Source organism: Leopardus geoffroyi, chromosome C3, assembly GCF_018350155.1.
Source record: "Leopardus geoffroyi isolate Oge1 chromosome C3, O.geoffroyi_Oge1_pat1.0, whole genome shotgun sequence".
NCBI classification, from domain to species: domain Eukaryota; kingdom Metazoa; phylum Chordata; class Mammalia; order Carnivora; family Felidae; genus Leopardus; species Leopardus geoffroyi.
The window spans coordinates 27584846-27709890 of NC_059338.1; the positions used below are offsets into that span (position 1 = coordinate 27584846).

The 125045-nt window shown below is 50.6% G+C and overlaps 3 protein-coding genes, 2 long non-coding RNA genes and 1 pseudogene across 9 annotated transcripts in view; 3 read left to right on the forward strand and 3 right to left on the reverse strand.

Annotated features, from left to right (window-relative positions):
- Positions 1 to 4735, forward strand: part of FMOD (fibromodulin) — a 10985-nt gene extending 6250 nt beyond the window's left edge. The window contains exon 3 of the mRNA XM_045456413.1: positions 2863 to 4735. Within this exon, the coding sequence (XP_045312369.1) occupies positions 2863 to 3014 (152 nt within the window). The 3' untranslated portion in view covers positions 3015 to 4735. The remainder of the gene's footprint in view (positions 1 to 2862) is intronic.
- Positions 4736 to 20646: 15911 nt separating this feature from the next.
- LOC123586856 lies at positions 20647 to 30783 on the forward strand. Its single transcript, XR_006706990.1, has 3 exons — positions 20647 to 20947; positions 25415 to 25554; positions 29227 to 30783. It is a non-coding gene; the product is annotated as an uncharacterized LOC123586856 (long non-coding RNA).
- Positions 29349 to 33579, reverse strand: BTG2 (BTG anti-proliferation factor 2). The gene is made up of 2 exons (XM_045456414.1): positions 33290 to 33579; positions 29349 to 32007 (listed from the first exon to the last, which is right to left on the reverse strand). The coding sequence occupies exons 1-2, from the start codon at positions 33441 to 33443 to the stop codon at positions 31673 to 31675; spliced, it is 489 nt and encodes a 162-aa protein (XP_045312370.1). The 5' UTR covers positions 33444 to 33579; the 3' UTR covers positions 29349 to 31672.
- Positions 33580 to 65714: 32135 nt separating this feature from the next.
- On the forward strand, positions 65715 to 100466 carry CHIT1 (chitinase 1). Of its 5 annotated transcripts, none has more exons than XM_045456415.1 (12): positions 65715 to 66001; positions 87471 to 87547; positions 89071 to 89100; positions 91970 to 92171; positions 92767 to 92823; positions 94163 to 94328; positions 94560 to 94684; positions 95398 to 95521; positions 97390 to 97575; positions 97893 to 98006; positions 99338 to 99464; positions 100023 to 100466. In XM_045456415.1, exons 1-12 carry the CDS (start codon positions 65991 to 65993, stop codon positions 100256 to 100258), a joined length of 1455 nt encoding a protein of 484 aa, XP_045312371.1. In that variant the 5' UTR covers positions 65715 to 65990; the 3' UTR covers positions 100259 to 100466. The 5 variants fall into 5 exon arrangements, with proteins under 5 accessions (XP_045312371.1, XP_045312373.1, XP_045312374.1 ...); XM_045456417.1 differs by lacking the exon at positions 65715 to 66001 and adding an exon at positions 83415 to 83555 and having other exon boundaries at positions 87471 to 87576; XM_045456418.1 differs by lacking the exon at positions 65715 to 66001 and adding an exon at positions 83415 to 83555.
- On the reverse strand, positions 75443 to 77553 carry LOC123586860 (annotated as a pseudogene).
- On the reverse strand, positions 98541 to 120125 carry LOC123586863. The gene is made up of 5 exons (XR_006706994.1): positions 119323 to 120125; positions 115134 to 115264; positions 105104 to 105224; positions 104266 to 104986; positions 98541 to 98650 (listed from the first exon to the last, which is right to left on the reverse strand). It is a non-coding gene; the product is annotated as an uncharacterized LOC123586863 (long non-coding RNA).
- Between the last annotated feature and the right edge of the window lie 4920 nt (positions 120126 to 125045).

Sequence of the window (125045 nt, forward strand, 5' to 3'; positions counted from 1 at the left end):
AGTGGTCACCCTGAGCGCCGGCCTTCAGCATCCGAGGACCTAGAGTCAGGTGTCTCTGGCTGAGAATGTGAGGAGTGTCTCTCAGATTCAGACCACCAGCAGGAAGGCCCAGTCCCCCAGCTGGGGCCCCTCTCCCAGGGCCAACGGCGCCACCTGGTGGGGGGGTGGTGAAGGTGGGGTGGAAGCCACCCTCTGGGGGAGGAGCTAAAAGAAGGGCAGAAACTAAAGGGTGTGCAGGGGAATCAGGCCAGTCCCCTCCCTCCCCTTCCCTCCTCCATTAGCACCCCCCTCAGTTTTTCCAGCCTGGCAACCGCCAGGGAACACAGCTCGGAATGTTATTCGGGAGCTGTGGGATCTGTGGAGCTGGGCGGGTACCCCAGGAGGAATTTGGAAAGACTTATGTCAGTATTTAATCTGGCCTGGAAAATGTCCTCCAGAGTCTCCAGGCAGAAGCCCTGTCCTATTCCTGAGCTTGGGGAAGACAAACGGGGGGGGGGGGGGCACAGGGCGTCCGCTGCGTGGACAGAATCGATGCGCATGGTGTGCTTGGAAGCCCCTAAGAACCCCCCTATTTTTTTTTTATTTTTTAAAAAAATTTTTAGTGTTTATTTATTTATTTTATTTATTTATTTTTTAAATTTTTTTTTCCAACGTTTATTTATTTTTATTTTTGGGACAGAGAGAGACAGAGCATGAACGGGGGAGGGGCAGAGAGAGAGGGAGACACAGAATCGGAAACAGGCTCCAGGCTCTGAGCCATCAGCCCAGAGCCCGATGCGGGGCTCGAACTCACGGACCGCGAGATCGTGACCTGGCTGAAGTCGGACGCTTAACCGACTGCGCCACCCAGGCGCCCCAGTGTTTATTTATTTTTGAGAGAGACAGAGACAGGATGCGAGTGGGTTAGGGGCAGAGAGAGAGGGAGACACAGAATTTGAAGCAGGCTCCAGGCTCTGAGCTGTCAGCACAGAGCCTGACATGGGGCTCGAACTCACGAGCTGTGAGATCATGACCTGAGCGGAAGTCGGACGCTCAACCGACTGAGCCACCCAGGCGCCCCAGTATCCCCCCTATGTATACACATGCGCAGGGAGCCAGGGTTTTAGCAGATGGTCGGAGGGCCCGAGGCTGGGGTAGAGACTCCCTCTAGTGCAGTGGAGTTGGAAGTGATCCATAAGCCGACCCACCTGACTTCCCCGCAGCCCACCCCACTCTACCCTTCTCTGTGGCCACCACAGATGCAGCCCCTGGCCGAGGCTCTGCCCCCAACCTGCCCCCTCAGAGGCCATGTAATCTACTTCCCGGGACCAGAATGGAGACATCCAAAAGCATCCAAAAGATCTCCATCATCTCCACGCTCCCTCCCCACCCCGCCCCACGGAATGCTGTCCATAGAAGGACACTTCCTATCCTCCCCCCTCCTTCTAGTCCAGAGCTCCATTATTCTTTGGGGCTGGATTTCCTGTCTTATATTTGCTGAACAAGTTAATGGGCTGCAGCCTCGCCCCATCTCCTCTTGGTCAGTACTTAAGAGAGACTGGAAACAACTGTTCGCGCTCGTTGAAAAACACTTTGCTCACCAGCCTACGTAAGCTCCCCACGCTGTCTTCCCTGCAACCTTCCCTTTCCTACCCGTGATCACACCCTCCCTGAGGCCCTCCATGGTCGCCCCCAGGAAGAGAGTCAGAAAAGCCCCCTCCCAGCTCCTCCAGCCGCCCCACGAGCTGAGGAATGCCTCTGGCAGAAGCAAAAGCAAGCCCTGGGTCCCAATGTCACAGCCCTTGAGATAGATCCTACTGGGATCCGACAGGCGACTTCACCAGGACCCCCTGCGACAGGAGCCGCCTCCAGAGGCCCTCAGACAACACGCTGCCACCAGTGGAGGCCCCAGCAGCTCTTTGTGGTGACTTTGCCACCCCTGCTGGAGATTCAGTCGAGTTCCTGGCTTTCTCCCTTCAAGATCCTAACTCGGTAGACTTGAGACAGAGGTGATTGATTTGTCCAAAAGGACAACCAGAGGCAAAACAGACGATTTATGTTAAAACCAAAGAGAACTATCGTATCTGTTAAGATTGTGTGGGGATTTTTTTTGGGGGGGAGGGAGGATTTCTTCAAACCAGGGGGACTTCTTTTGAGATTAAAAGAAGGGGCAGGGGTGAGCCATATATTAACTGCAGGAGGCAAGGGAATTGTTCATTTGACTTTTGAGGTCCATGGCAGCCGTATTCGTCTATGGATTTCCGCCTTCCTAGACCTCAGGGCCTTGCTCATCATTCCTTTGGCAGTCCCGGGAAGGAAGAGGTACACCCCCTCAAAGCTCCGGCACGCGAAGACAGTTGTCTCCCTGCCTGGGCTTTCTCTCTTTAATTTCCTGCCACTCTATCTGCAAAGTGTCAGGAGATGTTCCAGATTTAGGTCGCTCCATTTCCCCAGTCTTCCTTCTCAGCAATTCAGCAAAGCCCTCCCTCTCCAAAGGCAATCAAGTCCTTCAAAACTGCTAAAGCTGATCTCTGACTACCTTCTGGTTCCCCCTGCCGCTTACAGGCGGGAAAAGATCGCGTCCTCGCTGGAAGGACACTCCAGGACGTTCCGGGATCTGCAAAGTGATGCGAGGATCAGGGGTGGTTGGGAAGCGGAGTGACAGACACAGGCGGAGACCCCCACTCTGGCCCCGGCGCTGCCCCCTAGCGGTCCCAGTCGGTATGACTTCGATCCCGGAAGACGCTGCCCCACCCAGCCAAGTCCCATCCTCCCCTCGGAAGGATTGCAGCAGCTTCACCGGGGCCGCCCCGCTTCCCTGTGGATCCGGGTCCCTGATCCCGGCTTCTCCCGCCCCCCCCCCCGCCCCTCTTGTCCCCGCAGAGTTCTCCATCAGCAGCTTCTGCACCGTGGTGGACGTCATGAACTTCTCCAAGCTGCAGGTGCTTCGCCTGGACGGAAACGAGATCAAGCGCAGCGCGATGCCCGTGGACGCGCCCCTCTGCCTGCGCCTTGCCAGCCTCATCGAGATCTGAGTGGCCCTTGCACGGGGCACGGGGCCGAAGCCCCCCGCGCCCCACTGCATTTGGCTTGATGATTTGGTTTGGCTTTTGCTGGAAGGTCTGGGACAGACCATGTGACAGAACTCCATGGGCTCCCTCTGTAGTCTTCTTCCCTGTAGGCAGGGTCAGGTGGGATCAGGGGACAGGCAGCCTTTTACTGAGGGACACGGCCGCAGCTCTCTTTTCCAGGACAGATGTGGTGGCAGAGGAAGTAATCCGTGGAAGTCCCAACCCCAAGAAACCTCACTATTCTAAGTTCTTCCCAATGATCTGGTGTCATGAACTCTAAAAGTCACTCGGGCAATGGCACATAGCGTGCTTTCCCCACAATCCCTGGCTCTCTCTGTGAGCAACGCTTGACCACTCTCCTGCATGCCAGGCTGACGGTGTGGTTACTCCGGGCTCCCACTCAGTGCTCCTCGGAATATACCTCTTTGCCCAACTGCCTCCTCCCTCGTCCTCCTCATCCACTCAGCCTTGCTCCACAGACACCTGTTCTGTGCCTTAGGCAGAGGCATGTGAGCCCAAGGTGTGCGGGCATCTGCCTGGTGGCCTATGCAGAGAACTCACACTAGTGTCTGGAGGTGGAAGGAAACTGGGAGTCACCTCTACACCGTCCCTAACTCCGCTCCTTGAAAGCCACCAGATTGGAGGTCACCAGCACGATGACAATATTCAGGGACTGATGCGGGAGGAGACAAGCAACCTTAGGCTTTGATAAGTGGGTGGGGCTATATTTTAGCAGCTGGGCAGTTCTTTGAAGGTGGATCAGACTTCCGAACCGGAAAGGACAGCCTTTGCTTACATCGGCATCCATAATGGGGGCAAACATCCCAAATCGGCCGAACTAAGGAAGCAGCCCCCTGGGGTTTCACCCTTGCCCAGAACCCTCTCTATTCCCAGCAGCTCCCAACTTGGGTCTTCGTCCTCAAAGGCATATGGTTCTCAAAGCACGAGAAAGGTAGTTTCTCCCTCTCTTGTCCAGGCAGAAAGGTCTACACCCTGAGGGGAGAAACAGAGTCCAGGCAGCCCTGAACTTGCCTGGCTAGCCCACAGGTGGAGGCTGTGGTTCAGCTGTACGCATTGATTTGTCCTGAGACCACAGCTCGTAGTGGAAGCTCCGGCTGGAGATGCTCGTTGGGTCTGTGAAGCCCGGGCCAGGCAGCCAAATCTGGCTTGTGCTGAGGATGAAACCCTCTGCTGTCACATCTCTGAGCTACACCCTCCTTCCTGAAGATGGCTGTTGCTTTATAGCTTGGCTGGAGAGCAATTCATTCTCCCCATGTCTGAAAGGTGATGTTGCCTGGGGCCGAACCGGCCTATTCCTTTGGGCGCCATTGGGATGGAGTGGCCGGGGGGCAGGGGCTGGCCTGAGAAGAGCTAGTCCTCGCCCGGCCCCTGTCCAGATGCCATTACATCCCTGATACTGTGTGTGCTTTGAAGCAGCTTCCCTGAGAAGTGAAGGGGAGGAGCCCTGGATTCTGTTCTTGGCTCCAGACTCCAAAATCCACAAAAGCCAAACCAGCTCATTTCAACAAAGGAGCTCTGATGTGAGGGGGCAAGGCTGCCCCTGCCCCCAGGCCCTTCAGAAAGCGTCTGCATGTGAACACCATCATGCCTCTATAAAGGATCCTTATTACAGGAAACGCATGAGTGGTGGTTAACCTGACCAATAAAGTTATTTTATGATTGCATCTGCCGGAATGGAGTCATTTAAGGCACACACACAGAAGGGTTACTTTAAGCGAACCTACTGGGTCACATAGGCCTTGGACTGGAAGAGCCCACTGTCTCCTCTATTCTGCTTCCACAGATGTAGCGAAGGGGTTAAAAAAAAAAAAAAGTCACCTGTAAAAAATTTCTCGTTAGCAAACTTGGTGTCCTGGAAGTCCTTCTTTGAGTCGAACTTCAACCCCGCTAGCTACCCGTTTCCTTCCATTTGGTCCCCAAGACAGAAAGAACACCTGGGTTTGTTTTCACTCATCCTTGTTAACATTTTTTCTTGCTTTCACCATCTTCCCTCCTTGCTGGGGGATTAATTCTGGGTCTGGCGGATCCTGAGTGTACTCGTCTTGGCTGCTGCCGCCCTCTAGTGGCAACTTCCAGAACTGAGGGTACTCAAACCCGCGCAGCCCAGTTGGTCCTGGAAGAGGAAAATAAACCTTCGGCCGCCAGATGCTTAGCAGATGTTACATAAGTAAGGACGGCCAACTAGCCTGGCGCTTTGGGGACAACCCACTGTTTTATAATAGGGAAATAACCGCAACTGATATCTCTTGAGCTGAATATGTTACTCACCGAACATGCTCATTAATCTATTCTGTGAAATTCTATGCCAAGGCTGTTTCAAATGTCACACCTCCACTTACGCCAGAGTAAACGAACTTGATTAGTCGTCTCTGAAGTAAGAGGCAGGAATGGGAGGGTGGGAAAGATCGGGAGCAAATCCTAACGTCAACCACAGGCCTCTCTCCAGGAGCAGCAAGTTGGGGGCGCCTGCCTTAGTGCCGGACAGATATGCCGTGTGAAACAGACACATGGCCAGAGATCCAGCCAAGCTACAAGGAAGAATCTTCTGCCTTTCTGTTTTGCTTCCTAAGCAGGCTCCATGAACATCCCACCCAAGACAGAGCAGGGGGAAGAATCAGGAGCCAGGCCCTGCCCTGCTGCAAGTTGCCCCTGGTTTCTAAATCCAGCACTTTCTCAAGAGGGTGGCAAGAGGGGGCAATCCATCAGGCTCATGTGGCTTTCCTTTGGGTTGGTACCATTTGGTGGGTACTGATTATGTGCTCAGTTCTTTACTTACGTTACCTCGTTAGCATTCCGAACCATTCTGTGCCACAGGTGCTATTATTTTTGCTATTTTACAGTTGGGGAAACTGAGGCACCCAGAAGCTGAGCTCAACCCCAGAAGGAAGTATGGAGGCCAGGATCTGATCTTCGGCCCGTCAGTTTTGCTATACTGTTTCTACTGTGGTGGACCTGACGTCTCCATGTCACTGGTGTAAGCAGGTCTGTTAGGAATGCAGAGGGCCCTTGGTGGTCGCCAGGGTGCCATAGACGGAGGAAAGCCATCTGACTAGAGTTTTTTACTTACCTAAATCCATTCTGCTAGCTTTCACCGTCCCTTTATGACTTTTCCAATTAAAATGTACTCTTCATCAATAAATGAGTATCCCTGGGCAGGCGCCGAGGGTACAAAAGCAGGCAGCCCCTGCCTCGGGGTCTTTACCCTCTAATTCGATGATCAACATGGCACACACAGAAATTGCAGGGGGACTATGTAGTTACAAACTGAGAAAGGGCTGTGAAGGGCATGAGCACAGGTTTAAATGGAGATTATCAAGGAGGCTGACCCAGACTGGCAGTTCGGGGCCAGATCGTAGACACGGAGGGAGAGTGCGGTTATCTAGATGACGAGGTGGGAGGGGCCGTGCAGCGGAGGTAACAGCAGGTGCCAACTTCCTAAGCGGGAGGAAGCTTCTGAGTCACTGAAAGACGGCGAAGGTGGCTGGAGCAGAGAACGAGGGCGAGGGTTTCAAGCGACAGGGATATAAGGGCGGGAGCAAAATCATCCGCTGCCTCTATTCTCTTATTTCACCCCCAAGTACGTACCAGGAAGCTTATCCACAACCCCAAACCCCCTAAGGTCCTGCCTTATATTCCGTCTCGCAGTTCCGACTTCCAGCCACTAGTGGGCAGCATCTCACTTTGCACCGCCAGAGCATTTTCTAAAACCTTTAAAGGTTTAGTCCGCTCCACTTTCTGGCCACCTGCTCTGATCCACCAGCCCTCTGGACACTGACGAAAAATCAAGGCACAGAAGGCACTGTGTAAACAACAAGTCTCGACCTTCGTGTACTGTGGAACCCTTTGGCAGGCTGGTGAAACTATGGACCTCTTCCTTAAAGACTTAAGATAGGTAGGATTCCAAAGGAAACCAGTGGCATTTTTAAATAGTTATCAAAGTGTAAAATATGTACGTTTTTACATAGTATGTATGTCTGTTTTCAATGTGGCAAGTGACAGGATCCAGCAATAAGTCTAATCACGGTCATAGGGAAGGACTAATGGGCACAAATAGCATTGTGAAGTATTTTCAATAATTATAATATGATATAAAAATTTCTGTGATTTCAGTTGACGACGGAACCTCAGGTACCATAAATACTGCAGTGGTTTGTTACCTTTGTAATTGGAGAGAATGCTAAATTTCAGTTACCTGTGTGAAAAATCAAGATACAACCCCGATGTTTATAGCAGCACTCTCAACAATAGCCAAATTATGGAAAGAGCCTAAATGTCCATCAACTGATGAATGGATAAAGAAATTGTGGTTTATATACACAATGGAGTACTACGTGGCAATGAGAAAGAACGAAATATGGCCCTTTGTAGCAACATGGATGGAACTGGAGAGTGTGATGCTGAGTGAAATAAGCCATACAGAGAAAGACAGATACCATATGGTTTCACTCTTATGTGGATCCTGAGAAACTTAACAGAAACCCATGGGGGAGGGGAAGGAAAAAAAAAAAGAGGTTAGAGTGGAAGAGAGCCAAAGCATAAGAGACTCAAAAACTGAGAACAAACTGAGGATTGATGGGGGGTGGGAGGGAGGAGAGGGTGGGTGATGGGTATTGAGGAGGGCACCTTTTGGGATGAGCACTGGGTGTTGTATGGAAACCAATTTCACAATAAACTTCATATATTGAAAAAATAAATAAATAAAAATTTTAAAAAAATCATTCAACACGAAAAAAAAAAATCAAGATACAGTATTTTCTCATCCAAGATCCCAGACTAAGTTAAGCCATGGAAAGAAGCAAAAAGGTGGATGATAGAAGAAACACAAGAAAAGAAGGCAAATCGTGGTCTTTTCTCTCCAGGAGGATAGCTCCATCATTCGACAAATGTTTATTGTATGCAAACATACAGCAAAAGTGAGTAGTGTATTTCGCATATAAAACTATGAGTATAAAGCTCTCCTGATACTTGCTGTGGAGTTTGGTGAAGATAGTAATAACTGACCTGTGTTTCACCTTAGCCATTTTTTAAAAATTTTGCTTAACATTTTTGTTTATTTTTGAGAGGGAGAGAGGGAGACAGAACATGAGCTGGGGAGGGGCAGAGAGAGAGGGAGGCACAGAATCCAAAGCAGGCTCCAGGCTCCGAGCTGTCAGCACAGAGCCGGACGTGGGGCTGGAACTCACGAGCGGTGAGATCATGACCTGAGCTGAAGTCGGACACTCAACCGGCTGAGCCACCCAGGTGCCCCTGCCTCGGCCATTTAAAAGACAGCTAATTTGACAACGCTTGAAGCAGTTGGCTGTAAGTGCCGAATGAGGTATATGGACAAAATGTCTCTTCGTTTTTAAAAAAAAAAAAAAAGAGGAGGAAATGATGAGGGCTGAGTGGCCAGGAAAGCCGAGAGAGGAGCCCCAAACACCCTCTCCCCCCAGGGGGGCCTGGAAGCTCTCCTTTCTTCACCAGCCCCGCCATCCCCTGCGCGAGCAGTCTGCTGGAGGGTCCACAGCTGAACGTGTGTCATCAGGGGATTCGGCGTCTTGGGTAGAGCTTCTCAGACTCTCCCAGAAACTCCTCTGCCTCAAACAGACAAATGGAAGCCGGCAGACACGGCTCCCACCACTGGCTGAGCCTCGGGGTGCCCCGGGCCACCATGCGGCGCCCAAAGAAAGCAAACGCGCTGATCGATCCCGTGGCAGCCTGAGTTTCCAGGGAAGCCATCCTTCCTGGAAACTAGACAACCCCCTGGGGGACAGGCCACGGGTGGTTTGAGAAGGACTGACACGGGAGACTGAAGGCGGGTCCTTCCTTGGTTGCCTGTGGCCCCACGTGGCCCAGAAAGGCCGAAATGGACAAAAGGACCCCAGTCATGCCGGGGTCCGGCAGGAACTGCGGATGCTAACGTTAATGAGCAGACCCACCTGTGTGTTCGGTCACCAGCTATGCTCCAAGGAGAAAGAACAGAATTACACTTGACCCGGTTGTGGAAATAATAACAGGAAACGGGCCAGACTCCCAGGAGGAGGTAAGAGGACCTACCTACATGAGCAAAAGCATCAGAAAGCAGGTGGGGTTAGTGTCGATCGCTCTTAGAAAGCCCACCAGCAGGAAACACTCTAGTCCAATAGTCCCCACACCTCCTCCACTTGTGTCCTACGGGGCCGTCGGGCTGGGACAGTAACAGATGCCCGCCAGGCTTTGTCAGGCAGTTCTGGGGCAGACCCGAGTCAGATACGAGGGCCAACAAGGGCAGTTTGTATAGGAAGGTGTGGGGAAAGCGATCCCAAGGAAGGAGCCACAAAACCCAAGTCCCAAAACAGAACGAGCTTTATGCTGTCAGGGTGACAGGGACACCAGCAGCCCAGGAGTAAAAGTGACTCAGGAAGACAGGGAGGCGACATGGTGGCAAATGGGAGAGGGCTCAGCACAGCCCTGGTGGCTTCAGCCTGGTTTCAGGGTGTCAGGGGGTGTTTCCTGGCCCAGCCTCACACGCGGAGGCTCTCAGCCTACAGACACCTTGGGCATATGAGAAAGCAATCCTCACTGGCTTCAAGGATCACATTTTCTGAACCCAAAACTCACACATTCCACTAAATATGTATGTCTTTGTGGGACCATAAAACAGGATATTTTAGAACAGTTGTGTCCAGGGAAGTTTAAGGCATGCAATCAACAAGAACCACGTAAGGGTCAGATCCTAAGACAGACTGCCTGACGGCCTGGGTGTCTCAGTCCCAATTCTTAGCTTGCGCCTGAGAGCAATTGAATTGAGCTGAGTTAAGCAGAAAAGGAAGTCATTTATTCACGTGTTCGCTTGCTTGCTTGTCTGTTTAAAGAGGGTGGCACATCAGGTAGCTGATAGACGATTCTAGAAGCAGGCTTGAAGGGCATGCAGCCCGAAACAAGGCCCAAGGTCAGGCCCATGAAGGTGCCACAGCCACCCCCCCACTCCACCCCACCCCTGCCCAGGGCACAGACCCTGGAGCTCGCTCCACCAAGGCCATCCAAAGTAGATGACGGATGCTTCAGGGGAGCCATTGTCGCTCCTGCGTGTGGAAAATGGCAGGGGCTGCCACCACTCTGTCACCCTCCACGAGGCCCCGGCTTTTGCATGCCACTAACTCTCAACTCAAGGCTAAACTGGCAGAACCATTATGTGCTGGTGCCCCACCAGTACGCGAGACCGGGCAAGAGACCGGGCAACGTGGGCACCTCATGTTCGACAGCGGGAGGCAGGCTGTCTCACGTGGGGGAGAGTGACCCATAAGAAATGACGGGCTCACATGCTGAGGGGCCAAATGGCACAGTCACCTTTTGGGAAATCTGGGGGAGGAGCTTTGTGAGGTGCCCCCACACCTGCCTCCACGTCTCCGTGGAGCTGGGGAACAGACACCAACACGCGAGTAGGGTGTTCTCATACACCGTAGGACCCCCACATGCCAACACCTCCTTCCTCTTACTCTGGAAATATCTCCTTCTGGCCAGCACTGCTTTGAGTCTGTTTCCCAATCTGCAGAACCCATCGAATTAGTCTCCCAGGGCCGCCGTAACAAGTTCTACAAACTAGGTGGTGTGAAACAAATTTTTTAAAAAAAATTATTCATCCTTTTGCATTTCTGGAGGCCAGAAGTCCAAAATCAAGGTGCCACGAGGGCCATGCTTCCTCTGAAGGCTTTAGGGGAGCATCCTTCCTGGCCTCTTCCAGCTTCTGGCGGCAGCTTCCTGTGTTCTTGGCTTGTGGCCACGTCACTCCAGTCTCTGCCTCCTTCTGTCCTCACATGTCCCTCTCTGTATCTCTGTGTCTTCTCCTCTCCTTATAGGGATAGAGGTCACCGGACTTCATTCATAATGATCTCATCCCGATCCTTAACTGATTTCATGTTTCCAAATAAGGTCATTTTCTAAGGGTCTGAACAGATAGGAGTTTGGAGGTACGCTATTCAATCCATAATTTCATCTACAGGGGGCTTCCCTAAGGCGGACTAAAAGCTTCCCAGAGGATGTCAGACAGATGTTTCTAGGGGCTTGGGGATGGAATATCAGACAGGCACTGAGACCCAGGCACCACAGACCCAAGGCCTGCCCACAGACCACGTCCTGTGGATGACATCCTGACCACAGCAAAAATAGTCCCAGGTAAGCATCGCAGATGCACCGAACAACAGAGGAAAAGAAGGGGGAACATATTTCTGGGTTGGTATAAATAGAAAACAAAGCAATTTAAAATGTCTCCAGATATTCCCTGGGGGGGGGGGGGGGGCAAAAAGCACCACCAACGAAGAACCATTGGTACATATGCCCAGGAGGGAACTGCTGAGCTGTGACATATGAGCAGTTTCCCTCTGCTAGATGTTGTCAACCTGCTCTCCCCAGTGGCACCGAGAGGGCCTGACAGCCCCCGGTCCCCACACCCCACACTGCCAAATATTGCTTCAGACTTGAGTAATTTTGACAGTCCGATGGGTGAGACTTGGTAGTGATTTTTATTTTAATTAGCATTTCCCTTTTTTTTTTTTTTTTTTCAAAGCTGATAGCAATCACACCAACCTATTCCTTCTCAGAAGTTATGCTGAGCCTTTTTTGGCAATCCCCAAAAAAGAAAAGGAGCTAAATCTGCTGGCCCAGCACTGGAAAATCTGGAGCCGGGATCTGCAGGCTAAGCATGAACAATGAAACTGGTCCTTTACCCCTATTGCAAATTGGCTCCCCCACCCAAGGCCGGGGGCAGTGCCCGAAGGGGACACAGTGCTCCGTGCTGGGGGAAGGTGAGCCCCTCGCGTCTTTTCTAATCCACCTGGGGCAAATGCAGAAATTAGAAGGGATACGCTAGCGCCCTTCTTCCTCCTGTGGAAGGGGCAAGGGAGGTGGCCTCTCTCGGCCAGCACAGACGGGATGGGGACGACGGCACTGCAGTGACCCACCCAGGGCCACCCTAGAGCATCTGCTGCAGTTACTGTAGTCGTGATGGCATTTGTAGCCAGCGGCGGGGGAAAGGGTACGGGATGGAGGTGTCAGTGACTGTAGGTGAAGGGCACCGTGGAAAGGGATGAGGAGAGGAGACCCCCGGGGAAGGCACTGGCATCTCCTCAAGCCCAAGTCACAAGGCATCAGGCCATGACTCATGAGCCCTGGTGAAGACAGCGGTGAGGATGGTTTGGAAGACCCCCGTGCCCCAGCAAGGACAGAAAGGCAACAGTAAGAGGCCGGCGGTTGTGCTGGTCCAAGAGGGGCACACCCGTCTATTGGCTCCATTGTCACATCACCAGATAATCCTTTCCTCATCGCCTTGAATAGGATGGTTGTGAAACATCGTTACAAACCCACAGTCAGTGCACCGCCTCGTCAATGTTTCGTGTGTGTTAGCTGAGCAACCTGGTTAGATTGTAAATTCTTTAAAGGTAGGGACCATGTCATATGATTCCTCCACATAGCTCACAAGAGTTAGCACAGAGCTGGTTTCAATTTTTTTTTAATTTTTTTTTAACGTTTTTTATTTATTTTTGAGACCGAGAGAGACAGAGCATGAACGGGGGGAGGGTCAGAGAGAGAGGGAGACACAGAATCGGAAGCAGGCTCCAGGCTCTGAGCTGGCAGCACAGAGCCCGACGCGGGGCTCGAACTCGTGAACCGCGAGATCATGACCTGAGCTGAAGTCGGACACCTAACCGACTGAGCCACCCAGGCGGCCCTCAAAATTTTTAAATAACACCTGTTGGATTATATTCTTTTGGGGGTGAAAACAGTGGCATGAAATGGATTTAATTGCCCATTACCCACCCACCCACCTACACACACACACACCTGTTTTTCTTTGCTAAAAATATAAAGTGCTTTCAATTGTATGACTTCGGTTCTTTTCCTAAAATATCTCCCCGGTAAGGAGACACGTATGGTTCACTCCATTTTACAGAGAGGGTAATTGAGACCTACCCCCTTTGATTGCTTTGCCCCTGGTGGCATAGACCCAACACTGAAACCCAGGTCTACTACTTCCCATCGAACTGTCTGTCATGTGCCCCTTGCCCTCCTCCTGTCCCCATCACCCTGCGCCACTGAGGTGCCTCCCACACACCATTGCTTTTCTTTTTAACAATACAAAGCATCTGGGGCGCCTGGGTGGCGCAGTCGGTTAAGCGTCCGACTTCAGCCAGGTCACGATCTCGCGGTCCGTGAGTTTGAGCCCCGCGTCAGGCTCTGGGCTGATGGCTCAGAGCCTGGAGCCTGTTTCCGATTCTGTGTCTCCCTCTCTCTCTGCCCCTCCCCTGTTCATGCTCTGTCTCTCTCTGTCCCAAAAATAAATAAACGTTGGAAAAAATAAATAAATAACAATACAAAGCATCAACAAAGGCCCACTTCAGATATCAACAGGGCCCAGCAGGTGATAGAACTAGATGGTTGCCAGGGGTCTGTGAGCACTGAATCCTAGTCTCTGTGTTCACTGAAGAAAATCCATGTGTCAGTGTGTAATATTGTGGGGGGAGGCCAAGTCCGAGGAAGAGCTGGGTCTCTGGGTGGCTCCAGGAGAGAGGTGTGAGAAAAACAATCACGATTTGGTGCTAAGGTAGGTATATGGAGAGATGAGGTAGGTCACTCCATGAGTCCATGCAAAAAAAAAAAAAAAAAAAGACACTGTCAAATCCTATTAAAATGACATTGTAAATCCTAAGATGCTGCTTTTGTAAACATTTTTTGGGAGAGGGGACTTGGAAGAAAAATCCTTGAGGAAAAGAGGAATCCCATCTTCCCAAAACATCTCTCCCTTGGTAAAAATCCATGAGCTAAAAGCAGGACCCATGCTAGGTTGGGGGCTTTGAGCCTATACTAAGTTTTAGTCTGTGTCTTATATTGCTTTATGGATAGGAATCTTAAATTTCTCTAGAATCTGGAGTTCTCCATAGCAGCCAAACAAATAATGGAGGGCTGAGATTCAATGTGGGAAAGGAAAACTCATTCCTTTGTTATCAATACCTGATATAGCATCATTTAGTAAGCATTTATGTCCCAGGTATTGTGTCACAATAATGCTAGGAGGCAGGTGCTTTTATTAGTAGTATTTTTCATAGAAGGAACTGAGATTCAGAGAGGTTGAGTAACTGCTCAAGATCACCCAGCCAGTAAGTGGAAGAGGCTGAAGTCGAACCCTGGTCCACCAGTCTTTAGCCTTAATCTCTATGCTACCTACCACGCTAGGTCCCTTGCGTCTATATATTTGTGTATGTTGGCATGTGTTGGGGTGTGGGAACCGTTATTCAAGATACTTTCCTCTTACAAAACTTACAATATGTCTTCAGAAAATATATATTGGATCAGAGAATCTGAGGCTGGTGCCAATAGGTACAGTATAATAAAGTGATGGTCAACTTAGTTTTAGAGGGTAGGCGATTAGTAATGCAGAAGAAGGCGTGAGCGTGCACAGACATACAGGAAGAAAACGAAGAGGACCCGAGTAACAAAGTTGGGGAAATAAATGCCCAAATCCACAGGGCCTTTGGAAAGAGAACCGGGAAGGACTAGAGGTTCCGAAACCCAGAATCTCTAGACTTGCTCAAGAATGGCTGGGCCGGCCTTGCAGACAGGCTGCGAAATGGGGACATCACCCAACCTTTAGGGACCCGAGGCACTCGGTCAGCAGGTGGCGGGCGGGAGGGGCTCCCGGCACAGCAGCCGTCACGCCAGGGCCCCGCCCTCTGCCTCCTCCCCCCCTCCCCCCCCCCCGCTTTCTGAATGGCCTCATTCTCCGCAGCCAACCTGCTGAGCAACTGCGCTCCGCAACTACCTAGCGCCCCCGCCCCTACCCCCGCTTTAAAAAAAAATTCTCGGCCGCACCTCTAGCGTCAGGGAGGACTTTGATTGGCCCGCTCTGCTCCCAGGCCAGCCAATCAGCAGCTTGTTGCCAAGGTGGGGCTTCCCCGAGCGGGAGGAGGCTGCGGCGCCCCAGCCGAGAGGAGAGAGCAGAAGTGAGTGCGTTTGGTCTAGCTTCAAGGTCTCAGCCAGCTGCTCCGTGGGGATTGAGGGACGAGGGTGGGTGGCCCAGGGCTCCTCCCTCGACCCACATCGAGAAGGGAGGGAGCCAGACACCTGCCTGCCCTCACACCCGAGGCCTGCCCTCTCTCCCTCCTCCTGGCGTCTCCACCCTCGCTGGGCAGGTCCGATTCCAGGCCGCCCGGGGTGGAATCCTCCGCTGTCCCCGGCTTGAAGGGCATCTCCACTGTCCCCCAAAGGAGTTGAGGACGAGAGAACTGCCTCCGCTGGAAGATGCGGAAAACAAACCCCACCTGACACGGTTAGGGCCAGACTGAGACCTGAAGACGGGCTAACGAAGATATTGTCTTGCAATCTGTGCCCCACAGTGACCAAGTGACCACCTCATGCCTGGTGACCTTGCAGCCTGTGAGGGGCTAAGGAGACACACGGCGGGGGGGGGAGGGGGGGGAGGGGAACCCAGGAGGCAGAAGTGCCCTAACCTTTTGGATTGGTTATTCCACGGGTAAAATGAGGCTACCAATAATGCCTAAACTGGCACACAGCGAGGGTCTGGACCTGAGGGTCTCAGAGCCTGAGGACCCGAACTGTTGGCTCAGCCTGGTGAAGGTGGAAGAGGGGCGCAGGTGGGAGAGGGGGTTACCTGAGCAGCTCTATGATCTTAGGAACAGTGAAGACCACATTTCCAACCATAGCTCATTACTAATGGGAGAAAAGGTGGAAGCAAATTGATGCCCACGCCAAATTCTCCTTTGGCCTCGTACCCAATTCCCAGACTCCCCATTCGTCTCGGTTCCCAACGTGCAGCCTGTATAAATGCGTCCTGGGCTGGTAAGGGTGCTAATAATACTTAATAACACTGTGTACTTACTAAGCCAGACCCTCGTCTAAGCCCTTCACACCTGTGAGTTCCCTCAACACTCAATGCGAACTGTATTTTATGTTCATCTCAAAGGTGAGAAAACTGAGGCATTGAGACGTTGCGTACCTTGCCTGTGGTCAGAGCTAATAAATGGCAGAGCCAGATTTGAACCTAGCTGGTATGTTTCCACCGAGGGGCCCCATCTGAACTTGCTCCTTCACCACGCTGCCCTTGCTGCAATGTGGTCAGAGAAAAAGGCCAGAAAGCGTTGCCTTCTGAAGCAGCATGTGCCCCCAAGAGCAGGAACTCCAATCATCTGCCTTCTCAATACTTCCACGGACTCGCGGTATGGCCTCGCCATCGAAAATGAAACCAGGTAAGCTGGCGAATTGTATGTTATAGGAGTTTTACCACAAAACAAAGAAAGAGAGACAGAGAGAAATCCTCCCACCCACCTGCCCAGTCCTGATCACCACCGCTGGGTCAATCTGAAGCATCCCTAAGTGCCAGAAGAGAGGTGAAGGGGTGATCCCCCACACTTCACAGTTTTGTTGTATGTTTCCAGAAGGGACCCCGCTTAGGGCAGACATGAACTCTGAGGCTGGGGAGTGGCGGGCAAGAGTTCAGGGAGGAGAGGCTGAGCCCCTGCTCCCACCTGGTGTAGGGAAAGGCTACTTGCTGGGCACTACTTGTGTCTGGAGAGCGATCCCTGACCCCCTTCTGTCCCTCCTTCTCTTTACTCCCTTAGCCCTGACCTCTTGCTCAGCACTCCGCACCTCCCCCACCCCCACCTTCACCCACCCCGCACCCGCTTCCCAGCTCCTTGGGCACACCATCTGCCTAGCCTCCCCCTTCCCCAGGGACTTAACTCCTTTTATTGAGACCTTTAAATAATTAAATGCCCCAAAGCCTCCCCCACTCGGATCCCAGCCCCTGGCCTGGGGTGTTATTCAAAGACCAGGAGCTGGGCTGGAGGGCTGCCAACCCCACCGCCTCTATTCAGCTCCTTTCTTGTCCTGCTCTCAGCTGCCGGGCAGCTAATGGGCCTTTTCTCCTGCTTTGGCCCCTCCGCCTGCCAGGCCCAGGCCACAGGAACCAAACAAAAAGCGAGGAGCTCTAAGGGATCCGTTGGGGGTGGGGAAGGAGGAAGACACCAGACCCACATTGAACTGGGAAAGGGTTGGGGACAGAGAGTGGAGAGGACCCCAATGGCTTTTCAAGCTCCTCATCCCTGCAGAGGAGCTGGGGCCACTCCCTCCCACCCTGGGGAACTGTAGGCAGAAAATGGGGGGGGGGGGGAGGGGTGTGGCAGGGGGAGCAGACTGGAGGCTGTGGATCACTTGAGTGGTTTGGGGCTTGGGCATAGTCCTCATGCAAATTATCTTAGTGAGTCACTGAAAGTTTGGTCCAGACACAAAGAAGCTGCTTCTCTCCCCTGCTGCCTCCCTTCACTGCCCAGCAGAAGCCCCCCCACCGCCAGCCAACCAAACAAAAGGCCCAAGCCCAGTGGTGCGTGAAGGAGTGAATGGGCGAGAACCTCCCTGGTGACGTCCCCCACCAGACAGATGGCAACAGTTGCCAGCCTTCTTTCATCGGCTCCCAGTCATAAAGAACAGCCCTCCTCCCTCCAGAGCACATCAGCTCCAGCCCAAATACACAAGTTGGTGGGGGGGGGGGGGGATGGGGCGGGGGCTGCCAGGGGAGCGGGAGGTGGGGGGGACTGAGACTGGATGTTTGGCTGGAAAACAAAAAGGTTGTTCAAAGCCCTGGCGCTGGGGCCAGCCTGCCCATCTGTCCTCCTTCGGGGAGGCTCTGCCCCCATGCTCCTCCTCAGCTTCTGGCCCATTCTGTGCGGAACCAGGGGCCCTGGGAAGGGAGACGTCACTTTGGGGCAGCAATGCTATGCCATGGTAGTTTGGGGCTCTGCACTTTGAGGCTTTCATTAGGCCGAATCCCCCGCCTGGGCATTGTTTCGACTCTTCAGAAACAGAGTTAAAAGGAAAATCCAAGGCTTTGGAGAGAGGTGGAGAACAGCGGGATCTGGGTCCTCTGCCATTGATGATCAAGTTTGAGTTGTTCTAGAGTGGGATCCCATCAAAATAATCTACACGTGCCTTCAAACGTCAGAGGCTAGTGGAGAGGAGTGGACCAGGAATCAGGGGACCCGGCTCTGGTCTCAGCTCACCCTCTGGTTGGTGGGTAATTCTGGGCTGACTCTCTGTCAACTGGGGGTAAAGGGACTGGCCCGGCTGCCCCTGCCTCCAACACTGTGGAGAACAAGCAGATATGCAAGCCCACGTTCTACAAACAGAAGAGGCTGGGCATATATGAGGCTTTACTCTGCATTTCCCCACACCCATGCCCCCCAGGAGGTAGAGTGGGCTTGGCACTTTGAACGTTTTCGAAGTACTTCATATCTATTCTTCTGTGAGGCAACTGAAAGCAGAAAGGTCTAAGGCAGGGAAAGATCTTTTTTTATGCAATAAGGTTGGAGGTTCCCCCTGCTTCCCCTCCCCTCTCCCCCCACCAGTCTCCTGAATCTCCGATGATTGTCTCCCTTCTCTCTCTGCCTTCCAATTTCAGCCCAGCCTGATTGGGAACTCTAGGTTAAGGGGCTAAGAGATCTCAATAAATACGGAATAAAAGGGAAGATCCCCTGTGTCTTTTTTTTTTTAATTTTTTTAATGTTTATTTTTGACAGAGAGAGAGATAGAGCATGAGTGCGGGAGGGGCAGAGAGAGAGGGAGACACAGAATCCGAAGCGGGCTCCAGGCTCTGCGCTGTCAGCACAGAGCCCGATGCAGAGCTCGAACTCACAGACCTCGAGATCATTACCTGAGCTGAAGTTGGACACTTAACTGACTGAGCCACCCAGGTGCCCCTCCCCTGTGTCTTAAAACAATAAAAAAGGTGTAGCATATGCAAAGTTATGATTCCAAGGCCATAGGCTTGCCTCTGGGCTAACCTCACGACCCCCCCCCCCCCCCGCCCCGCCCAAGTTGCATTTTCTGCTGAAAGGCTGAGCTGGTGGTACTAGGGGGCTGGGTTGGGGGGCAGGAGGTAGAGAGCAGAGCTCTGGACTCCCCTCCTACCTGGCTTCATGCCCTCTCTTCCATCCACCCACCTGACCTCCTGTTGTTTGTGTTGGCCAAGGTGACTCTGCTCAGCTGGTTTGGGTTTTTTCTCTCTGGCATAAGATAGTAAAGGCATTTCTCAAAACATCTCTCTTTCCCAACCCTTGCTCAAACTAACCTCACCCATCTTTGATCACTTCCATTTGTCTAACAACCATCTGGGCACTAACTTATGTGTAATGTATCCCTCTGTGTAATTTCCATTTGTTTGCATTTAATCCATGCCGTCAGTATTTTCTGTTCTCTCGGGTGCAATTATCCCATCACCTCCTTTGGACTGGCAACGCCCTGAGGCCAAAAACCCTACATCCTCATCTCTGCCTTCCCCCAACCCTGTGCTCCTCACAAGGACCCATCTCCAGGCATAAAAGGGCAGACAGAAAACTGGACCAGAAAAAGGTCTTTCAAGGTGTCGTGTGCAGCTGGCCCTGTGCTAGACTTCAGACCCTGGACTCCAAGGCCACGATTGATCCACTTTAATTCCCCCACATTCAGATAGCACTACAATTCTAACAAGCGCTCCTACATCCTGTTCCGCCCTTGTGTCTTTGAATCTCACCCCGCAACACCGTCAGTGTTCCGTTCCCCTCCACCCCCGGGAGGTGACATGGGAGAAGTCTGTTGGTCAAGCAGTGACGATGACAGGTAGATGATTTTCCTTTTGTGCAAACAAGAGAAGCCACCGGGGCCTGGGCCTCCGCCCTGACAGGGCCGGGTGAGAGAGGAAGTGGGTCACAATGGATACAAGGAGTTCCTGTGTTTTGTAGCAGGGGTGAAGCAATGCATTTGGCCGGTCTGTCTCTACTGGGTCGAGAGCTCTCCAATGGGAAAGACACAAAAGGCAGAGGAGGGGTTGGTCACTGGAGCGTCTAGCCTACACTACCTGGTCCCCCAGCTCTCTTGCTGTCAAATTCATACCCAGGCACCTCCAGATGCTCTGGGAGATGGTGAGCAATATCACAGGTGATCTCTAGGGCCTTATATTCCATTTGAAATGCGATACATAAACACGGGGCGCCTGGGAGCTCTGCCGGTTAAGCGTCCCCCTTCTGCTCAGGTCATGATCTCATGGGTTCGAGCCTCACGTCGGGCTCTGTGCTGATGGCTCGGAGCCTGCAGCCTGCTTTGGATTCTGTGTCTTCCTCTCTCTCCGCCCCTCCCCTGCTCATGCTCTGTCTCTCTCTCAAAAATGAATAAACATTAAAAAAAAAAAATGTGTAGGAGTGGATTCCACTCCAAAAAATATAAGAATATTTTTTGACTATCTGCACTGTGAACTGGGGCTTGGTGTAGAAGTCCCTCGAATCCAGAAGACCAGGACACTGGTGACCTGGGTGTCACTGGGTGACAGGAAGAATTAGAAGTCCTGGGTCCAGTTTTGCCTTCATTTTTCTTGTTGTTTCTCCTCTGTTTATTCAGCCAGTCCTGGGTTTGAGCTCAACTCTGCCTCTTACCTGTAGGAATTAGAGTCCAGGGCAACGGGGCCTTTGCCCTGAGGTTCCTGGGGTGACCCACATTGTAGGCCTTGACCCGTCCTCTGGGGTGGAGAGCTTCTGGACATTTCATTTGTGCAATGACCCCCTTTGTTTTGACCCAACAGAAGTCCCTGCCCTGCTCTGCCGAGGAAGCCTTCCTGGGCCTGTCACTGTTTACAGACTCTCAGAAAGGCAGGTGTTGGGAGGAAGCTGCCGCTTGCGGTCGGTTCTCCCCAGATACAGGAGCGCCCGGCCCCCCCTAGGCCGGCTGCCATTGGCTAACAGGAGGCCAAAACAGACTCCTCTCCCGCCTGCAGCCACCCAGCCAGCAAACAAAGAGCGCACAGGAAACACCTGGAGGAGAGGGCAGCTGGCAAGGGGACCTCCGCAGGAAAGAAGAAAGGGTTTGCAGGAGGAATTAGGCTGGTGAGGAGCTGTGGGTGGGCGCCTGGGGCTTAATCGCATTTCTCTTGCCCCCCCCCCCCCCCCCCCCCCCGCCAGCTGCTGAGACCTAGTCGCTGAGTTGCTCAAATGCACCATCCCTGGCACCCTCCCTCCGAGACTCCAGTAAAGCCTTCATCCCTTCCTGTGCCAGCTTTCCTAGCACAAGGGCACAAATACCCGTAAAGAAAAGACTGCTCAGAGGGCTTTCCCTCTGCCCCTCTCCTCCCTTCTGTGGCCCTCCTTATTCTCAGCCAGAGAGTCTGATCCTCTTTGGAGCAAGTAAACTGACTAATTTATTTACTTATTTAAGTTTATTTATTTATTTTGAGAGAGAGCAAGAGAGAGAGCTTGCACCTGTGAGCGGGGCGGGGGCAGACAGAGAGAGGGAGAGACAGAATCCCAAGCAGGCTCTGCGCTGTCAGATCTCACGGCGATCTCACAAACCAGGAGATCATGACCTGAGCCAAGATCAAGAACCCGATGCTTAACCGACTGAGCCGCCCAGGCGCCCCTAGACGTTGTAAATTTAAACCCAATGTCCAGGAGTGAAGACAGAATCCTTAACCAAGGTAGCCGCCCATGTTATGTCAAAGTCTATTCCGAAGAGAAGTCTCCATTTATTTCCAAACGTATTTATCTAGATCTACATCCACATCTGCTTACTTGTCGTTTAGTACTTCAAGTGGTTGTGGTTCTGGGTGGAACAGACTTGACTGAAGAGAGTCAATGACACCCTACCATCAGCATCCGCCCAAGAGCATGTCTGGGGGTGCATAAACCATGTGCTGGAAACTTTGTATGTATGTATGTATGTAGCAGCAGCAGCCCGCAGGGCTCCCTCACCCCCTCTTAGGAAACCCCCCGATAGGGCACTTTCCTTTCTGGGTCTGGAGTGGGAAGATTGGAAGGGGGCCATGAGAGGAGGGCACTTGCCCCACAGCCTCTTGCGGGTACACCACAGTTTACTCAACCATAGCTTTTCATTCAACAGCCAGCGTACTCGCATCAGACTGGCGCACGCCAAGTCGTGGGCAGCACACGAGGGTGTGAAAAACAGAAGGCAAGGGATCCTTCTCTGGAGGCGTGTGTGGTAATCGTGGGAGAGGGGACGCGAGCTTGCAGAGCCTCCAGACATCCACCAAAAGTGACACATGAAGATGTGCTGACTGTGTTTGTTATGGACACGTAAACAGTGATAAATGATGTGTATACATCATTTAAGAGGTGCTGGAATAAGGAATGTAGTATGAGGGGGTAAGCAGTTTTAAGCCATACGTACAAACATTGAAAAGCCTTGAGGTCAGAATGTTTTTAAAGAACGCAAGTGGAATTATTCAGGGAAGGCATCCTGAGGAGGCAACAGGGGAGGGAAAAAGCGTGGACTCTGGAGACAGACACGTCCAGATTTTTTTTTTCAACGTTTATTTATTTTTTGGGGGACAGAGAGAGACAGAGCATGAACGGGGGAGGGGCAGAGAGAGAGGGAGACACAGAATCGGAAACAGGCTCCAGGCTCCGAGCCATCAGCCCAGAGCCCGACGCGAGGCTCGAACTCCCGGACCGCGAGATCGTGACCCGGCTGAAGTCGGCCGCTTAACCGACTGCGCCACCCAGGCGCCCCACGTCCAGATTTTAAATCTGTTTCCACCACCTCCCCCTCCAGTCACTGGTGCTTTGCCTCCTTCGTCTATGAGCTTGAGGCGACCATCTCTCAGAGTGTGCTCATGGAGATTGTGCGAGAGAGGCTGTGTGTAAGGCAGCAGGCAGAGTGCCTGGCCACACTGGTGTTCGGCACCCAGTAGGCGCTCGTGTCCTAGAAGAAAGCATGTCAAAATACTTTGACAAGTGGTTTGGGGCCATGATAATTGGCAGAGTAGGGAGTCTTGTAGATGTGGTCATGGCGGCAAGGAAAAGTGAACAGGAGAGAGTTGTGAAGGTGGGGTATCCTGGCACGGTTAGGCCATCGCACAGGGAGTCTGGGGTTGGAAAGTTCGGGAGCGCCTTGTATTCCCATCTTAGACATTCAGAATGGCCAGGAGAGGCAGCAGGAAAGGAATGGCATGATGAAAACGAAGTTTGTGGTTGCCCAGGCTGCTGGCCAGCCTGGGTAGGGAGGCAGATAGAAGGCTGTTGTGTGTTATTTCCATACGATGGAGCAGGACCAGGGCTATGCACTGGCCTAAATGGAAAAGAAGAATCAGGGATTTCCCCTGTCCTGTACGGAAATGGAAATAGAATGGTGAGAGGTGATTTAGCACAAGTGACTCATTTTACGGATGAGAAAACTGAGGCTCAGGAGGGAGGAGGGACTAGTCTAAGATGTCAGAGACGAATCTGGTACTAGTTATTGTCAGACCCGAAGCTAGGGCTCCTACTTCCCAACTCCTAAGCCCGTGGGTGTTTCTACCACCAGGCTGCTGACCTCCAGAGTAGACATTGGGAAGGATTTCTGTGGACAGGATCACAGAGAGTCTGTTTTCTCGCTCCAGCTACCTTGGTCAGAATTCCTTCGGCACACGTAGCCCAGCCTTCTCTCCAGGTGTGATTACCGTCTGGGTAAACCCATTTAGGGAGTTAATTGATAACTAAGGTTCCCCCACATTATGATTTAAAATGTGTCCACCCCTCTCTAAGTAACATTTACGTTTCAATAGCAGGTGCTTAAAGACCTAAGAGCCTGTAAGATTCAAAGGACTGTTTTCTTAAGAAGGTGCAATCACAGGGGCACCTGGGTGGCTCAGTCAGTTAAACGTCAGACTCTTGATTTTGGCTGAGGTCATGATCTCATGGGTCATGATCTCACGGGTTGTGGGTTCGAGTCCGTGTCGGGCTCCGTCAGGCTCCGCACTGACAGCTCCCTTTCTCTCTGCCCTTCCCCTGCTTGTTCTCTCTCTCTCTCTCTCTCTCTCTCTCTCTCTCTCTCTTAAAATAAATAAGTAGCTTTAAAAAGAAAAAAAAAAAGGTGCAGTCAAAGGTTAGCTCTTCTGAGCTGGGACCCCTCACTGGCAAACCCTGAATGAACTTGATTTTTTTTTCTTCTACTCCTTACCTAAACTCCTTTCATCTATTAGCCTCTACTCTTGGCAACTTTGAGACCCATCTGTTCGGCCAATATTCACTAACACCTATTCAACACCAAACACTGCTCAGGTAAAGTCCCTGGCTTACATTCTACTGTAAATTCAGTGTTATAAGGGGGTGCCTGGGCGGCTCAGTTAGTTGAGCATCTGACTCTTGATTTCAGCTCCCCTCATGATCTCATGGTTTGTGGGTTTGAGCCCTGCGTCGGGCTCTGTGCTGACAGTGCAGAGCCTGATTGGGATTCTCTCCCTGCCCTCACTCTCAAAATAAACTTAAAAACAAAATCCTTGTTTAAAAAAAAAAAATCGGGGTTATAAGGACTAGGACAGAAGAAAAGACTGAGTAACATGGGAAGGAACAGTGTCACTGCAAAGCTGAAAGAGAAGGTCTGAATCTTGAGAGACCAGAGTTAACCAGACAAAAGTGGGTAGGCAGGAGGGGGCAGAGCATTGAGCAAAGGCCCAGAGGCTGCAGTCCCAGGCATGAGTTAATGGGCACCGGTTGAGGGTGGGCAAGTTGCCTCTAGTATAATCCTTGGAGGGGAAGCACAGGCCCCAAGCGTGCTCGCTGTCCTGTCGGGAACATACTGGGATGTGCCTTCGAGAGATCCCAGCCGTGGTGACAGTGTGCCATTGATGTCCTCAATGCAGAGCCTCACTCCGAGTATGGGGGTGGGGTCAGAAAACCCTACACCCCCATTTCCAGGTGGTCCAAGGCGCATCATAAGTCGCAAACTGGAAGCCTATGCAAATAAGTACTTAAAAGCAGTTTACCCCTTAAAAAAAAATTAGTGGCCGTCGTTAGAATTTAGGGAGATGTGAAATAAAAGTCTCTATTTCAGGTTTCTCTTGAAAAAATCACAGTATCTGATATCACTGGTCTCCCAGGAGGACAGTGGACTGGCGCTAAGGAACAGGGTCTTTTTCAGACAAAGCCTGAGCTCACTCCCCAAGTTCACCACAGCCTCTGTGTGGCTGTCCTTCTTCACTGACAGCCTGGCCCTACCTTGGCTCCTCTGGTGCTCACCGAACTCTAAACGGCCCCTCCCTGCTGGTACTGGTAAATAAAGGAGCCCCAACCTGCCCGGCTATAACCTCCTCTTATCTGATGTGCCCCGGGAAGCCTGTCGGGTCTGCTGGACAAGGGGTGAATAAGGCCTGCCCTTGCTTATGGGAACGGGTGGGGACTAGTAGACCCACTTCAGCTGGGAGCAAAATGACTTGGAGCCGGTGGGCGCCCAGGGAACGGGGCCCCCCTCGAAGCCAGGGAAAGGACAGGCAACACATCTGGGCAAGGCTTGTTTGTACAAGATCATTATCCAGGGCCCTGGTAGCCTCTTAAACTGAGTTCAAATGTTTTTCATACCAGCTCTGCAAAGAAGTGGTGCAGAGAAAAAGCCAGAACTCTCCAGAACTCACCAGGCTTGCCCTTCCCAGCTTCCCCGTTTCTCTCTCTTCCTGGAAGGGAGAACGTGATTCCGCATGATTCCACAGGTGGGCAGGAAGGAGGTAAGCAAGGTTGTTATTGGAAAATCCGTTCCCCACCCACTCGGCCTGTGAATGGGCACATAGCCCAGTTTGGTATCAATTTACAAGCAGACCATGGAGCCAAGAGGTCAAAGCTCCCCTCCAGCCAATGAGATCGGATGTCTGGCGGGCACATGGTACATTTCAGCCAGAACGGCCAAGATCAGACATGAGTGCATTCATTCATTCTGCAGGTACCTACAGAGTACCTACTACAGGCTAGGTGATGCCGGGAAGGGCTCTTTGGACTGTGAAGAATTTTTCTTGGTTTTGTTTTGATTTGATTTTAAGTAGGCTCCACACCCAACACAGGGCTTGAACTCATGACTCTGAGATCAAGAGTCATATGCTCTACTGACTGAGCCAGCCAGGTGCCCCTGGACTGTAAAGACTTTCAAGCAAAGGATTGAAAATCATCTTTCAATGGGGAGGCCAAAGGCTGCTTGGATGTTGTTCGCTGCAGCCATTCTCGGAGGCACTAGTGGGACTAATACTTAAATAATGGTTTCCTCCCAGTTACCAGAATGTCAGTGTCCTTATTCAGCTCAGGACCAATTCAGATTAACTTCTACTTAAAACTACAATTTTCATTTGTTGCATACTTAAATATGCAAAGCGCTATGCCAAGTGGTTTAGATCTCATTTCAACCTCCTTAACATTTTCAGATGGGTTCTATTCTTTTTTTTTTTTAATTAATTAATTTATTGTGCGTGTGTGAGAGAGAGACAGAGAGAGAGAGAAAGAGAGAGAGAGAGAGAATGAATCCCGAGCAGGCTCCATGCTGTCAGCTGCAGAGCCCAATTCGGGGCGTGATCTCACAAACCATGAGATCCTGACCTGAGCTGAAATCAAGAGTCAGAGCTTAACTGAGTGAGCCACGCAGGTGCTCCAAGATGGGTTGTACTCTTAGTCCCATTTTACAAATGGGGAAATGAGGCCTGGTTGAAGTAACTTGTTCCAGATTGCACACAGGAAGTAGGTGGGAGAGAGGAGATCAGACCCCCGGGCAGCCTAACTCCGGGGCCTGCCTGAGCTGCTAACCTGTTTGCAGCCCTGCCCCACTGGGCTTGGAAATGGAAACTTTACCCAGCAGGAGTCGGACTCAAGCAAGGGAAGACTATTTACTTCACTTCCCAACCCAAATGACCTTCCAGTTCAACTAATTGAAGATAATGATAATAATTGTCCCAATTTGCCCTCCAGTGACTGCCAGGATAATGGAGATGATTTAGAATCAAAAGCTGAAGAAAGGAACAGAGGTCATTTCATCCAACTCCCTCATTTCTGAGACAGGAAAATTGAGGGGCTTGGCCAAACTCCCACAGCTGGTTAGGAAGGACCTGGGCTACAACCCATATATTCTCCCTCCCAGCCCAGAACTTCTACTGCATCCTGCTCTGCTGGGCCTCAGTGCCAGTACTGGCCTGGAAGCCAGGAGTCCTCGCTATCTGTGCTCCCGGAAGGCCACCATGGGGCCGATGTCAGACTCACAGAGGAGAGTTTCTTCCCCCTGGGCTTGCTGGTTGAAACATCAAGGTCTCCCCCACCCAAACCTCCTTATCAGGAACTGGGATGGGCTCTTAATCTGTAGCTCCCAGGCCACGTCTACACTCTCTGGACAGCGTGTTATCATCCAGAAATAGCTGACGGAGCCCAGGTCTCCCCGGCTGGTGCAGTGTACCAGGTGGGGAAGCTGGGAGCAAAAGGGACCAACCACCCAATGCCCGGTCCCGGGACACGTGAAAACCACCAGCTGCTACTCAAACTGTTCCTGCCTACAGCCCCTGTACCCCCAGCTGGCCAAGGGGTAGTCCCCACCACTACTGAAATTGGCCAGATCTAAAGTAAGCAACACAGAACACTCCCATGTAAATTGAGGGACTGTTTTTCTACCAGGAGCCGAGAACAATCCCCAAATCAATCTGCTATGCGGCCGTCTCCCCCGCTCGGAGACAGAGGTGGGTGATGATGGCCCCTTGGCCTCCGATAACCCTCCCTTTCAGGCTTTTTACTAAACAATATGAAAACCAATGAGTGGAGCCTCTTAGGAAATAAGAAGGTAGGTGCTGGTAAGAATAGCACACCAGGAAGGGCAAAAATTCAACCCCACCTCCATCCTTACATCCCAAAAGGCGGGTCCTTACAAATGAGTGCCTAGGACATTTGTGCTAGAAGCTACAAATGGAAACGGGGCCATTCCTTCAAATGACCTCTTGACACAAGTGTCCCTGTAACGAATTCTGTGATACAGATGAGCCGGCTTCCCGCAGCCCCATTTCTGGCCTCCGATACCCTCCCAAACGCACCACACACAGCCTCTCTGGCCTACCGACCACCTAGGACGCCCAGGTCAAACCGCATGTTTGTTCATGAGGGTCATGGAGGCATGAAATGAAGCGTGTACGTTGGTGAGGGGTGGTTCTGTTCACGAATCAATGTGTTTAGAATGTGGTTTAAGTGCAGCCCACCTCTGGCCAAGAAGAAAACTAGCCCAGGTCAGTGATGTACTTGTGACCTCAGCGGAAATTGCTGAGACAGCAGGTGGGGGGTGGGGTGCGGAAGCCTGTGTCAAAACCTCATGGCCCGAACCCAAGAGTCGGGGATGATAAAGACTGTTCTTATTTCCTCACATATATCCTATCCATACAAAGGGAGTAATAAATTGGTAACCTTTGGCTCTCAAATCTTTGCTGTTGGGAGTAGCTGCTCTTTAGCTGACTGGTAGCCTTGGCTGTCCATTATACATTCAGTTCCAGGGCCCAGATCCTGAGGCCCAACTGCTCTTGTCTAATAAGAACGGTGGGTCCTGGGGCACCTGGGTGGCTTCGTCAAATGTCCGATTTCTTGATTTGGGCTCAAGTCATGATCTCGCGGCTGGCGAGGTGGAGCCCCGCGTCGGGCTCTGGGCTGACAGCTCAGAGTCTGGAGCCTGCTTCGGATTCTGTGTCTCCCTCTCTCTACCCCTCCCCTGCTCGCACTGTCTCTCTCTCAAAAATAAACTTAAAGGGGCGCCTGGGTGGCGCAGTCGGTTAAGCGTCCGACTTCAGCCAGGTCACGATCTCGCGGTCCGTGAGTTCGAGCCCCGCGTCGGGCTCTGGACTGATGACTCAGAGCCTGGAGCCTGTTTCCGATTCTGTGTCTCCCTCTCTCTCTGCCCCTCCCCCATTCATGCTCTGTCTCTCTCTGTCCCAAAAATAAATAAACGTTGAAAAAAAAAAAAAAATTAAAAAAAAATAAATAAATAAATAAACTTAAAAAGAAAAAAAAAAATGGTGGGTACCAAATGGCAGTCCCAGAGATGACAAGAGAGCCTGTGCCGGGAACTTTCCAACAATTCTGCCCCGGCCTGGCAAGGGGTTCCGTGCCCCCTTCTCACCATCTCAGTCTGAGACTCAGGCTGTGAGCCTTAATCACTGGTCATGTGTTCAACGCCTCACACTGACTGACGGTACATGCTTGCTGAACAAATAAACAAGGGAACACAGCTGAGGCCTAGGGAGGGCAGGATGCGTGAGACCTGGCTAAAGAGTGCTCAGTCTAGAACCCCGTCCTGTCCAGCATTTTCACGGGGAAGTGAGACCGCGCACTAAGGAATGAGGTAAGGAGTACTTCTTGGCTCTCTGTCACATAACGAGATTTTTCTTTTACACCAGCCCCCTGCTATAGGTCTTCTGAGTGTAACTGAAGAGAAATACCATGAGACACCAAGAAAGGATTTGCATCTGAAGAAAACGCTTAGTGAGTTGAAGATGTTGGCTTCTCTACACCACACGGCTTCATCTGCTACATTTTTATTAAAGTAACCAAAAAAAGAAAAAAAAAGAAAAAGAAAAAAGAAGCTGGTACATTTGTCCATAAAGCTGTACATCCTTCCATATAAAAACACTATTATACAATTAGTAACCTTTGTCTTTTCTGTCAGAATAGCTTACCAACCTGCTACTATTATTTCTTTTTACTTAATAGGAGAGACAGGCCTGCTCAACAGTCCAGCTCTGGGTGTTTTGCTGTTTTTTAAAGTGAACATTAAAAAAAAAAAAATAAGAAAGAAAGAGAGAGAGAGAGAGAGAGAGAGAAGAGAGAAAAGATTAAGCAGGAGACCATGAGGCTGCTTCTTTTTTAAAAAGGCAGGGATCTGTTTGCAGACAGGATGCAACAATGCCACGTCCAGTGATTCACAGCTTTGTCTCAACCCACAGGCCAGAAAATGAGCTTTTGGGTCTGTGGGTCTGAAGTTAGCTTTAAAGCAATAAAGGCTGGAAGCAGGGTCTGGGAAGGCAGCTTGGAGTCTAGAGTTGAAAAGGAGGCAGGACTGGCAGGACTGGGTAGGGACAGTGTTTGGTAAATAGCACCTTTGAATCAGAAGTGGGTGGTTAAGAAATTCAGGGAAGGGGACTGGCTGTGGAGTGGGGGACCCTCGGGCAGGGAAGAAAGTTTCCTCACTAAGGGGCGACAGCCTGGTGGGCTGGACAGGAGGGTAGCCAGGTAGACTGGACGCTCTAGCTGCGTCCTTCTAAAGTGATTTTGAGTTTGGGAAACTCAGGGCCTCCGCAGGACCCCCTCACTAAGGTCACTGAAAAACCGAAGGAAGGCGATTTCTTCCCAGTATAGATTTCCACTGGCTCCGACCCAGCACGGTAAATATTGCACAAGTCTACAGACAAATCTGGGTTGTACTGAGAGACAGCAACTTCCCCACAGGTGCTCTGAGCACCAGGGAGAAAATAATGCCCAGGATTTTGGCTTTTAGTGTCAGCCCTACAAGAATACCAAGTAGTCCTGCAGAACTCGGGGAGTTCTCCCATTCAGCCAAGGAATACCTGCGAGGCCGACCAGCCAGCCAGAGTCCCGAGGATGGAGGGATAGTTCCCGAAGCCCTCCAGGGCACCAGGAGGTTCTGAGAGCTGGGTCTCCTTCAGACTCTCCTGGGACCCAGGAGGCCATATTGCACAATGAGTCGAGAGCTCTTGTTCTGGAAAACTGGGTAGCTCCATGACCCAACCAGAAGGGGAGAAGAACGGGAGAGTCAGGGAGGAGTGTTGTGCTTTTAAAAAGAAGGCAGTAGTAAAGAACCTAGAGTTCCCTGTAGCTTTTGAGCCAACTCTTGAAGGGATAGTGGCAGCAGCAGCAGCATCAGGACGTTCCTGTGATTCCAGAAAGAAGGGCTTTGGCCAAAAAACCCCAAAAAACAAACAAACAAAAACAAAACAGAAAAACACATCCCCAGTGGATACTCTTTGGGTCCCAAAATTCCATTGCAAGTCACCCCCAACTTAATCACCACGTACACTCACACACAGAGCAGCACACAGCAAAGCAAAGGTTTCGTGCAGAGTTCCCTCCAGCCCCAACCCTGATAACCTCTAACTCCTGCCTTACTTCCCCGACCCCCACAAAACAAAAAGCTTTTGTTTCCTGGCTGGGAAGCAACATCTACCAGGCCCCTGAGCATAGAATCAGAAACAAGTCATGATTTCAAGAAAAGCTGCTTAGGGCAGAAGCAATCAGGAGAGGACTTTTCACTCTCTGCCCTGGATCTCATCAGAAACATGAAAGACGATTAGGCAACATAGTATAACTTAAGTCCAGGCTTGAATGCCCCTGAGTAAGAGAGGGGCCAGGGGATACAGGTGTCCCGTTCCGGAGAGGGAGAGGTTTGAGCTCAGCCCCTCTTCTCCCCGCAAGGCAGATCCTGACCTCTCTTTCACAGTTGCTAACCTTGCTTGCTCCCTCCCCCATCTTCTTGGGGTGCCAGCCAAGCTTCTCCCACCTCACCTCAAGCCAGCGCCCCCCCCCCCACCGCTTCCGTACGCCCCCTCCCGTAGGCAGACACGCTGGTTCCCGGACTCAAGCGCACAACAGTTCTCTCCGAAGGCACCTGGGGAGGCCACTTCCAAGCAGCTCCCTTTAAGGATTTTTCTTTAAAAAAAATCTTTTGGTTTTTTTTTTTCTCCCCTTTTCTTAAAAAAAATAATATATATATATATATGTATAAATAGCTCTTCATTTAAAATACAGTTCCCCAGGTTGAGGTATGCAGCGGCCTGTTGTCACGACAGAATGAGTACAGTAGAGTGCCTGGTGGGGCTGGCGGGGGATCTAACTGGAGACCGCCATCACGTAGTTCTTCGAGGGGCTGCTCCGGCCCAGCATCATTTGGTTCTTGCAGGTGAGGAGCCCATAGGAGGCTGCCACTGGGGCCTCCTCGTACAGGACGCAGATAGAGCCATCCTCCCCAATGCGGTAGGACACCTCGTAGGGGTCCACCCACAGGGTCAGCTCACTGGGCAGCAGCTGGTGCAGCTGGGGCTGGCTGAGTCCGATCTGGCTGGCCACCTTGCTGATGATGGGGTCCATCTTGTGGTTGATTCGGATGCAGCGGTAGCCGGAGCCCTTGGACGGCTTCTCAGGAAACCAGTGGTGTTTGTAGTGCTCTGTGGAGACGGAACAAGAGGGAGATGCCCTGGTTAGAGCAGCTGGGCTGTGGGGGAAGGGGATGAAGGGACAGGAGGAGAGGCAGGAACCCAGAGATTTTAAGTAAGCAAGGTAGTTTCTCATGAGTTCCAGGACCTTCCTGAGACCCTCCTGTCGCTGTAGCAGAGATAATTGTATGGAATCTGGACCCCCACCCCCCCACTAGGAGGAGGATGTGTGTGTGTTGGGAGGGAGTCCCATAGCTCTGAGGCAGTCCCAAGTAGCCAGTGCTTTTGGCACACCCCAGTTTAAGGAGGAGGGGTGAGACTGGGGAGGGCATGTCCAGACAGGGCCTCTGGAGACCTACTGGCTGAAGTTGGAGGCCAGGAAGGCTGCCACCATTGTCAGATCCACAGCGACTCATTGTGTCCCCCAATCTGGGCCCTAGAGGCTCCCTCTGCCTCCTTCAAAAGCCAGAGCTCCTGAGCAGTGGCTAAGGGAGTCGAAATCGGGTTGGTTTTGATGAAACATATGTTGCTCCACAGAAGGCAGGATCTGTGTGGGCACGTTTGGAGATGGCTATCGCTGCCCAACACGGTCGGCCAACCGGCTGGAAAACAGCTGGGAGATAAGTCTGGCAGCGGCTGCTTATCTCTTGTCCACCTGCCGTTTCACACCGCCCCCGCCCCCAACACACAAGCCAGCAGAGCGCAGTTACGACCGACAAGGCTTTCTCGGGACCATAATGGGTGGCAGATGGCTAAGGGGGGCCAAGCATACAAAGGGGGCCGGGATTCCAACTTCGAACGAATCAACGATCGGCCCGGGCACAGCGCAGCCCCGCACTGCCGGAAGAACAACGGCCGAGACTCCCAAGTTGTTAAGGCTCAATTGCGCCTTCTTCTCCCATAATGACCCCTTGGCTGGCCAGGCTGGGTCGTCCGTGGCGCCCTGGAGAGTCTCAGTAAGGGCAACGAGCTCGCGCTCAGGCCCGCAGGTGCCTCCTCTCCCGGGGCAAAAGCCGCGACTCGGCTCACACTCCAGGGCCAGGGTGTGCGCCTTCGAACGCGCCCGACCGGAGCGGACACGGACCGAGACCCGAGCGCAGACCCAGGGGACTGCGGGGACTGCGGGGACTGCGGGGACTGCGGGTTGCCCCGGGGGCTGGAGGAAACCGAGTCCCGGAGCTGCTCGTGAGCGGAACCCTGCTCTGGGAGCAGAGGAAAACGACCAAGGCAGGAAGGGGAGCCGAGCCCCAGCGGCAGGGGTCGACGGACGCCAGGATCCTCGGCGTGTGCTCACCTGTTAGTGCCTCCTGGAGAGCGCCGCTGAAAACCTTTAGTCTTTGCTCGCTCACGCAGCCCCGGGTCCTCAGGAGGCTGGAGAGGAAGCCCACGGCGGCGGCGATCTCCGGAAGCATGTCTGTTCTCTTCCCGGTCCAGCGGGCCTGGCTCATGTCTTGCTCGGCTCAGGAGGCGGTGGCAGCGGCGGGGAGCAGCGAGAGGGAAGTGTCCGGTGGGACGTGCCGCTTCTCAAGCTTCCTCTGTGCGCTCGGCCGCTGCTCGGGCTCTGCGGGGACTTTACCCGGGACGCGCCTTTCATACTATTCCGAGAGGCGGGGGAGCCCGCGCCGGCGCCCATTGGCTACTGCCAGCGGATGGGGGCGTGGCCTGACGCCCGCCTGGCCCCACCCCGCGCGCTCCCGGGGCCGCGAGGCCGCTAGCCCCTGCCCCCGCCCCCGCCTCCGCCCCCGCCGCCTCCCCTGCGCTGAGGTCATCGCCCGCTGACGTCAGTGCTGGGAACCTGAGCCGGGCTTGCGGGCCCGAGGGAGGCGCCGGGAGAAAAGGGGAGCCGGGGAGGGGCCGAAGCCTCTGGGCGGAGGAGTGCTGCGTCCAGTTCGCGGCCAGAATGCCTGGACCTCTTCTCCTCTTCGCCGGTCCTTCCAGATTTAGGTCACCGGCCACCTCCTCCAAGAAGCCTCCGCTGATAACACCTCTCTCTCCCACGCGGCCCCTTTTCTGGCTCCCACATTTTCCAACGCCCACGGTCAGAACCAATCACTCGGACGCTTTGTCACCTTTTAACCGCTTTGCCCTGTTTGTTAAATAGGTTTCTCTCGGCTCTTCGGAAATGTGGACCAAGTCTTGTATTTACTTAGGCGATAATCCCGTCTCCCCCAAACATGTTCTGCCCTTCCTCTACACCGATGCCTTTTCTCTTCCCTGCTAACATCCAAGTCTTACCTGTTTGAGGGGGAAGGGTGGGAGCAGTGTTGCAAGACTTTTCTGTCCCCGCAAGTTATTTTTCTAGTCTCGCCTTCCTTTGAATGCCAAAATTTTTGAATAAGTGGTCTGCTCTCAACTGCACACATTTTCCTGGCCACTCCCTTTTCCTCCTCCTCCCCTCTTCCCCCAGCCCTCCCTCATGTCCTTCCTTCTTGTGGATTGAAGCTTTTGTAAACATGGGCTCTTGCGGGAAAGAACCCAGCCTCAGTGTCCGAGATCCACATGCAAGACCATCAGGGCCTGGCCCGGTCACAGGCGCTGGGCAGATGTCCACTGGATGGGCAGAGAACTTCGAACCCACATCCCGGAGTCTGGCATACGTGGGTGCCCCATATGTATTTGTTAAATGAGTCAAACCCAGTGGCCTCTGTAAATTCTCACTTTCCTTGGACTCTGGGCCCTGCTGACCACCTCAGGAAGCAGTTTCTCCTCCTTTTCAGGGGCACCTGGCACCAGGCTTCTCAGCCTCCTTCCCCTGCTGTGCCTGCCCTGGACCCCTTCTTGCCCCTGTTCCCTCTCTGTGGCTCCTCCCTCCTCTCCCTGTTCTCTCCACTTGCCTTCCTCAGAGAAACCCTATTCATGTCGTCCACTCTGCTTCCTTTTTCACAACTGACTTTCGAATCTGCATAGTCTGTCCTGGTGTCCTTTCATCCTGCTGCTCCCCCCACCTGCTCTCTCCTGCCCCGTGGGTGTCCAGCCACCAGCTCAGTGTCAGTCTAAGCCCACGGTCTTTTCCAGCTCCCTTCCTGATGTCCATGGCTGTCAGAGATGCCTTCCCTTCCCCAGGCACTCCGCCCTGAAAACTCACACACACCTCTGACTTCTTGTACCTGGCTCCTCAGATCTGGCCCCAAGACCAGTTGCTTCTTCATATCTAGATGACTGCAGTAGACTTGTCAAACGCCATCCCCAAATGACCCTTCCTGCTGTTAGTAGGGCTGCATTCCAACAGGTCTCCATTCACTCGCTCTTTAGCTCAGATCATTCTGAGGCACCCTCCACCCCCATTCATCTGGACTCCTTTGCCTAATATTAAGATCTTTCGGAATTTGGCCCCATCCACCTTTTTAGGTTTCTGCCACTGTGTGCTCTAGGCTCATCCTCCTTGCTGTTCTCTAAGCATCAGGCTCTGCAGCCCAGAGCCCCCAGCATTTTGCCCGTGATCCCCAGCCCTGCCCTGTCACGTAGCCCCCGTTCCAGGTGTGCCTGAATGTTCCCGGCTCTGCTGCATTGTGGCTCATGCCATTCTCCCCTGGACACCTCACTGCCTCCTTCTCACCTCTCCCAAACCCCCACACTCCCGAAGGCCCAGTCGAAGCTTGGTCTTCCACTCTCAAAACCCGCACCGACCATTCTCCCACTACAGAATTAATGTTATCCATACCATTTATGTGGCACTCATAATCTGTGGTTTGGTGTTATTAGGGGTATTTTTAGAGGTTGACATCTTATCTCAACAACCGTCTGCAGGCTGCTTGAAAACAGGTTACTATACTCATTTGTCCTACATTTGTCCAGGGCAGTTTAGATTTCAAATATTCTACTCCAATGCTTCATATGGCCCGTGAAGACGCACTGGAACACATCTCTTTAGGTGGCCCCCTCGCCAGCTCCTCCCCGAAGTGGATGGGGCCCAATGAAACCCTCACCTCTGCTCGCTGAGAGGAAAATGCTGTGTTACAGAAAACAGGGCTGGGAATGGAAACAGGATCACCTCTGCTGCAACATCTAGACAGACCAGGTGTCGCCCAGGCCAGAACTGTCCAAGGTCCACCGCCAAGGAAGGCAGGGGAACGGGTCAAAGTATAGACAGGGTGTTCGGCACCTGAATCTGAAAATACTTAACATCTTCCTGGGTGTGTCTTCGACAGGGGCTGGGTGTTCTGGGCCTTGCTTTTATCTAGAACTGTTGCAAAAAAAAAAAGTATTTTGACAGACCGCCTGTATTTGTTTGTTTGTTTGTTTGTTTGTTTGTTTGCCTTAGGAAGTAGAACTCTGTCCTTATGTAGATCTTTGTATCACTCACCAAGTCACACAGCTAGTTCTCAACAGAGCCAGGAGAGATCTGTTGACTTCAAATATGGTGCGCTTTTCATTGGCCCATGGAGTCCCTGGGCGGTTGTTACAGGGGAATGGTCCCCAGTTCCGTGGTCAGTTCCCCTGACTTCCCTGCCCCGTTCCCCTGACTTCCTTGGTGGTGGACCTTGGACAGTTCTGGCCTGGGCGACACCTGATCTCTCTAGTGCTGTCATTCCAGAGGACGGTGCGACAACGTGAGGCGAACTGTTCTGCATTGCTCAGGATGTGTCTTCGCCTCCTCGTTGGTGATGACGTACCTCGTGTAGGGCATCGGTAAGAACCAGAAGACACTCCCCTGACTTTTCCAGTCTCTTTTCTTTCTACTCACAAGCCTAGGGAGAGGAGGCTGAGGTATCCCACATTCAAAGTTTCCGAGTCACTGTGCAGTGTAGTTGTGACCAACTGAGGATTTGGATTCTCACTCAGTTTCCTTTTTTTTCCCCAGTGTATGTATTTATTTTGAGAGAGAGGGGGTAAGAGAGAGAGAGAGAGAGAGAGAGAGAGAGAGAGAATCCCAAGAAGGCTTCACGCTCAGCAAGGAACCCGAGGAGGGGTTTGCTCCCACAAACCTCGGGATCATGACCTGAGCCGAAACCAAGAGTTGGACGCTTAACAACTGAGCCACTCAGCCACCCAGGCACCCCCTCGATCAGCTTCTTATCAGGGCAAATACATTACAGTAGTCCAATTTTTTTTTTGAAATTTCCAAAGCTGCCCTTCAGTTGCTAGGATCAGGATCCTTACGAGCTCAAAAGTCCAGATTTCACTTCTTCCCTTTGCATGTTGCCTGCTGCCTCTCTTTCCTTGGCATGGTCCAGGTGTAATTTGAGCATCAGGATAAAGGCAGCGGGTCCCTCCCTCCCCCCTCTCCTCTTCTGCCTCCTCTTCGTCTTCATTCATTTCTTTCCTCTCCGCCCAAGGGCCTCGGGTTGAATTTTGAACATGAAATGTCCTGATACACTGTGCTAACCTGTGACGCCACCCATTGCCAAGTGGGCAGGTAGTGGTGGGGGTGGGGGCGGACCTCAGTCTATGCCTCATCTGGACCAGAAACTTCGGTGCCGTGATCCCGACCCACTGACTCCCCTGGTCCTGGATGTCCACTTGCACGGGGCACCTATGTGACTTACTGTAGAGTGACACACAGCATCCCACCCCGCCCTGCTCAGATCAAATCCCACCCTCACCCCCCCCCCGCCCCCCCAGGACGGGGTCCCTCTCCTCAGGCCTCAGCTTGTCTGGAGGGCGTCCTGACACAGGCCTTGCTCTCCACTCATTCCCCAGTCAGGAACAGCCAGATCGTTGTTGAGGACTCTTGTCTTTCCCAGTGTCCTGTTAGGCCTTCAAGGCCTTGGCTTGATTGCCAAGGTTACCTCTCAGTGTCCTGACCCCACGTGGAACTCTGAGGTTGAGCAAAGCCGATCTGCTGGCAGAGGCTGGGCTGAGGTATTCTAGGGGGATGACATCAGCTCACTCCCACCCCGTGCAGCGTGTAGTTCTTATAGGTGTGTGTGTGTGTGTGTGTGTGTGTGTGTGTCAGTGTGGATAGGGAGGGCAGCATAACTATTTGAATGAGTATATACTTCAGTGTGTCGTGTGCTCTGATGCTTGAGGGTAGGAGGGAATACAGATATGTGTTCGTAGATGTTCAAATGCACTTATGATAATATATATATTGAGGAACGTCACTTCGTGAAGTGTGGATGTTTTGGTGGAGTGTGTGTTTTGGCGGGGAGAGTATATTTGGCGGGGTAGATCTGAGCGTGGCTGGTACAGATGCTAATTTGATCTTTCCTCTTTTCAGGCTTCATTGGTGACAGCCCCGCTCTGCTGCCCAGAGCCGATAAGAAACACCACCCAGGGAGGACGAGACGCCTCTTCCTCACTTCCTAATCAGGGCGCAAATACTGCCAAACATATTCACAACCGTCTGCAACGTCGCTGGGTAATGTCCAGACGTCTTTTAGGGTTCCCTGCCATCTTCTCACAAAGTTATCTCTCAAGAGCAGCTCGAGGCCGGCCAGTCTGGGGGTTATTCTTTACAATGAGAAGCGGGCGACAAAGACAGAAGAAAATGACATTGTCCTTCAAACCTGTTAACAAAGCCTGCATCAAAGCGAGGGTGTCAGCCCTTTGCAAATGGTCTGCCTTGAAACCCCTTCCCCCAGCCCAAAGTGAACCGAGAACAGGAACGGAAATAGATAATGCAAAGGTGATCAGGGTTGAGGGTTAAGTGGAAAACTACCCACCTGGACTGAAGGAAGTCTTGGTAAGATACAAGTATGCGAAGGGCTTCCTAATCTGCAGGCCTGGACAATTTCCAAGTCCCTGAGGACAGTTTCTGAGAACCCCTGGAGGGATGGAGAAGAGTCGGAAAGCTAAAAAAGTAACCCTTCTTCCATTTGCTCTGAAGCTCCAAGCAAAAAGATTTAATTGTACAAAAGGCACCCACCTAAATTAGGCAACCGAGTAACTTCCTGATAGGAAGGTAAGCATCTAGGACGTGCCAACAAGATGCCTGCTCCGGTCAGGACCCAGACGCTCTGAGGTGCGGGACATCTTTACAGGGAGGGCGGAGCTGGCCACCGGAGGTGGTGGGCTGAAGGCCGCAGGCTCCTTCCCCCAGTGGCATCTGGAAAGTATCAGAACCTCAGTGGCTGCTTCATGACTTCCAGGTGATGAACAGAAATAGCCATGGCAGGTGCGGGTTCCATTTGCTGCCACGAAGCTGGGAGCCCACTAGACTTGCAGTGGCAAAAACACCCAGGGCCTCTCTAAGCCCTGAGCACACCCACAGGTGAGCTGGGGAGCTGGGGAGGCTCATGTTCCCCACAGCACAGTCCCGGGTTTCTTCCCCATTTGCTCAACTCTCTCTCCCAAATGCCACCTGTATAGCTTAAAAGCCACAACCTGAAAGCCCCTGAGGTGGAGCTGACCACAGATATATTGTCTGGCCTGCATAGCGTTTAAGTATTTTAAAAATTAGGTGTTGGGGCGCCTGGGGGGCTCAGGCGGTTAAACGTCCGACTTCAGCTCAGGTCGTGATCTCGCGGTCCGTGGGTTCAAGCCCCGCGTCGGGCTCTGTGCTGACAGCTCGGAGCCTGGAGCCTGCTTCGGATTGTGTCTCCCTCTCTCTCTGTCTCTGCCCCTCCCTCCCTCGTGCTCCATCTCTCTCTGTCTCTCAGAAATAAGTAAAAATGTTTTAAAAAAAAGTTAAAAAAAATTAGTTGTCAACATTTAACTAGTCGGAAGCATCCTATTTTTTAAAACCCTCGAATTATGATTTCTCTTTAAAAACCTGAATATGTGAACACTGGTCCCACGTTCCTGCTCAGCGCCGACTTGGCATCTAAGATAGGGAGCGTGTCCCCTGGGTTCCCAGGGCCCCTACCGCTCTGTGCCGCGTCCCTGCAGAGGCCACACGGTGGTGACCGTTTATCGAGGAGATACAATTTTAAAAATTATACCGCCTCCTGATACAGAAGAAATCCCAAGCCATCATCTGTAACCCCAACTTTACAACGGAACTCCCAACAACTGTTTTTTCCGGTTGAGAACCAGACATCTTTGAAATATTTTTTCTGGTGTTTTAATCTCAACATGTAACAAATCAAGAAACTGCTCTCTTTTCTCCCCCCCCCCTCTTTTTTTCTCTCAATGGCATTACTATTTCTCCCTAGTCAGCAGACCTGTTTACCCCTACCCCTGAGAATCAGTTGCCAAGGCTTAGAAAGTCTCCATCAGCAATGTCTTTCCTGTTTTCACCCTTTGCTGTGGGCATTGCCCTCCCTCCCCCAGTCCTTCTGTCCCCCCCAGACCATTGCCATAGCTTAGTGCTGGTATTTTGCCTGCCTTCCAGGCTCCCCTCACTTCAACCCTTGCTGAAGACTGCTTGCCAAAGTAATTTTCCTTGAATAATATCATGTCATTTGGGGGCTTTAAAAACCTTCGATGGTTTCCCAATCCCTACAGAATAAATTAAAAACCTCTCATCAGGCATTCAAGTCCCTAGACCATGAGACTTCCTAGGACCGTCATTCAAATCACCCGGGGAACTTGGTAAAAATTCAGATGAAGCAGCCTCTCCCTCAGATTCCGATTCAGTGGTTCGATGAGGGGTCCGGGCATCTGGTCACCAGAATTCAGTGGCAATGATGCAGCGGCTTGTGGCCCTGTCGCAGAGCACAAGCCCACGCTTATCCGATGTATCTGCCCAGACATCAAGAGCTGCTTTATCCCTGTGTATCCCCGGCAATGACCCCCTCCCCAACCAGCCTCCCCAGCACCTGCTTCACAATTGTTGGCTGAGCTGAATGGGTGGGGAGTAGGCCCCTTGCAAAGGCTGAAAGCCAGGACTTTATCCCCAGCCAGATTTCTGAAGGCCGCCCCCTGCCACCTCAGAGAAACTTCAATAACCAGAGGCCTTGCTTAGAGGCGCAAACAGTGGTCCCTTCTGAACATGAGACTTCTTTGATCTCAAGATATGAAACTCATTGGGACGTACTTGGTTTTTTCGTTTTGTTTTGTTTTTGCTTTTGTTTTTAAGTAAGCTCTATGCTCCACATGGGGCTTGAACTCACGACCCTGAGATCGAGAGTGGCATACTCCACCAACTGAGCCAGCCAGGCGCCCTTAGACATACTCGCTTTTGTTGACCAGCCTGCACTCTAATCCCGTATCTGCCACCCACTATCTTATGGCAAGGCAAATATTTGATCTCTCTTATCCCCAACTTTCTCATCTTTAAAATGGGGACGGGGGCGCCTGGGTGGCACAGTCGGTTAAGCGTCCGACTTCAGCCAGGTCACGATCTCGCGGTCCGTGAGTTCGAGCCCCGCGTCGGGCTCTGGGCTGATGGCTCAGAGCCTGGAGCCTGTTTCCGATTCTGTGTCTCCCTCTCTCTCTGCCCCTCCCCCGTTCATGCTCTGTCTCTCTCTGTCCCAAAAATAAATAAACGTTGAAAAAAAAATTTTTTTTAAATAAATAAATAAATTAAATAAAATAAAATGGGGACGTAGTTCTTCACGGAGTTATTGGGTGCTTCGCCCCGTGCCTACATATCCCAGATACTCAGGAAACTGTAGTTCCTGTTATGGTCAGAAGCAGGGTTTTCAAAAAATCATCTACACAAAATATTTCATCCTTCAGATGAAGAAAAGGAGGCCACAAGATGGGAAAAGATGCCCAAAGTCTCGAAGTAACTTCATGGACCAGACCCTGAATGTCCCACGCAGTCTGTGCTCTTTCCACTTTCCAGACTCCCGTCTTGTGACACAGGCTTCCTTCATTCAGGCATTCATTTATTCACCCACTCAGGGAGTATTCGTCAGGTACCCCCTGGGCGCTAGGCTCTGGAGATTCAGGGGAGTGTTGGAGGCTGACAGCAGGACACGGTCACTAGGCAACATGGGGTTTGGAGAGTGAGAGCCCAGACCCAGAGTGAGTTCAGCTGCTCAAGCAGATGCTGAAGCTTCCTGGGGAGGCGGGGGGGGGGGGGGGTGCATAGCAGGGGTTTGGGGTAAAGAGAAAAGCTGGGAGGCTTTCAGGGGCAAGATCTTAGGTCAATGAGGCGTGAGCAGGAAGGCAAAGTTGATGTTCCAGGGGGACAGAGCAGACCTCAGAGAAGGGCATGGGGAGCAGTGGCCCCGAGTGGGGAGGACTCTGCCCCATTGCATGAGCCTGAGGGGTGTGGGGTATGACGCAGAGATAAACTCCCCCGAGGGGGCCTTCGAGGTATAGCTGGCTTCGGTTAAGGTCAGGAGGTAGGGAAAGTGCTCGGAGGGGTTGAGGCTATGGGGGAAACTGCTGGACGGAAGAGGGCCTGATGAAGGGGTCTGGAGGGGAGGCTGCGGGAGGCAGATTGTCGGAGAGGGAGAGCACGTACGTAGCGGGGCGTGGATGACAGTGTCTGCCTTCCGGACAGCGACCAGTGCAAGGAGAAGGAGTGAAAATGTAATCCTGACAGGGCCTTGGGAGAAAAGCGAACCGAGGGCCCCAGCAGAGCCAGGCTCAGCCAGGAGGCCGGAGACCCAGAGTGCTGGGCAGGGCAGGGAACTGCCACTTCTGCTCTGGTGTGGGGTGGGGGTGGGGTCAACTGGGAGACTGCAGGGTGACCTCTGGGTGAAGCCTCAGGTCCTTGGACCCGGGCCCCTAGGACCCGCTTTGCGCTCCCCAAACTCACCTCTTCCCCACCCCTCCATCATTCTGCATCATGCTGGCTCCTGAAGACTTGCTCTCACTCTCCTCCCTCCGGGAGAGAGCTGGAAAGCGTGATTAATTCATCAGACTCACAACTGATGCTGATGGTATGCCAGGCCCCGTGGAGGGAGGGAATCTGCTCCCCCAAAGACAGCTATCCCCTTGAGGGTTGCTTCCCAGCTGCTGCGCCCTACTGACCCACTAACATCCACGGGCAAAGGGATGCTCTGGTTTCCTTCCCTCCTTTGCCAGCCTGGCCTGTGGTAGGGGAAAGGCAAGGCAAGGCAGGATAGCTGAGGGTGTATGAGAGCGAGGGAGCAAAGAAGAGGTGAGGCAGGAGCTGGGGAGGGGGGGATGGGTGGGGGTGAAGAGGAGCTGTGGACAGATGGCCAGACCAGTATTTGCCTGGAAAGGTCCCCAGTGGTGTGTGTTTGCTTCTGTGACTCCCTAAGTGTATCACCAGAGCAAAAGGATGGAAACTATCTGTTAAAAGTCTATTATCCTGGAGCCTCCCCCCCGCCCAAGAATGTGACCTCCCACACCTCCTCCCTCTGGGTCTTCTCCAATGGTACTAGAAGGTGTGACTGAAAGTGCCGGAAACTCATCAGGGAAACACACGGACTTGGAGGCAGCCGCAGATCTGAAGCTGAATTTATTGCCTCTTTCCCAAACTTAGAGGGCAGACACATTGTAAACCCTCCTCATCCTCACTCCTGGGGGCCCGGGATCAACCTCCTTCATCTCCAGACAGCAAACAAGAGGAGAGGCCCCGAGACTGCTAGAGCTTTCGCAGATGTTGTTTGGGCAGAACCATAATGGGGCTGGGCCTCCCGGGGCTGCCGAGTGTCTGGGGCAGGCAGGAAGCTGGCATCACAGCTGGGACAGCCAGAGACAGCCCCCCACCCTCCCTGGGGTGGGGCCTCAAGTGTGGAGAAAGACAGACTCGGGAAAGAGGGACACACGGAAGAATCTGAAGGAGAGCGCTTCCCTCCTCCAGCCCCCTGGCTCCAGGCCCAAGGTGTTTGTGAAGCACTCTGTGGTTCAGATCCAGGGGAGGCTGAGCGTTTGATCCATATGGTTCAGGGGAAGAGGGCTGATGGCCAGACTGGGAGTCGGGGCCCTGAGCCTTAGTTTGCATATCTGTAACAAGAGAGTGTGGCCCAGAGATCCACCCTCTCTCTTCCCTAATCTGTGATCTATGCTCGGCATTGATGACTCCTGGGGGCCCGGGAGATTATGTGATCACCAGCCACATTGCAGATCTCCTGATTCGATGACAGATATCCAAGAGGCCGCCTTCCTGAGCTGATGCCCTACATCCAGTTAGGGGCCAAGCCCTGCCAATCATTCTTTTGAAATATCTTCTACTCAGCACCACCAATGCTCCCTGCCATCGGATCTCGCCTAGACAATCACAACGATTTCCTACGCAGTCTCTCTTGCCTGGAGTACGCCCCTTCACGCCCTTTCCTCAGTCTATCCTCTGTTGTAAGAGCTCCTTCTAACCACAGGTTTATCTTCTCTCTCTCCTGCTTGGAAACCTTTGAAGGCTCTTTACAGGAAGTTCAAATTCATTGTTGGGCCTTCAAGGCCTTTATAATCTGGGCCAGTCTCTAAGCTCAACTAACCTGATTCTCTGTTTCTTAAACATACACTTGTCCTTGGAAACCACTGTGTCTTTGTTCATATTATGCGCTCAGCCTAGAATTCTCTTTGTCCACTTCTTTGCCCATCAAAAAGGCTACTCACGGGGCGCCTGAGTGGCGCAGTCGGTTGAGCGTCCGACTTCAGCCAGGTCACGATCTCGCGGTCCGTGAGTTCGAGCCCCGCGTCGGGCTCTGGGCTGATGGCTCGGAGCCTGGAGCCTGTTCCGATTCTGTGTCTCCCTCTCTCTCTGCCCCTCCCCCGTTCATGCTCTGTCTCTCTCTGTCCCAAAAATAAATAAACGTTGAAAAAAAAAAATTAAAAAAAAAAAAAAAAGGCTACTCACTCCTTCAAGGCCTGGTTTCTATGTTACCTCCTTTGTGAAGCTTTCCTGGATTCACCACAACCTCCAACTCTCCATTGCAATTAGTCACTTCCTTCTCTGTCTATGACTCCATAGCTCATATGCTGGTGTTGCGGTTCATTGCGTAGCCCTGTGCCACTGGGGCCCCTTGAAGGCGGGGTCTGGCTTCTACCTTTGTACTTCAGCACCTGGCACACACCTTGGTCCTCGGCACATAGTAGGGACTCAGTGAATCTGGTTGAATTCATATCTCCATGCAAGTGATGTAGAAAGAGAGAAAACGTTATTCTTCCCATATTAGTGAAGGAAAATGTAAGCACAGATAGAGTGATGGACATGTCAGAAAAGGCACTAAAAGGCAGAGGTGGGCCTGGGGAAGGATGGGAAAGGATTCTAAATCTTACTGTATCCACCCCCAGCACTAAGAATAAATTGGTGGGGAGGAATCTCTCTGCAGATTAAGAACGGGTGGTCTTAGCTGCTTAGTAGATCAGCCTTGTTCTGATGACTGACCCCGATGTTCATAATTAAACTTCTGAACTAGCTTGTAATTTATTTATTCAAGTGTGGTGGTTAGAGCATGTACCTTAGATCCACACTTCCCAGACTCAAATTCTAGCTGTGCAATCTTAAGCAAGTTATTAAACCTCTCTGTGCTTAGTTGTTTCTTCTCCTCCTCCTCCTCCTCCTCCTCCTCCTCCTCCTCCTCCTTCTCCTTCTTCTTATTTAATTTCTTTATCTATAATATGAGGCTAACAGTGGCTCTTACTTCATAGAGCTGTTGCATTAAATGAGTTTACAGTACTTAGATTAGTGCCTGGCACATAATAGTGGCCAGTACATATTCACTATTATCACTTACAATTTATATTTTGCTTCCTTCCAAGAAGAATTTGAGACAGCTTAAAATATTGAACCACATATAAAAGAAGACAATTATATGTATATACTTATATTATGTTAAAGATCAGAAACCAATTGGTAGCATGAGGGAGAGAGATAACGTTAGGTATTTGCTCATGTGTTTGAATTAGTTCCTTTATTGACCCCTTAATTATCTTTGAGATTCCAGGAAACCAAGGCAAAAAAGGAATACATGCATTATATAGTTTCCATTGTGAAACGTAAGAAAGCATTCAAGTTAGCCTGTTAAATTAATGCCCCCCCAACACACACACACACACACACACACACACACACACACACACGTGTGCATGCACACACTGAACTCAAGAAGAAATTTATGGTGTGAATCCCTATGCTGGAATATTGGAGCCAAGGGATCTGAAGTTATTCTCAGTTGGGCTTTAATGAGAGCCCATGATGACAGTGGGAGTAATCAGAGTCAGGGATAAATGGCTGGGAAAATAGCAAGCAACATCCTTCCCATCTTTCCTTCTGTGCTCAGCTGACAGTTTCCTACCCTCCCTCCCTCTTGGCTCAAACAACTCCCTTGGGGTCAGGGGTTGAGTCCTCTGAGTCATACAAATGGCTGCAGGTGGTTTTTGCTGCCTCCCTCCAGCGCTGGAGTTGTAGGCAGGGAGGCGGGTCCCCTGGCAGAAGCTCCTGAGGTGAGTGGAGAGAGGAATGCTATGAGATAGGACTAAGAGGGTTTTGAGAAGGGGGAGCCCCAGATTTGAGCAGGATGATGATCTCAGTGGGAATGGGTAAGCTCCTAGCCAGATAACAACTCCCTGCCCCCCCACATTCTGAATTCAAAGAAGAATCTATAGTAAGTAAGCATCCTTATGTAAAAATACACAGAAGTCCAGGAAGGCCACCACCCCTGTCCAGCCTGGCCCGGCTTAGGAGGAAGGACTCTGCTTAAGAACTGAAATACACAAAGGCTTTTCACTATTTCACTGAATTCATAAGGAGGCTCAGAAGTGTGGGTGGGGGGTAGAAAACGCTGACTTACTCTGCGAAAGAAACAGGAGGAATCACCAAGGAAAAGGACTGAAATCCACAGCTCACAATAGCAAGAACACCCAGGGATCAGCAAGACGATTCCCAATCTGGTCTGCCTGGAGAAAAACAGGAGCTCAAAGCCAGAGACAGTGATGAGAAGGAAAATCTTCCCCGCTCTCCAGCCCCACTCCTGGAGGAATCTGGAAAAGTGTGAGGAAAAGCATTGGATCTCCCATACATCTTGGAATGCATCTTTGAACAACTCTTAGCCAGCACCTAAAGTGCAGCTGACCTCGGCTAACGCAGTTCACCCATCGGGAGCATGGCTGTGGGTGTTGCCCCCCAGTGCCTTGACTTTAATGAGGACAACCACCTCCAAAGGGGGGTTCTTCCCTGCACGCCATGCAATCTACTTGGCAGTGAGGCTGTTCCATGGGGATCACTGAAGTCAGGGGCTGGGGAGGAAGAGTGGGAGAGTAAGCCCTATAGAGATTCATTCGCCCTGTCTGGTTCTCACCATGACTCACTGCCATTTACATATGGCTCATAAATCAACCACTTGACCCCCGGATCTGAACACCTTTTGTCCTTTTTGTCTTAGAGCCAGCGATCAAAGGAAGGAGACTTGGTGCCCATTCTCAGGGCTGGAGAGTGGGGGCTCTTCGGCCTGGCTTGGGGAGAAATGGCCCCTGCCCTCAGGGAACTTCAAGTTGCCAAGGAGAAGGAAGCGTGCCCACGGAAGGCACCGTATGCCAAGCAGCCAGTGGACAGAGAAATGCGGGCCAATGAGCATTGCGCAAACACAGTCTGAAATTAACAGAAGGGGCTGGAGCCGAGTTGCTAGCAATCGGCCGGTGTCCAGCAGGAAACAGCATGTTGAACCTGGGAATCCTGCACCTGAGCTGTACTTGGAGATCAGACAGGCCCATCCAGTACCGTGCGAGGCATTCACACAAGGACGGCTGGCCTGCTGGCTTTTGGCAATGCTGGTTTCCCTCCCCGGTTTAACCGGAAGGGTCATCTCAAGCAAGCTCACTCACCACTTGCTTACTAACCAGAGACCCCAAACAGCCGTTCACAGCCTCGGGATCCAGGGAAAACACCAGGTGACTCTGTTTACAAAACTTAGACTTTTCAACAGGGCCAAAGGGCCTTCCCAGAGCAGCTGGGTGAGGCCCCAGAGAGGCAGGTTCTAGAGGTTGAGTCAGCCTGTGGACCTCCCTCTGCTCCTGCCTTCTTCAGAAGGGGCATCTGAACAGGTTCTTCCAGGGCACAAAGTGACCGTCATTTTGCACAAGGCTTCACAGTTTACAAAGCTGTTTTGCACCAACAAGTGGAAGGCTCATCTGATCCATAAGGCAAGTATCCTCTATACTTTATGAGCAAGGAAACTGAGCCTGGAGGCATCAGGAGGCTGAAGGTCAGCCAGCGGAGGCAAGGAGGTCCTTCCCACTACACACACTGGCCTCCACATCACAGCCTTGGACTTCAGGGACACGGGGAATTCAGGAACTGAGTGCATCCATTAAAGGCCAATTCCTCCTCTACATTTCAACCTAGCTGTGCCCCTTTCATCTGGAGAAGCCCAAAGAGGGACAATGCAGGGAGCTAACGTCTGGATGACAAGACTGCCCGCCTGGGCGCTCCTGCTCCGGCTCTGGCTCTAGCTCTCAAAGGAAATAGAAATGCCACGTCCTCTCCCCAAATTGGCTCACCTTTGCCCCAGCCTGGGAGCTGTTTGGAAGCGGAGCGCCTGGCTGGGGATGGGGGCAGCTGTCGCCCGGCCCCTCCGGAGTCTACACCCATATAAGGGCAGAGCTTCCAGTCGGCAGGGGCTGTGACGCGCCAGCGGCCACGTCAGCGGGCGGCTGGGAGGAGCGGGCGCCTCAGCACGAAAACAAGTGACGCTGAGCAGACTGACGAGGGGCGGGGGGGGGGGGGGGGGGGGGGGCGGTGGAGGGGGAGCGGGGGGGGGGGGCGTGGGCAGGTTAACCCCTCTAACCCCTGCGGGGCGGCCAACCCCGAGCATCCAGCATCGGTCCTTGGGTGTCAGTGTAAATGTGGGAGCGTGGGTACTTTCTGTCCTCAGGGTGGCGCCGGTCCTGGGCCGACCAAGTGTGTTTGCTGATTGTTTTGTCTCCAAGTGTATTTCACTTAGGATGTGTATTTCACTTTCGATGATGGTGCCTATTCTTACTCTGGAGACAGAAGAGGAGCTTTGCCGTGTGTTGGGAGACCATCGCATCTCTTTTTTCTCTTAAACGAACAACACGGCTCACACCCCTTGTGCTCCCCGAGACCCCCCCCCCCCCGAAAGCCTCACGAGGGGCGCTGCTCTAAGGGACTGGTTTCCCTTTTTACCAAGCCGCCTCCCTCCCACCCTCGCCAGAGCCAAGTCAAATAAAAAGAGGTCTGGCCTACGGGCTGACGGAGGATAAGCCTTAAAAAGGAAGTTTTCGGGATGCCTAGTGCTAGGCAGAGGCCTGGAAACCACAAGGAGAGAAACTCAGGCCTGGCATTTCCACCAGGTTTCTTGGGGAAGGGTGGGGTGTGGAGGTGCTCCCGTCTGCGTCCGGCTGTGCTCAGGTGAAGCCTGCTGGCGCGTGGCTCTTAGAGACCTGCCTGTGTCACACGAATTTGTGAGGGAGAGGGTGAGGGCAGTGAGGAGTAAGGGTCCCAAGAAGGAGGGGAGGGGCTGGGAGGCAGAGAGGGTGTGAGAGAAGTTGGACACAGAGGAGAGAGCCAGAAACTCAGGCAGAGGCTGAGCTGCGGTTGGGTAACTTGGCTGGCCCTTCTGGGGGAGGAACTCCGCCCAGGGGAAAGTCCCCAGGGCTTCCCAGACTGTCCCTTCCCGCCCACAGTGCTCACCCACCCACCCTCCCGACCCTGTCTAAGGCCCACTTCCGCTCTTTACTTCCCCCGTGGAGGATTGCTGGTGGAGAAGTGCCCAAGCTGCAGGCGTAGAGAGAGAGAACAGGGGGGCAGGGGCAGAGATAGCGGCCCTCCTTTGCGGGGGATCTGCCCAGGATTCGGCCAGTTTGCCTTGACTGTGGACACCATCCTCGATGCCCAGGCTCAGGGTGGTTAGTCGAAAACGGCTTTGAGGCTGGGAATTGAAGACAGTGCAGAACAGAGGCCTTGCTTCCTTCAAGGGCCAGCATCCTGGGGCTGGATAAAAGTGTCCTGCACAGTGGTTATGAAGGTGGACTTTCTTGGCTCTGCCGAACCTCTCTGAACCTCAATCTCCTTGTCTGAAAAATAAGAATACGGGTGTCGAGGGGCGCCTGGGGGGCTCAGTCGGTGGAGCATCCGACTTCGGCTCAGGTCATGATCTAGCGATTTGTGAGTTCGGGGCCCGCGTCCGGCTCTGTGCTGACAGCTCAGAGCCTGGAGCCCGCTTCAGATTCTGTGTCTCCCCTTCTCTCTGCCCCTCCCCTGCTCATACTCTGCCTCTCTCTGTCTCTCAAAAATAAATAAATGTTAAGAAAAAAAAATTTTTTTTTAAATACAGGTGTCGGGGCGCCTGGGCGGCTCAGTCGGCTGAGCGTCTGACTTCGGCTCAGGTCACAATCTCCCGGTTCGTGGGTTCAAGCCCCGCGTGGGGCTCTGTGTTGACAGCTCGGAGCCTGGAGCCTGCTTCGGATTCTGTGTCTCCCTCTCCCCTGCTTGTGCTCTGTCTCTCTCTCTCTCAAAAATAAGTAATCATTTAAAAAAAAAATTTTTTTTTTAAAGAATACGGGTGTCTATCTTACTGGTTCTTCGGAGGATTCAAAGTGATTGTGCTTATAAAATATTCATCTCTTGCACAATATATGTGCAACTGACACGTAGAAGCAACAAGTCGTAGCTGTTACTACCTTTCGTAGCAGCAGCGGTGACTGAACAAGCCCTCTCTAGGACGCCACGGGGAAAGTTAGCCAGAACTGCCAGGTGTTCGGGGTCCCCCCCCGCCCCTAGGCTCTCTTGTTCCCCTAGCGCCTCATCACCTCGGCCACCCCTTCCTCCACCCGGGGCCCAGCCTGGCCTTGATGAAGGAGCAGTGAGTGTGGAAACACCACAGGTGTTCATGTCCCAGCTGTGCCTCGGTTTCCTTACCCCTGAGACGGGGAGTATACTTTCTGGCTGGCTTCTCTTCTCGTGAGAGGCAGGGGAATAAACATGTGTCAAAAGACGCTGGGTGGCTCGGTCGGCCGAGCGTCCGATTTCGGCCCAGGTCATGATTTCACGGTGTGAGTCCGAGTCCCACACTGGGCTCTGCGTTGATCGTGCAGAACCTGCTTGGGATTCTCTCTGTCTCTCTGTCTCTCTCTGTCTCTTTCTCTGCCCCTCCACCACTCATGGTGCACATGCTCTCTCTCTCTCAAAAGGAGTAAATAAACTCAAGGTCCCCAGCTACCCATTCTCTACTTGGTGACTTCTCCCTCCTGTTCCCGTTCTCCTGGACCTGAGTCTGTCTCTTTTCACAGCTGTGGGCATTTTGTGCACGGCTCCGTCGATGGCTTTCCCTTCAGACCCCAGGATTCACGGCTGTTTAATTCTGGCTTCCCTGGTGGACAGCTCTGTAGGGTGGGAAATCTGTCTGCCTCATTTCCCCAAACAGTGTCCAGGGCAGGGCGCCTAGTAGGGGCTCAGTAGAAGCTAGTTTCCTTTTCGTCTATCAGCAAATCCTAGGGATGGAGGCCAAGGCAGGTGGCCCCAACAGAATTTGGGGGGGCGGACTTCTGTCCCCTGGGAGGGAGGGGGTGGGGGAAGAGAGGAAGGCAGAGGAGGGAAGGCACCCTTGGGCCTCAGGGACCCCTGCCCTTCCCAAAGCCCAGGATCACCCCCAGCGGTCGTGCTGAGTGGTGTTGCTCTAGGTTCCCAAGGCTGGGAGAAGCCTCTGAAAGCCTCCAGCCTCCGTGCTCCCCTCCTCTTCCGGAAGAGAGCAAATATAAAAGAATAAAAGGGAAGTGCTCGGGCCACAAGTTCTGCTTCCTCCCAGCTGCAGCACTAACCCAAGCCCTCCCGGACCCACACAAGACCAGGCCACCTGTTCAAGAGGCACAAGAGGTGCTGGCGCGGGAAACAGAAAACAGCTGTCCTCCTGCCGATCGGTTTAAAATGAGGCAGGCTGTATCGTGACCTCACCTCTGGTGACTGAAGACCTTGGCACAGCCCGGCTTCTGTCTGGCTAGCCCCTGCCCCTGGGCTGGCTGGAGCCCCACCCGTCTCCCTGGGGTGCCCCGCCGGCCACTGGGCCAGACCTGTCCTCACCCTCCCTGGGCGATCAGCTCCCGGCTGCTCACAGCTGCCTCTGTGCTGTCTGGACACCAGCCCTCATCAGTGTGGCCCTCTACACACTCACTTCTTACCACCATGACTTTGGTCTGCGACGGGCCTTGCCCAAGGCCGGGAGGAAGCTGCTTCTGCAGAAGCCAGGCGTTCACCCTCCGGGAGGGCCGGCTTTCCACGTAGGGGAAAGGATGTGAGTCAGCAGCCCTGCCTTCACTGCCACTCAGCAACCTCTCTGAGCCTCAGTTTCCTCCTCTGAGGGTGGTGAAGCCTGCTTACAGAGTGGCCGTCAGGATCGAGATGAGATGTGGCTGCGAAGGCGCGTTATGAACGGTGCCAGCTCACGCGTTATTTCCACCTGCCAGCGCCACCGAGCCCAGGTCACTACGACCTGAATCGCCGACTCTACAAGGGGCCGTCCTTTCCTCAAACCCAAGTAGTCTTCCCTCCTTGGGTAGCTGAGTGCATCTCACTCAGGGCCCATTTACTCAGGCTGTGCCACAGAGAGGTACACCTGTTTCTTGTGGGGTACGGCACGTATCCTCAAGTGTTTTCCGTGGTTTGTGCGCCTGCCTTAACTGTTCCTGCCCGCTCCTAGCGTCATGAGAATAAAAGCTTGTTCCTTGTTGATCCACGGCCGGCCAGTGCCTCTTTGTTGCCCCGCAGCACAGGGCAACAATAAGTGTAGAGAATCAAAGTGTGCAGTTTGGAGAGGACACACAGCCAGACAGCTCCTTGGGGCAAAACTTTATTTCTACCGCTTAGGACTTGATGGACAAATCCCGCTCTGGCTATAGAAGGGTTTTGCGCATCTTCGTCATGAATCGAGCGAATCTGGGATTCACGGGGCTTTCGAGAGGGCAGCTGCCTGCCCGAGGGGCCCAGAAAACCAAGCAGAGCCGGGCCCTCAGGAGAGGGGCTGCGGAAATCTCTCCTTTTAGAGAAGGACAAGGGTCTCAGGTTTTCAGCTCTCAGTGGCTGTCCTGCCCAGCTGGTCTCTTCTCTCGGAGGTGTGGCGAAGGGCCAGCACCCGGTGGCTCCCTGTCTGAAAGCTGTCACTGCTGTATCAATGCGCTGCCCGTGCTGCTGGGGCAGATGAGCCCTTGAGGCGGGAAGCCCTATTTCAATAAACACCCTAACCGCCCCGGGGAGCAGAAGGTTCTAGAAGACACAACATATCTCTATGCCTAGCTTATCAAGCAGACCTGGAACTGGATGGGAGAGAGATTTGAATCTCCCTCCAAAGGTCCAGAGAAGTTTCCTCGGGCCTGATCTTTGTAACAAGAGCTCCCCCTCAGGCAGCGGGCTCCCCAGAGTAGTCAAATGGAGATAGCATCGTGTAAGGAGGAGTCAGGGCTTTGGGCTGCTGAGTCAAACTGCCTGGGTTCAAATCTTAGCTTGAACAAGTTCCCTAATAGTCTCTGTGCCTCCGTTTCCTCATCTGTAAGGCGGGAATTACACATATCACACACGATTGTTTGTGACTAATGAGGCCACGGGTCTCAACAACACTTCGGGCTCAATAAATAGTGTCATTGGGGCGCTTGGGTGGCGCAGTCGGTTAAGCGTCTGACTTCAGCCAGGTCACGATCTCGCGGTCTGTGAGTTCGAGCCCCGCGTCAGGCTCTGGGCTGATGGCTCAGAGCCTGGAGCCTGTTTCCGATTCTGTGTCTCCCTCTCTCTTTGCCCCTCCCCCGTTCATGCTCTGTCTCTCTCTGTCCCAAAAATAAATAAACGTTGAAAAAATAAATAGTGTCATTATAGGACCTCACTCAAGAGGCCTTCTAATCTATTTCTCTGCTATTATGAAATGAGGCCCTCTCCCTGATTCTGATGCCACTGAAATCAGGCCAGCATGTATACAGGTATTTCTTCTGGCCTCTGAACTCCAGGTCTAGCAAGAGGAGAAGGCTCGTCCCCTGTGGACGGTGAAGGCCGCAGGAGGGTCCACCACCAACAAGGGGGTGATAACAGCTACTCTGGGGGCCTGGAAGGTGGAAGGTCTGAGAATTTCTTCAGTGTGAGAAACCTGCCCGGCCAAGTGTCTCTGACCTGACTCATTCAGTCCCTTACCAGCCAAATATGTTTTATACTGATAGTGTTTACCAGCCAGAACTTTCGCATTTAACCTTCATGATATGTGATTTAATCTTCACGATGATCCCACAGAATAGGCTGGACTCCTCAGAAAGGCTGGCTGGGCCTGGATCTCCCACTCCTAACCCCTGCTCTGGCAGGCCACTCAGGGCTGAGGAGGGGCCCATCCGGCTTGGCCCCTGGGTCATCCCACTGCTACCAGGTGGCTCCATGGAGGTAGAGTTCAAGGTCCCACAGTGACAGGGCGACTTAATAACAGATTGATTCAGTGGGTGATCTGGGGCAGCGTGTAGGGAAAGGGCTCATCCTCTACCTTCTTCAAAGACTCCCTCCTAACAACGCCTGACCTCCCAGAGTTCAGAAGTACCGGGTGCAATTTCTAGAACCAAGACTGAAAACGAGCTGAGGACCTTTTTATCCTGCAAACAGGAAACTCTGGGTGCCCCGGGAGGGGGTGCAGAGGGCACAGTGCTGGCCTGGACATCCAGAGAGAGCTACCTGGCTCCAGGATCACGCTCAGCTGACTCTGTGTGACTCTGTGAGGTCAGTCATATCACCCCTCCAGGCACTGGGGCAGGGAAGAGAGTCCTGCCCTATTCACAGGCGAGGGCTGAGTGCCTCCTGGTCCCAGCCCCAGCTCTCCAGCCCGGAGCCAGGAGTCGGGGGCCCAGTGAAATGTTGGGCTCCGCGGCTGACTCGCGGGGCCTCAGTCCCCTCCATTATGAAGTAGGGGTGTCGGACCATCCGTGAACTTGGGCAGCCTGTGATGACCTTCCCTGTGCCATAGGATGTCCGTTCCTTCCGCCTTTGGACATTTTGTCAACAAACCTTCAGTTTGTTGGCCTGATTTGAGTCCTTTTAAAGGCTTTTTTTTTTTTCCTTTCAATTGTTTTCAGTTTCATTCAATTTAACATTCTTCAAGCAACTAGTCTATGCCAGACATTACTGGGAAATCAGCAGTGGTCGAGATAGCTGTTTTTCAAGGTTCTTCCTGTTCGGTGGGGGAGATAGACAAGCACACCTGTAATGAGACCAGGGTCTCTGGAAGGTCCCACCCACTCCGAGAGTGGCTCCCTGAGGACACTTCAGCCTGGGGAGAAAGTCAGCCCCTTCCCGGAGAAAGGAGAGAGGGGGCTCACCTTCAGTAATCATCTCTGTTGGCCAAACACTGTGCCAGATAACTCATATATGCCACTGCAGTCCATCCTTATAAAGACCTTTAGATAAGAAGTAGGCCCATTTTACAGATGAACAAAGTAAGATTCAGGGTGCTGAAAGCCATGCTATGGGGTCAAACTAAGACCCAAACAAGGATGCCTGATGCCAGAGCCAATGCTCTTTCCACCCAACTAATAGAACGGGAAGGGAAGGAGCAGCGAGCCTTGGATCTGGGTCCTGCTGGCCTCTCTGGGTCTTCCTGGTCCCTCCGTCTCGGCCAACTGGAGAACTGCCACTTTAAGAGACACAGCCCCTTTGCAAGGGGCTGGTTTCCATCCATTTTTAATGGCCCAGCTGCTGTGGTCTCTCTGCCTCCCTGTGGACTGACCCGGGAGTTTCTCTGCAACCGAGCACCACGCTCAGGCCTGTCAATGTTTAATTGCAGCAAGACTCTTATCTTGGTTACCCAAGTCGTTTAGATTACCCTGGCAGGGCCCTGGGCATCGGGGGAGGCGGCAGATGGCAGATTCTGCCCTGCAGAGGGAGGAGGAGGGATTATTGGAGCGAGAAGGGCAGGAAGGCAGGAGGTGTGGAGGATGGTGGGGGAGATACTGTAATGGGAACAGAACATTCGGCTGCACTTGTACGTGGCCCTGGCCGTGTCTTCCTCCACCCTGCCTCTTCTCAGCCACCCCCAGCAGCGAGCACTCGGGGTCTGCCCACTGAACTCTCTCAGAGCCTTCCTGGGAGGCCCAGAACCCAGGGGCAGGAGCGAATGAATATCTGTAGGGCTTACACAGGGACTTCCTTTGGGACCACTGTAGTGACCCCTGGGCATCTGGATCCGGTCCCTTTCAGGGGGAAAACACAACTGTATTTGTCACTCTTACGAACTGTTGAAAACAGGACTTTGAGGGCTCCAGGGACACAGGCATGTTGCAGAGGTCGCTCTTAGCATACCTTCGGCAGAACCCTGCCATAAACCCATGAGCTGGGGGTCCCCAGGCCCCCAAGCCCTCTAAAGTACCCTGAGGGGGAGGAACAGGTTCCAGTGCCTCCCCCCAGGGCCCACGGAATGCCTGGAGCACACAGTCAAGGTCTATTTGGGGAGTAGAACGTCATGGTTCAGACATCGCACCACAGGCCACTCAGATGTTATTTACAGACCCTGTCTAATGACCCGGCCTCCAGGCTGGGAGGGAGGGCATGGCCTTGCTGCCATCTCCGATTTCTCCCGCTCTCTGATTTTCTCACACCCTGTCACAATCCCTCACCTTCCCACCTTCTTTTGTAGCCAGGAGCACCCGGTGCCCCTGTATCTGATGTGTCACTCACAGCTGGGAGCGTGGAGAGAGTGGTCTCAGGACAGAGGCAGAGGTCTGGGAGCAGAGCAAAGGCCAGAGGCCCGAGAGAGGTTCCTAGTCTTGGGGTTGGCACCGCAGGGAGGATGGAGAGGTCTCCCAGAGTGAAATTGACCTGGCCCTGCCCTCTAGGGGAGACCTCTGCGGGAGGCTGTGGGGAACAGGGACAGGGAAGGGAGATTGCATTATTATTTTGCTTCTAATTCAAGCGAGAAGCGAGTGGTTGAACGGACCAAGAATGGCCAGTGTACCATGTGAATATTCACAAGCCTAGATCCTTGCTTCCCAGGTTCCATGTTTGAAGGTTGAGCTTGTAGAGCCTGGGCAATCTCAAAGGATGCTCCAGAGACCCTGTGGTATCAGGATCGGAGGCATGAGAGACATGGAGTTAGGTCTCTCTGCTCGGAAAAACTCATGGGACTTCGTGTGAACCGGGGGTTTCCCTGCTGGTGGAGTCCCCTCCTCCCCCCCCATCTCTTTCTTTGCCCCCTCGGCATCCATGCTGGGGCTTCCCCCAACCCCACCAACCACTTCATACCCTCCATCCCCACCATGGCTCAGGCCCTGACTGGCGTGTGATGTGTATAATAATAGTCGCTGCCCCAAAATGGTATGAGAATTAAATGAGATAATCCTTATGGAATGCTTAGAACAGCACTTAGCCCACGGTCAACACTCAATAAATGTTGGCCATTATTGCCAGAGGTAGTGATCAGAGGAAATAGGCAGGTGCCTTAGCCCCAACATCAAGGCAGGTCGCTGTGACTCCCTTGCTTCACAGTTAACCCCCTGTATGATAGACAGAGCTGCTGTCGGTGGAGGAAACCCCTCTGGTGGGTGCCCGCTGGGCCCTAGCATACACAAAGCCCCGGACATGACTGTGTTCCATGGGCTTTTTTTTTTTCCCCCAGAGCCACAGACTCATGACTTACTGGGAACCTTCTGGGTTGTAGGTTCTGGCCAACGAAGGCGAATAAGATAGGGTCTGTGCTGTTGGCAAACCCGAAGTGTATTCAGGGAGGCAGGAAGGATCCTGGGAGGGGCCCAGCGACGATACTGCAGCCCCGCTGGCCGCCGACCGTCGAGCGCTGGCCGCTGGTGCTCCTTAGAGCCAGGGGAAGGGGGACAGCAGCCCAGGGAGGTCTGCTGGCCGGAAGAGGGCCTAAGGAGGGGTGGGAGTGGTAAAGGCAAAAGGGAGAGAGTCTTGGGAGGCGAAAAGCGTGCAGCTCGTCCCCGGCTCCATCATCCCTACTCTGTGCAAGGTGGCTCAATATTCAGGTAGCAGGTGGAGGCTGACTCAACCCGAGCTCATGTGAGATTGTTGGGTCTTGCTCTGCCTGGGGCCTCGGAGAATCCCGGGAGGGCAGGGACAATCTTACTGATCTTCAAAGGATCGCTGTCTCCCTCCCTGCGCTCCCCCTCCTTCACCACGAGATCTCATCAAGGAGGGCTTTGTTCAACAACTATTTGCTAAAGCACTTACTGTGTGTTGGGCATTGTGGTAGGCACCGGAGATACAACAGTGACGAAAACAGACAAAACAGCCATTCCTAGCGTGAGGGGTGGGGGTGGGCAGGGGAAGGTCAGATACTACACAGGATAAGTAAGGGAATACACACATACTGTATCAGATTGCATTGTGAGAAGTGCTGAGGAGGAAAATGAAGCAGGGGAGGGGGTGAGATGCGAGATAGGGTGGCTGGAATGTGAGAAGGTCACCGTCTGGGCTCCAGGAGGTCACCTTCGTGGCTCGTTTGAACCTCCAGGGGGAGCTATAGAAGGCAGATGCGGGAGTGGGGGGCTGGGGGGAGTGTCACCCCCGGGACTCTCATTTAGCAGGCCTGGGGTTGGGGTTGGGCCCAGACATGTGAAGCCATGAGTGTGGTGCTTTCTTAGGAAACCGAGTCTAACTAAGAAAGATGGCACTGGTTTTTTCCCCTACGAAGGCCCTGTGGGAACCCCAGGAAAACTGGACAGGGGTGGCTATGGCAGTGCCCCCCAGGTTTCGAGCTGTGGGGGATCTTCACATGCCATTTCCTCTTCCTGGGGCCCAGGCCCAATGCCCAGCCTCTCCAGGGAAAAGGATGAGTTTGGAGTTCCCGGCCAGAGACTCTACGAGATGCAGATGGGTTGGGCTGGAAGAAGGGGAAAATCCAGTTTGAGGACAGAAGCCTCGTTCGGGGTTCTGCCTCCTGAGTCAGTTCTGCTGCCCAGGGGCAGTGAGGAGGGGCCCCGGCCCAGCCCAGATGCCGCTGTCCCAGTATTTTATAGCAACACCAGCCCTCACCGGGGGCAGTCTGGGGGCCCCGAGCTCTGGCAACAGAGGGGGAAACTTCCCCTCTAACAAAACTTCCTGGGATGATCTGTTTATTCCAGAGAGCACTTTCTGAATACTGACTTTGTGCCAGGTCCCGTTCTAGGGGCTAAGCACACAGCAGAGAGCAAAACAGGCAGAGTCCCTGCTCTCTTCGAGCTTACATTCCATTGAGGGAGACAGACCCTGAACAAGATGATACATGAAATCTAGATTTCTGGTCATGATAAAGGCTGACAAAGAGAGAAGGGAGTTAGGAGGTGTTGGTAGCAAGTATATGATTGAGAGGTTCAAGGGAATGGGGTGACAATGTCCCCCCTCCCCTCCCCCCACCCTACCCCAACCAGGGCTGCACGGGGAAGGTGACTTGAGTGAAGGCTCCAAGTAAGCAAGGGAGTCGCAGGAGTAGAATTCCAGGTGGACGAAATGACAAGTTCGAAGGCACTGGGGCCGAGCTGTGTGTGGCAGGGTTGAGTTACAGCACGTTGGCCGGTGTGACCGGAGCGAGCAGCAAAAGAGGGAAGGCAAGGAGATGGAATCAGAGATCGCATTGACTAATCACAGAGGGCCCCACAGGCCCTATCAAGGACTTGGGTTTTTACTCCCAGTGAGGTAGGAAGACCCAAGGAGAATTTTGGCAGAGGAATGAGTGACCAGATGTGACTTACATATTTAAGGGATCTCCTCTGGCAGCTGTGTTGAAAACAGATGATGTGGGACAAGAGTGGAAGCAAGACCAAGGAGGAGGCCGTCATGTCCATGAGAAATGATGCTAGCTTGGAATGGGCTGTTGGCAATCGGAAGATAAGAAGTGGCTGGATATTTTAAGGGAAGGGCCTACTGGATTTGCTGACCGACAAAACGAGGGCTGTAAGAAAAATTCTACGTTCACACATACCAGGTGCTACGTGAAATCCTTCTGTGCCAATCATTCAGATTTTGCAATGATCGTCTAAGTGAGGTTTGATTGTTATATGCACTTTACAGATCAGGAAACCGACAGAGAGGCTCAGTACCTTGAAAACCCTCAAGTGCTGTTGCTGGTCTTTAAGCCCCATCTTCCCCCGAAAGCAAACTCTGAGCCCTTAGCAGCTCCGCTGTGACCGTCTTATCCATTCGTCCCCCTGCAACTCTCTGCTGCACCTCTACCCTGCGTCGGGCAGCGGACTCGATGTCGGGGATGCAAAGATGAGTAAGAGACAGTGCTTGACCTTGGAGAATGCGTGGTTTGGAGGAGGAGACAGATAGGAGTGGAAATAACTAGGATTATAAGAGATGCGTGATGCAGAGTCCTAAGCCCTCAGAGGACCGGGCTGCCATACAGGGGGTAAGACATCTCAGAGGGGAAGGTGTGAGGCCGGGGCTGGAGTAGGGGGAGAAGAGGGGACCAGAAGAATCGGGGATGGAAAAGCATTCCTGGCTGAGGGCCCTGTGTGTGCCAAGGCACAGAGGTAGAAAGTGGTCTGGCACACCCAGAGAAGGGCACGAAAGGTGCTTTGGTTTGGGAAGAGTGTAGAGAGGCCCGGGAGGCTGGAGTGGAGCCGTGGCACTTTGCCGGGCCTCAGGCCTGCCCAAGAAAGAGCTCCTCCTGAGAACCAGGGGAAACCACCGCAGGGTTCCCAGGGGCAGAGATTCGGTCAGATCTGTTTTCCAAAGATGGCTCTCCATGGTTGGGCGTTAGGGGGGGGGGGGGGGGGGCGGTGGATGCCCAGGGCAGGAGGACGTGGTTTTCCCTGCTTCGGGATGACGCTGCTCGCCATATCTGGTAAGACCATGAGAACCAGTACGTGTTTCCAGGAAACAAACAGTACTCTCCCGTGCATGTGTATCTCCGAGTGTGGTGCCTATAAATAGACTCCGACACGGTGCTTGGCTCGAGTCTCACGCAGGGCCATGGCAGCGTCTTGCCACAGTCCCCGAGCTGCCTCTGCTGCTTCCTCCCCTCCGCTGGCAAGGCTCAGCCCCATCAAGCACCACCCTTCATCACCCAGAGGGCAGGGCCAGGATCTGACCTGTCTTACCATGTTCCCCCTAGGACACCAAGGCCAGTGTCTGAACTGCCGAGTAAAGGATGTGAGTTTGGCCAAAGGGGGAGATATGGAGACTGTGTGAGACTCCCCCGTGACAAAGGTGAAAAGGAGAAGTGGGTTTGAAAACCTAACCCCCCCTCCAGTGGTTCAGGGACCATCCTGGTCAGAGGTAGTGAGTGGATACGATGACCCTCGTCCCATCCATGGGAAGCTCTATGACCTTTACATTAGATTAATGAGGAGAGAGGAAACAGAGGCAGAGAAAGACAATATATATGTATATGTATATGCATATCTAGAGATACACACGTGTATATGTAGATACAGTATATACAAGTATATGTATATAAATATATACATGTATACCCACATATGTGTATATATGGAGAGAAAGACAAAGAAGGCACAGGAAACAGGGACAGAGACAGACAGACAGACAGCTAGAGACAGAGAGATGGGGCAACCAACCGTGGGTTTTAACCATGGCGATCTTCAAAGCCCCAGCTAGAGCAGACCTGCTAAAATAGGGCAGAATCGATGCTGAGGTGCCACGGAGTCCAGCCTAGTTCCCCTTCCACATCCCCAGCTCAGAAATTTACATCAGTTTCTCCCTCTCTTGTCAACTCTGGGGAAAAAAAAGCAAAAAGCAGGGGGACAGCAAAACAGAGAAAACCCAGACTCACAGGGATTCGCAGAGTGAAGCCTCCCGCCCCCCAAGGGCTGACTAACCCCTTCTGCTCCAGGCTGAGGGGGAGCCCACGTTCTTGGCAGTTCTTTGTGAGGCTGAGCCCTGTCCCAGAGGTCAGGGCCTGGATCGGGGGGGCGGGCACTGGGTACCCACCTCTCCTCTGGAGCACCAGGACTTGGCATGTCTCACCAGGCAGCCAAGTGGAGCCCAGTGTCAGCCAGGCCGCCCTCCTGAGCCACCCAATTCATCAGGAGCTGCAGGGACCTTGGGAGACTCCCTCACCTTGGGAGACAGCAGAGTCCTGCTCTCCACATGACTTCCGGTGGAGAGATATAGTTCTTTCCCTCTTGGGCCTCAGTCTCCTCACCTGGAAAATGGGAATAAAACACCTGCTACCGTGTGATCTCCCTTATACGTGGAACAACAACAAAACACCAAGCCTGTAAATACAGAGAACAGACTGGTGGTCGCCAGAGGGGAGGAAGGGGGCCGGGGGGAGTGGGCAAAATGGGTGAAGGGAGCCAAAAGGTACTTCCAGTTATAAAAGAGATAAGTTATGGGGATGTGATGTACAGTATGGGGCTGGCTGCAGTTAATGCTACTGCATTGTATATTTGAAAGCCGCTAGGAGAGTGGATTTAAGAGCCTTCCTTCTAAGAACAATAATTTTATTGCAACTACATACGGTGACGATGTTAACTACTCTTATCGTGGTGATCATTTTGGGATATAGACAAATATCAAAATCATTACGTTGTACACCTGAAACTAATACATTGGATGTCAATTGCACCTCGATAAAATTTATTCTTATTTATTTTTGAGAGAGAGCACAAGCAGGGGAGGGACGGAGAGAGAGGGGGACAGAGGATCAGAAGTGAGCTCCGCGCTGACAGCGGTGAGCCTGATGCGGGGCTCAAACTCACAAGCCACGAGATCGTGACCTGAGCCGAAGTCCAACACTCAACCGAGTGAGCCACCCTGGCGTCCCCATAAAACATTTTTAATCAAAAAAAAAAAAAAAAAAAAAATCTGCTCTCCCATTTTACAGATGATGCAGCTGAGACACAAAGAGGTTGGGTAACTGGCCCATGGCACTATCTTCCCCAGGATTTGGGCCAGGCAGTCTGGCTCTAGATCCTGTGCCTTTCGCCACATGTCTTTGCTGCCTGTCTGCGTCACCAGCATCGTGGGAGGCCCGCCGCAGCGCGGTGAGAGATATTTGTTCAAGCGTGTGAGGCTACGATATCTGCATAAGATCATCCACTTTGACTCTAAGCTTGAATCCCAATTCCTACATCCGCACTGACTTCGGGTTGAACGACGGTGGTGGCCTCTGTGTCGAGGCTGGTGTGGGGCAAATCTTCAGGCTGAAAGGTCTATACCATGGTACGAACTCCCCTTCCCCGCACCTGAGAAAACGAAGAAGGCAGTAAAACTCCCAGCCTTAGCAAATTGAGATGGTTGAATACAATCTAGAACGTGGCAGGATTTTAACGAAATGCTCAAGAGCCGAATCACTACGCATTGAGCACTTTTCCAAAAACCCCCTGATTCTTGAGGTTTAGGGACTACTAATAAAAGTTTCTGAAATGCCCAACACAAACGAACAAACAAACAAAACCCCAAACCAAGCATCTGCTCTGCTTCCCCCACAGGCCTGCTGTGAGCAGGGATTAAGGTGGTAGCATTGTGGGGATTTTGTAAACTGCACGTGACTGGCCCGTGTGCTCCAGGCTGATGCATGCTTCCACGGCCCCCCCAGGGCTCCTAACCGCAGCAGGATGGAGACCCAGCCTGAGTGTGCTTTCTTAGAGGGTGTGTCTGAATCAGTGCTCCCCAGGAAGACCTGTTTGGGGACTGCCTGTCTCCCTCAGGGGTTTGTATACAGAATGTGGGGTAGGGATCACCCTCGGGTAGGGATCACCCCACCCTCGGGTAGGGGGCCATCAGAGGACAAGAAAAGACCTTTTTCTTTTCGTGCTCAACCAAACTACCCACAGCCTCTTTCCTACCCAGCTACCCCAAATCTCCAGACTCCTCAGGGGCCCTCAGATCTTCCGGGAAGGAGCACTCCGGGAAGGAGCACTCTCCAGGCAAGAAGCACTCCGGGGAGTGTCGGGGAGCAGACCGCTCTGCGTTGCCCAGCTCCCATACCCGGAGTGCCCAGAGTGGACCCTTGGAAAAGCTCTGTGCACTCAAGCTGGAAAGGGGGACCAGCGGGATTTGAGGGAGGACCCGGGAGGGCAGAGGCGCGCGAGGACCTGTTTCCAGCGTCTGTGGGAAGCCTCCCGCCTCGGCCTCTTTGTGAAGTTGGTCTTTGCCGCCCCTGGGCTATAACAGCCATCCATTTATGAGGTCTCGTCATCCTACACCCTCGCTGCGCCATAGTTACATGAATGAGGCCCCTGAATTTGACATTTCTAAAATCCACATCACTATGATAACAAAACAGTTACCATTTACGGAGTCCCATCCGCACGCCGGGCAAGGCGTCAGTCACCTAACACAGCTCAAGTCTAATCCTCCGCACAGCCTCAACTGAGTTGGGGCCCCAACTGAGAGGTCGGGAAGCCGGGTCCCACAAGGAGAAGTCACGTGGCCGAGGTCACGCCCAGTAGCATCATCCAAGTCCCAGCCTCGGAAGCCTGCGTTCTTGGGCAATGACCTCTCCAGGGAGGGCATATGATTGGCCTCTCCACCTCCTGTGTGTTTGCTGTTGTAAGCCAGGCCCCCCAGAAGTTAACCGACTCTGGTGCCTGAAAAATCAAACGAAAACGAGTTCTAGGCCTGTCAAGCTAAGTCAGGCCCTTTTGTTCCCACGCAGGTTCTGCCTCTGGCGGTTGGGGTGGTGGCAGGGGCAGAAGCTATCGAAAGAACCAGTCAAGGCTTGGGACCTACAGTCAGAGCTCCTTGCTGTGTGTCCTGAGGTAAGTTAGTTAACTTATCTGAGCTCCACTTTCCGATCTACCTCACAGAATAAAGGTAGGTGTGCCTGGTCGCCAGCGCCACCAGATGTGCCTGCCTGACCCACTGGTCCTAAGTCCCTCCAGGACAGGAATCGCAGTTGGGCCTCGTTCCTGTCACCGGCCTCGACAATTTCTCTGCTTCCTTCAGGTGTCCTTGTAGCTGGCCCTCCCTGGTACCTTTCCCATCAAGGGGCTTCCTCAGGGCCTGTCACTCTGTGGTGATTGTCCAGCGCCAGCCCTGTTCTGTAAGCTCTTTGTGTCCCCAACTTGGGAAGGATGGTCACACAGTGGCTTTTCAGGAAGTGTTTAAAAGGGGGCACTCTGAGGAGTCGGGAAAGCAAGAAGAGAGCCGGCCGCTGACTGGGCGGTGGAAAGGCCCTGAACACTTTGTCTACTTGGCAGGCCGAGTTCGCCTTCTCTGCCCCCGTGGGGCCTCAGGCCTTTCTCGAAACAGTCTGACTCGTCTTTGGTAGAATGGCATCCTGCAAGCTGTTCTCTCCTGCATTTCCTGTGGAGCGGACAGCATTTCCCCCTCAGGCCAGAGCCCTGGGGCCCAGGCCATGCTTCTGAACCTGTCCCCGTCAGAGGGGCCCACACAGGCCGGGTCCATTCCCAGGGCTCACCGCTGACAGAGCCCAGGCTGGCTGATTTGACTTGAGCAATTTCTGGCCTCGGGGCAAGACCGTGATCTCGCTGAGCTTTTCGTTTTGTGTTTTGTATTATTTTGTTTTGTTTTGTTTTGTTTTGTTTTGCCTTCTTGTCCAAGAACCTGAGAGCTCTTTTGCAACCTTTAGTCCCTTTCCTCTGGCAAGAGAAGGAAGGGAGACTTCTTCCATCCTGGGCCCATTTACACTGACTGGGGAGCGGGAGCGAAGGGGTGTGTGTGTGTGTGTGTGTGCCACAGGGGTCACCCGCCGGGCTGCCTCCAGGGGCTTTCTCTAGAGGCCACCCGAGTGGGTCCTTCCCATCGTAGGACCTACAGAGTGACTCCTTTCTGGACTGAACACAGAGGCAAGGTGTTCCAGACCCTTGCCCAGCACCGGGGACCCCCTCTCCAAGCCCAGGAAAGAGGCTGCCTGGCCACTGCTTGGAACCCAGGACATGGGCTGACGGGAGAAGTCCCTTCCCTCCACTCAGGACAAACCCAGGGCCACACGGAGCCACTGCCCCCGCATTCAGCTTGTCGCACACACCCAGGGGAGTCAGCCGGTGAGATAGGGTGACTGGCTTTAAATAAACACCGTCAGCTATTTTAGGCCCCTGGGACCGGGTGCGTTTTCCTGGCCTGACACGCCTTCCAGGAGCAACACCTGTGGAGACGTGCCCAGCTCCCAGCCGGGCGGCGTAGACCAACACGGAGGCCCGGCTCCCCCTGCTGGTGAGTCTGCAGTGTCTTCTCGTCTCCATTGGCCAAGGCCTCCCCCTTGCCATGTTCTCCCTGGCTGCACAGTGGCCAACGCCACACCGCTGACACCATCGGGCTCCACGTGACCTGCCTGAACAGCAGCTCCTCGTACTCAGTAGTGTGAACACGCCTGAGGTGGCTGTGTGACACGGAAAGCTTCTTTGAAGGAGGCTGAGGAGCCATTTCTACATCCTCGGCCCACTCGTGAGCATCTAGGCCAAAGGAATTACTGATGTTCAACAGGTACGTGGTCAGACAGGGGCAGTGGGACAAGGCGGGCACCCATCGCTGTGGAATAAGTGCCTAGAAGGTAGAGGGTCCTGTGGTAGGAACCTGGGGTCCAGGAGAAGGAGCCTGCCGTGGCCCTCCCAAGGGGGGAGCTCTCAATCATGGGAAAAGCAGGCCAGATGGACCTACCAAGAGATCGCATCCTCAGGCAGGGAGCCACACTGAATTTACACGCGAAGGTGAAATGGCCCCAAAGGTGAAGGTTGGGGAACTCCTGAGGCTGAGGCCAGGATGGTGTCTCCGGCGGGGAGCCAGGCCTGGATCGTTCCCTCCATGTCAGGAGTCTCCTGTATCATCCTCTCCTCGACACCCAGCCTCTCCGGGATTACAAGGGGCACTTACTAGTCTTTCTAGCGAGGGGCCCCTCTTCTGTCTTCTAGAGAACCTACAGGTTGAGACAGCGTCCCATGTTCTTTCTGCTTTTCTTGGGCCGGGACCACCTTGGTGTCCCTTCTCCTGGACACCCCCGGATTTCAGGCTGAAATAAATTCCTCATGACTGACTGCAGCTCCCAAAGAAGCTTTTCCTTTTCAGAGTTTCTGCTTAGGGATCCAGGGTGCTCTCACTTCTACCTGGTCCTGGCTCTCTGCCCTTGAGGCCAGGGTGATATGAAGAGGGTATGGGTGAGCCCCAAGCTGATCCCATGTTATCAGTCATAGCACCTCTCCAGCCTCCGGACTTCTTGCTAGGTTGATTTGGTGGTAACCACTGGGGTCGATCACCCCACAGTCCCCCAAGCTCGATCTCCTCACCTCCGCCCGAGAGGACTTCCTTCACGGCACACCCTACTTACCCATTCTGCTGTGTGGCCAAGATCCCTTAGCAACAAGTTCCAGTATGGGCTGTGGGTTACCCCTGTTTACTGTAGCATAATTACAGGACCAGGATTTGGAACCAGATAGACTGGGATCTGAATCCCAGTTCAACCTGTTACTCTCTGTGTTACCTTGGGCAATCTGTGTAACCTCTCAGAATCTCAGTTTCCAAATCTGGCAGCGAGGATAACACAGTTGACTGGACAGCATGGGGGGGACGATTAGGCGCCAACCCTCCACACAGTCAAAAATTCGAGGGTAACGTTTGACTCCCCAAAACTTAATTACTAAGAGCCTACTGTTGGCCAAAAGTCTTGCCGAGAACATAAACACTCGACTAGCCATTATTCTGTATCCTATATGTGTTACATACCGGATTCTTACAAGAAAGCTAGAGAAAAGAAAATATTATTACGCGAGTCATAAGGAGGAGAAGCTACATTTACAGCTCTAGAGTGTATTTGTCAAAAGAAATGTGTATAGAGGCGGACCGGTGCAATGCAAAACCCGTGCTGTTCAAAGACCAAGATGCCATGGTTGTATGGCATGAGGCTGTGCAGGAAGGGAAGGGGATAATGCAGCGACTCCAAGAAATATGTACACTGGGCCAAGGCCAGATGAATCTGAAGGAAAAACATGGTATATCTTGCTGGAGAGTTAATTTAACCGGAAAAAATTTAGGGAAATATATTCTGAAGGAAACCAGCAAAATGTACGCCTTGAGTGCATTTCAAAGAAGCGAGAGGAGGCTGGAAGAAATGCTTTTACTTATGGTCACTTGCTTTGGGTTACGCTCTAAACTTGGGGGTCAGGGGAGCATCTGGTTAAGGGTCACGCTCTCAGCCTCTGGGAGTCTTTTGATAGAAGAGTCTGATGCGTGTGGGGAGCGGGTCCCTGCTTGTGCACAGGGAGACCTCGTCAGGGGAGCTGCCCCAGACTTTGTACAGGCTTTTGCACCTCTGAGATCTTTCCTTGAATAATCCTGACTCTCCCGGGTTTCAGCCACCAGCACCAGATCACGAATCTGAGGCTCCAGTGAAGGAGCTGCGACCAGTGTTCTCTTGCGCAAAATCGCTAGCTGATTAAGAAAGGTGGGTGGGGAGAATCTCTTTTCACAGATTCCAGGGGGGTAGGCGTGGCGATGAGGCCAGTCACTATTGGCTTATTCTAGTACTCTGAGGCCCAACCGCAGAAGCCCTGGGAAATTTTCGGGCTGACCCTGGGAGTCAGGTTGGGGATAACGCTCAGAAACTGGCTACAGGAGCCCTGGCCACATTGGAGAGGAATTCCAGAAACCGCACATTCCAGAACCCTGGAATCAGAGAGGAGAAAAAAGGGAGGTTGTGCGCAGCATGCTCCGGGCTCTGGGCTGGATGGTTTGCACGTGAGGTTTCAGTTACTAACAACAGCTCGTATAAGGTAAGATAGCATTATCTCCGTGCCCAGAGAGGTCGTGAGACTTGTCCAAGGTCACACACCTACCGTGGTAGAAGCTATTAGCAGTTCCCCAACAATTGTCTACTACTTGTCTAGGCAGTTAGAGCTGCCTAGAAAGGAGACTACATTTCCCAGCCTCCTGTGTGGTTAGGCGTGGTCATGTGACTGAGTTCTGACCAGTGAGAAGTAAAAGTCTTGCGGCAGTTTCTGGGAACCTTCCTTAAAGCACAGTTTGTTTTGTGCCCTCTGCCCCTTCCTCTTGGTTCCTACTTCTATTTTGCTGTTTGGCAGCTAGGTGCCACCTTGAACCGTGAGGACAAGGGCCACCCACTAAGAACAGCAGAACAGTGATCTGGAAGAAGACTACCTCTAGGCTTTTACGCGGGAGAAACATAAACCACCTTGTTAAGGCCACGTTGGTGCAGGTTTTCCGTTACCTTCATTTGTACCTCACCCTGACTGAGATACCTAGTAAGTGATGAAGTGGGAGTTTGGACCTGAGTCAATGAGATCTTAAACCCACATTCTTCTACCACAATATGATGTTTCTGGGGCCCCCATGTGTGTTCCAGCTGTACTGCTATAAGGTCTTGGGTGTGAAGCATTCCTTGGAACCATGATGGCATGGGAGGAGGTGGAGGGGGAAGCTTATCTAATGCAACTCTTCACGCTCATTTATTTGAGGCAGCCCAGGGGTCTTTGATGGATCCAGAGGCACCTTGAGGCCAAAGTCCACGACCCTCTCAGGGGCAATATTCCCCCTAAGATCCAGGAAACTCCATCTTTCTCCCATTGGACTTGCTACACGGCCAACCTCTTGGGGTAGGTGAAGGCTGCATTCAGGTAGCCCCCCAACCCCACCCCAGTCTCCTCTGACAGACTGTGGCCACTTGGCACGCCTCTAAGGAAACTTTGCTAAGGAAGCCTGCTGAAACAGGTGAGCAATGCTCTTTCCATTGAGGAGTGTTGTAGGAGTTTTGTGAGCCCAGAACAATCTCACGTAGGCAAGGCATGGCCCCGTTTGGGGAAGGAAGTATGTTTTCTCTTACCCAATCTCAGAAGGGGTGGTTGGCAGCTTCATTAGAACTTAGTCTGAGTTAAAAGGGCTTTACGATCCTACTGTTGGACCACTAGAACCTTCACATCACCAAGGAGAATCTGAAGTAGGAGCCACAACGGCTGGCTCTATATCTGAGAAGATGCTATTCACAAACAGAGAAGACAGTTATCTGGCTGGGTGATCTGGAGGAACTCTCCTACCTTGTCACTTCCCTGGTTCCTATCAGGGGCATTATAATCACTACCTCTCAAGGTTACTGCAGCATTGAATGAGATGAAATTGAATTGATGAAAACACGCTAAATTCTGCAAAGCACTTACCGATGTGAAAGATTACGATTCCACATTTGCATAGTAGAAATAAAAACACTGTTGCTGACACTTTGTGCCCAGCCAGATCCTCTTTCCTGGGCTAGTTGACCCGCAGTTGTGTGAAGACTGGTGCTAACAGTTCACAGGTCTTCCTTTCCAGAGAGTTCCCTTGGCTGAATGGAAGCTGCCTTGCCTGGGGGCCTGCAGCCAGTGACTGGCTGACTCAGGGGCAGGAAAGGCCAGCCCCCTTACCTTAAGGTAGGATTATCTCTGGTACAATCCCTGCTCTGGAGCTCCCCTGCAGGATCAGGCTGATGCTGGTCCACAGCTGAGACCACAGCCTCACTTAGCTCCATCCCCTGCCCTATCCTGCTTCTTTTTCTTTCTCCTGAAAGTTCTTCCTCAGTAGACCACATGTGCTGAAATCTGCTTTTAGGGAACCTGACCCAAGTGTTTACCTCATAAAACTGCTCTGAAGATACAATGATATGATATAGATAAAGAAGTTAGTCCCATACCTGATGTACAGCAAGTGTTCAAAAAAAATGTTAGACATTGTTACCCAGGAGACCAGAGCATCAGAAACCTTCTAGTGTCATAGTAAGGGATAGAAACCCGGTGGGTTGGTCAGTGGATTGAATTTCACCTGCTAAAGCAATGGGATGAGCGGAGAGTGGTGGCTGAATTTTTCTTGGCTATCTATCACTGGTTCTCTCTGCTTTGGGCAGTCAACGAAGATCATCCAGCAGCTGATGAAAAAATTTCAGTCATTATATACATTTACCAACAGAGGGCGCCATTTCCACACAAATAAGTGCATTTCCTGGGCTGATCTGAACGGGGTTTCATCAAGGCAGCTCAGGTTGGTAGGGATGATCAGTTACATGGCAAAGCAGATTTAGGAAAATGTCTTTAAGACCAGCACAGATCATTGGAGAGGAAAGAACAGGGAGAAACAATGGGTGAAGCTGGTGGGGAAGCTTCCCAGGAGGTGAACGAATGGGGTGATGGGACATCACATCCCCAGAGGAAGCCACCAGCCTAGGCTAGGTGATCAGGGCCTGGGTAGGGCAATGGCAGGGAGGATGGCTAAGGGCAGGTGTGAAGGACCTCAAAGAGGGAAACAGGACTATGATTCCAACCAACAGATTATAAGAGAACAATAGGCTCAGTGACCCAGGAGCAGACGTCAGGAAGGACAGTTTTTGTGGAACACTGACAGCACTTTCTCCAGCCGGTTTGACTGCCTTGTTATGGTGTGTACAATGACCTCGCCCTACATAGCACCTTTCCAGCAAGCCATAATTCTGCAGGATTCCTGCTCTGTGAAGATTCTAGAAACCAGTGCAACATTCAGAGATGTTAATAGCATTAGGATTCCATTGGTTCTTTCTATTCAGAGTAGAGAAGGCAAAAAATGACCCACAGTTTTCCCTAGCCTCTGCTCTATGAGAAAGGAATCATACAGTAATTTGAACAGGGAAGGTTTGATAGAAGAAATATCAACTATTTTCAGGGAATTAACTACACAGGGGGAATAGAAGGGAAGATTAAAGAATCTCCTAGGACTGACGGAGAACACACAAAGAAGAAACACACTTGGAAGGGGAGGGAGCACCCAAGGCTGGGGTTCAGCTCTTGTTGGAGAAAGCATGGTTACAGCTCCCTGGGTGGCGGAGAAATTGTCTGGGTTGTTTCTGGACAAAGCTGGTCCACACTCAGAGAGCCAAGATTGATGAGCAGAGAATGGCAGGTTGGGGCTCTTAGCTGGAAGCCTTCTGTTGGGTGCCCAAGTAATTTCCCCAGGAAGTTGCTTTTGGGGGATGCTGATGAACTCATGGCAAAGCCACCTAGGGCTCACTCAGAAACCTTTGGGAAGCTGCTCCTGGGAGAGCACTGAGTCCTGCACTTTACCGGAAACTGGCCCAGTCACCGCTCCTTTGGGAGTCACCCTTGTGAAGGTGCAGCAGAATCTTGGAAAACAGGTGGGGCACCCACAGAACTGGCCACGAAGATGCCAGCAAGGAGTGATGCCGAAACTTGCTGGGTATGAACGCCCCCAGGGCTCCCCCCTGGGGTCCTGGAACCCTGAACAGAAATTTCCTCTCCCCACTACCTTGTTCCTCTAGCGCCCTCTACCGACAAGGTTTAACATGTACCAACTGGCAAGGGAGAACTGTTCCAGGCTCATATGAAGGGTGGGTTTAGAGCTGAAAGGCAATAAATTGTTAATTGCTACAGATGTTAGTGGGTTCCTCTGGGGGCGAGGGCGTAGTGGGAGGGCTCTTCCATAAAACCTTTCTGAAAAATACTACATTAGGAAATATCCCTGCCAACTAAGAAGTGAATCAAAATGAAGAACTCAAAAAATGAAGTTCTAAAACAAAAGGCAAAGAACAATTAAATCAGTAGAACCAAATAAAACTACACAAACTAAATAATTGTGATTCACGTGATGCAAAAGTCCATAAAAAATGAGATAAAGATAATTCTTACAATTATATACTGTATAATAAAGATTTCATCATTATGAACTGGGGTTTTAGATAACAATTCACTTTGACAAAAACTGGGAAATAGCAAAGTTAAATTTTTCATCTAGCAAAGGAGACGTCAATAGGTATGGGAACATGTGAATTTGAAGACAGGTCAAAAGAAGTCATCCAGCGGAGCAGAACAGAGTTCTGAAATAGACCCACACACATATGGTCAAGTGATGTCCTACACAGAATTAAAAAAAAAAAAAAAAAGCTAACCATAAAAGAAATACTTCTTTTATGAAGTCTTAGAATATGATTCACTCAAAATTAAAGACTGCTGTTCATCAAAAGACTCAACTGAGAAAAGAAATAGACAAAACCAAAGATTGGTAGAAGACAGTCACAATACATGTATCTGAACATGCACTTCTGTCCAGAATATATTTAAAAAACTCGCATAACACAGTAACAAAACCAAACAACTTAAGAAAAATATGGATGACAGACTCAAACAGACACTTTACATAAGAAGACATACAAATGGACAGTAAACACAGGAAAGAGTGCTCAACATCATTAGTCAGCAGGAAAAAATAAAAACCACAGTGAGCTGTCACTACACGCCCACCAGAATATTTAAAATTTCTGAAACCAGCAACAACACATGTTGGCAAGTATTTGGCATAACTGGAACTCTCACACTTTGCTTTTGGATGTGTCAAATGGTACAACTACTTTGCAAAGCTGCTTGGAGGTTCTTATAAAGTTAAACACACATCTACTCAATGATCCTGTAATTCCACACCTATGTATTTATCCAGATGTTACGGACTGAATGGGTGTGTCTTCTCTCCCCCCCAATTCATGAAAACCTCACCTCCAATATGATGGAGACTTTGGGGAGTAATTAATGAAGGCTTTGGGAAGGAGAGTGGAGCCCTCATGAATAGGATTAGTATCTTTATAAAAGGAGACAAGAGAGACATCAGTCTCTCTGCCATGTTAGGGTACCATGAGAAGATGGTCAGATGTAAACCAGGAAAAGTGCTGTCACCAAAAACCCAACCATGCTGGCATCCTGAACTTGGACTTCCAGCCTCCAGAATTGTGAGAAGTAAATGCTAATTGTCTTAGCCAGCCAGTCTATGGTATTTTGTTATAGCAGCCCGAACTGATGAACGCACCAAAGAAAATAAAAACATATGTCCACAAAGAGACTTATACATGAATATTCATAGAAGATTTACATTCATAACAACCCCAAAATAGAAACAATCCAAAGTCAATTAACAGGAGGAATGTATACACAAACTGTAGTATAATTATACAATGAAATCCTTCTCAGCAATTGAAGGAAACAAATATTGATAAACACAATACTATGGATGAGTCTCAAAACGTTATGCTGACTGAAATATGCCAGATGCTAAAGGGTATACACTTTGTGATTCTATTTATATGACATTCTAACACAGACAAAACTAAATCTATGACCATAGAATAAAATCAGTGGTTTTGGTGTGAGGGGTTACAGATTGACTGGGAAAGGCACAAGAGAACTTTCTGGAGTGATAAAGTTGTTCTCCACCATAATAGAAATATAGGTTATACAGGTGTGCACATTATAATAATTCATTTAATTGTACATGTAAGGTGTATACATTGTTGTGTACATACGTTATACTTCAACACAAAGGAAAAGTAAATAAGATAAATAGGTATAAAATTTAACTGGGCAAAGGAGAAGGCAAAACTACATGAATGAAAACCAGTAGAAACAACTAAGAAATAGACACAGACCCAAAAGGGATGTTGGAGTTATCGGACACATACTTTAAAATAACTGTGCTTACTATGTTCAAGGAGATAGAAAATAGATGAATATTTGCGGAGAACTGGAAAGTAAATAATGTGACATAACCGACTTGAAAAAGATCCAAATAGGGGCGCCTGGGTGGCGCAGTCGGTTAAGCGTCCGACTTCAGCCAGGTCACGATCTCGCGGTCCGTGAGTTCGAGCCCCGCGTCGGGCTCTGGGCTGATGGCTCAGAGCCTGGAGCCTGTTTCCGATTCTGTGTCTCCCTCTCTCTCTGCCCCTCCCCCGTTCATGCTCTGTCTCTCTCTGTCCCAAAAATAAATAAACGTTGAAAAAAAAAAAAAAAGAAAAAGAAAAAGATCCAAATATAAATTATAAAACTGAAAAAAAATTTCAAACTGAACATAAGAACTCAAAAAAGGAATTTTACAGCAGACTAGATGCAGTTAAAGAGAGAATTAGTAAACTGTATGATAGATCCAAAGGAAATATCCAGAACAAAGCATCACACAAATCTTGGTGTTGTATTTTCACTTTCATCTGGCTTGAAGTATTTTTTCATTTCTCTTGAGACTTTTTTGACCCGTGTATTACTTAGAAGTGTGTTGTTTAACCTTCATATATCTTATGATTTTCCAGCCATCTTTCTGCTACTGATTTCTAGTTTAAGTCCATTGTGACCTAAGAGCATACTTTGCACGACTATTATTCTTTTAAATAGGTTAAGATATGTTTTATGGCCCAGAATGTGTTCCATCTTGGTGACTGTTCCATGTAAGCTTGTGGGGAATGTGGATTATGCTGTTGTTGGGTGAAATGTTCTATAAATGTCAATTAGATCCAGCTGATTAATAGTGCTGCTCAGTTCAATTATATTCTAACTGATCTCATACCCACTGGATCTGTTAGTTCCTGGATGGGTGTTGAAGTCTCCAAATATAATAGTAGATTTGTCTGTTTCTCCTTGAAGTTCTCAGCTTTTTCCTCAATATTTTGATGTCCTATGGTATACACACATTAAGAATTACCATGTATTCTTGGAGAATTAACACTTTTATGTTTATGTAATGTCCCTCTTTATCTCTGATCATTTTTCTTGTTCTTGTTTTCTTGTCCTGAAGTCTGCTTTGTCTGAAGTTAACATCTGCTTCAGATTCATTTTGATTAGTATCAGCATAGGATATCTTTCTCCATCGTTTTACTTTTTCTTTTTTAAAGTTTATGTATTTATTTTGAGAGAGAGAGAGAGAGAGAGACTCTTTTCTTTCCCCACAGCATTGATGCGTTTAATAAGTTCACCCCTTCAGGGGCTCCTGGGTGGCTAAGTCGGTTAAGCATCCAACTTCAGCTCAGGTCATGATCTCATGGTTCCTGGGTTCAAGCCCTGTGTTGGCCTCTGTGCTGACAGCTCAGAGCCTGGAGCTTGCTTCAGATTCTGTGGCTCCCTGTCTCTCTGACCCTCCCCTGCTCATTCTCTCTCTCTCTCTTCTCTCTCTCTCTCAAATAAACATTAAAAAAATAAGGTTACCCCTTCAGGTCCTATTTGCAGCAACCAATATTTCTTTGAAATGCCAGACAGACCCAGCAGTAGCCAACAGTACACTTCAGATCTCGAGTTAAAAGTTCAGGTTCTCTGAGCATTTGGTGTTGCAGTGGCACTTGCCCAAAACTGGTACCTCCCTACAGCTGGATAACTTTAAATGTACCGGTGAAAAAAGGCTTTTTTTCCCCATCAAGGGGAAGAAAGAAAATCACTCTTCAAAACCTGCAGACCTGGCTGTGAGGTCTTTCCTCCTGTCCCATCTCTTCAAGTTTGCGTTTTGCAGTGGAACAAGAGAGACTAAAATCTAACCTGACTTACAAGAAACAAGACAGTGATGGCTATAAAGGGAGTGACCAGGAGCAAATGAGATATTCCTTCACCTCCCACATCCAATATATGTGCCTCGCAGAAAAACAACAAAAAATAACAGGTCCACAAAATACAACAGCTAAAATTACAAAATCCATTCATCCAAGGATGGTGGAAGGCAGGAAGGGGAGTTGCAAGGATAAATAGCACAGGGAGAAAAAAGAAAAAAGTATTCAAATCGCTCCAGGCACGGGGGCCGACAAGTGCTAGAAAAGAGCTATAGAAAAACCTGTGGTCCATTCAGAATCACCGGTGTTAAAAATCCACATCCTGGGGTCGGGAAGATTCTGCCTTATGTGCACCAGTGACAAAGATCCCAGTTCCTCCGAGAGAAGGGAATATGCAGCGGGCCCTTGGCAGAGTGAGTCCTGCCTTCCCAGGTGGAGGAAGGGACAAGGAAAAGAGATCCTACAGCCTCCTTCCGATCCCACCCATCCACTCTGGATGGCAGGTAACTCAGTGGCCGGCAGCAGCCTTCAGTTTGGCAGGAGAGCGATGGTGGTGAAGGGAATTTCTCTGCAGAGATCGAGCTACTCAGGGCAGACTATAGGTAGACCGTCTTGTGGAAAAGTCTATTGCTTAAGAAAACCACCAAGGAGAAGAGGCACAACTGGAAAAGGCATGCTGTGCCAGGGGTCTTTGCTTCATTGCCGCCCATAATGAACAGAGGAACAAGGATGGGGAAGAGGCATCCACTGAGAATATACCAGGACGGCGTTGCTGTGAGGAAAGCCAAGGGCAACCCAAATCCAAAGTGGTGAGGCCGGTTCCTTTCTATGCTTGACAACTGCTGGTGCCCTTCAATTCCTCCATTGAACCAATGATATTCAAAGCAGTGAGTAGAGGAGGGACATACGCAGAAGACTAACGAGCTGACCAGCAAGGTGGTTGAGAAGGAGACTCACGAACATCCCCCGGATGAGAAAAAGAGCCTGCCGCAAAAGGTTGAAGAGCATGTCAGTAATTATTTGGCTGAGACTAGGGAATGGGTGAGGCGTCCTTCCTGATACCTCAGATGCTAGATCAGCTATGTCTTGAAAACAAGCGGCGTTGACAACTTTGCTAAGCACAGACAGAGGAAGCATGCAAAGAGCACTGAAAATGGACGGAAGGAAGAAACATCTCCACGTGGCGATGGATCGCCGACAATTTGGGCTGTTACGGAGTGGAGTACAGAAATGAACACCTGGTAAAACAAGAGGAGACTCAACCAGAATGCTCCACTCTCCCAAGTGCAGCACTGGAAAATTCCACTAAGGCTATGCGGCTCAGTCTCCTGCTTCCTTTCTGTACGTTGGGCTGTCCTCGGCGTCAGAACACCTGCTTGCCCTTCTTTGACGCTGCTCCTCTCTCTTTTGCTGAATCTGAGCATGCAGCTTTGAGATGGCACAAATTCCCTACAGGGAGTCTTTGGTTTCCCTGGCAAAGTCCTGGAAAAAGGTTTGACACCTGTCAGCCATCTCTTCGCCACCCAAAACGTACCAACTACGCAGAGGAGACAGAAGCATCTCAAAATCTCTCATCATGAAGGACCTTCTCTTCAAGAAAGAGGATACTCCGAGTGGAAACTAACAAGATCAGAGAAAGGAACAAAGCATTCAGAATGGAAGCCTGAGAGAGAAAGAATCTTAAGCAGTCTCCATGCTCGGTGTGGAGTTAATGTGGGGCTCGATCACATGATCCTGGGATCATGGCCTGAGCCGAAATCAAGAGTTGGACGCTCAAACAACTGAGCCACCTGGGTGCCCCTCCGTCCTTTTACTTTTAATCTGTGTCTTTATATTTATTTTTTTTTTAAGTTTATTTATTTATTTTGAGAGAAAGAGAACAGGGGGAGGGCAGAGACAGAGAGAGAGAGAATCCCAGGCAGGATCTGCACTGTCAACAGGGCTTAAACTCACAAACCATGAGATCATGACCTGAGCCAAAGTCAGATGTTTAAAAAAAAATTTTTTTTAACGTTTATTTATTTTTGAGACAGGAAGAGACAGAGCATGAACTGGGGAGGGTCAGAGAGAGGGAGACACAGAATCTGAAACAGGCTCCAGGCTCTGAGCTGTCCGCACAGAGCCCGACGCGGGGCTCGAACTCACAGGCCGCGAGATCATGACCTGAGCCGAAGTCGGCCGCTTAACCAACTGAGCCACCCAGGCGCCCCCAAAGTCAGACGTTTAACTGACTGAGCCACCCAGAGCACCCCTGTGTCTTTATAGTTAAAGTGGACTTACTATAAACAACATAATTGGGCCTTGTTCTTTAATCCATTGTGATAGTCTATATCTTTTGATTTTTGTTAATTAGTCCATTCACATTTAAAAGCGATTATTGAGGGGCGCCTGGGTGGCGCAGTCGGTTAAGCGTCCGACTTCAGCTCAGGTCACGATCTCGCGGTCCGTGAGTTTGAGCCCCGCGTCGGGCTCTGGGCTGATGGCTCAGAGCCTGGAGCCTGTTTCCGATTCTGTGTCTCCCTCTCTCTCTGCGCCTCCCCCGTTCATGCTCTGTCTCTCTCTGTCCAAAAGATAAATAAACTTTAAAAAAAAAAAAATTCTAAAAAAAAAAATAATAATAAAAAAAATAAAAAAATAAAAAATAAAAGCGATTATTGATATAATTGGATTACTATTTACCATGTTGGTAACTGTTCTCTATTAGTCATGCTTGTTTTTTTTTTTTAAATCTTCCCCACTTTTTCCTCCTTCTCTAGTTTTATTTTATTTTATTTTTAAAGTTTACCTATTGTAGAGAGAGCGAGTGTGTGAGCAGGGAAGGGACAGCGAGGGGGGCAAAGTATCCAAAGCAGGCTCTGTGCTGAGAGCAGCCTCAAACTCACAAACTCTGAGATCATGACCCGAGTGGAACTCAGGCGCTCAGCCTCCTGAGCCACTCAGGTGCTCCTGCCTTCTCTAGTTTTAATTCAACATTTCACAAGATTGCACTTCCTCTTTTCTTTCAGCATATCGGCATACCGTGTACTTCTTTTAAACCGTTCTTAGTGGTTGTCCTAGTATCTGCAATATACATTTACAACTAACATTACTCCAGCTTCTACACCATTTCACGAGTGTGCAGCTACCTTACAACAGAATATTCCCGATTCCTCCCTCTGTCCCTCATAACATTGCTGTCGTTCATTTCACTTATCCATATGCTATAATCCCCTAACACGTTGTTGCTATTATTACTTTGAAGACTTATCTATCAGATCCATTAAGAATAAGAAACATGAGGGGCGCCTGGGTGGCGCAGTCAGTTAAGCGTCCGACTTCAGCCAGGTCACGATCTTGCGGTCCATGAGTTCGAGCCCCGCGTCGGGCTCTGGGCTGATGGCTCAGAGCCTGGAGCCTGTTTCCGATTCTGTGTCTCCCTCTCTCTTTCTGCCCCTCCCCCATTCATGCTCTATCTCTCTCTGTCCCAAAAATAAATAAACGTTGAAAAAAAAAATTTTTTTTAAAAAGAATAAGAAACATGAAAGATTTTATTGTATCTTTATTTATTCCTTCTCTGGTGCTCTTTGTTATACAGATCTGAGTTTGTGACCTGTGTCATGTTCCTTCTCTCTGAAGAATTTCTTTAACAATTTTTTAAAGTTTATTTATTTATTTTGAGAGAGAGAGAGAGAGAGAGAGAGAGAGAGTACGCAGAAGCAGGGGGAGGGGCAGGGAGGGAGGGAGAGAGGGAGTCCCGAACAGGCTCCCCACTGTCAGCGCAGAGCCCGATGCAGGGCTTGATCTCACAAACCGCGAGGTCATGCAAGTGGGGGTGGGGCGGAGAGAGAGGAAGAGAGAGAGAGAGAAAATCCCAAACTCGACTTGGGGGTCGATCCCACGAACTGTGAGATCATGACCTGAGCCGAAGTCAAGACTCGGACACTTAACCGACTGAACCACCCAGGCGCCCCTGAAGAGATCTTTCTCTAAACTGTAATGTGAGGAGGAAGTGGGGCTTCTGGAGGGAAGATCTATAACGCCTGACACCACTCCTCAGACTGGACCCCCAGCGGCTAATTCTCAAGCTAGCCCGCCCTCAGCCTCCAGCAATTCATCACAATCACTATTTAAGGGTTCCTCCCAGCTTATTAAACTTGTAGAATCAATGAGTAAACATATGAGAGTGTTTTCCTTCAAAAGATGAGTGAAATACACAAAACTTGGGCACGCTAGTTTTTTTTTTTAAAAAAGGAAGAACTCAAAGGCCCAGAATTGAGAGTGAGAATCATAAATGAGTGTACGAGGGCATGATGTATGACGTGTCCCGCGGGGCCCTGCCCGGGCCCAGCCCAGGGCATGTGACAAAGCACCCCATGATGGCCTTGGGAGACCCACAGGAGAGGAAGCACATCCTCGGAGTCACTCAGCAGGCGGGGAGTGTGGATGGAAGTGCCTGAAATAGAAGCCTGTGCACAACCTCTGAGTGGGAGCTGAGGGAACCCTTGTAGGGCTGAGATGTTCCCACAAGGAGCGAGGTTTTGTGTGTGTGTGTGTGTGTGTGTGTGTGTGTGTGTGTGTGTGTGTTTTGGCCGATCCTGTCTGCCTGGCTCCCCAGAGGCTGAGTGGAACCCATCTCAGGGGGAGTCCCGGTCCAAGGTCCCGAGCTAAAGGCCACCACCGCTGCACGCGTTTAAAACCTTGAGTGATAAGGAGTCTCAGCTTCAAGTTTGGGGGAAGATAAGAAAAGCTTCAAAGCCTGTGGTTGGGACCAAAAGCGCTCCCTCCAAGGGGCTGAAGCGTGAGTTACTCAGAAGGCTGCGCCTCCCCGAGGGATTTGCGTTGAGTAATGACCTCAGCCCAGAGCAGTGCTAACCCTGCAGGCTATTAGCTCCACAGAGGCAGCGGCTGTGAGTGGATCTCAGGGTGCCCAACGCCTGGCACAGTAGTTGCAAGCTAGAAGATATACAGCCAACAGGCACATCAGCCATTTTTGTGTGTGTGTAAATAATGAAAGCGATGTTTGCTCATTGTGAATAGTCAGAACGTAATTGCCCGAGGTTGAAAATCCGAAGCCCTGCCTGACACCTGCTCTGGTTTCTTGAAGTTCCTTTTTTTTTCTGTTTGTTTTAGTCCATCCTTCACGTGGGGACTCTTTCATCAAGAGTCTGGTGATCCTGGCTTTTCTTCCGCATGCAGTCGTGAATCATCACCATCGGAAGCTCTGGGGCTTGGGCGGTTTCTCATCTGAGGCCCCATCTTGGGGTGATGGGACCAGGACACGGGTATTCCTCTGGGGGCCCCCACACGGCGTTTGAGTGTTGGTGGTCAGAGCTTCAGTCACTTTCCCTTGGCAGTTTTCCCTGAGAATAACTTTTCAATGCCTGGCTTGGGGATCTAGTGGAGCGAAGGGCTGGGGTCTGAACGCCCCACATGCAGACTGTCACGTAATTCTCCGGTCATCCGTCTCTGTCTTCAGTCTGGCGTCCACACCCCCATCCTCACTCCCCTCTGTGCTGAGCAAGGTGCTCCCAAGTCTACAGTCGCTCTGGTCCTTCCCTGCATTTTCTGGCTGGCTCCCAAGACGCTGGGCAGAACCCATTTGGACAGGCAAGGCCACTGGAAAAAGTGGATCTGGGGGTGTAACAGTTCACCCACACCTATAATTGTCAGCCTCGCCCCACTTCATGACATTCTGCCAACTCCTGCAGCTTTCCAGGGTACCTTGGCATGAGTCCCCGGCTTCCTGTCTTTCTTTCTTTCTTTCTTTCTTTCTTTCTTATTTCTTTTTTAAAGTTTATTTATTTTGAGAGAGACGGAGAGCAGGGGAGGGGCAGAGAGAGGGTGAGAGAGAGAGAATCTCAAGTGGGCTCTGCAATGTCAGCCCGAAGTCTGATTCGGGGCTCAAATTCACGAACATGAGATCATGACCTGAGCCAAAATCAAGAGTCAAATGCTTAACTGACTGAGCCACCCAGGCGACCCCCCCCCTCCCCGCCCTTTATTTCTTTTGTGGAAGATTTTATTTTTAAGTAATCTTTACACCCAACATAGGGCTCAAGAGTCAAGAGTCACATATACCACCAACGGAGCAAGACAACCATTCCCTGTATTCTTTTTTTTTTTAATGTTTATTTATTTATTTTGAGAGAGAGAGAGAGGGCAAGAGAGCTCTGCACCATCAGCACAGAGCCCGACGTGGGGCCTGAACTCACAAACTGTGAGATCATGACCTGAACTGAAATCAGGAGTTGGATGCCCAACCGACTGAGCCACCCAGGATCCCCCCCCCCACTTTATTCCTTTTTAATGGGATATAGAATTCCAGGCTCGAGAGGGAACACCTAAGCCTGTTTTAGGTTTATGTTACATTCTTGAATGTTGCAAGGAGCGTAATGGACATTGTTGTACATCGATAATTATGTGTAAAAATATATAAGGGAGGGAAGAAGAGAGGGAGAGAGAAAAAGAAAGAGAAAAGGAAAGAGAGGAAAGGAGTCTGTGTGGAATGTCAGGCGTCTGAACCAGACAGGTGGGGGAGAGCCTTGGGGGGTGAGTACACTGCGTTTCCCATCCTGACCCACTCTGCCTGGACCGCGTCCTTCCCTCTCAGTTCTGGTACCCATGGCCTGCCCACCGCCTCAGGCTCAAACCTGTTACTGGTAAGAGAAGCAACTTCCCCTTGGGTTATGGTCCACCAGGATCTGGAAACAAGCTGACGCTTGGACAGGCAAGGCCACAATCTTCATGGCCAGAGTGGGCTCTGTGTGCCCTTTGTCCCCAAAGGATGCCCTGACTCCCAGACCTGAGTTTCAGCATGACTGAAGGAACATCAGCCAGCCATCATGAGCTCTACCCTCGCCTGAGACTCAGGCTCATCCGAAGGTGCCTGGATAGGAAAGGGAAGAGCCCACGAGTCTCCAACTCGGCTCTGGCTCCTCTTGTATCCGGCTTTGGTCAAGTTTGCAAATTCTCTGGCTTCTCCTTCCCCACCTACTCTTGGGGGAGAATGGCTTCTGCTAATATACTAAGGAGATTTGACTTGTATATTTAGATCATACAAGTATATTTGTATATTTAGGGGAGGTTTGCATGTCTCACATCAAGCAGCTACTTCCCGAGCACTTGACATTGATTGAGTATTGAAGGATACTGAGGAATAACGTCCAACAATCAGCTCACTCAACAGATATTAACTGAGGCCTCCTGTTGTATGTACCAGCCCCTGGGGCTGTCGGTGCATAGTAGCAGGCAAACAGACACGGTCCCTTCTCTTATCCTGAGTTCAGAGGGGTCTTAGCAGGAGGATCTGATCTAAGTTTCTCAAAGACCGGCCGGGCTGCTGTGGGGAGAATGACGAGCAGGGGGCAAGAGAAGGACGAAGGAAGGGCAGTTATGAGGCTCCCTCAGTGGATGGGGCGAGAGCTAATGGTGGTTGCTGGTGGCGGAGGAGGTGGAAGGGAGGGAGGACTTCTTGTAGCATCTGGTCACGTGAGGGTGGGGGAAAGCGTCATGTGACTGCAAGAACAGGCTGGACGGTGATGCCTTTTACCGTGATGGGGAAGAACTGGCTGGAATGTGGGAAGGAGCAGTTAACGGACGCATCCGAAGGCTCGGCACAGGCTCAGCACTGGGAGGCATGGAGAGGCGTGTGGGGAGAGGCCCAGGCAGCTCCAGGGATGTGGTGCCTGTGTGCAGCAAGGGAAGAGGAGCGTCACGCCAGCCACTGTGATCGTGGTCTCCTCATAAGACCTGGTTGGTGCTCTGTCACTCTTAAGCCCTTTCACACACTATCTACTCGATCCACGTCGCAAGTAAGATAGGTAGTGTTATCTCCATTCTGCAGATGAGGAAACTGAGACTTGGAGAGGTTGTCACTAACCCCAGCTCGGACAACCGGGATGGATGTGACCCGGAGGAGGCTCTAAAATGTCTGTATAGGAGTCTGCTCTGGGGTGGGCTGGGCTGGGGCTTTATCTTGAAGTTTCATTGTATATCAGTCGCACCAGTCTTACTTGAATTTGTGTTTTGGGGTGGGGGGCGCTGGGAGAGGGTGGGAGAAACCAACGGGCATGGAACGAAGGGTATAAAGCCCCTCAGGTCATTGGTTGGGAGATCCACTGAGGCACACCCAGCTCTGTCTTGAGCACACCCAAGCAGGGAGTGCTTTCCTGTTCTGGATGGAAGGAGTTGTTCCCAGATCACAGGAGATGGTGTGGACCAGCATGGCTGGGGAGGAGGCAAAGCCTGACTCAGATGGATCCCTGTAAGATTTGAGGGGCCGGGAAGGCTGCCCCAGGAGGGAAGGGGTCAAGGAGCAAAGGGCTGGTGTGCTATCAACTAGAAGATACCAGGACCTTTCAGCTCTAGACATGGGCCACGTGCACTGGGGGGCTGAGACTTTCGTACTTGAGTTAGAAATTGGGGCGCGGGTGTTCTGGGTCGGTGCCCGCGAAAGGTTCAACCCTAGCTTCACAGGACATGGGCCTGCCTTCTCCTCCCCAGGCCCCCACCTCCAGGCAGCAGCTTTGTATTCCTTGATATTTTGCAGTTTTGGTCTGCCTATCAGGTCAGCCTCGAATGCGCCCTACCCGGCCTGAGACATAATTGTAGAAGTCCAAGTTGGTGAAGCAACGCACCGCTCTCCTCTCCTGCCGGCATGTCCAGTGCCCTCCCACCCAGACCCCCTTAGCAGACATCACCCCACCCTGCTGTCCTCAATCAGTGGTTCTCAACGGATGGGATGCATCCAGGGTTTTTAACCATCTCGCTGTCCCTGCGGTCTGATGGGAGGTTTTGTCTGAGACGATCCGTGAGTGAATATCTGGCCAGAACCATCCTGCCGTTCTCCCTCTGTCTGCGAAACTATTAGTTCTCAAAGCTCTCCTCAAGCACCACCTCCCCCATCTTCTCCCCCACTCGGGCTGGGTTCTGGCCACACACCCCCCCCTTTACTCCCAGGGCACCCCTTCATCCTGCCCCTTGTCTTTGCTACTATATACGGTGCAAGTGATACAACCTTGATTTTTTCCCATTTCGGTAGACAATGAAGTCATTGACATTGATGAAACATCCTTTTCCTACTCAGTTGAAACATTGCCTTTGTTGAACATGTTTTCCACATATGCTCAAACCTACGTCTGTTTGTCTGTCCTGGTGCCTGTTCCATGCTTTGATCTCAACGAGTTTATAGTAAGTTTTGAATAGTATGCCCCTGGTCATTGCTATCTTTTTGTTTGAACTCGAGGAGAACTGACATGTGTTATGATATTGCTTCCATATGCGGGAACATGTTCGGATCTTGTTTATGTCCTGCACTAGGTTTTGTAGATTTTACTATCTAATTTATTGTGATTAAATTTAGTCCTAAGTATTTTACAGCTTTTGACACTCCTGTGGATTCATTTGCCCCTGTTTCTATTTCTAATTGGTTTCTGCTAACGTAGAGAAAAGCTATTAATTTTTGTATATTCACCTTAAATCCAGCAAATTCTATTTTAATCCTGGTCTATTTTTTTTTTTAGAGTCTAGAAAACTGAAGGCTTTTGCAGATATCCAAACATGTCTACAACTATTGGCAGTTATATCATAATCATATATATATATACATATACACACACATATGTATTTTTCCCCTTTTCTTAGTATAATAGCCAAAATTTTTAAGACAATGCCAAGCAACATGGTGGTACCCTTCATGCTTTTTTTTTATTATTTATTTTAATGGCAACACCTTTAGCATTTCAAAGTTTATGGTGTTTATGGTTGGTTTTTAGGAAATAGGGCATATATGTGCGTTTGCCAGGGTACCCGGCTGAAATCTCTCCCCCACAGGGGTGCCCATGGGAGCTGATGTTGACGAGGTGTTGATTTTAGCATCGAAAAGACAAGTCAGAGCTCCTGACCATCACAAGATTTTTTAGCAGAGCAACTTAGAGGATCTTATTTCATATGTTAGGTTTCTACTTATTTTCCTTTGGAGAAATGGTCTGGGACAAAAATTAAAAGAAAACAATGTAAGAATAATCAAAAGGAGAAGGAGGAGAAGAAAAGAAAAAGAAAGAGAAGGAGGAGGAGGAGAAGGAGGAAGGGGAGGGGGAAGGGGAGGAGAATCAGCTGCATCAATCAAGGTAGTGATGTTAATGTTGGGCTATTGGGTGCTCTAGAGACCCCAGATGAGTCGAGACAGGTCAGTATTTGGAGCAACTCAGAACCCTGGGCCCCTGCAGTGCAGGGTCCTCTTGGGGACAGGAAGCTGAGTCAGAAAAGCCCAAAGCTGACAAGTATATGTATATGGGGGTGGCAGGCAAGTGAGGGAGGCAACTCCCACATTCCCCCTCCCCTTCTCGTTCACATCCCCGGAGCTAAGGCACCTCTGTAGATCTCAGGTGACCCTGAGCAGACTCCTTTGCAGGACCCCCATATGAAGGGAACAGAAATGACCAAAACAAGGGGCCGGGGCTGCCACAGAGAAAGCAAGGACATAGGGCCCGGGGGCACTGGGCATGGGGGTCCCACCCTCAGATCTCTGACACACACAGAGACTGGGCAGAACCAGGAATAACTACCAACATGTAGCGCCTTTACAACAATTCTCTGGGCATTTCATTTTACAGATGAAGAAACTGGAACTCAGAGAAGTTAAGGAACTTGCTCGACGTTGCACAGATAGTAAATGGCAGAGCTGGGATTCAAATCCAGGCAAACTGACCCCAGAGCCTGTTGCCCCAGAATGTTCGCACTCAGCCATCCAGGCCACTCGTGCTAAGGTCAGGGACCAAAGATCAGATCATCTAAAAGCTGCCAAGTTTTGCCTGGGACCCTGGAGTTCGTGCACACACCAGACTTTGTCTGCAGACAGAATAAGTAACGTGAACATGGTTAGGTCCCAGAGTGGGTTGTATGGTACTCCTGCCCACCCCGCCCCCCAAAGATATCTCCACCAGAATCTCAGAATGTGACCTTATTTGGCATAAGGGTCTTTGCAGATGTAACTGAGGTAAGAATCTCAAGGTGAGATCATCCTGGATTAAGGTGGGCCCTAAATCCAGTAACAAGTGTCTTACTAAGAGGCAACAGAAAACACGCTGAGACACAGGGGTAAGACCATGAGACAGATTGACTTAATGTCACCACAAGCCAAAGAATACCAGGAGCCTTCGGAGGCTGGAAGGCACAAGGAAAGAGTCTTCCTTAGAAACTTCAGAGGACAGATGGCCTTGCCAACACCTTGATTTCAGACTTCTGGCCTCCAGAACTGAGAGAGAATGAATTTCTGTCATTTTAAGCCCCCCAGTTTGTGGGAATATGTTGCAGCAGCCGTAGGAAACTAATACAGCTCCCTATGACTTGTAAGAAACAGGGCATTTAAGGGGCACCCGTCTGACTCAGTTGGTGGAGCGTATGACTCTTGATCTCCAGGTCATGTGTTCAAGCCCCAGGTTGGGCGTGGAACTTAGTTAAAAAAAAAAAAAAAAAAAAAAAAAAGCAGCAAAAAAACAAAGGCATTTAAAACTACTACTAAGCTCATCCTTGCGATTTGCCATTATGTACTTTTCTCAATCAATGGATATAAAATACATCCATTGTGTCCATATGCGTCATGGGGATAGTGATGAAATTTGACTTTTATGAAATATATATTACATTTGCAACCCCATCGTCTTACAGAGAGGGCACGTGGATTCCAGAGGGGGCGGTGAAGAAACAAGCGAGCAGGCTGGTCTGGAGCCCAGCTCCCCTGACTTGTGAGTCATCCCTCTTCCTCCAGAGCCCAGTAAGTTATAGATCACTCATAGGTCTTCACCAACTGACTCCAAGGAAATCAGAACCCTCCTTGTCCAGCAGGAGGCTTAGAAACACTTCCTGCTTCCCTCTCTTTGCCTCCCGGTTTGGTCATGTTAAGGGCCCGGTTTACCCACCACGATTGTTCCAGAAAACCAAGAATTGCTAAAGGCCATTGTGTCAGGTTTGCCCAACCCACGCTGTGTGACCTAGCCCTGCCCGCCCCACCTCAACCCCTCTCGCCCGCCTCTGCCACCCCCTGATTTCACCACTCCGGGCTAGGATGGAACGGGGCAGCCTGATAAAAGGAGAGCAGGGTCTAGAGAGTCGGTTGCACAGGCTGGAGTCTGGTGCCGAGCCAGCGCCATGGCATGGTCCGTGGCCCGGGCAGGTGAGTAGGCCGTCAGGGACAGTGGGCGGGGCCCTGGGAGTTGTAAGGCAGGGAGGTGGCTTCTGCCTCGTGGCGCTGTTTGCGAGGGTGCCGAAGCATTCAGGAGAGCCTCAGAGAGCCATCCTATTCCTTCCTCTGCCTCTCTTCCTGTGGGCCCCCTTTGGCTCTTTCAATTCAAGAGCCTTTGTGTTGCAAGGAAAGGCTTTTCTCAATAGGCTGAAATGGACTTTTCCTGTGCCCCCTCGCCCCCTCTGGGTCCTGGAAGCCCAGAGTCGGTGAACACCACTGCGGTGGGTGGTTTTGTCTTTCCCACGTTCTTAGGCTTCTGCTTTTGGTCCTTATGCAAGAGATGCCCCCTGCCAGCAGCTTCCCCAGCCCCGTGCTGGCTGTCTTGCAAGAAAGCGGGCAGCCTGGGGGCCACGACCTTGGGTGCCCTTGCAAGTTCTCTTGCCCTTGCAAGCCCTTGCAAGGCTTTATTAGGTGAATGGGAAAATTCAAGGTCATCAGAAAGGTGAAATAAATCTTTTTAAAGGAGTCCTGCCGAGCCTAGGTCTCCAAGCATGTTGGGAACTCAGCTAACCTCCTGTGAGGCGTGGCGGGAAAGCCACAGAATGTGGTAAATACTGGCTGTGAGCAGAGGCACAGAGGCCTCTCTGAGAGATGGGATCTCTGGCCTAACCCTTCCAAATTGGCTCTTTCCAGCCCCAGGACAGCCCCAGGTTTCCTGCCTGTTCGAAAAGGGAAACTTTCTCTCTGAAAACCTCACAAGTTAGTGGTTTTCCTAGAATCTTTCTCAATACACACCGTCCTCCACTAGCGCTCTAGGGAGGGACAACCTCAACTCACGGAAACTTCCATCAGCTCTAGGACTAGTCTAGGCCAGGGAGGGGCCCCTGCCGTCTGGCCTGGGGGTGAAGGGATGGACACAGTGCCCTCCTGGGTCCCTTTTGGACAGAGGAAGGTTGATTTGCGGGAAGCCATCCTGGGTCTACCCCCCTCTGACCACCTCTACCCACTGTGTTTCAATAGGCATACAGGGCCCGGAAAAATGCAAATAACCTCGTAACCTCTGCCTTCTCTCCTGTGCTGTTACAGGTTTGATAGTTCTACTGATGATCCAATGGGGTAAGTGGTGCCTTTCCTTTGTCGTTTAAATGTTGATTTTATTTTTGAAAGAGAGAGAGAAAGAGGCAGAGAGAGAGGGAGACGGAGAATCCCACGCGGGCTCCTTGCTGTCAGCGCAGAGCCTGACGCGGGGCTCGAACCCACAAACCGTGAGATCGTGACCAGAGCCGAAATCAAAAGCTGGACTCCTAACCGACTAAGCCACCCAGGCGCCCCCATAAGGGGTGCCTTTCTTGAGGCTAGCCATGGGTTCCCTCGGCCCCTTCCCTGGGCTCTGCCACCCTCCCCACCCACTCCCCCAGCCCCGGCCCCAACCCCACGCCAAGAGTTCTTGCCATGTTTCCGGTGAGGCCTCTCCTCCAAAGCTCAGCCCCCTGCAAGTGTCCTCATGCCCCACACCTTCTTCCAGGAAGGTTCTTGCCTCCTCATCCACTAGCTGGACCACATGTCCACGGGGCCAGCTTCAATGTCAGCCTTGCTCAGGTCTTTCCTGAGGTCACTCGCTCCAACCTCTGTGCTCTCATATCTCTGAACACATTTTCCAGTATGTATGTCAGTGCTGCTAATTATTGGCATAGATGTCTCCCCGACCAGGCTGTGAGCTGCTGGAGGTGAGGAACTTAGGTCTTACCCAGCTCCGTGTCCCAGCCCCGTAACTCATACTCCCGTTTCTGTTGAACTGATGGCATGTAGGGCCTGGAGGAGCCAGGAGAGCTCTTCCTGTATCAGACGGGAGAGAGATCTCTGGGGGACGTTCAGCAACTTGGACGCTGGAGTTCCCTTCCCAACCCACCCCGCTCCCTGTGTGTCAGTGGCCCCAAGAATGTTGGCTCCTCGGACCCTCACCCTGAGGCTGGGCTGTGACATTAGACAACTATTTCCCCTCCTGGCCTCACAGGAGGCAACAGCCAGAGGCCACAGAAATAACAAACATGGGGAAGAAAGGTGGAAGGTTCCCAAAAAGTTTAAGTCCAAGCTGCTTCTGGGCATATGGTGTGGTATGATATATATATTAATGGAGTTTTATGTGAATGAAGGGTTAATATAGGCAAAGCGCTTAGAATAGAGTTTACTATCTGTTAGCACTGTTCAGAGTATTTAACATACTCACTCGATGTCCATACAACAGTCCTTTGAGGTAGGAACGATGGTCGTTGTCATGGTATGGAGGAGGAAGCTGAATTGCCTGGCTACAGAGCAGCAGAGTTGGGATTTCAAGCCAGGCATGAAAATTCCAGAGACCCTGTTCTTAACCACCGTACTTCATTGCCCCTATAGTACAAAAATCCATGCATAACGTTTTTTTAACGTTTTATTTTTTTAATTTATTTGAGAGAGAGAGAGAGAGAGCGTGCGCGCGCACAAGCAGGGGAGGGGCAGAGAAAGAGGGAGAGAGAGAATCCCAAGTAGGCTCTCTGTTGTCAGCACAGAACCAAACGTGAGGCTCGACCTCACGAACCATGAGATCATGACCTGAGCCAAAATCAAGTCAGTGGCCCAACCGAATGAGGCACCCGGGCACCGCAGGATATTTGATACGATACGACAGGATATGATGTAAGAAGAGACTCCGGGCTTCTTCCTAGACGGTCCTACGATGTGTTCCCTGGGTTAACCCTTTGCTTTGGGGAGTTCACCAACCCTCCTCCTGTATCACTACAGGCTGTACTCTCAGCCCCCACTGGCAAGTTCTGGCAAGTTCTACTCCTAAGTGGCCTCTGGCTAGAGCCAGTGATGACCCAAGAACTCCAGCTTCTCCTTCGGGAGCCACCCATCTGCCCAGGGGGGTCCCAGATAGTCCTTCATGTGATGGGTTCCCACACAGCCTCCTGTAGCCATTTTGCACCTTCCTCCCCCTCCCCTGATCTCTCAGTGGCCAAATGGAGGCTGGAGGGGACTGTGGAGAGACCCTGTTGGGACCAAAAGAAGTCCTAGAGTCTAGACACTGGCCATAGATGTGCTCCAGTACAAACTCACCATTCTGCCAAGTCCTTGGCATAAAATGTTGGCTTGTGCAAACCATACCCTCACAGACGACAAGTTCTAGAAGAGCCCTCAGAGACCACACAATCATTTTCAGATGGGGACCCTGGGCCAGGGCTGAAGGGGCAATTGGCCCAAAGTACAGTTCTGGCAGATACAGGAGTAAAAACCAGCATTCTTGCTTTCTGGTTATCTGGTCAACCTAACATAGCACCGACCTCGGTGGGGGCCCTTGCCGCTAGATCAACCCCCTGGGGACAGACCCCCCCCCACCCACCCACCCAACGAAAGTCCCCAAACTTTAAGAGGACTCCAGAAACAAGCTGCCTTTTCCTAGCTAACACAAGCTCTTTATTAGGACCTTATCAGCAATATTCATAAACATAGATTCTCTACAAGAGATAACAAGAAAATGTAAAATATTTAAAGCAAGACTAAACCACAAACTCAGGCTTGTAACTGGGGCCTCTTAAGTAGTTGCGTTTAATTTTTTTTAATTTTTTTTTAATGTTTTTATTTATTTGTGAGACAGAGAGAGACAGAGCATGAGCAGGGGAGGGGCAGAGAGAGAGGGAGACAGAATCCAGAGCAGGCTCCAGGCTCTGAGCTGTCAGCAGAGAGCCCGATGCGGGGCTCGAACTCACAAACTGCGAGATCACGACCTGAGCCGAAGTCGGACGCTTAACTGACTGAGCCAGCCAGGCGCCCCTGTATTTGCATTTTAATGAACATTCTGAAGTGTTCCAAGCAACATGTTGAAAGTTCTGCCTCTCTGCTGTCAGCCGATCAGGTGTCATGTTTAACACCCTCTGGCATTAGGTAGAGGGGGTCAGTCCTCAGCAGACCCTTCTGACCACCATTTCTTTTCTTGGCCCCAAATGGCCAGGCTCTGCTGCAAAGCTGGTCTGCTATTTCACCAACTGGGCCCAGTACAGACAGGGAGCTGCTCGCTTCTTGCCCAAGGATGTGAACCCCAATCTGTGCACCCACCTCATCTATGCCTTTGCGGGCATGACCAATCACCAGCTCAGCTCCATAGAGTGGAATGATGAGGTTTTCTACCAGGAGTTCAACGGCCTGAAGAAGATGTGAGTTGCACTGGACGGGGATGGGGGTTGGTGGAGGCAGGTACCTCTTTCCAGAGCCAAAAACCTTCCCCAGCACTGCAATCCTGCTACAGACCTGCTGTGTGGCTTTGGGCAAGTCACATCACCTCTCTGGGCTTTCCTGTGCTTATACGGGAGGAGTAGGGGTAGATAGGGACTCCTTAAGGGCCCTTCCATTTAGGTCTGGGTGGGATCTGGCTTGGAAAACTGTTTTCTCTGCTGGGAATGTGTGCCCTTCTTCCTCCTACAATCTATGCGTTTTTTCAGCTCCCGTGTTATCACCCTCTTGACAAAGCCGCTCTGCGGATACGCCCTGATCTCTCTTCCTGAGTTCTTCATGTGTATGTCTCCCCAGCCAGATAGGAGGCCCCTGAAGACAAGAGCATGCTGTTTCTTTCCCAATCTAGAGCTCCCCTCATCCAGGATCTATGCATAGGGACTTACACCTTCCCCCCCACCCCATCAGTGCCCATCAGGGCACCCACAAGCCCTTGCTTTCCCAGTCAGTGAGGTGAGCCTGGGGAACTGGTTGGGCATTAAAACCTGCAAATTCTGGCATTTGTCTTATCTTTCCCAGGAATCCCAAGCTGAAGACACTGCTTTCCATCGGGGGCTGGAACTTTGGCTCTCAGAAGTGAGTTGGCCACGGCACCTGTATGGCAGAGCCACTGGGAGGTGACCTGACTCACTGGCAAGAGAGAACCCGGCCAGTGGGTTCTGGGAATCAGGCTAGGTGGAATATAGTCAGGGTGGGGGATCAGGAGGGCGGCCTGGACTCTGGGGGCTGACCTTCCTCCTGGGCTCGTGGTGCCTCATCGGGAGGGCTGTGGAGGGGGCTGAGCTCTGACTGTTACACATCTGGTCTTGCCAGGAGCACAGGAGAGATCCTGGCCTCTTTCCAGGCCTCAGCGTCTTCCTCCATGAAATGGGTACAGGGAGAGTCCCAACTAACCTCGGACAACATACAGTGACGCTATTTCCTGAGCTCTGAGACAGGATATCTTGTTTGAGAATTTTTGTTCCACTTCTGGGTGTCAAAGGCAGTCTGTGAGAACGAGCTCGGATGCCAAACTGTGGGCATTTTTGAGGAATAGGACGTTTTTTGAGGAATTCTGGAGATGATGGAATGGGACATACGAAACTAGACTTTTCCCGGAAAGTCCACGATCTATGGTTCTCAAAGTTCTAAACTACTCTTTCTAAAACTTTTTGGATCATGAGCCCTTTTGAAAACCTGATACAACTTATGACCCACCTTCCCCAATCTTTTATTGGAATGAGGGGATTCTTAGCCTGGGGTTCCCAGGCACATGGACCCCACTTAAGTGCTGCTATTAATTAAATCAGTAAATGAATAGAAAATCGATTAAAGTAGGATCCGTCTATAAATACCTCGAGACACTTATAGGGATCTTGGGAATCAGGAGGATGTGGGGAGGGGGTTCCTGGGGCAGCTTGGGATTTCAAGGGGCTCCAGACAAGTTACAGTCATGGCACAAAGCATTTTACAAGTGTGAGTTTGAAGAAAAGGACCACATTGACCCACCAGAGAACGAAAGCAGCAGGTTTCCGGGTTACTCAGCTCCTTCTACTTCCCTTTGTGCTCCTATTAGAAACTGTTCCCTCCTTTCTAAACCTCTGCCCTGGGGTGACAGCCGGCTCTGATTCAGGGGACCACAATTCCCTGAGCAGGGACAAGGCAGTAGGCGTGTGGAGGGAGTTTGGGGAGGCAGAGCTCCTGGCAAGTCACTGTGCCCTGGGGGCCGGACACCCTTCTAGACGGTCCCTTTCCTTAGGCCTGGCTGGTAAGTCAACAGCAAATATCCCAGCAGCATCTGAAGCAGCCCTCCCAGCATCCTCCTGGCCTGAACAGCCAGCCACAAATATCCTGCGTAGTTTCTCGTCTGCCTGTGAGGGAGAGAGTGGCCTCGTGTCAGCAAGACAGGCCCATACTGCCCTTCATCACCTCTCAGATTCACAGATATGGTGGCTACGGCCAACAACCGTCAGACCTTCGTCAACTCAGCCGTTAAGTTTCTGCGCAAATATGATTTTGATGGCCTTGACCTTGACTGGGAGTACCCAGGGAGCCGGGGGAGCCCTCCTTCGGACAAGCAGCGCTTCACAGCCCTGGTGCAGGTATGGTTGGGGGTCACCCAGTTGGCCTGGGGTGGGGGGGGGGCCCAGATTGGTGGCCTCACCGGACAGGCCGGTGCTGTTCTGTCCCCAAGGTCTGTTGCTTCGGGTATTTGCAGAGCCCAGACGAGCCCTGCGGTCAATTTTCAGACTCCTGAGAGTGAACATCTGCTTGGGGCCCACAGGGGCCAGCCTGGCCCCTGCCTTTGTATTCACTGTGAGCCACCTCTGCAGGACCTGGCCGCTGCCTTCCAGCGGGAAGCCCAGACGTCAGGAAAGGAACGCCTCCTTCTGAGCGCAGCCGTCCCGGCCGGGAGAAAGAACATAGAGGCTGGATACGAGGTGGACAAAATTGCTCAGTGAGTCTCAGGCCGATGGCGTGGAACGTGTGTTCTCTGAGGTGGGAGAGACCGAGGTCGGGCTGAGTCGCCTCAGGAGTAGAGCAGATGGTCACCTGCAAGGTACCGTCTGGGGAAAGCCCCACCCCTCCACCAGCAGATCCAGGAAGGATTTGCTCACGCTGTCTGCTTACTCCAGTGTCCTGGAGTCTCTCTTTTGGAATCCTTGCCCTTTTCCTTGGGAACTCGGTCTTAACATCAAGCACCCTGGGAGCGCAAGAGTGAAACCAAGAGGACAAGTCGTCTGGCTGTCTGCACCCCAAGGTGTTGAGCATTACAAATGCGGCATCTCCGGCCCTAGCCCAGGCCTCCTAAAATTAGAGCCCGTGCTTTAATGGCGTTCCCGGGTGATTCACGTGCGCACAAAAGTTTTAACAACACTGAGCTAGATTTCCCTCCCAAACAGTAGGAGTACGAGGTGTCCTGAGGGTGCTGTGGGGAGGATGCCAAAGACAGGAGCTGCCAACCCCCCAGTCTGAATGACGATGACTTCAATCTTGGCGGGTTGGGGGGAACTAGGGAGTGCTGTCTAATCCCCTCTCCCGGGACCAGGCGGGAGCCTGCACCGCTGCCTCTTACCTCGAGGGCCCTTCCCAGGCCGCACACTGAGGACAGGCGGGAGCAGGGAGGGACTGCTCACTAGCCCGTCACCCCTCTCTCCATGCCTCCTGCAGGAGCCTGGATTTCATCAGCCTTATGGCCTACGACTTCTATGGCTCTTATGAGAAGACCACAGGACATAACAGCCCCCTCTACAAGAGGCAGGGAGAGAGCGGGGCGGCGGCCGAACTCAACGTGGTGAGTGGCTGCAGAGGTGAGGCAGATCCCCCCATCCGCAGGCCCTGTCAGGTGGCCTCTTTTGAGCCTCGAGGCCCTAGTGGAAAAGAAAGGCAGGATAACCAAGCAGGGCACAGAGGAGCCTGGACTTTTCCTTTCTTTGCTTGTTTATTTCCTGTCCTGTGCCAGGGCTGAGGGGAAGCCTTACTTCTCTGTAGCCTCCTGGCTGATGTTCGACACAGCAGACCAACTGAATGACATCAAATAATGCAGTGGCTACTTGGGAAGCCGTCTTTGAACTTGAATGTCCAGCAAAAATGACCTCTTGCTTCTTTCACCTCCTCTACCCCATTTCCTTCAAAACAATGGGTAACCATTCACTCCTTGTCACTGATTCACCTTCAGTGACGAGCCGCCTCCACCCCCTCCCCCAGCACGTGGAAAGGGCAGGTTGGGTTTCAGACTGGGGTGAGTGGTGGTTTCCTGCCCAACTCGCCCTCGCCAAGCAGCCTGGAGGGCTTTTATAAGCCCACTCAACACTTTGAAAGTTAAGAACAACCATATTATTTCTTCTTTTAAAACAAACCAAAACAGCCCTAAATTAAAGCGCTTTTTAATTTGGGGGAGCCCACGTCTTGGTGCATCGGCTGGGGTAGAACAATCTAGGCTTCTGTGGCTCTTTCACAAATAAGGGAGCCATCTGTGAGTGCTTGAGTCAGGAATCCATAATTCACACTGAGCCCAGACCCCTCCACCCCCATCAGGAAAACTGTATGGGTCCTGGGGGAAGCCAGCCCAGCTCGGCGGCGCGACACCCAAAGACATTCAGCTGACAGGTGAGGGCCCCGAAATCCCACCAGCACCCTGTTCCCCCAGCTATATGCTCTGGATCCACGCAGGGGGAGGGAGGCTTTTCTCTTCTTACAAGGAGACCTTCTACTCTCTATACTGTGTGCCTGGGACTGCCTCCGGCCAGAGGGGGACTTTTCTGAACTTACACAAGGTGCCATAGAGCGGAGCAGGGGGCCTTGACCTCTGCCTTTGAATAAGCTCCCATCTGATCAGAGATAAATCACGTAGACCAGCAAAAAGAAATAAATACGAATACACGTAGTGAAAAATGTTCCTGACTTAAGTGCTAAGAGGGTGCAGAGTAACAGGAGGACTTGTACTTGAACAGAGTGGCTTCCTGGGGGAAGTGAGCCTGTAATCCTGGCTTAAGGGAAGAATCTTCATTATTCATTTATTTCACATACGTATGTTGGGTACCTCCTCATGTCACAGGCTGGGGGTGTTACGTGAAGTAATACACGATGGGGTCAGTCGCGTTCAGAGGCAAATGAGGCAGCCGTGTACTCATTTGTTCTTTCTATTTGAGCATCTAAGTGTCAAGCATTGTTCGAGGCATGAGGGATACAGAGATAAATAAAACGGACCCCATTCCCTGCTCTTGTACTCTGGGTGAGACCTAGAACCACAATAATGGGCATGATGAGCATGATTGCAGCTTTCCTTTACTGCACTATGCTGGGCCTTCCACGTGCATTACATCTTTTCCTTCTTGCCATTTCTATCGCTTCCATTTTACACACAGGAAGCCCGAGGCTCAGCAAGGTTAAGTTGTTGAGTGAGGAAGGGATCTCGGCCGCTTTGCTCACTGAGGTATCCCAAGCATAGAGCCTGGCCACAATGGGCCATCAATAAATATTTGCCCCGTGAATGGTTGCCTGACTCCAATGGTTGTCTGGGGTCGAGGGTCTAAGACAAGACCTAAAGAAGACAGGACGGTGTTGGAACACTAAAGCCCATCGGAAGCCCGCAGCCTTAGATGACCAGAACCAGGCCGAAGGCAAAGTAAATTAACCCTGCCCCTCCTTCTCCATCACCAGGACTTTGCCGTGCAACTCTGGGTGCAGAAGGGGACCCCTGCCAACAAGCTGATCCTTGGCATGCCTGCCTATGGACGATCCTTCACCCTGGCCTCCCCATCAAACACTGGAGTGGGGGCCCCAGCCACGGGGCCTGGAACCCCTGGCCCCTTCACCAAAGAGGGAGGGCTGCTGGCTTACTATGAGGTGGGAAAACTCCACGGGGCCCCGAGTATGGGCTGGGGTGGGGGGTGCTGCTACTCCCATAGTTTCTGAGTGAGGATGCCAAGAGCAGCAAATTCTGGCCAAGTGAAGCCCAACCCCTTTATGCCATCTTGGATTATCCTTAAACCCCAGTGCCTCATTGAGTCCAGGGTTCTAGGTCACTCAGTCTAGAACCCCCTATGTTCTCCAGACTTCCTCAGATAGGAATTTTCCAGTCTCTAGTCTCCTCTGGGCAAAGAGGCACAGATGTCTGTGGTGCCCCCTGCCTCTGCCCCAGCTCTGCCCTCTGCTCCTAACAGGTCTGCTCCTGGAAGGGGGCCACTAAGCCCAGAATCATGGACCAGAAGGTGCCCTATGCCTTCAAGGGCAACCAGTGGGTGGGTTTTGATGATGTGGAGAGCTTCAAAACCAAGGTGAGGCCCAGCCCTGCTGGGAGGGGGGTGGTCCTGGATGGGTCCAGGTCAATAACATTGAATGATGGCATCCAGAACCTCTCCAAAGAGGAATCTCGTCTGAAACATTTCACAAGTCTTCATGTGATAGCATTTTGTATTTTTACCAACTATTGATTAAGAAAAGGCATGATCACAAAAAATTGCCCTACGTTAAGTACCACTCTTGAAGGAATTTGTATTTTATTACATATATATGTTTGTATTTAATAAAATACAAATTCTACAGACATACGAAGAGGAGAAATACATACAGTGAGATATATCATTTTATTCAGCTCAATGACAACATTTGTGCATGCTCAGATTACAGACCTTTTGATTTACTTATATGACTCCCCACTCCTGCCCAGTATCAGCGGCTCAAAACAAGTGTATTTGTGTGCTTCCATGCCTCTCTCCCCCATGAGATCACGAACTCCTGCAGAGGCACCTGCTCTGGTTTGTCTATCCGGACATCTCACGTCAGCTGTGATGCAGGGCAGACAGTGGCCAGTCCCTCTAGAGGTGTAGACAAAGCGCTCTGGGAGAATTGCGAAGGGAGTGTGATCCTGGCAGTGGGGAGATGGGAGAAAGGATCACGGTGGAAGGGTCTTTGAGAAGGTCTGAAAACAGAAGGGCGAGGAAACTGAGAAGCAAAGACATGTGGGGAGGAGAGGCCAGGCTGGACTCTGAAAACAAGCTGTCGGCCCTCACCGCTGGAGGGAAAGTAGCCAGAATGGGAGATGGGGCCAGCAAGGGCTCCAGACCAGCCCTACTCTCCAACTCCCCGCATGGCGTGTTAGGCTTAGGGGACGGGGAAACCCACTTGCGGGAACACACAGCCATTCACTGGGGGAACCTCAGGGATCTGGTGGAGGAAAGAAGGCCCTCAGGGAGGACAAAGACTTAAAGACAGGAAATCGTTCAGATCTCTGGGGAAGCTTTGCCATCCCTATGGGAACTGGACTCGTCACAACCCGCAGGCCGTGCCCCCAAACACAGCAGCTCAGCACAGAAAAGACGGAGTTGTCAAAGCTTGCAACCTAGGAAAGTTCACACGCGCATCCACTCCTCAAACCCCCACCCTCACCCTCACCCAGGCCGCGCTCCTGTTGAGAGGGGCGGATTCCAGAGGGATCAGGACTCAGTCGCCTAGGCTTCCCGCCCAGGGCTGTGTCCAGAAGCCTTGACCACTCATGACCTGGGGGTGCTGGAAAAAGAGCCCTATCCAGATGAGGAAGCGGGTTCTGGGCCGGGCCGGGCCGGGTTCCCCCGGGTTCCTCCACCTGCGCCTTGCTCCTCATGCACAGGCCAGCTACCTGAAGCAGAAGGGACTGGGTGGCGCCATGGTGTGGGCGCTGGACATGGACGACTTCGCTGGCTTCTTCTGTAACCAGGGCCCATATCCCCTCATCAAGACGCTGCAGCTGGAGCTGAGTGAGTGAGGGGCCAGGGACCAGAGGCGGAATTCGCGGGTAGAGTAGGAACACCCCGTCCCTGAACTACAGGTCCTGGCTCCTTCTGCGGAAACACCCTTATTCTAATCCTGTGATTTCCCAAATTTCATGCACCCCCAGGGGCCAAGGAAACTTTGGAAGCCATTCTCTTTCCAGGCTCTTCTTCCCCTTTCTGACGGCAGCAACGCCTGTCCAGGGCTTGCCTCTGGGGGCCCTCAGCCAGGGAGCTGCAGCTTTGCTCCTCTCTTTTCAAAGAGGAAGCCTGCGCTCACCTGGAGCGCAAGACCCCCGGAGGCCCTCGCCAGTGTGTGGCTGGTCTTTGCAGATGATAGATGGCCACTGGCACCCCCGTGTTTTCTGTTGAGCTGCGCTGCAGCTCTAAGTGTGGCTGTGGGGCACCTGGCTGTGCTCTGCCTTTGGGTGGGGGGAGTGGTGAGGTATTGAGCCACGGCCTGCCTGTGGTGGTTGCCCGTGTGCTTGGCCTGTGGGTTTGGGATCTCTTGGGGGAGGCTTGGCTGAATGTTCGCTGTCTCCCCAGGTCTTCCTTTAGGCCCGCCAGGACCTGAAGTCCCCGCACCAGACCAGCCTTCTGAACCTGAGCGTGGCCCCAGCCTCGAACAAGACACCTTCTGCCGGGGCAAAGCTGACGGGCTCTACCCCAACCCTGGGGACCAGTCCAGCTACTATAGCTGTGCAGGGGGGCGGCTATTCCAGCAAAGCTGCCCAGCGAGCCTGGTGTTCAGCTCCTCCTGCAAATGCTGCACTTGGAGTTGAGTGCCCAGGGCCCCTGCAGCCCCAGCCACCGGGCCAGGCGCTAGGGTCACTCCACAGTCTGCCTCTGCAGCTCTCCCTGGGGGCTACAGTCCTAGAGACCTCCCTGTGGCTTTTCTGTATCCAAGCTTTCTGCTCTCAGCCTTGAGTTCCTTTCCCTATGGTCCTTCTGGACCTGTTACTTGCAAAATAAATCTATGGTTTGCTCCCCCACGGTCCCCGGGTGTGGTGACTTACAGAACCTCTCTAAGCACACTGTCAGTTCAAAACTGGGAAGGTGGGGAAGCCAAGAGGCAAGGGTGGCCTAAGGCATGCATAGGTCTGAGCCAGGCGGGAAGGCAGGCCCTTCGGGGTGCCCACATTCCAGTGGGCAGCTCTCAAGGCACTGGTGACCTCACTGGAGAGCTTTTCCTGCTGGCCTCCACTCGGGTGTTATTCCCAAGATTCACACTAGATGGCAGCAGAAAAGAGCTTTTCCTTGCCTTAGGGCTCTGCAATGGCCACCCAGCATTAAAATAAGAATCCAAACCCCAGGTAGGTATTCAGGGCTCGCTTTGAGATAAATCCTGTTTTAGGCCTTCTATCACCTACTGCTCCTATATGCCAGACAAAGGAGGAACAATTATTACCTTCACTTTACAGGTATTTAAACAGAAGGCTAACTAACCCAGTTCCGAGTCCAGAACTGAGTCCTAAATGGGCCACGTTGCACACACAGTATCCCGGATAACCGAGCAATGCAAATGGTCCCTGCAGCTTTGGGTTGAAGCCTGGTCGTTCCATTGGAAGAAAATCTGCACGTAACCTAATGGTCCATCTTGCCAGGCACTCACCCAAGCTGGGTGGGACTCAGGCAGGCAGCAGGAGATGGGGACACGTAGGAGAGAGGAGGTGACCTGGCCCTTCACTCTAGTACAGCCGGTACCAGATCCCCATAAAAATGACCTCCCCGCTTCTACTCCCCGCCTGTCCTCGGGCCTTTGCAAATCTGTTCTTCTTCGGCCCCGAGCACAGGTCTGCTCACCACACATGCCCTTCCTTTGAGGTCTCAACTCAAAGGGGATGCGCCAGGCCTGACAAGAGCCTCCTAACTGCTCAGAATGGCGTCCAGGGTGGTGGTTTCCTCTTGGGGGGTGCAGAGCTGGCTTCTGGCTCTGTCATCTGCTAGCGGTGTGACTTGAGGCCGAGAAACAGAACCTCATCACCTCATCTGTTGGGTGGAGTTAAGCCTCGTCGTCATGATCAGCACTCACTCTTCCCTCCCTCTTCCCACCTCTGTCCTTTCTTTACCTTCTGCGGGCTGGGTAAGTCAAGAATCTAGCAGAGAGTCTCCTTGTAGCAGAATTTATGGGTCCCCAAACAGCCCAAGTCCCCCTACATCGTCACTGTGACATTGGTGCTACCTTCATGTTGAGGACGGTTTTAAGCAGGGCTTCTCTCTGATCTTCTCCAAACCCGTGGTCCCTGTGTCAGCTCAGGCCAGTGCCACTTGTCACCCTGCCTCCTGCCCCTCCCTTGTCTAGGCCAACCTCCATCTAGCCCCCAGCTCAACGTTTCCAAATTTTGAATCAAATCCTAACACTTTCCTTACTTAAGAGATGCCAACAGCTTCCGGTGGACAGAGTCAAGTCTCCATCATCAGCATAGAGTCAAAACCCTCCATTAGGCCCCAGCCTCATCCCTTGGTCTCATTTCCTTTCATCCCACCCCAGTTTGGTGGCCGGGTCCCCAGACCACCTTGCTCAGCCATGCTGGCTTCTCATGAGAAACCTCCCATAGTCTGTCATCACCCCTGTGAGGTTTGAGCCCCAGCCCCAAAGCAAATACTACTTTTAAACTAAACTTTCTCCCTTGACCTATCAGACTGCCCCACCAGCCCCACACAATCCACTTATAGACTAGGGGACGCACCCCTGTACAGAGCCGGCCTTTCGAGTCAGGTGCAAATGCTGCTTGAGTTGTTGGGGGGATCAGCTTTGAGCAATAGCGTTTGAAAAGGATTCTTGTGTCACTCATGTCTTGGTGGCTTAACCCATGAATGTCTGGCCGCTCTCCCTAACAGCGATGACCACTCTCAGCCCCATGAAGGACAGGTCCCTCTGACCTTCTCTCTGAGGACGTTCATAGCGTTCACCACCATAGCTAATACACCTGCCGGAACCCAGGCAAACAGTGAAGCCCCCTCCCTTCTCCCAATTGGGACCAAGCTCTCCTGGGGGGCCGGCAGGCCCCCACCTCCACAGGTACCCACTTCCAAATGTACCACACCCTACGTGAGCAGTGAAACTCTATTGTTTTTATTGCGGTTTAATTTTGAAATCTACCATATAGACCAAAGAGTGTTTCAAATATGTATGCTCAGTATCTCCCATGAGTCTGTCACCCAGGTAAGGAAACAGAACATCACCAGTACCTTCAAAACTACTGATGCGCTTCTCCCTAATCCTACACCCTTCTATCTAGATTTCGATTATTCATTCCCTCGTCTTCTTATCCTTTTATCAACTGTGCGTATATTCCTAGACTAGAAGTTGTTTATTCTAGACTATTTTGAACCTTATATAAATAGAAACGTACTGCGGGGTGCTTTCTCTGGCTCACTTCTTATCTTCACTTAGCCAGAGCTCACCCTGTTCACTGCTGCATAATTTTCTACCACATGCCACGCCACAATCTCTACTTTCTGCTATCAGGACACATGGGTGTTGTTTCCAGTTTGGGGCTAACGTGGACCACATTGCTACAAACACTTTTGAGCCTGTCTGTTGGTACCCATGTGTACGATTTGGGACACATGCGAGTTCAACTTTCCTAGGTGCGGGCAGAGGTTTTCCCAAAGTGGACATACAACTACTCCCTACCATTGCAGCGTTCCTAGTGAACCCCATCCTCACCATTCCTACCCCCTACTTTATGCTGATCTGTGAGGTGTAAAAATGGCATCCCACTCGAGTTTAAACTCGCATTGCCTTAATTACTTACATTTCAGCATCTTCTTACGTCTACAAGCTATTTGTGTTTGTTCTTTTGTGAATAATCTGTTGTGTCGCTTGCCCGTGTTTCTATTGTGTTGTCTCTTTCTTATTGAAATGTAGCAGTTCTTTACATATTCTGAACACAGATCTTTGATGTAGGTTTGACCATATCTGTTCCCAGTTTGAGGTGTGGCTTTTCATTTTTTGAGTATTGTTCAAGGTAGTTACCTTTGCCAATCCTATCCCTTATGGTTTGTGCTTCCTGCATTTTGTTTAAGAAGTCTTCTAGGGGCGTCTGGCTGGCTCCGACAGAAAAGCATGTGACTCTTGATCATCGGGTTGTGAGTTCAAGCCCCACGCTGGTTGCAGAGATTACTTAAATTTAAAAAAAAACAACAACAAAACAGGGCACCTGGGTGGCTTAGTCGTCGGTTAAGTGTCTGAATCTGAATCTTGATTTCAGCTCAGGTCATGATCCTCTGATTCGTGGGATCAAATCCCACATCAGGCTCTACACTGACAGCACAGAGCCTGCTTGGGATTCTCTCTCTCCGTCTGTCCCTGCCCCCTTGTGCCCCCCCCCCCCGAATAAATAAGTAAACTTAAAAAAGAAAGAAAGAAAGAAATCTCACGATTCATCGGTTCCAGCCCCACCTCAGGCTCTATGCTGACAGTGCAGAGCCTGCTTAGGATTCTCTCTGCCCCTCCCCCACTTGTACTGTCTCTGTCTCTTTCAAAATAAATAAACTTTAAAAAATAAATTAAATTAGATTTTCTGGCTAATTGTTGTTAACCTATAATAACATCACTGACATTTGGAAACTGATGCTATGTCCAGGAAACTTTTCAAACCCTCTTACTAACTTTAATGATCATTCTGCAGAGTGTTCTATATAGACAATCATATTATCTACACGAATAAGTTTTGTTTCTTCCATTCCAAGCCTTATGCCTTTGTTTATTTTTCTAGTTGACTGTGCTAGCTGAGGCCTCCAATACAGTGGTGAATAAAAGCAGTGATAATGGGCATCTTACCTTGTTCCTGGCCTGAAAGGGGATGTTTGCAACATCTCACCGTTAAGTATGCGATTTATCATAGGTTTTTCACAAACGTCTTCTATGAGACTAAGGAAGTTTGCTTCTACTCTTGCTTTCCTGAGAGTTTCCATAAGAAGGGCTGTGAATTTTTTCAGGAAGCTTTCATTTTCAATAGATTTTTGCTTTTATTCTGTTCATAAAGCAAATTACATTCATCAGTTTTCCCCCTGTTACATTCATCTTGCATTCCTAGGAGTAATCCAACATGGCCCTGATGGGTTATCTCTCCCGTGCATCGCCGGATCTGGCCAATACTGTGTTTCACATTTTTGTGGTTATATATTAATAACAAGATGGGCCTGCGTGTTTTCTTTCTCACACGCTAGGATGCCCTTGCCATCACCGCTACCGGCCAGGCTAATAATAAACCGATTTAGGGTATCAATGTTTTGCTGGCCTCATTAACGAGTTAGGGAGCTTCCCTCTTTCCACTCTCCAGATGAGTTGTGTCCCAGGACTTCTCTGGTCCTTGAATGGTAGCTGTCACCAGGAAAGCCATCTCAGCTCCATGCTTTCTTGAGGCTCATTTGTAAGTGCTGATTCGATGTCCTATAGTGGTCGCAGAACCGTCGCATTTCTGATTTTGTCTTGAGCAGGCCGAGAGCTAAACTCACTAAGGGTCAAGAAGCCTGCAGTCCCCTGGTTAAAAAGCCCTAATCTGAGATAAAGTCAGGGAGGTTGCTGGTTGTCTCTCCCTTCCATCTGTCCCTCCCAAGTGGCCCTTGACGGGGAGCAGCTAGAGGCCGCCCGGGCATCCCCTTGCCAGGTCACGCACCTGCTCCGAGGCCAGGCCCTGGTCCAGTGCGGAATTACCACCGTGGAGCACTCCTTATGCTCATCCCACTGTCTGCTGTCGTGTTCAGAGCTTGGTGCAAAGAGAAAATAGCCAGATTCTTCTTCATTAATTCAGTGATTTGGGCAAAAAAAAAAAAAAAAAAAAAAAATGTGTTTAAAAACTTGTCGCAGGGAGAGAAAGATGGCTTCCAAAGGCCCCCTGTTGAATTCCTTTTGGGCGTTGCCATTCTATTTAGCATGGGAGTGGGGAGAAGGGAACAGATATTCCTGCCAGGCCCCTGCCCCTCAGCCCCTACCATGTGGCCTGTGAGATCTGGCCCCTGCACCACCCGCTCCCTCCTCAGTGTGCCCTTGCCATTCCAGCTGTTGCCCAGGCCAGTGATAAACTGATGAGACTAGGCAGCCAGGAGGCCAGGCTTTGCTAAGGACACCCTCCCAGTCCTCCCACCCCCTTGGGCCCTTCATTCCAAGAAGGGACACTGAAGGGGCCACCTGAGAATGGGAGGCATCAAAGGAAAATGGCAGGAGGACCCAGTGCCTATAACTTCTGCCATCACTACAACTTGCCCTTGATCTTCTGGAGCAGAGCCTCTAAGGCACCAAGGAGCCAGACCCCTCCAAATCAGACCAGCCTCACGGGCTGGGGGTCTTGTTTTCCCTAAGCACCTTCCTGGCATCTAATTTGAGACCCTTGATCGCTTCTCGGCCTTTTGGGCAAGATCAAGTGTAATTTGAGATCCTTGAGCTGTAGTAATAGTTCATGTGACCTTATTTCGGCCTCTGTGGGGATGAAAATCTCTACCTTATTCATTTTTAAAGTTAGCTCTCTGTTTGCCCCACGTGGCTTCTCTGTGTCCATGGATAAGTCTTGGACCGCCTTCCAGTGCACAACCCAGGGCTCCTGCCCCACTGAAAGGCAGACCTTGAGCATAAGGGGCTCAGACTCTGGAACATGAGCCAGGGCAGGACTTGAAGCTAGACATCTGGGATCCCTAAAGTCAGAGTACAGAGAGACTGTCCCTCTACTATGTTCCTACCGCCATCACCCAGACTCAAAGATGACTTGGCATGGAGGAAAGTACACTAGGCCTTTATCTCTGCCTCTCTGTGTGAGAGAGGACTTGGGCAAGTCACTTAGCTTGGGTCCTCAGTGTCCCACTGAACAGTGGGCAGTTGGACTAGATGACCTGCCAGCCACAGCGAGCCACCACCAGCTACTGGATTGTCCCTTCCCAGAAAGTAGAAAAGCAAGGGAGAGCTAGAGCCTCCATTTGGCTTACGTATTGGCCCCTCACCTTATTCTCCCAACCACAAGGCCCCTTTCAGTACAAGCCTTGAACAGCATGTGGGGGTCTCTCTCTGTGGCTCCCTCTTCCACCTGACGCGCGCACACACACACACACACACACACACACACTCACACTCACGAAACCTGTCCTTTCCTGACCTTTGTTTACAGGCAGCCGCAAGAATGGGAAAAGGACATCTCACATTACCCTTTATGCCAGAGCCTGTCTTTACACATCTCCCCTGCAGACTCCAGCCAGGCTGCCCTTGCCCTCCCGTCTGCCCTGTTCCACATCTGCAGGGAAGCCACAGATCTGAAGCCAGCCAGTGGCTGAACATGATGTCCAGGTTATGTTCCAGAGCATCCCTGGAGTGACTCAGGGGTTACTGGCCTGTGGAGGGCGTCCAGATCTCCACTCTTCAGCCAGTGGAGAGACCTTCTCCTGGCGCACCAGTCCCCGAATGCCTTGAGACAATCTCTTTCTAATCCTTTAATCCAGTGGTAGGAGCCATTTTCTATTAAGAGACAGTGATCTCAGTGGAAAAAAATAATCATCTGAGGGCCATACGATCATAGAAAATTACTTAATTTAGGTGCAGAGGCTGCTGCTAGTTTTCCATTAACAGGGACTTAACAGCATTCAACACACCTGACTTTTTTTTTTTTTTAATTTACATCCAAGTTAGTTAGCATATAGTGTAACAATGATTTCAGGAGTAGATTCCTTAATGCCCCTGACCCATTGGGCCCATCCCCCCTCCCACACCCCCTCCAGTAACCCTCTGTTTGTTCTCCATGTTTAAGAGTCTCTTATGTTTTGTCTCCCTCCCTGTTTTTATATCATGTTTGCTTCCCTTCCCTTATGTTCATCTGTTTGGTATCTTAAAGTTCTCTTATGAGTGAAGTCATATGATATTTGTCTTTCTCTGACTGACTAATCTCGCTTAGCATAATACCCTCTAGTTCCAGCCACGTAGCTGCAAATGGCAAGATTTCATTCTTTTTTGATTGCCGAGTAATACTCCATTGTATATATATACCACATCTTCTTTATCCGTTCATCCATCGATGGACATTTGGGCTCTCTCCATACTTTGGCTATTGTGGATAGTGTTGCTATAAACATTGGGGTGCATGAGTCCCTTCGAAACAGCACACCTGTATCCCGTGGATAAATACCTAGCAGTGCAATTTCTGGGCCATAAGGTAGTTCTATTTTTAATTTTTTGAGGAACTTCCATACCAACACACCTGATTTCTAAAGGAAGACAAAACCATACTCAACAATCGGTATTTAAAAATACGTCTTGATTCTAAATTTGGGGCAGTTGAGCTGATGGGATTTGAAATAACGTGAAGGAAAGTTGAGAGTAAGAAACTGTGGTGAGAATAAAAAGAAATGTAATCAGGTAAGAAAAAAAAAGGAGAGAGGTCGGGTGGTGGAGAGGAAGAGAAGGAGGACAGAGCCAGGAAGCCTCCGCGGGACAAGGGCTAACTTGTCCCTGCTTAGCTCTGGGCTCCCGGTCGTCCCTCATCCTGCAATGCCTGGTGTTTAGGTTACTACCTGGATTTCAGGTTACCATTTGTTGTCAACAGCGTGGGTGCTTATTTCCATTATACCATCTGCTTCACAAAAATTCCACAAATGAGATATTTTACAAAGGAAGAAGCTAAGACTCAGAAAAGTTGCCCAAGGTCACACATCGGTAATAATTAGAGTAAGGACCAAATCCATACCTTGGCCAGAAGCCCATGCTGTATGTATGCACTCTGCCAGCACATATGACTGTGTCACCACCATCTCCCTACTGAACTGTGGGTCACTTGTGTCCATCACCTCCTGTTCCCCAGGATCCGGCCACTCTTGCTTTCCTTCTGTTCCTGGTACCCATTAAACTCATCCCATCTCGGTCCCCACCTTCCCCGACCTCAAAGCTTTGTCCCACCTGTTCCTCTCTCTGGGACAGCTCATGCCCACACCTCCCCCTGCCACCTCAACCCCACTTCAGGTCTCCCCTTAGCGTCGCTTCTTCAGAGACCCCCTCCCCAACCACTTGACGGTCACAGGAGCACATCACTCTGACTTATTTTTATCAGTGACGCTTACCACTACGTGATGTTTTCTTTGTTTATGATCTATGTCCCTGGGCCAGGACAGAATCTCTGTGTGAGCAGGAACTGATCCAGACTTAGGACTAGATCTCCAGTATCTAACATTACTTCTGGCATAGATGCTTAATAAGTATTTGTTGAATGGATGGATGGGCGGATGGATGGGCGGATGGATGGACAAACTACTCTCTATCCCTTCATAGATTCTCTTAGCAGAGGTATGTTTTCCCAGGGAGCCAATTCCATCAAGCCCTAGATTGTATTTCCCACATCAGCACACATCCCCTCTGCAACTTTAACCAAACCTCCTCCACTCCACAAGCGTGCCCAAGCTCTTTGCCGAAGCTGTGGATGGAGATAAATGAGACTTGACCCCAGACACGAGGCTTGATCTTCTGTAGTTTACAGAGTCCATGAGGGGAGATAAAGCATGCCCACAAAGCATTATAATTAAAGATTAAATGAGCCATAAGCAATGAAATAGGAACACACTAAACATGTTCAAAGGAAGAAGAAATCCTCTCTGAACGACGGAGCAGTGAGAGCTTTAACAAATAGAGGCACCAACACAGAGACTGAGCCTGAAGGTAGGTTCAGAGCCTCCTCAGTCTCCAAGGCAGAGTATTAACCAGGCAAGTGTTGAGAGCCAGGATCCCCAGGGCTTGTCCAGACTGGACCGGGTACGGGGCACAGGAAGGAGGCAGGGCGAGGTAAGGATGGAGGGAGAGGTTGGAGCCAGGCTATGCGGGTTTGTGGACTCAACATAACCACAGGAGAGTGAGCCACGCGGGCACCGTGAGCCAGGCAGCCAAGTGCCCAAGAGGCGCCCAGTCCGTGGCATTCAGCAGCTGCCAGGAGTGGGGGTTTGTTGGTGGAGGGCTCTGGCCTGCAGTGACGGGGGGCGGGGGGTGGTTACTGACCTCGTTTCTCTCTGAAAAGCTCAGTGAGACAGATTTCTCTTTTCCTCAAGCAGTGTGAAATACAAGCTGGTCAACATGCATGATTTCTCAACAGCAGGATTCATTTCCTGTTGCTTCATTGCAGCAGTTTTTGGGACGATATCCCGCTATAATAGGGTGCAAGGCTCCAGGCTACAGCCATTCTGCTGTCCAGCTAATCCTGTTTCAGAACACAGTTCTCTTCCTAAGGGAGCGAGCCGGTCAGGACAGAGGAGGGGACCTAGAGGGCTGGAGGTAGGGTGGAAATGAGGAAGGAGCAGGGCTCCCTAGCGTCGCTCATGGCCTGTGGGTCTCTGGAAGGAAGAGGCCGGTGGGTCCAGGGGATTTAGGGAGTCTCAAGGAAGGACGCCAGACCGCAAAGAATTCTCAGCCCCTGCATCCTTTCTCTCCACCTTCCTGAGGTCCACGGCCCCTTCCATAGACTCAGCCATACCTGTTTCTGGCACCTGAGACTACAGACGGACCTTCCAGTGCCTTCTTCTGGGCCCATCTCTATAAATACTATACCACACTGTAATGTAAATATTGGCTCTTATGGCTGCTCCTGCATAAACTGTGAGCCCCTTGAGGGCAAGGGCCTTGTCCTAATGCCTTGGCGTCCCCAGCCTCTGCTGCACGTGCCCCAGGCCACCCCCTGTGGGTTTGCTAACTGGGTGAATGGGGTGGTTGCCCCCTACATCTTCTGGGTCTATTCCACCTCTGCGGGATCTCTACCCATCTGAATGCCTCAGGGCTTGCCCAGGGCTTTCTGCCCTTCTCTCCTTAGATCATCTCTTCCATTTCCAGGGCTTTAAATAGCATGGTTATGCTAACCGTTCCCACACTTGCGTATCTCCAGCCCAGACCTCCCCTCTGAGCTCCAGATGCATACATCCACCGGCCTACTTGCTCTCTCCACTCCAACGAGGTGTAAACAGCTCATCTTTGCCCGAAATAGAATCCCTTATTATAAAACCTGTCTGCACCTCAAGGGTGCCTCACTTTAGAAAATTACCCAGCGCCTCTCCACGTGGCTGAGGTGGAACCCCAAGGTGATTCCTGCTTCTTCCTTTTCCCTCAGCTCTTACATTCACCTCCTCAGTAAGGTTGATTTTCCCCTCCAATAAATGTTTAGAGTCGGCCCTCTTCTCCCCATGTCCCCCCCCCCCCACCAGCCTAGTCCAGGTGGCCACACGTCTTGCCTGGACCTCTCTGATGGCTGTTCACGCTCTCACTTCCTCCATTCCAGTCCCCCGCCAAAGCTGGTCTCGGCAGACAGCAAGAGTGACTTTTCAAAACACAAATCCTGTGGCGTACCCCCTGCTTAAACGTTCAATGGCATCTGACAACACTGAGGGCCAAACCCCTCCATGGTTTACAAGGGCCCCTGACCAGACCCTTCTCTCTCATCACCATTTTCTCTTTTTTTTTTTTTTTTTTTTTCTGTCACCCCTGGGACCTTGCATATGGTGTTCTCTATCTAGATCATTCTCCCTGCTTCTGGACATGGCCAACTCCCCTCTCATCCCTCAGATTCCAGCTTAAGGCCACCTCCCCCGAGACGACTCTCCGACCATGCAAACTAAACGCCACTCCACACCCCACCCAGCTTAGCCCTGGACCTGGCACCTCATGGGGGCTCAGTAACTATTCCAGAAAGAAAAGGTAGGTACAGTCTCCATCCCAGGCCATCTCCTGCAAGCTCCCGTCTTCCTCCTTCTCGGCTACCCAGGATTCAGCGCCCGCTCCCTTTATTTTTACATTTCTCGAAACTACCCACACAAACACCATATTGTAGGGTTTCTTTCTCCTCCAAAATTAGCTGCAGAACTGGACAAAGACTCCTTGGCTGCTAGCTTCCTGGCTGTCTCTTTCGGTTTCAGGGTTTAAAAGCTAGTCCTGCAGGGGAACAGTGGGAGAATGGAAAATCACCAACAGGGAGAAGTGACGGAGTCCGGAGACCAGCCGAGTTCTGACAGTCATGGCCATGCTCTATAGTTAGCTCCTGACTTCCTTTCTTGGCAAGATCTTACCGGTTATCTAGGGCAGTCCCCGTTTCAACTGTTCCGTTCCATTGTCTGACTATGTATCATGAGTTTCCTTACAATATGGTCCCTCTACCCCCTCTCCACCTGCTCTCCCCACAACCAGGGTGGCCTTTCTTAAGCCACCCACACACTCAAGAGGTGAAAGGCCATAGGTTCCAAGTTCAAGCCCTTGATCCACCACATTAAAGTCTGTGTGACTTTGGGGAAAGTATCCTCTCCGAGACTCAGTTTGCTCAGCTGTAAAGTAGGAATAGACTAGTACCTTCCTCCCAGGATTTGGCAGGGGATGACTGGCATACAATGTGTTGAGCATTTGGCACTCATAGAAAGCCCCCCTTCCCTCTCAGGATGGATAAATGGCATGAAATTTTCAACCAAAAGACTCTTGGGGCCCGGTGAGCAATTTAGTGCTTTAACCAAAAGTGTAGGTGGATAATTAACATGCTGTTGAGTGACGGGTGCTTTCTCTCAGTCCTCCTGCGGCCTGAATGGGGAGCCAGGTCATGTCCACAGGTGGGGAGCGCAGGCTTCCTGATGAGGAAAGTGATCAGTTGCAGCCACCAGGGAAAGGACAAGTATTTATTGGAAACCAGAGCTCAGAAGACTGGCCTTGGGCAGACCAGAAAGGGTTCGTCTCTCGGGCCTGGTTCTCCTGGGCCCCAGCTTGCGAGCCACGGTGCATCCCCAAACAGGGGATGAAAGATGGCCTCTCCACGTGGAACGAGGAGAGAAGATGGCACCGGTCACTCAGTGTGCACGTCCCCTTGGTACCCTGGAGCCTCCCCTGAAGGCTGTCTGAACACCTGGTTCGGATTCAGTTCTGCAGACGGACAGCGTGCCACCTCCTAGGCCAGAGTGTGAAGGGATGACCAGTGTCTCCAAGGCCCCCTTGTGACAACCTTTCAAGGGGAAGGTGCATGCAGGTGATTCCTGGGGACAGAGGAGGGATCATGCAGCCCCGTTGCCCCTGCCCACATGGCAATTCTCTTTCCGGGGCTAACCCACATGGTTCTGCCTGGAGTTTGTTCTTATTAAGGAAGCTGGCACTTCCTTTCAACGTGTCAGGGGCACCAGGTGCACACCATGTTCACATCACCTCCCGGAGGGGCCCCCTTAGCAGGAAAAAGGGCACTTTGTGCTTCGGGCCACGTCTGTTGAAACAAAACCGCAGGCCGGGCCCTGGGGCGGGCGGCTGGGAGACCTGGAAACAAAGTCACCTACTCTTGGCTTCCTTGTTCGACAGAGAAAACCACCTCTGTACTCTTTTCCTGGGGCTGCTGAAGCAAATCCCACAAACCTTCGTGGCCGAACACAACGCATATCTGTTATCTGACAGTCAGAAATCCAAAACAAGCTTACGAGGCTAAAGTCAAGGAGTCAGCCGGGCTCGTTCCTTCTGGCCCCAGGGCAGAATCCATCTTCTTTCCTTTTTTTTCACCTTCTAGAAGCCTCCTGCATTCCTTGTCTTCCATCACCACATCCCTCTTCTGTGTCTGAAGGACTCTTGTGATTACCTTGGGCCCCCTGGGTAATCCAAAATAATCTCCCCTCTCTCAGCTCTCCTTAACTTAGACACATCCTCCAAGCCCCCTTTGCCATGTAAGGTGATACGTTCCCAGGTGCTGGGGGAGTGGGACAGGGGCGTCTTTGGGGAGCCATTATTCTGTTGACCACAATCTTCTTTTTTTTTTTTTTTTTTTTTCAACGTTTATTTATTTTTGGGACAGAGAGAGACAGAGCATGAACGGGGGAGGGGCAGAGAGAGAGGGAAACACAGAATGGGAAACAGGCTCCAGCCTCTGAGCCATCAGCCCAGAGCCCGACGCGGGGCTCGAACTCACGGACCTCGAGATCGTGACCTGGCTGAAGCCGGACGCTTAACCGACTGCGCCACCCAGGTGCCCCAGTTGACCACAATCTTCTTACCACGTAAAGCTGTTCTCTTCCAAACCTCACGCATTTCCCAGGCTCCAGAAGGGACCTTATGTCATCTCAAGCCAAAGGGCCCGGGCTTAAAATTCCTAAGACAGAGGGTCTGCAGAAACCTCTAGCTGCAGAAACCTACTAGCACTTGCTGTACCTCTGCTAGTGTGCCAAAGCCTTACATACGACGTCTCCTTTAACACTTATGACAATCCTGGGGAGATACTGAGGCTCGCAGGGGTGGAATAATGTTCCCAAGGTCAGCAGGTGGCAGAGCTGAATGGGAATGAGAGGTTTCTTTCTGCACCTGCCACAGCATAGTGCAGGGTTCAGCTCACTGGGGCCCTGGCTTGGTACATTACCAGCGTTGCTTTTCTCCTGGCATTAGAAACAACCCCAGAGAGGGGACCATCGCTTATGGTGACAAGGGCTGTTTAGACAGGTCAGAGCCGCACACTAGTAGCTGAGGTTTAGAGCTTCTGGAAGTGAGAGGGTGTGTGTGTGTGTGTGTGTGCATTCTATTAACTCGTACTTTTTTTTTTTTAATGTTTTTTTTTTATTTTTGAGGGAGAGAGAGAGTGCAAGCAGGGCAGGGGCAGAGAGAGAGGGAGACACAGCATTCAAAGCGGGCTCCACGATGTCAGCGCAAAGTCTCACGTGGGGTCCGAACTCATGAACCGTGAGCTCATGACCTGAGCCAAAGTCGGATGCTCAGCCGACTGAGCCACCCAAGTGCCCCACATTAACTCGTACTTTGAATGGAGAGGAGAAGGGGAAGACTGTCCTAGTGGATGGGAGTGTATGATTATTAGCCGGACAGGAAGGGAGGCCCAGTAAAGGGTCACTAAAAACACTGTCTGTATTCAAAACGTTCCTCGACACGGTGGCTTGAAATCACCATCGTCATCATCCAAAGACATTTACCAGAGACCTTTGTCCTTGGGCTGACGAGATCTGTGGAGAGGCGGACCCCTGCACAAATATGGCGGTGGAGAAGTTCACTGGAAAGAGACACAGACTCTGCTCCCAGGAGGCACCAGATCCGAAGAGGAAAGGAGGAAAGAGATCCTGTCTTCAGGGAGATCCATGGGCAGCAGATGGAAAAGAGAGTGCTCAGTTTAGAAGGAAAGCTGGAACACACAGGAGCCAAGCACATCTCCACACAGGCAGGTGTTCCCAAATCCCCACAATCCAATGGTTGTGAAGCCAGAGCCAGAGGAAAGAAGCCTTAGAAGTGAGCTTGGTGAAAGAAGAAGGTTCCAGGAGGAGGTGAGTCTGGAAGCAGGAGGGAAAAGTGAAGTGGAGAGTTGAGAGCAGAGTGCTGGGGAGGGAGAGGAAGTCACTCATCTGAGGGGTCCGTGGAGGTAAGAGAGGTGGGCACGAGTAAGCCTGACCGCCGGCAGGGAGCTGCCCGGATGAGCCAGAGTGGTCATCCCTTCTTTAACAAGACGGGCAAGGGCAGGGGTTTTATAAAAAAAATAAACACACACGTCTCTGATCTAGGGGCTCCGGGATGGGCGAGGAATCCCAGCCCCGAGTTCTTGAGTGGTGCCTCACCCAGCTTTCTCCTCCTAGTCCACTGCCCAGAGAACGCAGACCTGCAGGGGTCCCTGGCTCCCTTACAGAGGAGGCCCCCACATGGCTGTCCCACCCATCCAGGCAGAAATGGTGTCCGGATCATTCCCCACCCTGTCTACTTACCAAGAAACTGATGACAGGTCAGCTGAAGGGACCGGTACGATCACGTGTCCATTATCTTCATGTGGCTTCTCTAGAGAGACCAGTTTTCATGATCCTCTGACTTTAGTTAATGTACCAAACGTATGTGAACACTGCAGGAACAAAAGGTGAAGCTGTGCCTTGTTTGTTTGTTTGTTTGTTTATTTATTTTTAAGATCTTATTTTTTTAAGTAATGTCTACTCCCAACACGGGGCTCAAACCCACTACCTCAAGAGTGGCACCACCGACTGAGCCAGCCAAGGCCGCCCCCACCCTTCCCTGTTTCCAGTGACTAAGCACTTCATATGCCACAGTCAAGGGAAGAAAAAAAAAAAAAGGAAAAAAACCGACAGGGCTGTCGTAACTGGCTCTGTTTCCCCAAACAATAAGCCTTGAATACCTCCCAGAAATGTGGACTCTCTAACAAAAACAACACTCGATCCCTGAGTTTTGCTGTGCCGAAATCTGAGGGCATGTTCTGAATATGACAGCCATGTGAGAAAGCTGCTATTTTCCACCACAAATAGACCGCTATAAACACGGTCATCTTGGTCATTTTTGATTTTTCCCTTTAAATACTCGTGCTTTGTATTTGACCTGCTGGCCGTCAGAAAAGCAGCCCCCTCACACTTTTCACGAGTGATTGTTTTCTTCCCTTTCCTAAAAGCACTGATCTCTGGTTCTCCCTTGACAGCTTACTGCTAGGATTCCCACCGATGGCGTCAAGGTCACGCACACCTCGTCCAGACCCAGGGCCGTGGAGCCCTCACCCTCCCCTGGCTCCTCCGGGGACTCTCCTGTGAGCTGACGGAGCTGCATCGGGTTCTCGGCCAAGTTCGTTTCTGGTTCTGGGGGAGCTACAGCCGGGTGTGCCCACCCTGGTGGCAGGAGCAGTGCCGACCACCGTGCGATTAGCCTGGCCACGGAGCGGTTTCTGTCACGGGGCAACCCACGGGCATTCTGGAATTGGATTCCCCTGGTACGCTTTTGCTTTGGTGAGGGGAATGTGTTTGAGGATTCTGGGAGGAATGTGGTTGAGGATTCTGATGGTTTCCAGCATTTGAGAATACAGAGGTTGAAAAGGGGTTGTGTGTGCGTTTCTGTGACTCTTGATCGGGTTCTGTGTTCGCATGTTTCGTGTTGGTACCGGTAGAAGTTCTATTCTCATTTCAGAAGCTCTTCCTTATCCCGGAGTTCTGGCTTTTTTTTTTTTTTTTTTTTTTAATCTTTATTTTTGAGAGCGAAAACGTGAGGAGGGGAGAGGCAGAGAGAGAGGGGGACAGCGGATCCAAAGCAGGCTCTGCACTACAGCAGAGAGCCTGATGCAGTGCCCGACCAAGCCCACGAGCCGTGAGATCACGATCTGAGCTGAAGTCAGATGCTCAACCAACGGAGCCACACAGATGCCTCCCAAAGTTCTGGTTTGTATCGTGTACTCATTATGGTCCCAATAGCTGTTGATAGTGACAAAGGTGAACACCCTATACCAAAGATGAAAGGAAACGAAAAGCTCTCTTGAATGTCCCTAAGTAATGACTGATTCAAAATTAACCTCTCTTCGGAAACTTACATATGAGGTTAAAAGGAGGTTATTATTGTGAGGGATGTGGGCATTATAAGAGAGAGAACGTACGCTGCTAAATTCAAAAGGAAATCCCCAAATTACTCGGACTTTCAAAAACGCGTCCTCCGAATGACCTGATGGTGCTTAATTATAGGACTTAATTGATCAACTTTCTTAAAAGACGCTGGTAGTGCCTGTTTCTATCTTAGATTCTCTTAGCTCCTCCAACTTGTACAGGAGTTGGTAAAATGATCTATTTTACATAAAGGAAAACATTTTGAGCAAACAAATTGATACAGTTTATTCACTCCTGGAGGAAGTTAATAGGTCAGATTATGGTTAAGATCTTTTCAAATCTAATGGACTAAGCACCTATTGCAAACTTCTTTTTCCTAAAAGAAATATTACCATATCAAGCACTCACATAAATGTGAAGAATCCAAAGAGTTCTAAAATATTTTTCTACTTTCATGCTTTAAATCTGTCGACTTTTTGAGAATTTTTTTCTTGCTAAAACTATTCAAGTTTTCTTGCTAAAAGTAAAATTTATAATTTGTTGCTAAACTATATAACTATAAAAAGGGGGGAAAAACATGGCTTAATTAGTGATCTTGGTTACTAGGGTATAAAATAAGCCAAAGCATGACTGTTAAAACATCTTAAAAGTTTTAATATCTCCTCTATAATTGTGTAAGCAGAATAATTTGTATAATATTATAATCAAGACGATTCTTTGGAAAAATGAAACTGGTTTAATAATTTGGGTTTGTAAACAGCTCTATGCCTTCTCCCTGATTCTACCACCATCATAAAACCAATGTGAATGCAATATTCTAGTCTGTACAATGTGGGTTTATTTGCCTGTAGAAAGTGCAATTATTTTGAATTGCCTAACTTTTCTCTACCATTTTTCCTGGTCATAAACTAACATCAATTTACCTAAGATTACAAAATTGCAAAATACAGAGTCCAGGTAAGTTAATAATAAAGGGTAGTATCTTTATAGAAAAAGACTATTCTGTAGAATGCTAAAAGGACACACAGTGTTAATGTGTCAGATTATAACTTCCAGAGCCTTAGTTAACCATAAGACCTTAAACTAATATTCATTTGAGTTAATAATAAGCAATTTTTGGATACTCGAACAGCATCATTTTAAAATACCCCTGCTGTTATTTAATACAGCATAGCATAACCAGCAGTAACAGGTTGAAAGCTTGTGCAAATGCCTTTGGGTTATGTTAATGTACATACAGATTTTTAAAAGAAAGATTTAAAAAAAAGATCAGCTATAATAATATGTACATGCAAGATAACAGATATATTTTTTAATCAGGAGAAAAAAAAGAAAACTTTTATCATAAACTAAAAATGTCCTTGTGCAAAACATAAAAGAAAATAGTAAGAGACAAATTTGAGGTTATGCAACAAGCTTGGATGGTCCAAGGGGAAAGTAAAATCCATTTTCTTATGTATAAAATAGCTATAAATAATGAGTTTGAAAGGAGAAATGACGTGTTAATTGTTTAAATGGGTTGGCTTGATGTTACTTAAATTATTCATGAGTATTGTATTCTTTACTATAAATTGTTACACTAATGATCTATGCAAAGAACACACCCAGCATTGAGATCTGCTGCCCGTTTTTCTAACTAATATAACCTACTCCCAAACAATTCAAGTCCCTTTTTATAAACAGATTCTGTTAATTCTTTGGCATATTTTTTTTACATTTTAACATAAAGTCTTTGTTTTGGAAAACATTAATTTTCCTAAATAATTACTACCTATTTCTGTGTGTTTTTTTTTAAAAAAAATATTGCTGGGGCACCTGGGTGGCTCATTCGGTTAAGCCTCCGACTCTTGGTTTGGGCTCAGGTCATGATCTCACAGTTCGTGAGTTTGAGCCCCACGTCATGCTCTGTGCTGAGAGCACAGAGCCTGCCTGGGGTTCTCTCTCTCTTTCTCTCTCTTGCCCCTACCCCTGCTCACTCTCTCTGTCTCTCTGTCGGAATAAAGCAACTTAAAAAAAATTAAAAATATATTGTTAAAACATTGCTTATAACTAGTTTCTGCCATCCAATAATTAAGTTCATATCTCGTACTTAAGTTCATAACTCTTTCAAATTTGACCTTGCCCAAATTCGGGCCCCTCGTGCAGAAGAGTAAAACTGTGAAGACATCTTTCACACCAAACCATTGATAGGTTTTTGAGACGGCCATCGTTAACGCATGGATTTATTTTTTCACTTTATGAAATGGGATATACGAAAAGTAATGAGTTCTGTTTGCCATTCTCCACATGGTTGATTAGCCCAACACAATTGTCAGAGTCGTCCTATTTATTCCTGCTCATCAAAAAGAAACATTCAGTTTTACTACGTATTTATAAGTAAAATGCATTGATTTAAACATTTCCATGATTCTAGTGAAAACGATCAGGTTCACATTTCACTTTGAATTGTCAACACATTCATTTACTTTAAATTTTGTCCCTAGGTTTAATTATCCTCGTCAATTGGTAACATTCTTACTTTATGGCGTAAAATAAAGGCCCTAGGGATTTGCTAATGCCCTCGGTCTCACAAACTGATTGCATATTATACCTTAATAAAAGACTCCCAAGTTCCTCCATTCTCGTTGATTAACTAGAACCATTTAATCTCATTTGTACAGATGATAATTAATCTTATAATTACAGAAGATATTTCCTTTTTCCCTGCATCTAATAAAGGCCGCTGCTACAAGCTCAAGATTAGGAGTCTTCTGGAAGAAATAATAGAAAAATATCAACAAACAACTGCACAATCGTGCTCATTGGGTTATCACTACAACAGCAGAGCTGAGTGGTCGCATATGCAAGCAATTTAAAAGCATAAAACTTTGCAGATGTAGTCTACCTAACCCAAGAGCAGCAAAAACAAATATTGGTTACTTAGGACTAAATGAATTGACTTCATTATGGTTAATACTTACATTAACTGACATCAGGGAATTCTAGAGGGAATTGATACTTACGACCATGTAGGTTATTTACCTAGGTTCAGTAAGAATCTGTCCTTTTTCTTGGATATTGACCATGCCAAAAATCCCACTTAATTAGGTGTGACAAACCCATAAGGAACAAAGACTACGATTTACATGGGGGAATGACACCTATAAAGTCCTCCCAGGAAAACTTCTCTGGGACAGCCCTTATGACTCAAGAAATTCCAGCCTAACGGGTAGTAAAAATATTCACTTCCTGGCAGTCCAGAAATATGAACACATACGGGAATTTTAGAGAAAGTCATGTTAATAAAGATGGTAAAGATCCTTCTGACACATAAGAGTAATTTATAACTCGAGGAGCTTTACAAAGCCTCCAAACAGAAGTTCACCATAAAGCATCACTATCACACAGCTCAAGTTTTGTTAGCCATTCAAAAAGAAATCGTTTATGCATTAATCAATGCTGCTTGGTATACCTATGGAAGTAAATTTTCATCAAGTAAAATAAAATATTAATTTGAAGATATTGAGTTAATCGAATTTAAATTTTCTCAGCAGCAAGAACTTGCCCACGAGGAAAGAAAAACTATAGAAGCAAAGACCGACCCTGCTCCATTCATGACTGAGTACCACTGGGGGTGCAGCTGGTGGGGTGAGGATATTGTTCATCGGGAGGTAAACCAAAAACAACTTATCCTGACTGGTTCAGGGCTCCAAAATAATTAGCTTTGACTCGTTCTCAAAAGTATGGATGATGGGGCGCCTGGGTGGCGCAGTCGGTTAAGCGTCCGACTTCAGCCAGGTCACGATCTCGCGGTCCGTGAGTTCGAGCCCCGCGTCGGGCTCTGGGCTGATGGCTCAGAGCCTGGAGCCTGTTTCCGATTCTGTGTCTCCCTCTCTCTCTGCCCCTCCCCCGTTCATGCTCTGTCTCTCTCTATTCCAAAAATAAATAAACGTTGAAAAAAAATTAAAAAAAAAAAAAAAAAAAGTATGGATGCTCTGACCAAAACAATTTTATCCCTGATTTTGATGAGGCTAAGTGACGAAATGTTGTAAACATGATGAATGTGTAAGAAGCAGCTGATTTCCACCATGAATGTGGTAGCCTTGGTCATCTGTTTTTCCCTTTAAATACTTGCGTTTTGTATTTGACAGGCCAGTCTCTCTTTCTGAAGTCTGACTCCTTTTCCATTTCCCCAAGTAATTGTTTTCTTGTCTAAATGTTTCTGAGTCTTCGGTCGCGTGTGCTATGTGCCAACAGCAACACAGAGCTGGAGCTGAGGTTTTGGAAATGAATGTGAACTCCCACCTGGCCGAAGTTCCTATCTGGAGGAAAAATTTGTCCGCCAAAAAAAACACCCTTCCCTCCAAATGTTTGGTGGGAAGTTCACACCGCATCTGTTTGCTCTGACACCCTACGCAAAAGGAAAGGATCCTAAAAAAGGCTACACACAAGAGGCCACCCTAGGGGTCCAGGAGCTTGTCCTCAGAGAGGTAGTTCTGTCCACATTCAGGATCCTGACCCAACCTCGCCTGTGCCTCCCTCACTCCCTTCCCTGCCTCAAACGCTCTTGAGTTCTTCTTCTAGTTCCTGGAACATGGCGGCCTCTTCCTACGCAGGCTCTTTCTGCTTCTTCTGCCTCACGTGCTCTTTAGGCAGGCCAGCACCTAGCCTTCCCTCCTACCTCAGTTTACACTGACCTACCCTGACCACCCAGACCACCCAGACCTTCCTACGGAAGCTTTCCCTGACCACCCAGACCACCACCGCCGCCCCAGTATAAAGTCTCCCGACCTTCAGAATTGTTTTGGTAAACTTCTCCCAATTGTAATAAATTACTTATTTATGTGACTCTGTTTCATGTCCATCTTCTTTGCCAGACTGTGTACTTCAAGAGGATGGGGACTGACTTTGTTTTTACTCATCTTTCTGTCTCTGCCACCTCCGACGGTGCAACTGAAGTGCTCAATAAGCCTTGGTTGAATGAGTAAATGGATAACCAGTGTAGCATAGAGTCTTATTCGGAGTGACAAGAACGATTGCGTGAGATGAAATTTCACAAACAGCAGGTTCCAAACTCAAAACAGAAGAGTTTGGAGTTATGTACCATCTTGAGATCACTCATTCATTCGTTTATCCAGTCATTCAGTGAGTGCTTCACTAAGCATCTACTATGTGTCCCCAAGCACTGGGGACAGATACAACGGTGAATAAAATGGACCCAATCTTGGCTAATACTCAAATATATAGAGAACTTCTACAATTCAACACCAAAAAAAAAAAAAAAAAAAAACCCAAATAACCCAATTAATAATGGGCAGAAGACATAAACAGACATTTCTCCAAAGAAGACAGCCAGAAGGCGAACACACACGTGAAAAGATGTTCAACATCACTCATCATCACGGAAATGCAAATCAGAACCACAGTGAGATGTCACCTCACCCCTCTCAGAATGGGTTAAAGTCAAAAACACAAGAAACAACAAGTGTTGGCGAGGATGTAGAGAAAAAGGACCACACCGTTGGCAGGAATGCAAACCGGTACAGCCACGGTGGAGAACAGCATGGAGGTTCCTCAAAAAATTCAAAATAGAATTGCCATATGACTTAATAACTCCTAGGAATGTGTATTTACTGAAAGAAAACAAAATCACTCATTTGAAAAGATGCATGTACCCCTATGTTTATTGCGGCACTATTTACAATAGTCAAGATATGGAAGCAACCCAAATGTCCATTCAAAGATGAATGGATGAAGTTTATACTAACATATACAATGGAATATTACTCAGCCATAAAGAAGGAAGAAATCTTGCCATCTGTAACAACATGGATCTATCTAGAGGGTATAATGCTAAATGAAATAAGTCAGAGAAAGACAAACACCATACGACTTCACTCATAGGTGGAATTTACAAAACAAACAAACAAACAAAGAAAAAAAGAGAGAAACAAAGAACAGACTCTTAAATATAGAGAACAAACTGATGGTTACTGGAGAGAAGTGGGCCAGGGGGATGAGCGAAACAGGTAAGGAGGATGAAGAATACATTTACTGTGATGAGCACTGAGTAATGTATAGAGTTGTTAACATAACACTGTATGTTCATTGTACTTGAACTTGAAAAAAATAAAATTTAAAAATAACTGGCCCAGTCCTTGCCTCTACTGTACCTGTTGCCTAGTGAGGGAGGCAGACCTTAATAAGGCATCCACATCCACACGCAAGATGTAAACTTGCAACCGAGTCAGGTACTAGGAAAAGGGATACAAAGTACTCCGACAGCTCCAGTTGGGCGGTATCCCTCCCCAGGGCGTCTGCCTTTTCTGAAGGTGCTTGCTGAGCCTCAGTGTGAAGGACGAGTAGGACGAGTAGGAGTAAACTGGCCACAGAAGGGCAGTGTGGGGAGAGAAGTCCCCACAGGACTCTAGCATCTTTGCACAGCCTCTGAACAGAGGAACAGGCCGTCTTTGTTCCAGGCTACCTTTTTGATTATGTTTGTATAGCAAACAGCCTTGGAAGATAGAAACAGTGTTTTCCCCTGGAGCAAAAGGCAGCTTTGTTTACTGTCCAGTATAATAAAGATACTGTCTCCCCCAAGGTCCAAGGAGAGTCAGGCTTACCGCTCACTGTAAAATATTTGGGTTCCTCAAGCTCGGTTCCTCCGCTGTGACGCAAGATGTTGCACACACAGGATCCACCTGGGCTGTTCCAACATCACCCCTGGAACCTGGGGCCAAGGGAAGTGTGTTGGGGGCCCCACAGCTGGTGTGTTATATTAAGAGTATGCAGATTGGGGCACCTGGGTGTCTCAATCAGTTAAGCGTCCGACTCTTGATTTCATCTCAGGTCATGATCTCATGGCTCCAGATCAGCCCCGCGTCGGGCTCTGCACTGGGTGTAGAGCCTGCTTGGGGTTCTCTCCCTCTGTCTCTGCCCCTCCCCAGCTCACACGTGTGCATGCGCAGGCGCTCTCTCTCACACACACACACAAAAAAAAATAAATTAATTTTAAAAAACAAAATAAAAAATGAAAAGGATATGCAGATTATGACATGCTGAGTGGAGAGGCACAAGCCATCCACACGCGGTCATTAGGTACCTCTCTCAGCATCAAAGTTCCCACGTTGGGGAAGTGAATGCCCTGGGATCCCCTTTTTTTTTTAACTCTGTAAATATTTATTTTTTATTTTTTAAAATAGAACTTATTGTCAAAATGGCTAACATACAGCGTGTAAAGTGCACTCTTGGTTTTTAGGGCAGATTCCTGTGGTTCATCACTTCCATACAACACCCCAGTGCCCATCCCAGCAGGGGCCCTCCTCCGTGCCCATCACCTACTTTGTCCTCCCCCCCAAACCCCTATCAACTCTCAGTTTGTTCTCTGTATTTAAGAGTCTCTTATGGTTTGCCTCCCTCATTCTCTGTTTGTAACTATTTTTTCCCTTCCCTTCCCCCATGGTCTTCTGTTAAGTTTCTCAAGGTCCACACATATGAGTGAAAACATATGGTATCTGTCCTTCTCTGACTGACTTATTTCACTTAGCATAATACCTTCCAGTTCCATCCACATTGCTGCAAATGGCCAGATTTCATTCTTTCTCATCGCCAAGGAGTATTCCACTGTGTCTATAAACCACATCTTCTTTATCCATTCGCCAGTTGATGGACATTTGGGCTCTTTCCATAATTTGGCTATTGTTGAAAGCGCCACTATAAACATTGGGGTACATGTGCCCCTATGCATCAGCACCCCTGTATCCCTTGGGTAAATTCCCGGCAGTGCTATATTGCTGGTAGGGTCATTCTGTTTTTGTTTTTTTGGGAAACCTCCACACAGTTTCAGTGCAGTCACACAAGAGTAGTAAAGCCACAAGATTTCTCACTTACAAGTCTCAGAAATGAGGATAAATGGTAATTAGAGAGGAGAAGGACGGTCCTCTGTCCCAGGTCACGAGTGGGCAAGAGACAAAGAAAAAGCGCCTATTACTTATAAGCTGCTTGGGGCAGAGGTCAGTAACTTTTCACCAGCTCAGCTCTAAGTGATTATTTTAAAAGGTGTACCAAGAAAAGCAAAGGGGCGCCTGGGTGGCTCAGTCGGTTGAGCAACCGACTTCAGCTCAGGTCATGATCTCACAGTCTGTGAGTTCGAGCCTCGTGTCGGGCTCTGGGCTGACAGCTCAGAGCCTGGAGCCTGCTTCCGATTCTGTGTCTCCCTCTCTCTCTGCCCCTCCCCCGCTCATGCTCTGTCTCTCTCTCTCTCTGTGAAAAATAAATAAACATTAAAAAAAAATTTTTTTTAAGGAAAAGAAAAGAAAAGCTGGAACTTGTAGC

Excerpts from the sequence above, each read along its gene's own strand:
- BTG2 (XM_045456414.1), bottom strand. The coding sequence starts at position 33,443 with ATGAGCCAGGCCCGCTGGACCGGGAAGAGAACAGACATGCTTCCGGAG. Across the intron at positions 32,008-33,289 it reads TCTCCAGGAGGCACTAACAG|AGCACTACAAACACCACTGG; the intron begins GTGAGCACACGC and ends CCGTCTCCACAG.
- CHIT1 (XM_045456415.1), top strand. Across the intron at positions 92,824-94,162 it reads TGGAACTTTGGCTCTCAGAA|ATTCACAGATATGGTGGCTA; the intron begins GTGAGTTGGCCA and ends ATCACCTCTCAG. Across the intron at positions 97,576-97,892 it reads GGCTGCTGGCTTACTATGAG|GTCTGCTCCTGGAAGGGGGC; the intron begins GTGGGAAAACTC and ends TGCTCCTAACAG.